This window comes from Dromiciops gliroides, chromosome 4, assembly GCF_019393635.1.
Source record: "Dromiciops gliroides isolate mDroGli1 chromosome 4, mDroGli1.pri, whole genome shotgun sequence".
Lineage (NCBI taxonomy): Eukaryota > Metazoa > Chordata > Mammalia > Microbiotheria > Microbiotheriidae > Dromiciops > Dromiciops gliroides.
Window position 1 is genome coordinate 103,262,436 of NC_057864.1, and position 144,179 is coordinate 103,406,614.

The 144,179-nt window shown below is 43.8% G+C and overlaps 1 protein-coding gene across 1 annotated transcript; it reads right to left on the reverse strand.

The window, feature by feature from the left end:
• Nucleotides 1–1,309: 1,309 nt before the first annotated feature.
• LRRN2 (leucine rich repeat neuronal 2) lies at nucleotides 1,310–102,239 on the reverse strand. Its single transcript, XM_044002146.1, has 2 exons — nucleotides 101,765–102,239; nucleotides 1,310–5,270 (listed from the first exon to the last, which is right to left on the reverse strand). The coding sequence occupies exon 2, from the start codon at nucleotides 4,999–5,001 to the stop codon at nucleotides 2,860–2,862; it is 2,142 nt and encodes a 713-aa protein (XP_043858081.1). The 5' UTR covers nucleotides 5,002–5,270; nucleotides 101,765–102,239; the 3' UTR covers nucleotides 1,310–2,859.
• Between the last annotated feature and the right edge of the window lie 41,940 nt (nucleotides 102,240–144,179).

Here is a 144,179-nt window from a genome sequence, read left to right on the forward strand (position 1 = left end):
GGGAAAAAACAGGATTCTAACAGACTAGATTCCCAGATCCTTTTCTTCAGGTGCTCATTGTTCCATCTTCTTAGATCCTCCTATCTGTAGATAGACTTAAGGCATGGGGGGAGGAGAGAATGGGGAGAAAACAGCAATGGAAGGAGCCAATGCTTATCTTTGAGGAACCCTGCACTTTGTGACCTTGTTCTAATCCTCCATTACCTGGGCAGGCTAGCCTTGTAAACCTTAGGCTCTCCAATTTGTACCTGATTAGCTTCTTCACCAATCTTAGACTGGACAAGAGATCTTAGGACAGTATTAGGACTGGTTGGGGGGTTTTAAGGACTCTACAATTTCTTTCAGGGCAGCTAGGATCCTTTCTTCCAGAGGGATGGCTTATTGATTCTCCATACCATTTAATAATTGTGAAATAACCACTAGGTTGGGAGGGAACGGGGATATTGGAGTCTCTGGTTCTACCTCCCCATGTTGTTCACAAATCTCTGCTTTTTTCCTCCCTCCCTCCCTCCCTCTCCTAGATGGAAATGATTAAGACTGATTCAATCTTCTTCCCAGCCATGTATAGCTTTTGGTCTCAGGATAGATGCCCTTCCTTTCTGCAGAAAGTTCCTATAGAAAAAAAAATTTAAATGAAAGGTTGGTTGCTATCCAAAGGGAGCAGAGCAGTCAGTGGTCTATGGTCCTAGTAGGGACAGCCCCATGAGTTCAGAGGAGGAACCTCAAACCTGCTCCCTCTGTCGGTGTCTATTTGCCTCCCCCCCCCCCATTCTTCTCCTCAGCACTGATGGTCCCTAGTCTGTAATACTGCCAGGAACAGAGAGGATGAGGAGGGAAGTGAGAAGGCTACTCCTCCAGAGGACAATTGAAGGCAGTCTTGAACTCAGTGCATGTGTCTTGGGCTAATATGGGAAGAAAGGAGTAGCAGGGGGCCCAAGGCCCCACACAGTAGCCTTTTTTTTTTTTTTTGCAGGGCAATGAGGGTTAAGTGACTTGCCCAGGGTCACACAGCTAGTAAGTGTCAAGTGTCTGAGGTTGGATTTGAACTCAGGTCTTCCTGAATCCAGGGCTGGTGCTTTATCCACTGCACCACCTAGCTGCCCCCCCCCCCCCACTGTAGCCTTTTTGTCCTCCCTGGGTTGACTGGAAGGCTTGTTTATGAGAAATTTTCCCATGGAATGCTGGAAACCATGGATATCTGAAGAGATTCAATTTCAGTTTTTTTTCCTTTTAGACTCAAGAATACCAGGGCCTCCTTTAGCCCACCTGGGGAGAGAAGCAATATTCACAGCTACCTCCCGCCCCAACATAGTCTTCACTGGGGTCCACAGCAGCCCCCTTCCCCTGCTTTATTGGCACCGCTATTATAACAGTGGGTTATCAACAAATGTTCCTGTTCACATTTGGTCCTAAGAAGTCAATCCGATAAATAAAAATACCAAAAAGCAAGTTGGGCTCATTACAAACAATACAGAGACTGAACGGAAAGATAATTGCAGCAATTTCCTCCTCCCACATCCTTCCCCTCGCCCAACCTCCCATCACACTAGCTACCCCTGCTCCTCCCGGAGTCAAACTGCTGACTTTTTTATGGTTTGCAAGTCCCTTCTAGGCTCTCAGGTTGGTTTAATTAGAAACAGGCTGGGAAGTGCTTCCCATGCAGTGGTATGTTGCATTTGCAATGTTAATTGCTTATCAGAGAAGAAGGGGTGACAATGTTTAATGATGGAAATTTCCTCTGTCTCCCTCTCTATCTCTTGCCCCATCTCTGTCTCTCAGCTTTGTTTTCTCTCCCCCTCTCTTCCTGTGTCATGCTTTTCCCCTCCCTGTATTGTCCCTCGGGAGCTAAAAGCACTTTGTACATTTCCAGGGATCCAGGGGGGTTTATTGGCAGGTGAGCAGAGATGATTAGAGTATCAATTTTTGGAAACTGAAATGAAAAAACAATCCTTCTATCTCCATTCCTTCCTCCCTGTCTCATCTCAGCCTTCTCTGTCCTGGTTTTGAAGAGGTGATTTCTGAACAGGGAATTATCTAGCTATACACTGCAATACAAAGGATTTTCTCTCCTCTCTTTCTCCTATCCTCTCTTCTTCCTTTCTTCCTTCCTCCTCTCTCCCATTCCCTTCTTTTTCTCCTCCTTTCCCCTTCCCCTTCCCCTCCCCTCCTTCCTTCCTTCCTGCCTTCCCCTTTCCAAATTAGAAGAGAGTAAATTGAAGAAATAGGAGAAAGTGTCATGTTTCTCCACAAAGGTACAAAACTGTTTGCAAAGTCAGCTCCAGAGCGACCTAGTCCTGTGGGCATCTGGGTGATAAGGATCCCCCACAGTGCACTGGGTAGCTCCTTCCTCTCCACATCCCCCAGATGCAAGTTATTCCCTTCCCCTTCAGAGAGAGCTCCTTTGGGGTGGAAGGAGAGACTAGCCCTGGCCAGGGCTAGGAGGGGTAAGAGCAGGCAAGTGAAACTGTACAGAGGAGAAAAGAAAGGCTAGGCTCCCTGGGAGGGGGTGTGTGTGTGGGGGGGGGGGTGGCGAGGGGTAGGGCCAGGGCCCAGGATCCAAGCTAAGTCCAAAGGGGCTCCCAGATGAAGGGGTCACAGGCTGGATGGGGGTCTCAGGGGAGCACCTCCTGCTCCTGGGAAGCATCCTCATGAAGGCAGCAGGGAGGTCCCACAGAGGACCGATGGCAGTGTTTTGAGGGGCAGGAGACTGTGGGGGGTCCAGGCCGTCCATGTCCAGCTGCCATGCCTTAAGGGTGTGGGTCCGCATCACTTTTACAGTGGGATGTCTGTTCCAGTCCTCTTCCCTTTTGGTAAAAAATAGTCTTAGTTATTCCCCTACCCCCAAGAATAAGACGAACTTCAGGAATCATGGAGCGTTCCTGGTGCAACCATCTTCCCTTCTGCAAGTAATGTGGGCTTCCTCCCTGGATTCCAGTGCTTGACAAAGGGGGGTGATACCACTCGGAAGGAAGGGGCGCTTCGGCCCCAAGGAGCCCAGGGTGGGAGGAGAGGTTTTTCACCCACCCGCCCGCTTGGTTTAGTAGGGCAAAGGCCGCAGTGAATGGCCAGCCCGGCAGCTAGCAGTAGGGCAGTGAGCGCCAAAGCGGCAAGGACGCCTAGATGGCTCCCCAGGGCCCCAGGGCGGGGGCCAGCCTCCTTAGTCCTCGTCCATATGCAGGCCACCTGGGTGTGGGCATCGGCGAAGGCCAGCTGCAGGCAGGCCCAGTACTCGGTGGCTTGGAGGAGGCGGGTAATGTTGTAGCTGTGGGTGCCCCCAGGAAGGCGGGCAAGGGCGGTGGTTCCCGGCCCTCGGAGGGAAGAGGAGCTGGACCAGGTAAGGTTGGTGGAGATGGTGTTGGGGAGGGGCTCCCAGCGCAGCAGGATATGATACGGGTAGACTTCCTGAACCCTCAGTTCTAGCTCCCGCTCCTGGTCACTGCCTCTAGGGAGGGAGCTGCCAACAGCCAGGCTGACTGATTTGGTGTCGGCCCCCACCAGGTTCTGGGCCACACAGGTATAGAGCCCGGCCTCACCTTCAGTGACCTCTCGGATCTCCAGTGTTCCCTCCGGGTAGACCCGATACCTTCCGCCTGCCCTGGAGGCAGTCAGCCGCACTCCCGCCGGAGTCACCCAGTATATTTCAGGCTCTGGCTCAGCCAGGGCCCGGCAGTGGAGAGCCAGGTTCCTCCCACTGGCCACCTGAAGGCTCGGGGGAAAGCTCCGGGGAGAGATGAGGGGCAGGCAATGGTTGGTCATCTCCCGGAAGGGCACGTCCCGGACGGGGCAGTGCTGGAGATCGGGCGGCTCGGCGCACAGTGTGGACTGCGGCTCGATGAAGCGGACGTGGGTGCCCGTGGTGTTGGCCCAACGGATGACACAGTCACAGCGGATGGGGTTGCCGTGGAGCCCGATCTCCTGCAGGTTGGGCAGGGATTCCACCGTCTGCTGGTGCAAGGCACTAAGGGCATTGTTGTTAAGCATAAGGGTTTCCATTTGGGGCAGGTGGCGGAAGGCGCGGGGGTGGACGAAGGAGAGCCGCGGGTTGTTGGTGATGTCCAGCTTGGTGAGCTCGGGCAGGTTGACCAGGGCAAATTTGTCTATGGAGACCAGCTCCTCCATGTTGTTCAGTCCGAGCTCTTTGAGGTGCAACATGTTGGTGAAGTCACCCGGGCCCACCCTCTGCAGCGGGTTCTTATTCAGGTCCAGGAACTTGAGCCCAGGCACATGCTCCAGTGCCCTCTTGGGTACTCGGGCCAGTTTGTTGTCGTAAAAAGAGAGGCTCTCTAGGCTCCGCAGCCCCTCCAGGGCATAGTCAGAGATCTCCTGCAGGTTCATGCCCGCCAGCACCAGGCTGCGCAGGTTAGCCAGAGGCCGAAAATTCATGTCCAGGATGGCATCCACCTTGTTGCCCCCTATCATGAGGACCTCCAGGTTCGGCAGGACCTGGAACCACCGGCTGTCCACGGCCTGCAGCAGGTTGGAGTTGAGGTGGAGCCGCAGGAGGTTGCTCAGCCCCGTGAAGGCCCCCGGAGAGATTCGCCGAAGCTGGTTGTGGTTGAGATAGAGCTCTTGAAGGTTTGCCAGCCCCACGAAGCTGTCGTCCTCTAGCTGGGTCAGCTGGTTCTCCTCCAGGTGAAGGCTCAGTAGCTGGGGCAGGGCCCGAAGGCCAAAGTCCCGGGCATCGGAGAAGCTGTTCTGGGACAGGTCCAGCTCGGTCAGGTTGGCCAGGTAGTCAAGCTCACTCTGCTCCACCCGAGCGATGTTGTTACTCTGCAGGAGGAGGGTCTGGGTGCCGATGGGCAGCCCTGGGGGCACAGAGGACAGGAACAGGTCATTGCAATCCACTGTGGTGGCCTCCCGGTACACCGAGCGGGGGGTGTACCAGGGCCGGATCTGGCAGGTGCATTGGGGTGGGCATGGTACCCTCCAGGGCACCACAGGCACAGCGGCAGCTGCCCCTGCCACCCAGGCCAATACCAGGTAAACCAGAAGGAGCCACATGTTGGGACTTCAGTGAGGAAGCTTGCTCGCTTCTAAGCTGACTCCCTTCCTCTTCTGCTTTCTGCAGGTCACTAATAGCGTCCTCAGTAACCCATTGGTGGGCCAGGGGACCTTCCTCTAGGGGAGATCATGCTATTCAGGGATGGGCAGTGTGGGTGGGGTAGATGTTGAGTCCTTCACCGGGGGAGGTTATAGTTCCTTGTCTTCCTCTGACCCAGCTCCAGTTCATTCATCACTGCCCCCTGTCAAGGGGCCACCTGTGGCCATCCCTGCAAGAGAAGAACAACATCATTAGCAGTGGGGCATGGGAGCAGGAGTTAATTCTCCAGTCATTATCATTCTTCCCTACTGGCCCAGGGGCCTTGGCAGGGCTTGGAGCTAGGAATTCGAGGTTCCAATGCCTGGCCCACCAGGGTACTGCCTTGGCTTCCCTCTGAGGGTAGTGATTCTAGGGCTGTGGGCAGGATGAAAGCAGGAGGCTGAGCCTGCGAATTCTTTGAACTCCTCTGAGAGAAGTGATGAGGGGGAAGATGATGGGCTGTTGTTACGACTGCCGCTGTCTCATCATTATCTCCATGTTCCTGGAGAGCAGGAAGACAAGACAAGTGGTTTCTCTTACTCTCCTTCCCACTAGACTTCTCTCCTAGCCCTTGTCACATGTGGAATTGTGTGGAGACCCCGAAGTCTCAACCCTCCACCTTGGAGTGAGCCCCTAGGGAGGGGGCTGAACATCAGAACTGGTTTAGAGCTTGAAGAGACCTTGGAGATAATCCAGTTATAGGACCATATATCTAGAGTGAGAGCAGTTCTATCTAGGTTACATAGGCAGAACACCTCCATTTGACTTAATAACAATTATAATTTATATTCTATTTTAAGGTTTGTAAAGTGCTTTACAAATATCTCATTTGATCTTCACAATAACCTGGGAGATAGGTGTTATTATTATCACTCCCATTTTACAGATGAGGAAACTGAGGCAGGAGCTGGTAAAGTGACTTGTCTAGGGTCACAAAGCTATTAAGTGTCTGAGGTCAGATTTGAACTCGAGTCTTCCTAACCCGAGGTCCAGCAATCTATCCAGAATATCAGCTAAGCCTAGAAAGGTATGGCAACTTCCACAATGTGACTCCGGCAGTAGGGAGAGAGAGCTGAAATTTGAACCCCATTCTTCTTCATTCCAAATCCAGAATGATTTCCTGTGGACCATGCTGCTTCTAGTCCAACTCCTTCCTTCCTTTTAACAGATGAAGAAACTGAGGCCCAGGGTGGACAATGACTCAGCTCAAGGTCATACAGGCAACAAGTAGCAGAGCCTGAATTCACTGATCACTCTCACTGTTTTTCATGGATTCTTTAGAAAGGCAGCCTCCTTGACTGATGTCCAAGCCCAGTCCACCTGCAGGTCGATGGGGAAGACCCCTGCCTAGATGAGAGGGGGGATGCCCATTGAGGCACTGTGCTCCTTCTGTCTCTGGTTAACTCATGGAACATAGGTGCTGGAATCTTTCTAAAGCACAAATCTAACCATTCCATTCCCCTCCTTAAGAAATGCCCCCATTTCCCTATTGTCCCTAGGGTAGAATATAAGTTCTTCAGCTGGCCATTTAAAGCTCCTAAGAAATCTGGCTATGGATCATCTTTCTGGACTTATTGCCCATTATTCCCCTACATCATTCTCCACATCGTGGAATTGAACTCTTTTTGCTGACTCCTAATTAGAACCTGGTTGATACCACTGATATGGTAGGATCTTACCATAGGATAAGATCGAGTGAGTCTAGCTTAGAGAAGGTAAGACTTCTAGTTTGAGATCCTGGGATTCATAGCTTTTTTTTTTTAATTAAAAAAAAATTTTGGTGAGGCAATTGGGGTTAAGTGACTTGCCCAGGGTCACACAGCTAGTAAGTGTTAAGTGTCTGAGGTCAGATCTGAACTCAGGTACTCCTGAATCCAGGGATGGTGCTCTATCCACTGCGCCACCTAGCTGCCCCAGATTGATAGCTTTTTATATCATTTTGTATAGGCTAGCAAACTTTTCTCTTCCTTTGTAAATATTATTGCAAACTCACAGTTGCTGCTGTGATCTGAGATGGGAGGAGTGATGGATATGGGGAGACACCAGGTATCCATGATGGTAGTCATGATTTAGAAGATAGTGGTAGAGGGTGGTTATTTATCAAGGCTTTAGGCCTTTCACAGGCAGGATCTATCAAACTGGTAAGATTTGGACAAGTTCCCGAGGTTGGCTCTGAAAATGGATCCAAGTGTCCTTGGAGTAGGGGATTCAGCAGAACCTCATATTCCTTCTCCCAAGGTTCTCAGATTGGAGAAGAAGGCATTCTTGGTGGTGATGGGGGGTGGGGGGGTGGGGCGTCCAATCTCCCTGAAGGAAACCCACTCTGAATCCATCTGTGTGTACTCAGGCTACTAAGGCAGACACCCTCCTGCAGTAGGTTGGACATACTTCCAGGAAGGCAAGTGCCTCAAGGACTTAGGTTAGTGTTATTCTGCTCTGGCTTAGAAAAGTGAAAACAGGAGAGGCTTCCCCATGGTTCCCTAGACCATGCCTTGTCGTCCTCCAGGGGAGTCTGGCTTGGAGCCAAGGAGGGATAACAGGGAAGGCATAGGGTCTGTGCTCCACTTCTTGGTACCTAGTCTGACAGTCTTGTGACATGAGTAAATTGGGGTTGGCCCAGGCAAATAGTCTTTGGGATGCGCTGAGGCTCTGGTTTGCTTTGAAATCCTCCTTTGGGGTCAGTATAATGAGGCTGAAAGACATTGGGTTTTGAGTCAGGAGATAGGAGTTCGAAACCCAACTCTGCTACATAGGACCTGAACGGGTCTCTTAACCACCTTTGGTCCTCACTTCCTAATCTGTAAAATAGAAGTATTTAGAGGCTTACTGTTTAAGTGCTTCCTATGTTCAAGGCATTGTGCTAAATGCTGGGAATGCCAAGAAAAACGAAAAGCAGTGTGGGTCCTCAAAGAGCTTCTATTCTAATACCACGGACATAAAAAGGAATATATGTATTATATATATTATATGTGTATATGATACAAATATAAAGCTGGAAGAGATCTTAGCAATCCTCTAGTTTAATTCATCTTACAGAGGAGGAAACTGAGGCTCAGAGGGAGAAATAACTTGCCCAAGGTCATAAAAGTCACCAAGTAACAGATCCAATTGTCAAACCCAGCACTTTGTAGGACATTTTCTCATGACATCATCTCCTTTCATTTTAGACTTGCTTCTCCCAGGTAGAGGCTGGTGACAGAGCCCCAGGAGGACATAAAGTCCAGGAGCAGGTGACATAGGAGTCAGGGGACCTGGGTTCTAATTCTAGCTCCAGTTACTTACTAGATCTGTGACCTTGGGAAAACCAAAGCACTTCCTCCTGCCTAAGTTTCCTTGCCTTTAAAATGAGTCCCTTTCAGCCCTTTCACATATAGAATCTCATTTGTTGCTCACATAACTCCAAAGTACAAAGGTTAGAAGATTAGATGAGGTTCATTTACTGGCTGTGTGATCCTGGGCAAGTCACCTCATCCTGTTTGCCTCAGTTTCCTCATCTGTAAAATGAGCTGGAAAAGGAAATGGCAAACCACTCCAGTATCTTCACCAAGAAAACTCCAAATGGGGTCATGAAGAGTCGGACACGACTGAAACGACTGAATAACAGCAGATGAAGAAGCTTAGAGATATTAAGTAGTCCATCCAACATCATACAGTGGTGCAGCCATGACCCGAGCTCAGGTTTTCTAAAGGCAAAACCTTTAGAAAGTGCCTTTTTCCAAGTGGCCCCAGGCGATGCCTTCATCAGTGTAGGGAACTCCAGATAAACTACTCCTTGAACCAACGGAGACCCCATAACTCAGAGTCTTTCAGTTACCTGGAATGAGAGGGGAAATGACTCTCCCACAATCATACCATCAATCAATCACTCAATCAATAAGTATTTCCCAAGTGCCTACTGTGCAAGGCACCAGATACAAGTGTCAACAATGATTCCTGTTCAATTCCTACCTGCAAAGAGCTCACATTCTAATAGAGGAGACAAGAGAACATGTAAATGTCAATGGCATAAATATGAAGTGAATAAATACAAATATACACAAAGCAGTGAAATACAGGATCGTTTGGGAGGGAGGACATTGGTCAGTATGTGCTGGAGGCAGAGTTAGTTTCCTATCCACAAATATCACATCCCTTCTTTTCCGAGTCCTTTCCATTTCCACATCATGTCTGCTGTGCTAAGCTCACAGGTCCCCATGCCCAATCCCCTCCTGCTGCCTACTCCCTGGTTCCCAGAGATTTCTACTATGGCCCCTTCCTGTCTTTGTGCTCTCACTGTTTTTTCTAGCCAGTGCCTGGAGCTCTGAATCTGCTCTCCAAAGCTTCGTACAAATCTGAATTCTAAGACTCTACTCAGAGATTACAGCTGCATGCTCCCGTATGAGGTGATCTGGTGCCTACAGAGACCTGTGGGCCACCTATCATTGTCTCCCCATAGGAGGTGGGTGCCCATCTTAGAACTTAGAATCCTCACTGTCACCCCACCAGCCAGGCTGGCCCCAGCAGGGAGGTGACTGCTCATTTTCATCTCTACTATCATACATCAGGGCCATGTTTTCTCAGGGTGACACCTTTCCCCCAGTGCAACCTTCCTCCTCCTTCTACAGCTATTTCTGTAGGTGGGAAAAAAACCAGAACATCCTCAACTTGAAATGAGCAGAGGTTTTATGTGGGCTGGTATATGTACACATTTTGGGGTAAATAAACATGAACCCAGGCGTGTCTATTCAAGTGCATGCGCACGTGCCGGGGACAGTTCAGGGAATAGAGACTCTGGCACCTTCAGTTTCTTCCGGACTTATGAGAAGTCAAGGAAGGTGGGTATCTTTCTATAGTGGCAAGAATGCTGGATTTAGAATCAGAGGTTCCGAGTTCAAATCCTAATTCTGCAACCTCACTGGATCACAGGTGTAGAGCTGAGAAGGGCCCTACTGACATTTAGTCCAACTCCTCCATTTTGCAGATTAAGAAATGGGCTCTAGGAGGTTAAGTGATTGACCCAAGGTCACACAGTCAATGTCAGAGGCAGGATTTAAATCCAGGCCTTATCTTAAGGGTCCCTGAGGGCCACATATCAACTCAGAAACCCCCACAGTGCCAATTACTCTAGGTTTCATTGTATTTTTATTTCTTTTGCTAACTATTTCCCAATTCCATTTTAATCTGCTTTGGCAGCACTCAAAGATACTGTGGATTGCATGTTTGACACTTTGGTTCTAACGCTTCTTCCAGCTCAAAACAGCCTTGATTTTGTCCCAGGTAGGGAGAAGACCAGGGAAATGCCAAAGCTTCCTGATGGGGAAGGTTGTCAAATCCCAGGACAGGGACAGGGAGCTTGTGAAATGCCTTGTTCGTGGTTTGGGTGTGACTTATAGAGGGGTTTAAGGTTTACAACCTGTTTCACAGCAACTATCTCACTGGAAGGGGAGTAATACAGACTAAGGCAGTAAAGGAAGGTGGAAGCCACACTGTGAAGGGCTTCAAATGATAGGTTAAGACATCGGCATTTTATCCTGAGGTAATAGGGAGCCACTAAAGATTACATTCCATGCTCTCCTTAGAGAAGACTTTGAGGAGCATGTAGGACCTGAGCCAGACCTTGAAGGACCAGGAGAGGGAGGAGGGATGAGAGGGGAAAGTGCTCCAGGAAAGAACCATATCTCATGGTGGCCTACAAATATCCTACAGATGGCATTTCAGGTAGGGGGATGCCCATCCTGGAATCCCTCCTCCTCTCTTGTTTGAGCCTGCTGGCCAAGGGAAACACACATGTAAAGTAGAAGGCTTCAGAGGCTGAAGGGGTCCTGGGAGCTGCCCATAGTGTCTGGAGTTGAGAGAGGAATGCTTTAAAGCCAACGCCCCTAAGACTTTGCCGGGAGAAGCTCTTTCTCTGTCCCATTTTGATTGTATCCTCGCTGTAGACTGGCAATTGTCTTGCTTCACCAGGGTGGTCTGGGTGTTGATGGGAAAGGAAATGCAAAGTCTCCTAACAAGGAGTAGGGCAAGAAGGGTAAGAACTAAGAGCTCTTGAGAGGAGAGGTCCAAGGCGGGAACCGGGAACAGGACTGGCCAAACAGAAGGCATCATGATGTGTGTGTGTGTGTGTGTGTGTGTGTGTGTGTGTGTGTGTGTGTGTGTGTGTGTGTATAACAGTCATCGAATTTGTTCTGAGTTCAAATTCTAGTTCTGGTCTGTAAGTAATGAACTAGGGTGGGGCCCACCTACCTCAAGGGGGACAGGAAAAAATTATGTCATTGTTTTTGTTAAACCTCTAATTGAAATTTAAAATCTCCTTCAGTCAGCCAATGATAGGGGGCCAGAGATGTCACCAGACTGCCAAAGAGGAATAGGGCATTAAAAATGTTAAGAAACCCTGATCTAGGGGCAGCTGGGTGGTGCAATCCGTGTCCAGAATGCTGGACTTTGAGTCAGGATGACTTGGGTTCAAATTCTGTCTCAAACATTTACTCAGTAACTCTGGGTAAGTTACTTAGCCGTTCTCAGTCTCAGTTTCTTCTCCAGTAAGATGGAGATGATAATAGCATTCACCTCGAAGGGTTATGAGGATCAAATGAGATACTTGTAAATCTTACTAGCACTTTGTGGTATATGAAGATTAGCTATTGCTATTTTAATTGATGATTTTAGCCTGACTCTTCTGGGTTCTCTGGGAGGTAAGGGAATAGGAATGGAATGCAATTGAGAAATCAGCTCTGGGGGGCAGTGGATAAAGCACCGGACCTGGATTCAGGAGAACCTGAGTTCAAATCCGACCTCAGACACTTAACACTACCTGTGTGACCCTGGGCAAGTCACTTAACCCTCACTGCCCTGCTCCCACCGCCCCCCCCAAAAAAAAGGGGGAAAAAGGAGAAATCAGCTCTTAGCCTGTCCTCCTAGACAGATGAGCATTATCAAGTCATGGCAGTAGTCTGCTCGAAAACCTGGGTAGAGGATCTGTGTGCGGATGTTTGGTTGTAAGTTAAACATTATTGCCTAAACAAGAGATGACTTTCTGACCCTGAACTCAGAATCCTAGAGAATAGTAATATTAACATTAATATTTCATTTTTATGGTTAAAAGCTTTATTTTTAGTATCTCATTGGATCCTCAATCAATTAATTCATCAAAAAGCATTGATTAAGTACTTACTATGTACCAAGCACTGTGCTAGGTCCTGGGGATAAAAAGCCCAAACAGTTCCTGCCCTCAAGGAGTTTACATTCTATTTTGTTGTTGTTCAGCTGTGTCCAACTCTTCATGACCCCATTTGGGGTTTTCTTGGTAAATATACTGAAGTAGTCGGCCATTTTCCTTACAGGGAAACTGAGGCAAACAGGGTTAAATGACTTGCCTAGGGCTACACAGATATAAGTATCTTAGGCCAGATTGAACTCAGGTCTTCCTGACTCCAGACCTGGTGTTCTATCCACTATGCCGCTCAGCTGCCCTTACATTCCATAGATCCTAACAATAAGTTGCTGAGGTAGTAGAATTTTTGCTTCCATTTTCACAGAATTCTGGAGCTGGAAAGGACCTCAAGGGTCATCTAGTCTGACTCCTGCCAGAAACATGAATCCCTCTCCAGCATCCCAGAGAAGTGGTCATCTAGTATTTACCTAAAACCTCAAGTCTTGGGAGCCTCCCAAGTCAGCCCAGTCAGTTTCAAAGTTTAATGAGATGACCTGTGGAATCCCTTCTGATTCCTGAAGACTTCCCTAGTCACCTGGTCCAAGGCCATCCTTTTACAGATGACAGGCTCAGGGATGGGAAGTGAGTCATCCCAGATTACAAAGCTAGTAATTGCCAAGTCAGAGATGTCAAGTCAGCTCTCCTGACGCCTTGTGAGCATCAGAGTGTTGTTTGTGTATCCATAAGAAGGAAGTCTGTACCTTCATCATATCCCAACGCTTCTAATAAATGAGGTTTCCTAGACCCAGAGACATACCTAGGAGGCCTTGGGCTATGTATAATTGCCTTCTATTCCTTTCTACAAGGGTAATAAAGAGAGAGCCAGGTCCTTAGGAAGGATCCAAGAGCCTAGGGTAGTGACTCAGATTCTGGAAAGAATCTATTTAATGCTTGAAATTATAAGGCATTTTCCCATATATCACTGATATGTTATTTGATCCTAACTACCAGCCTGGGAGGTAGATAAGGTAGTAGAGGCATTTTTTATATTTTACACATGAAAACACCAAGAGTTAATTAAAGAGGATTATTCGGATTGTCAAAGATCATGCCTCTAGTCAACTGTGGTGACTGTACTCTGACTCTAAGTCAGAAATGTTCTTTCCTTTGTATTTAATGTTGCCTCTCCTGTTTTGTTAACAAAAATAACTTCCCCTCCATGTGTCTTTGCCTCCTCCTCCTGCTCCTCCTCCTCTCGGGATCATAGATCTAGAGACAAAGGGACCTTAGAGATATCCAGTCCAACTCCGACAGTCAATGGAGCATCAATTAATTAATTAGTTAATTAATCAACAAGTATTTATTGAGTAGCTACTCAGCGCTCAGCTCAGTGGAAACCTTTTGGCTTTTGCACCTTCCACATCCTCCCTCCCTCCTTGGTAGTTTCCTTTGCTTAGCTCTTAAATGGAACTTGGCCTAGCCTGGCAGTAGGAAAAAACCCTGAAACCCGAATAAGGATGCAGACTTCTCAGAGGATGCAGACTTGGAAGAGGCTGGATATGAGGGATGATGGGGGATGGCCAGCAAAGTTCCTTTGTTAATCAATAGGCTCCACTAGCCATTGCCTGAGAACACAAAACAAGCAGAGCATGGGAGCCTTCATCATCAGCCTAACCAAAGAGTCCAGCTCTTTGCTGGTGTGTTCTTGGCCTTTGGAGATTCAAGAAGATGGATAAGGATTGCCTTGTTCACCTAAGGCTAGCCTTGGTGAGGCAGAGGGAACAAGTAAACAGCAATATCCCAAGGGAGCCCAGCCTTTCAACTTTCCCTGCTCTGGCTCCATCTTCCCTGCTCCCCCCTGCACTTAGCACGGTGCCTGGAACATAGTAAGTCCTTTTTTTTTGCAGGGCAATGAGGGTTAAGTGACTTGCCCAGAGTCACACAGCTAGTAAGTGTCAAGTGTCTGAGGCTGGATTTGAATTCAGGTCCTCCTGAATCCAGGGCTGGTGCTTTATCCACTGTGCCACCTAGCTGCCCCATAGCCACTTTCTAGCTGTGTGACCATGTCATGTACCTCTTTGACAAACTCCAGTGGTTCCCTATCACCTCCAGAACTGAAGTCCTTCAGAGCCTGGCCCCTTCCTACCTTTCCACCCAGGGACAATGGCCTCCTGGCTTCAGTTCTTCCTCTGTACTCCATCTACAAGGCTCCATGAATTTTCACTGGCTGTCCCTGGGTGTCTCTCCCTCCTCATCTCCACCCCCTGGCTTCCTTCGGGTCTCGGCTGAAATCCCGCCTTCTTCAAGAAGCCTTTCCCTGTCCTGATTTACGTTAGCGTCCTCTCTCCCACCAATGATCTCCACTTTTTTCTGCATGGATCTTGCTTGTATATAATTTTCTGCATTAGAATGTGTTCCTTATAGGTAGGGATGTCTTTTGCCTGTTTTTGTATCCTCAGCACTTAACACAGTACCTGCTGGCTCATGGTGGGTGCTTAATAAATGCTTGTTGGCAATACAGTGGGTGCTCAATAAATACTTGATGGTGATAAATGAATCGGCTCAAACCCTGTCTTTCGCCACTACTAACCATGATAGCAAGACTTACTTTTGGAGACATAGCAGAGCTCAAAGGGGTCACTGAGTCTAATTAAGAGGTCACTGAGTCCAATCCCCTATTTTATAAAGGAAACTGAAGCCCAGAGAAAGGACTGTGACATGCCTAAGGTCATACAGCAGACAGAGCTAGACTTCTGGTTCAGTGTTCTCTGCACCAAGCACGTGGACCAAGTTATTTACAAGTTGTCCCCCAACTCCCATTATAATGTGAGCTCCTTAAGAACTTTGTTTTCTTTAGCTGTTTCCAACTCTTCTCTTGGCAAAGATGCTGGCCTGGTTTACCATTTCCTTCTCCAGCTCATTTTACAGATGAGGAACTGAGGAAAACAGGGTTAAGGGACTTGCCCAGGGTCACACAGCTAGGAAGTGTCCGAGGCTGGATTTGAACTCAGGTCTTCCCGACTCCAGGCAGGATGCCCTATCCACTACTCTACCTAGCTGCCCCTCCTTAAAAGCAGGGATTGTTTTTACCTTTCTTTGTATTTCTAGCACTTAATAAATGGAACCTAGGAAATGCTAAATAAATGATTTTTGATGACTTCCCTCCCAGCTTGTTTTTGTTTTTGTCTTTTGGCCTTTCTTTGAAGCCCAAGTGCATAGGATAGTGCCTGGCACACAGTAGGTACTTAATGCTTATTGACCGAGCCCCAATACTTTTCTCTGTTCTCGCAACTGGCCACTATAGTGGTTCTATAGCATGTCTCAGAAACTTAGCTACAAAGAAAGGAAGGGGGGAAACCCCTTAATGTATTAAGAGACTAATTAAAAATCTTGTATGGGTTTTAATTTATCCTCCCCCGTTCTGGGCATGACAGCCGTCCCACCATTCGTTGCCTCTGTGCTTTCCCCCCTTGCTCTCGGTGGACTCAGCAGGAGAGATGGCTGTTGCAGGGTGGATTCAGTAACTGGGGAGCTACCTTTGGGGCTTCTGGGATCACGGGCCACATCCATTGGGTGGAAGGATGACTCAGCAATGCTACCACACCTTTGATCTCCAAGTCCAGGGAACGAATGCCCAGACAAACCCTCCCCCTCAATTCCAAGCTGCTGCAGTTCCTTCTGGAGTTGTGCCCAGACCTCCCCACTCATCACAGATGCTTGCTTAGCGTCTGGAAAATAGGCCCACTCACCCGCTGGCCCAGGCTGAGCCACACAAGGATGCTTATGTTGCTTATCTAATCCCCTGGAGGTGGGGAAGGGGTCAGAACTGTAGCGCTGTTTCACTATCTATAAGTCCTGTCTCCCCAGTTAGACTGTAAATTTTTGGAGGCCCCCTGGACCAGGCGTCATGTGACAGAGGAAGTGTAGGAAGGCAGCTGGGAGGCACAGTGAATAGAGAGTTGGACATGGAGTTGGGCAGACCCGAGTTCAAATCCTGCCTCAGACATTTATTAGCTGTATGACTGGGCAAGTCACCCTACCTCTCTCAGCCTCAGTTTCCTTATCTGTAAAATGGGGATAATAATAGCAACTACCTCACAAGGTCATTGCAAGGATAGAGGAGATAACAGACGTAAAATACTTTGTAAACCTTAAAATATTGTAGAAATGCTAGTTATCAATAAAAACAACAAGAAGACAGCTTGAAATCAGGAGACCTGGGTTGTAATCTCCACTCTGACACTTCATTCTCATCAGCTTTGGTTTCCACATCTATAAGATGGGGATACCAAATACCAATACTTTTGTTACTTATTTCCCAGGTCTTTTAATAAAGAAATGATTGTGTAAGACTAAAAGCATTATATAAATGTAAATTATTTTTAAAAATTTTATTTATTTTACTTTTAATTTATGAAATAAGACAAGCATTTCTATAACGTGGTAGAAAAAAAGAGGATTGTACATGAAACTGCAAATCTATAAATGCAAATTATTAAGAGGCAGTGCATTGTACTAGATGGAATGATAGGCTTAGGGTCAGGAAGGCCTGAGTTCAAATCTCTCCTCTCACACTATGGAAAGTGGATGCCTACATACCTCAAAGGGCTCTTGTTAGGATCAAATGAGAAAATATGTGGAAAGTCTTTTGTAAAAAATCAAAGCACTATAGAAATGTAAGTTATTATTATTAATTATAATTAATATGTTGTCACTGTTGTTGTTATTTCCTCCCCCAGATTGAACCAACTCCCTCGGGAAAACCTCACAGAAGCTATTAAGAGCAGCACCTTGTGGTTCCCCCCCCCCCTTTCCTCCCTTCACTGGCAAAGGGCTGCCTATAAATAAGGAGTGAGAACATGGCTCTTGGGGAGCAACTCTTGTGAGCTGCCTAGGGCTTGGTGCCCCTCCCCCTCCCCTGTGGCCTCAGCCTATGCCTGTGGGGTACTGAGGGTCTGGTTTGGACAGGCAGAGCCTCGGGCAGTGATGGATCACTTGGCCCTCGCTCTGTCTGTGCCAGGTCCCTACGAGCTGCAGAGACAGATGGGCAGCATAATTGAGTGCGGCATTGATAAACTCCAGCTACTTTGCCAGAAGATAAGCCTAAGGTAGGGGGGAGGAATCTAGGGGGCAGGGGAAGAGGCCCTGGAGGCAGAAGGGCCAACTCTAGCAGCTACGTTGTTCTTCTTGCTAATTTCATATTATGAAGGAAATCACCACACCCCTCCTTCCCCCTCACCTCTGTGCTAGAGTGGAAAAACACAGGATTGGGTGCCATGAACCCTAAACTCTAGTCCTGGGCTTTGTCAATAACTCTGTGTGACTCTGGGGAAGTCACTTCCTCCTCATCCTCCTTGTCGGTGGATTCACAGGATTTAGTGATGGAAGGGACTGTAAGACAGTGAGTCCAGTGCTTTCTATTTTATAGATGAGGCAAGAAAAGTCTGGAAAGGTTAATTGACTAGCTTGGTTATATGCTTTAAATACATGATCCCATTTGATTCTCACAACAGCCCTGTAAGAAAATGAAGTAGGGTAGGGAGGAAAAGGGAAACTTGGTACTTTCCCAAGGGTTGTGCTCCTTCTGTTGTCTCCTAGGGCTCTTAGCATTTCTTCCCATGTTACTACCATTAAATGCCAGATTGAATTTGGGTGTCCCTGGGACTTGACTCTATGCTCCATAAGAAGAGCTCCCTTAAGCAAGAGACTGAACCCATTGGGATCTTCTCCCTCCCAGGGTACCCCAGGAAGAGGCTTTTCAGTTCACTGACAATTCGGCCAACATTTATCAAGAGCCTACCAGCTATAAGCCATCAGATTTAGGTTCTAGAATGAAAGATGAATATAGAACAATCACTACCCTCAGGGAGCTTAAATTTTACAGATAAAGTAAACAAAGGCTGGGGAGGTTAAATATACTCAGGGTCAAACAGCTTTGTTGTTGTTCAGTCGTGTCCAACTCTTCACGATTCCATTTGGAGTTTTCTTGGCCAAGATACTGAAGTGGTTTGCCATTTCTTTCTCTAGCTCATTTTATAGATGAAGAAACTGAAGCAAACAGGGTTAAGTGACTTATCCAGGGTCACACAGCTAATAAGTGTCTGAAGTCAGATTTGAACTCAGGAAGATGAAACTTCCTGACTCCCTATCCATTGAGCCACCTAGTTAGTAAATATCCAAAGCAGGATTTGAAACCAGGTCTTCTTGACTCCAAGCCTAGCTGTCCACTAGGAGTTGATGTCTGAGCTGGAGAAGAATAAACACCCACCAGTCAAAGTGGGCAGGTGACATGCAAGAGTGGAATGATGCTAAGGGCAAATGCCAAAAAAAGACGAAAAAAGATGAGATACAGGAAGAATGTCAGGGAGGGAGCTGGGGTTCTCAAGTGAAATGTAAAAGCCCATAGAGGTGCGTGAAGTGGATGGGCCTGGATCCAAAGTGGGGCATTTAAAGTACAAAAAGAAAAAGAAAACCATACATTTCCATAACTTTTTTTTAAAGGTTTGCAAAATGCTTTTCCTAATAAGAGCCCTGTGAGCTAGGAGTGTAAGTATTATTATTCCCACTTTACACATAAAATAAAAGGGAGCTGGATTGGACAATCTCTCAGGTCCTTTCCAATTTGGAAATGCTGTGATTTATGAACCCTTAACCTCTCACCCACATTCTTTTTCCTTTTTATCACACCTTATAACAAGGACATCTAGGTGCAGTCTTCTCTTCCTGGACTGGGGGACTCCCAGAATCCCAGGCTAGATTTCAGGACTGGAAAAATCAATGAGTTCTGCAAGTCTCCAAGCAGAATTACACCAACCCTCGGCTACCTTAATGAGGATCTCCAACAACCCATGTTAGCATTCTAGCGCTCAGTTCTAGAGTTCTGTAGGTAAGAAATTCCTCTGTGTGTTTCTACTCAGTCCCTTAGTCCTGACTTAGGCCTAGTTTTCAGGTGAATCGTGAGAGGTCAGCTTGCTATCTGTCTGGGGGTAGATTAGGTGCCCTCCTGCTTACACATACTGGGTGGATAAGTGACCCCTCTGGCAGCCACTCAAACTTTGATGTCTTATGATCTTGAGATTTTCCATCTCACAGAGAAGTCTAGTGGCTATCTTTGACAGGACTCCTTGGGTGAGTTGGGGAGCATTCCGATTTTCTCCCCTTCTTCTCAGCCCCAGATCTTCCTTTTAAAATAGTGGAATCTCCGGAAGGTAGGCTAAATATACTGTATTCTGGATACTGGGAAAGGGGACGGGAGCAAAGTATAGGTGGTGTCTTTATAGGAGTTGGTGTTTGTTGGCATAGGCGTCCCCAAGAAGACTCTTAGGACCTCTTCAGGCTTTGATCTTTGAAAAATGTAAAATACGTCCCTTATTTAACAGAGGACACAAGTCTGAACTGAATACGAAGGGATGTTATGTTTTGTTCTTTGTGGGGTGTCTTATGTCTGGGGCCAGATTTGGGCTTGGGGCCTCTTGGGTCCAGGGCTGGTGCACTGTCCACTGTGCCACCTAACTAACCCATAATGACATCCTTAAAATAGGGTTGAGGTGTAGGAGAAATAGACTGGGGGAGGGGGAAGGGGAGAGATGGTCTGGGGAGAGGTTGTTCACATGAAGGAAACAAGAAAAAAGCTTATGGAAGGAAGGGGAAGAGGGGGAAGGAATTGGGGAGTGAGTGAACCTTAATATCATCAGAATTGACTCAAAGAAAGACTAACATACATACTCAAGTGGGTATAGTAATATATTTTTGCCCTGAGGGAGGGGAGGGAGATAAGTGGGGGAGGGGAGGGGAAGGAGGGAAGGGGCAAATTGGGGAGATAGTAGTAAAAAGCAAAATACTTTCCAGGAAGGTAAAGATGTTCTGCATAACAGCACAAGTATGACATTGAATTGCTTGATTTCATAGGGAGGGTTGAGGAGAGAGGGAGGAAGAAACTTTGGAACATAGAATTAGCTCAAAGACCTTAAACTCATCAGAGTTGGCTCATGGAGGGAATAACATTCACACCCAGTTGGGAGGGGTAATCTATTTAGCCCTACAGGAAAGTATGAGGGGAAGAGGATAAGGAAGGAAGGGTGAAAAAAAAGGGAGTGCAGAGTAGGGGAAGGGACAGTCAGAAGTAAAACACTTTTGAGGAGAAATAGTTTAAAAGAAGATAGAAAATAGAGTAAATATCATGGGAAGGGAATAGGATGGAGAGAAATAGTTATGATGATTGAATATAATGGCAAAACATATGGTACCTACTTTGCTAGGCTAATATGAAGAAAATTCTTTGTCAAGTTTAAGGTACTTTATTTAGGTTATGATGAACAGGATACTATCAGAAAAACCTGGAAAGACCTACATGAACTGAAGCAGAGTGAAATGTACTGTATACAAAATAACAGCAATAGTGTAAGGTGATCTGCTGGGAAGCATGTGGTTATTTTCAGCAAGGCAATGGTCCAATATAACCGTGAAGGACTTATGAAAATGGCAACCCATCTACAGAGAAAGAAGTGATAGTATCTGAAAATAGATGGAAACACATTTTTTTCCTTTTCTTTTTTTCTTTCTTTCTTTTTTCTTTTTCTTTTCTTTTTTTTTTTTTTTGGTGAGGCAATTGGGGTTGGGTGGCTTGCCCGGGGTCGCACGGCTGGTGGGTGTTGGGTGTCTGGGGCCAGATTTGGGCTCGGGTGCTCCTGGTTCCAGAGCCGGTGCTCTGTCCACTGGGCCACCTGGCTGCCCCTGGAAACATTTAAAAAAAATTTTTTTTTTCTCTTTGACAATTCCTCAGTCTGAAGTTTTGGGAGGTTTTTTTTGACTATTTTCTCTCACAACCTAGCTAATGTGGGAATGTTTTCCATGACTTATTTATAACTTATTTTGAAGTGCTTGAGTTCTAGTGGGTGGGGGGTGGGAATGGAGGAGGAAGAGAAGGTGGAACACAATTTAAAAAAAATTTGATGTTAAAATCTGTTTTACATATATTTTGGAAAATAAAATTCTATTCAATAAAAAAAACAAACAACAACAACAACAACAACAAAACCCCAAAAACCCAAAAAACCAAAAAGATGTCCCTTGCCCTCGGCTCACAAAGCCTCTCTCCCAGCGGAATGCCTCATTTACCTCTCCCTGGACTACTGTAGCAATAGCCTTCTAATTGGTCTCCCTGCTTCTAGTCTTCTTCCCGCCTTCAATCCATCCTCCACACAGCTGTCAAATGGATTATCCCAAAGCACACCCCTGGCCATAATCCAGCCCTACTCAAAAATATTAAGTTGCCCCCCATTGTTTCTAGAATGAAATACAAAATCCTCAGCCTGGCAGTTAAAGCCTCTCTTAATATGGCTCTACCTACCTTTCCAATCTTGTTTCCTATTCCTCACCATTCATGCACTCTCAGTTACAGTCAAACATCCTGTCTCCCATCTCTGCTCCTTGGCATATCCCTTGATTTCCTCAGAGTTGTTAGTTGTCCCACCCTCTTGAAATACTTCATATTCCTTTATTTCGGTTTTCTATTTATGCATATGTACACACATTGTATCCTCCCAGGAGAAGGTACTGATTGTTCTGTATTTATCTTTCATTCTAGAACCTAAACCCGATGCCTTATAGCTAGTAGGCTCTTGGTAAATGTTGGCTGAATTGTCAATGAACTGAAAAGCCTCTCCCTGGGGTACCCTGGGAGGGAGCAGATCCCAATGGGTTCAGTCTCTTGCTTAAGGGAGCTCTTCTTATGGAGCATAGAGTCAAGTCCCAGGGATACCCAAAATCAATCTGGCATTTAATGGTAGTAACATGGGAAGCAATGCTGAGAGCCGTAGGAGACAACAGAGGGAGCACAGCCCTTGGGAAAGTACCCTACCCTACTTCATTTAGGCCTCCAGCACAAGAGAGTCCAGTGATTTCTAAGCATTGATCCTTCCCCAAGAGATGCTGAGCCCCGGTAGGGGATGAGAGGGGCTGGTAGGGCCTGTCCTCATGCAGACCCTTGGCCTGCTTGCGTAGCAGGTACATTGCTCTGCTATCTGGCACTGAGCTTGCCTCATTATTTCTTAATTAGGAGCAGAAGATGCCCATAGGTGGCACACAAAGTCATTTTCCGTCTCATTATACTGCACCAATAGTGGGCTGCAGGAGCAGAGGAACTTGCCTGTTTGGTTTAGCCAAGAGAGAAGGGAGAGCTGTCCCAGGGCTTGCTGCCTCCCCCTTTCAGTGGCAGTTGCCGATAATCTTTGAGATTTAGAAAAAAGGACAGAACCATAGGTTGGGGCCAAGATTCCTTATCAGAAAGGGCCAAGGAGTGATATAGGTCTTCCATTGCAGAAGAACTGGCCAGAAAAAGAGGCAGTGTAGTTTAGTGGGAAGCATGCTGGGTTTGGAGTCACAGGACGTTAAACCATGAGTTCCTTAAGGGCAGGGACTGCCCTTTGCTGTTCTTTGCATCTTTAGCAAAGCGCTTGGCACACAGTAGGTGCTTAGCAAATGCCTGCCTGCTGATTCACTGCCTGACATGAACTTTAACCTCAGCTCTTATTACTTGTGTGACCTTGAGTATGACCTCACTGTTATGGGTCTCAGTTTCTTCATCTGTATAATGAGTTGTCTGGGCTAGGTGACCTTTAAGGTATCTGGATTCCCGTTTCTGTCATCAGGGGCTCAGGCCACAGCTGTTCTTTCCATTTGGTAAAGTGGAAGAGGTTTGGGTTCCCACCTACTCACTGACCCTTGAGGGAACTTCACCTTGATGGTAGGGGTTTCTCTAAGCAGGAGTTGCCTGCCCTCTGTACAACTATTCTATGGGGAGATGGACAAATACAGTAAGTCATTATGGAATTAAGAGATGGAACACACCTGAGAGTAGGGGTCCTTAACCATTTTTTGTCACAGAAACCTTTGGCAGTCTGGTGAATCCTAAGGACCCCCTCAGAATAACATGTTTGAATGCACAAAACAAAATGAACAGGTTTGCAAAGAAACCAGTTATATTGAAATACATTTATCAAAACATTTTTAAGCACTTGACACTTAGTAGCTGTGTGACCTTGGGCAAGTTACTTAACCTTCATTGCCCTGCAAGAAAGGAAGGAAGGAAGGAAGGAAGGAAGGAAGGAAGGAAGGAAGAAAAACAGGGCGGCTAGGTGGCACAGTGGATAAAGCATCATCCCTGGATTTAGGAGGACCCAAGTTCAAATCTGGCCTCAGACACTTGACACTTACTAGCTGTGTGACCTTGGGCAAGTCACTTAACCCTCACTGCCCTACAAAAACAAAACAAAAAACAAAAAAAAATCAAACCCAAACATTTTTTAAAACCAAGTTTATGGCTCCCAGATTAAGAACCCTTGCCTTAGCATTTATTGAGTTCAACCCTCTTATTTTGTAGATAGGGAAATTGAGGCAAAAAGAGGTAAAGTGATTTGCTTAGGGCCACACAGGTAAATAATGTAGCTGAGATTTGAACACAGGTCCTAAGTCCAATGTTGGTAAATGGTTAGGTGTAATACTAAAGGACTGACTACAATGCATGCAGGGCTTTGTGCTTAGTTGTGGCTTCTGGGAAAAGAGATGCTGGGATGCTGGAAAAAGAGAAGAAAGAAGCAGGGACACCTGAAGCTTGAGGCACACTATGGCAATGACTCTGAGTGGCCAAGTGGCAATGACACTTTTCTCCTCTTCCCCTCCCCAGTAGCTTCTTCCACCACCACTTCAGCCACTTAGGCACTACTTGTCTAGAAGGCAATATCCAAATTTTCTCTTCCTTTTTCTTTTCTCCTCTTTCTTCCCTCCTCCTCCTCTTCCTTTTTTCTCCTCCTCCTCTTCTCTCTTCCCCCTCTTCCTCCTCCTTTTCTTCTCTTCCTCCTCCTTTTCTTCTCTTCCTCTTCCTTTTCTCCTCTTCCTCCTCTTCTTCTTCCTCCTCCTCTCTTCTCCACTTCCTCCTCCTTTTCTCCTTTTCTTCCTCTTCCTCTTGCTCCTTCTCCCCTCACTCCTCCCTTTCTCCTCTTCTTTCTCCTTTTTTCCTTCTCCTCCAATTTCACCTTTTCTCCATGGACCCAAACGTTTAGAGGTATTAAACCGTGGGCAGCCAGAGGGATTGAAGTTGTTTACCCATTAAACAGAGGCACCAACAAGAATGGGGAGACCAAGGAGAATAAGCCAAGGAGGATAAAGTAAGGAGGGTTGGGTTTCCTGGGGCAATTAAGAAGGTGGACCAGCAACAGGAGAAGAGAAGAGACAGGAGGCAGAGCAGTTAAACAAGGAGAAAGGCAAAACCTCTCTTAACGGAAAGGGAAAATGAAATCAGAATGAAAATTGATGAGGCGGAGAGAAAAGAAGACTCATTTCATCAGCAGGTTTGCCAGATGAAGCCCAGAGATAAATCACGAGGCGGAAGGCGGAAGAAGACTCCGTCTCTATGCCGGGCTCGCTGCCTTCTCCCTCTGTCAGCTGTCTCAAGGGCCGGCCACAAGAGATAAATGGTTGCAGCTGAGGCCTGTGGGTTTTCCCCCCCTTACTGCAGTGAGCACAGTCTGTCAGCCCAGGCCAGGCCAAACCAAGTCAGCTCATCCCAGTGCTGGCCAGTTGGTTCAACCCATCCCTAGTCCCCCCATTCTTGCCAGCCCAGGCCAATCTCCTTCCTCCTAGCCCTTCCCTTGTTCAGTCTTTGCCATCCCCTCCCCCAGCTCCTCCTCTATCTCAGCCCATGTTCCAGTCCTCAGGAATATTCAGGACCTCCAAGACCACCTCCATCACCCCCCAGCCTTTCTTCCCTTAGGGGATGTGCCATTTAAAGGAAACTTTCCAAATAAGTGGAGAGGAAATGGGAATCCAGTTATCCCAAAGAGGAAGAGGGAGGGAGAGATACAGAGGACAGGGGAGAGAGAAGCATCTGTGTTTGAAAGTCTGGCTCTTCTACTTCCTACTGAGGTGAGGTCTCAGAGGCATTGGACTGTGGGCAGCCTACAAGTCAAGTTCTGGGCCTCTTGCCCTTCATATGCAAAATGAGATGGTTGGACCCCATGATGTCTAAGGCCCCTTTCAGTCCTAAATCCATGCTTTTAAAAGACATAGGGGTGAGATGTGGGAGGTGGTGATGATGTGGACAGAGCACTGAGTAGGAGTCCAGAGAACTGACTTGAGCCTCAGCTATGCCACTGACTTTGGGTGATCTCTAACATTTCATTTCCTCCCTCTTGAGCCTCTGTTTCCTCATCTAAAAAACGGGTTAGGGTTAGATGATCTCTAAAGGCCTGTCCAACCTGATTCTAAAGATTTCAGGGTGGAAGAGAGGGCCTACCTCAACCATTTATTATGGTTTAATTTTTTAAAATTATCTCTTGGTTTTAGATCACTTTCATTTCTGAATACACCTCTCTCCTCCACATCCCTATCATTCTATGTACCAAAAAAATCAAGGTGCGGGGGGGAGGACTCTCACATAACTGATCTATCTGCCGTGTCTGACCCTATGGGCAATGTTCCATACCTTTAGTCTCGCCACCTCTGCAAAGGAGGAAGGCTTGGCCCCTTACTGTTAAGTGGAGAGATGGAAGAGTAGCAGTTGGTGTTCCAGGGCCCCATTTAACACCACTTGCATAAAATAAGAGGGTCTGACTAGATGGTCTTGCAAGGTTCCTTCCAGCCCTGTTTAGGATAAACCAATGACACCAGATCCTAGTGAAGTCCATGCTTATCAACCCTTCAGAAAGCCTGGTTAGGGGGAGGTTTTCAGTTGGCCATTACTCATCCAAATTTCAACTTCTGGCTAGGAGTGACCCTTTCTCCCTCCCTCCCTCCCTCCTTCCTTCCTTCCTTCCTTCCTGGGGACCTTTCTCTTCTTCCCACCAGGGTTTGAGTCCAGTGAGTAAACTTCCTTAGTTCTCCCTCTCCCCCCTCTTCAATGCTGCTCTCCCTGTCCCCAGATCAGCAATCTCTTTCCCTATGCAGACGCATCTTTCAAAACTGGAAGGGATTCTGAGCAGGCACGGTCCCTGTATCCTGACTCAACTTGTCTAGATCTTACAGAACCCAAAGAACCGCCCCCCCCCCCCAGCAGAGTGAATGCTCTGGAACTAGCTCTGCTGAGTTCAGTAAGGATAGAAATATTTTAATTTGTGATCAATAAGAGGCAAACAGCATAATTCAGTGGCTACGGTGAGCACAAAGGAGTGTAGGTTAAATCAATATTTAGAAGTCTCAAAATTAAACTAATTAAGAGCCAATTTTAATGATTCTCACTGTCTGGGCATAAGATGACAAAAACTCAACTATCTATCTTGATGCTGGTCTGATAGTTGTAACCAAAAACAACTCCAAATGAATCTTCTATTCAATACTTAGGGACCAAATTAATCAATGTATGTAATGGACTTTGCAAACTTTAAAATCCTATATAGAGGGGCAGCTAGGTGGCGTAGTGGATAAAGCACCGGCCTGGATTCAGGAGTACCTGAGTTCAAATCCGGCCTCAGACACTTAACACTTACTAGCTGTGGGACCCTGGGCAAGTCACTTAACCCCAATTGCCTTACCGGAAAAAAAAAATCCTATATAGGGGGCAGCTAGGTGGCAAAGTGGATAAAGCACTGGCCCTGGATTCAGGAGGACCTGAGTTCAAATCCAGCCTCAGACACTTGACACTAAACTAGCTGTGTGACCCTGGGCAAGTCATTTAACCCTCATTTCTCCACCAAAAAAAAAATCCTATATAAATGCAAGGTACTATCATTATTGTTGCTAATGTTACTAGGTTTACTAGGATTGTTATTATTATACCTGAACTAGGGATGTGGGTATTTCACACCCAGATCAAATCTGGGAGCTGAAGTCAACAAAAGTGAAATTAATTTGCAGGAAATGGGCTAGAGGAACCAGGGGTTGAAGGAGAGCTAAGTGACGTGGGTTATAGTTACAACTCTGACAATTAATTCCTTGTGTCATTTTAGGCAAGTCACTTCACCTTGTAATGCCCTCCTCTAGCAGATGGGGATAATAATGCCTGTCCTGCTTCCCTTGTGATGAAGAACAAATAAGGTATGGTGGGTGTGTCCAATCAAGTATGTCCCAGGAGGAGCTAGGGAGGCCTCTTTCCTTTGTTTGCCCTTGATAAGGTATGCACCCTGGAACAATGTACAAGCTTGCTTTGACCGGCATCCTTGTGGCCCACCTTGATGTGGTCCTTTATTCTGGCATTGACTCAAGTTCCCAGCTTTGGAATTGCAGCAGCAAAGGGGATCGATACATTGATTAGAGATGTCAAAAGGGTTACACACAGACAGTCCTCCTTTCCCTAAAGAGAAGCCTGTGCATTCACCTGCTCCAGGTAATCAAGTATCCTCCAGGGAATCATGAACATTGAGAAGTCAGTGCCAGATGGAAAGAGATAAGGAGAAGAGAGAATAAAGCTCTTCTGGAGGGAGAGCTCACTGGCAACTTTAGGAGAGACAGAGACAGAGACAGAGAGAGACAGAGAGAGAGAGACACACACACACACAGAGACACACACAGACACACACACACAGAGACAGAGACAGAGACACACAGAGAGATACAGAGGCAGAGAGAAGAGAAAGAGAGAAAGAGAGGAGAAAGAGAGAGAGACACACACAGAGACAGAGGGGGAGTGAGAGAGAGAGAGAAAGAGAGAGCGAGCGCAACTGAGCCATCACCAGATGGAGATGCAGAAAAAGAAAGCTGTTGCCAGATGGAGACAGGAAAGGGAAGAAGGCTCAGCATAGCAGGGAGTCATGATGTAAAGGAACAACCTGGCATCATTCCTCTGTAGAGACTGTGCATCACCAGTGCTCTGTAGGTCCCCATGGAAGCAGGCACCTATTAGAGGCTAAGGTTCTTTGACTCTAGTGACCCCAAGTTTTTTTCCTCTTAGTAAAAGTCTGGAAGACAATACAGGTCCCCAGGGAAGGCAAAGACCCATTAGAGAGGCAAAGGACTTGTCTTTAATTCTTTATGGGCTCAAGTGAAGAATAAAGACGACCTATTCTACATTTAATTAGCTTGTATGACTGCACAGGAGCTAAGGGCCTCTGTTGCTGTTCAGTCATGACCCTGTATGGGGTTTTCTTGGCAAAGACATTGGAGTGGTTTGCCATTTCCTTCTCTAGTGGATTAAGACAAACAGTGGCTAAATGACTTGCCCAAGGTCACATAGCTAGTGAATGTCTGAGGCCAAATTTGAATTCAGGTCTTCCTAACTTCAGGACTTCAGGCTCAGGACTGTATCACAACTGAGCCACCTAGCTGCCTCCAAGGCAAACAGAGATTAAGTGACTTACCTAAGGTCATACAGCTAGTGAGGACCTGAGGCTGGATTTGAACTCAGGTCTTCCTGACTCCAAGCCCAGCACTCTATACACTGAGCTAATTATCTGTCTCCGAAAGGGCCTTTAGAAAGACACAATCCATACTCTGACGTTCCTGGGGGGAAACCCACGGGTGGGGGGCATGAGCCAAAGAAATTTGTCAGAGCTCGCTGGGCTATGGATTACAAATCTGACATACATGAAATTCAGGAAAATTCAAACACACACTTTTCAAACCAGATCCCTATCAAAGCAGATAGGTGCCTGTTCTTCAATTTATCATTTTCAAAGCTCCCAAGTGCACTGAGTGTTGTGGTGATTTGTTCAGGGTTGAGAAGTCAGTATGTGTCAGAGATGGGACTTAAACCCAGATGATCCTGACAGAAGCCATTTCTCTACCCACTATGCCAAGCCGTTGGTTGGCCAAACAAATCCTGGACACTGTTATTATCCATAGTTATTTTGTTTGCTGCTCACTTGTCCTATTCCCTTCTCTGTTAAGGGCTCCCGAGGGGAGAGAATAGAGAATAGCTAAGCCTTGTTCCATTTCAGGCTGCGTAATAATAACAACTCACATTTACATCATGTTTGTAGTGACAAAGCATTTTATGTGCCCCGTGTCATTCTTAAACATCAGTCAATACACAGGTATTTATTAAGGACCTACTATGGGCCAGGCGCTATGCTAGACTCCAATAACAAAGAACAAAATAACCCCTACTCTTTAAGAAATTTTCATTTTAGTGGAGGAGACAATAAGGACATGCAGTGTATTATATCTCTTTTGCAAATGAGGAAACTGAGGCACAGGGGCTGCTATGCCTCACAAAACAAATAAGACACAGAGCCAAGACAATCATTCTTCTATACCATGTGAATTTGTTTAAAAAAATATATATGTAATTGCTTCAATATAATTAGTTTCCTTTGTAGTTCTCTGTATTTTATTTTATGTATTTTAAAAACATTATTCTGAGTAGGGGTCCATAGGCTTCATCAGACTGCCAAAGAGGTCCATGACAGAAAACCAGCCAAGAATGCCTGCTTTATATCCTCTTTCTTTCCTAAGTCTTTTGCTTATTGTTCAGTCGTGTCTGACTCTTCCTGACCTCTTGGACCATACTGTCATTGGGGTTTTCTTGGCAAAGATACTGGAGTGGCTTGTCATTTCCTTCTCCAGTTCATTTTACAGATGAGGAAACTGAGGCAAACAAGATTAAGTGACTGACCCACGGTCTCACAGCTAGTAAGTGTCTGAGGTTAGATTTAAACTCAGGTCTTCCTGACTCCAGAATCAGGACTCTATCCACTGAACCACCTAGCTGCCTCCTTAAAAAAAATGGGAACCCCCCCAAACCCCAATCCATCTCCTGTTTTACTTAGGCTCTGGTTAAAACAAGTCCGGGTTTCTTCAAGCTGCCCTTTTCAGCTTTTAAAGCACTTTCACACATTTTAAAGATCACCACACATTTAGTGGCAGAAAGGCCATTCAACCTCTTAGCTGAACTTCAGACTTCCTCTCTAACAGGCACATGCTACAGTACTACAAAGATGGGACCCTTCTGCGAGCCACCGTCATATCTACATGTAAAGAACCAACCCCAGCTGGGAAAGGTGACTGACTGGGTCTCACCTTTGAAGTGGAAAAGAAAAGCAGAAGGGGGCAGCCCAGGAAGAGATGCTTAGATGTTGAGGCCCTGCCTGGGGAAATCATGGCAACTGGCTGCATGTAGAGGTCAGACCTGGACACCAATTGCATTATAGGTCTAAATGTAGAGCTCCCAAATCTAGCTTACATAGAGAGTGTAGTCTACACTTGGTATTTTTTTGGGGGGCGGGGGGGGGGAGAGTATGGCTATATACATATTTTTTCCTTTTAAAGAAAACCATTAGTAGTGTGGCCCATCTAAGGAGGCAGCCTATATTCAGAACTACCAAACTGAAGCATCTTAGTGCAGTGGGGATTACATTGAATTTTGTCTTTGCTACTATCTGTGTGACCTTGGGTAGGTCATTTAACTTCTGTGTGTGTGTGTGTGTGTGTGTGTGTATGTGTTTTAATAAAATAAGGCACCCGGAATAGGGGATTTCTAAGATCTCTTCCAACTCTATAGCTATGATTCTTTGACTCGATGAATCAGGGCTAGAGATTACAGATTAAGCAAGGAATTCAGTTCTGTTCACATCAAACACAAAGTTATGGAACACTTATAATGCACAAAACACTATGCCTGAGGTACAAAGACAAATACAAAACAGTAGCTGTCCTCCTGGGATAGATTCCCTTGTTAGATAGCATCAATTAAGTGTCAGTAGTTTTATTTTTCCTTTTCCCCTTAGTTGCTAGTAAAGTCCTCTGGCATTATGGTAAGGTGGGAAACCACCCCACCCCATTTTAACCTTAATTAGGTGAGAACATCTCTGGAGATTAATCAATCATAGGCTTTAAGCTAAATGCTTAAAGCACTTGTGGGAGAATGTATCATAGACTTGGGGTGGGGGAAGCAGAGTGTTTTGTGCCAATTATTTTTATTCTATTACCTTAGTAAATACTCTTTTCTAAAAGCTACTTTAGGCCATCTGACTAAATCAATTCCCAACTGATAATTCTGGTGGGAAGCACACCAGCGGAGGCCCAAGCCAATGGCACTAAAGATAGGCCTGACTCCTCATGGGAATCCTTGGAAGCTTTAGAGGGAGATGCAGCCTTGCTTTGGGACCAGAGTCTCATCTGTAAGTGTGGGAATTGGCCTATGGATCCTTGGAGTTTACATGGACTACATGGAGAAAAATCTAACCTCTGTCTCTGGGACATTAAGAGGGAGATCCAGGGTATGGGATGTGAGTTCTGGCCACCTTCTTGCAGGTAGATGGTGCAGTGGATAGAATGCTGGTCCTGAAGTCAAGAGGACCTGACTTCAAATCTGACCTCAGACACTTCCTAACTGTGTGACCCTGGGCAAGTCTCTTAACCCTGTTTGCCTCAATTTCCTAATCTGTAAAATGAACTGGAGAAGAAAATAGCAAATTCCTCTGGTATCTTTGCCAAGAAAACCCCAACTGGAGTCATGAAGAGTTGGACATGACTAATAGACTAAACAACAGCAACAACGAAAGAGGCCAAGGGTATGGGATGTGAGGTCTGGACTCCTTGCCTTAGCTGCTTCTTCATTTGAATGCACCCCTCCTGAGTTACGTCTTATAAGTCCTAAACTCCCCTCTCTTTTTCTTCTGAGATCTCAATGGATCTCCAGATCCCCAATAGGAGAGACAAGGGGTCAGCAACAGGCTTCCTTAAGAGGGATGCCAGGGATGTTCCCTCTGTCTTCTTTTTCCTAGCCCTGGATACAAAGGGAACAGAACAGAAAGTAGGCAGCAAATAAAATTGCCATCGATCGTGAGATTGCTAGCATCTCAGGCCCAGACTGTTCCCAGAGCTGTTCATCGTAAATAAATGTTCCTAATGATCCACTTGTACTTAATACACAAGTTCTGTCTTGTGAAATTGAAATGGAGTAGGGCAGTTGAGTGCAGAGCTACTGGGTACCAGCTTGGAGAGGAAGACTTCACACTATCTCCTGGTGGATCAGACTGAGGCACCATGCTAAGTGAGTGGGTGCAGCTGGAGTCCCAGGCAGAGGGTAACCTACTTCTTGCCTCTAGGCACCACAGTTTAGGATTATAATCTCTTCTGACCTTTCTAGAGCCACAGTAATATTGGCCAAATAGTATTCAGTGCCCATCTGCCCCTATTCACTCTTGCCATCACCACCATGACTGTTACTGCCCCTGCTAGGGTCACTGTCACAATTAGCATCATTATCATTACCAATATTGCTATAACTGTTACCATAACTATGGTCATTACTGCCATCACCATTATTGCTTATTATCAACACAATCAATGCCACCACTATGATCCATATTCAATATCATCATTGAAATCATTACTATACTATTATTATTATATTGCTATATGTCAGTACTGTAGTAATATTGTATTACTATATAATTATTACTACATATTACTATATATAGTTACTATTACTACTATTACTATATATAATTCTTAGTACCATTATTACCATCAGTATTACTGTCACTAATACTATTGTCATTTTCACTGTCATCATAATGATCACAGACATAGATTTGGAAGGGACCTAGTCCAAGCACCCATTTTGCAGATGAAGAAACTGAGGCCCTGAAAAAATGAAGAGGTTTGCCCAAAGCCACACAGACACCATGGAGAGGAGAGTTACAGAGCCAGGATTTGAATTTCAGTCTTCTGACTCTAAATCTACTACTATTTATTCCACTGTACCTAACACACTAGGTAGCACGGGTGATAGAGTGCAGGCCCTGGAGTGAGGTGGACTTGAGTTAAAATTCAGCCTCACTATCTGTGTTACTCTGGGTAAGTCACTTCATTCTGTTTGCCTCAGTTTCCTTACCTGTGAAATGAGCTGGAGAAGGAAATGGCAAACCACTCCAATATCTCTGCCAAGAAAACCCCAAATGGGGTCATGCAGACTGGGATACAACTGAACAACCACTACCACACCCATGCTGCCTTAATAGTATGACTATTATCGCTTTCATCACTATCACTAATCTCATAACGACTGTCATCCCTCCACGTCTGCTGATTTCTTCCTGTTGGTATGGTTTTGTGGGAAGGGCAAAATGTGAAACAGGGTTGAGGGTGTCTCCCCCACAAGGAATTTAAAAGAAGAGATGATATTCTCTTTTTTTGTTGTTTTTGTTTTTTGGCAGGGCAATGAGGGTTAAGTGACTTGTCCAGGGTCACACAGCTAGTAAGTATCAAGTGGCTGAGGCTGGATTTGAACTCAGGTCTTCCTGAATCCAAGGCCAATGCTGCCCCCGATATTAATTCTCTCACAAGCCTAAAAAGAGCAAAAAACACTGGACATCTAAACAGAAAAATGCATGATCACACACATAAAGAAGTAATTCCTCTATGCATGGGAGGAGAGGAGAGTCAAAGGCAGTAGCATGGTGGCCCTTCGTAGGGCTTGATGATACCACCTCACTCTTCTCCTCTGGTGAAAGGAGCTAGCAAACGACTTTACTTTACTTTACTTCCTAGATATGAACTACAAGTCCTTAGACAACAGAGATTCATCTCCACCCAATCTGAGACCATCAAAGAGTCCCAGTGTTGGCAGATGCTAAGGCTCAGATATGGTAACAATGAACCAACTCCTATTTGGAGAGGCACATGTGTCATCTCTCTCCCTAAACTGCCTTGCTCTATAGTCAAATACTAAGGTCAGTAACATCCTCCTAGCAAGGGGGCAGGATGCTTGTGGCTTACTCTGTTTCTAACCAAGAGAAATAAAGTCCAGGAGCATTGTCACCAGCGCTCAAGCCAGTATCTCCAGGATCCTGTCCCAAGATTTTGGCCTCATGAAGGGGGTGTTGACGTGGAGAAGAGCTGAGAATGGGAGGACTAGTGGGACAAAACAAAAGACAGGGCCCTAGCCCTCTACTCCCCCAAGCCTCTGTTTCACACCATCACCCTCATCTGTATGCTCTGTCACATCAAAGCTCAACCCGCCCAAGGGGAAGCGCCATGGTAACGATGTGGTCTTTAAACACAGGAGTTTGTGCAGCCATCAAAAAGCAGCATTAGGCAATTTAATTAAGGAGCTGGCAGCAGACAAACTTTGTGAGTTAAAGGCATTTTATTAAATTCCATTGTATTATGCAGCTTGAACCCACCAGGAATTGCTTTGGTGGGGGAGAACACAGAAGATGCTGCTGGGCTTTTGTTTTCCTTCTTTTTGCTTACTTGGTCTCCCTCCCACTCTCAGCTCATATGGAGGAGAATAGGGATGTGGCAGGGGGACAGTGCCCTGCCACAGACCGTGGCCCTTGACTGTCTGCTACACAGGTTATTGGAATGGGATCCCCAAGAAGAATGTGGGTCTCTGGAGGCAGGATAACCTCAGCAGCTCAAGGGAAGAATGATTCTTTTGTAAAGCTAGGGTGGGAATTGTTTTCCCTGGGGCCCTGATCACTCAAGACCCCTGCTTTTAGTTCCCAGTCACGGTATCTTATCTAAGGACCCCAGAAATCAGAAAACTATCCTCCCTGATTGATAAGAAAACCCAACAGAGGATTATGAACACAGAGGGGGCAAACCCTTTTGCCAAATCCCCTGGTAAGTGGAATCAAGTCAATAAACATTTATCAGGCACCTACTATGGGACATGTTATGGGGAGAAAAAGAAAGGCAAAATAATGGTCTTAGCCTTCAAGGTGCTCACATTATATGAGATTTTTTTTTTGGGGTGGCAGGGCAATGAGGGTTAAGTGACTTGCCAAGAGTCACACAGCTAGTAAGTGTCACATGTCTGAGGCCAGATTTGAACTCAGGTACTGCCGAATCCAGGGTCGGTGCTTTATCCACTTTGCCACCTAGCTGCCCCTCATTGACAGCTTGAATTCCTTTTTTCTTTTTTTTTTTGGGAGGGGCCAGGGCAATGAGGGTTAAGTGACTTGCCAAGAGTCACATAGCTAGTAAGTGTCACATGTCTGAGACCGGATTTGAACTCAGGTACTACTGAATCCAGGGCCGGTGCTTTATCCACTGTGCTACCTAGCTGCCCCCCACCCCTTCAAGGTGCTCGTAATCAAATGGGGGAAGGGGAGAGAAGGCAGGAAGGACCTTTACCCATCTTGTCTGCCTTCCCTTTTTTTTCCCTCCCCTCTTCTTTTCCACCTTTGCAGATGAGGAAGTTGAAACCCAGATTAAGTGACATTCCCAAGATCACACAGGTGATGATCTTCAAATCCTGGCTTTGAGTTCCAACCTCTCAAGTGGCCAAGACTCATCAATTCTACCTTTACAACATCTCTCGCATCTTCTCTCTTTCTGCACTCACACAGCAAATACCTAATTCAGACACCACTGATTCTCCCTTGGGTAGGACATCTACTTAGGTAGGACAAGAAGAAAGAAAGGAAACAGGGGGAAAAGAAAGAATGAAGAAAAGAAGCAGGAAAAGGTGAAGTGGATAGGGAAAGGAACCTATCTAAGTTGATCTCCCTTGTTTCCAGGCTTTCCCTTCCCCAATCCGTTTCCCTTCCCCAATCCTAAACAGCTGCCAAAATAATTTTCCTAATGAAGAGGTCTGGATGACCATGCTGTGCTTTCTCTCTGTTGATTATCTCCCATTTATCCTGTCTGTATCTTGTCAGTACATAGTGTGTGTGTTGTCTCCCCCATTAGAGAACGAGCTCCTTGGAGAGCAGGGACCTTTCTTTGTATCTTCTTTGACTTACTTTGTATCCCCTGCCCTAAGCATAGGGCTTGGTAGTCAATGTTGAATCAACGCTTATTGACTGACTGCCTGCTCAAATGTCTTCAGGGGCTCCCTACTGCCGTTAAGAGAAGACTCCTCAGTCTGATATTTAAAGGATCAAGTCGGCCTTTACAGACGTTTCCCGTGACTCCCATCCACATAGTCTATCCAGACAAAGATGCCTATTAGTCTCCTTTAAGGCTCATCTCAGGTGCCACTTTCTACAGAAACTTTTCTTAGTGCTCATCATTGTCTGTATTCTCTCCCCTCAAATGATCTGTATTTACTTGTCTGCCAGTAGACTGTAAGATTCTTGAGAGTAGGCACTACAGTGAGCCCTTCCACATCTGAGGGATTAGGGGGACATCGCCCCCACGATCTGTGTAAAATATTTGTCCCCCTCTTTGTACTAGAGAAGTCTGAATTATTATGGTATTAAAAGATAAAAATTGTTGATATTACATAATGCTATACACATATTTTATGCATTTCTGAGTTTCTAGACTTTTTCTGTGTCTTTTGTAGCTTCCGTAAAGCTCCCCAAAACTTCCCATGTAATTTCTTAAGCCCACCTGTGATATAGCAAAACTGCAATGGGGAAAGTTATGATGTGGAAGGGATAACTGTATTTTTGGTTATTCATACCTCTCTTCTATAACAATAACAACAACAGTACTCTAGGATTTATAGAATGCTTCAAGGTTTGCAAAGTGCTTTATACACATTAACCTATTTGATCCTTACAACCACCCTGGGAGGTAACTGCTATTATTAGTCTCATTTTACAGATGAAGAAACTGAGGAAGCGAGAAGTTAAGTCACTTGTCCAGTGTCACACAGGGAGGCCAACTTGGAACTCATTTCTTCCTGACAATTCTATTGCTTCTATATGTCAGGCACTGTGCTAAGTGCTTGGGATACAAAAAAAGGCAAAAGACAGTCCCTGTCCTCAAGGAGCTTATAATCTAATGGGGGAGACAACATGCAAACAAATATATAATTAACAGAGGGAAAGCACTGGAATTAAGGGGGGGGTGTTGAAATTAAAGCACTGGAATTAAGACGAGTTCTATCCACTATACCACCTCTAAAATGTATATAGCGCTTTAAGATTAGCAAGGTACTTTACATGTGTTTTCTCATTTATTCTATCACAGATATTGGTTTATGTATCTCATCTCCCCCACCAGATAATTCCTTAAAATCAAGGAGTGACTCCTTCATTTTTCTGCACTCCCCCAAAGCAGCTAAGCCCATGATTGATACACAGCAGGTGTGCAATAAATTTGTGGTCTGAAGATCTGAATTTGAGTCTCAACTGTATTATTTGTTAGCTGTATGACCCTGGTCGAGTTGCTTCTCTCCTCTGGGTCTCGATTTCTATCCTGTAGGATGAGGGGACTTGGGAAGATAATGACTAAGTTCCTTTAGAGCTATGAATCTATGATGACCTTTTTCCTCTTCATTTCTTCTCTTCCTGTTTCCTTTCTCCCTTCTTTCCTTATTTCCTTCTTTTTTCCTTCTTCTTGTCCTATCTTCTGTCATGGTATGCTTTCCCTTGTTATTCTCCCCTCCTTTTCTTTTCTCCCAATTTCTTCCTTTCGTTTCTTCATACACCCTCCCTCTACACACCCTGTCACCACCTCCACCACCCCCAGGCCCCCCTATGGTTTCTCCCTTCTTCTGCCACAGACTTCTGGCTCTTGGTCTCCCAATAGACTCTGCCTGAGCTGCTGTAGCCATGGCAACAACCCAGTTTACCTTCATGGGGAAGGGGTTTGACAGGGGCTATTCTGTGAGTCAGGGGCAGAGCTGAGTGCAGGATAAATCAATTAGTGCCAGCTGCTGGGAGGAGGCTGCTGGGGGGGGGGCAAATGAATTAATTCAGGATGTTCCTGGATTCCCTCCCCCAACAAGCCTTTCAGGATTTCCAAAGAAGAGCCAAAGAAAATGAAGATGGGGTGGGTGGGTGGAGATGTTTAACCCCTTTCCCTTCCCACAACTCTCTTGTGTCTTAGTTAGCCCTATTCTCAAAAGATAGGAGCCAACACCCAAAAACGATGCTCAGGGGGCTGGGGAGTTGGGGTTGGACCAACTTCTTCTTTATTAAGAGCAGTACAGTGAAAACAGCCAGGAGGGGAAAGGTGTGTTCATGGGCCTTAGCTACCCAATTGATCATTTAGCCAACCAGTCAGGCAGTAGCAGAGGCCCTGGGGGAGGCTGTATGGAATGGGGAGGGCAGAAAAATCTCTCTGGTCATGCTAAATACCCAGCTGGGTGCACCAGTTTTAAAGAAGAAAGAGCTTGGAGATGGTTTGCCAACAGTTATTCCTCTGGGTGCATGGCCTGGATGATGCCAACTCATTTCCATAGCAGTTTTCCCAAAGAACCAACTTGGGGAACATTCTCCCATCTAATAATGGTAAAAATAATAATAATTAACACTACTATAGCTTACATGCCTCCGGTCCCTTTCTCCCAGGCATTCAAATCCCTGGGGAAGACAACAAGTTCTCTAGCTTCAATCAATCAATGAACAAATAAATGTTAATGGAAGTGCCTACTGTGTTCCAGGAACAGTGCTAAGAGCTAGGGAAACAAAAAGAGGCAAAAGGGGGCAGCTAGGTGGCACAATGGATAAAGCACCAGCCCTGGTGCTCAGGAGGACCTGAGTTCAAATCTGACCCCTATCACTTGACACTTAACAGCTGTGTGACCCTGGGCAAGTCGATTAACCCTTAATGCCCCAAAAAAGAAAAAAAAGGAAAAACAGAGGCAAAAAACAGTCCCTGCCCCCAAGGAGATTATAATCTAATAGAGGAGACAACATGCAAACAAATATATACAAAGCACACTATATACAGGATAGATGGGAGATAATTAATAGAAGGAAGGTGCTGGAATTAAGAGGTGATACGAAAGGCTTCCTGTAGAAGATGGGGTTTTCGTTGAGACATAAAGGAAGCCAGGGAGGTCATTAGTCAGCATGGAGGAGAGAGACCATTCCAGGCATGGGGAATGGGCAGCCTGATGACAGAGATCAGGAGGCACTGGAGATGACAGGATCATAAATTTAGAGCTAGAAGGGACATTTGGAGGTCATCACGTCCAACCCCTTTATTTTACAGATAAGGAAACTGAGGCACAGAGAGGCTAAGCCACTTGCCTAAGGTCACATAGCTGGTGGCATTTGAACCTTCGTCTTCCTATCTCCAAGTCCAAGCTTGCCTTTCAATTGCCTGGACTTTTCAAAGTACAGAATGAAACGTCCATTTTTTGAACACTGTCAATGCTTGATTTTTTTTTTTGCTGGACTATGAATATTTGTTATGAGTCTCCTTTTTCAGTTTTTTTGAGGCAATGGGGAAAAGGGGAACCAGAATAGCATTAAAAAGAAAGAAAGGTGCGTCATTGAAGCTGGGTTTTATGTTGTTTTTGATGCACAGAAGTGAACAAAAGGAATTATAGACAAACGGGGCAATTCTGAAAGTTACATGTTGAATTTCTTCTATACTTAAAAGGGAAAGCAAGCTATATATTAGAAAGATGCATAGCTTCCTGTACAATCTGCTTTTTTCTGTTCTATTTGGTATATGGGAATTGCTCCTTTTATTTGGCATTTAAGTTCAGAATAAAAAAAATTGAAAGTAAAGAGGTTAAAAAAAAATCAATTGTATGGATTTCTCCCAGCTGGGGAGACTGCAGTCCTAGGTCCTCCCTTCCCTTTTTTCACTGAGGTGGGGAACTATGCATGTGGAAAAATGGGATTTCATATCCGACTAGGCTGATGTGCCAGCTAGTTTTGCTGAACTGTTTTTTCCCTTTTCTTTCTTTCTTTTTTTTTATTCTTTGTTCAGAGCTGGCTCTCTGGGAGTGTGATAGGAAAGGGCTATATTGGGAAATGAAAGTAATTTCAAAATGAAAGATACCAATAGAAATTGAAAAGAGAAAAAGAAACACTGGATGCAAGACTGACTGACCGGTCTCAGGTGCCACCGCACCCGCAGCTAGAACCAAAGCTGGGAGGCGAACCCTACCATTCTGGTTCTCTAGCCTTGGGCTTCGGCTCCATCCTTCCCTTTCCTGCTTATCCCTCTACTGTGTGATTTCTACCTGGGAGCGGTCACTGAAGCCGCTCGGGATGGACGTTCCCAACGCATCAGTTCTCTGGGTGTTTGTTTCCCCACACTCAGCTGCCCTCTTGGACACCTCAAGGGATTACCCACCCTCTCCTGCCAAAGCCAGCAGGGACAGGGTCAAGCAGGGCCGGTTCCCCTGCAGTCAGTGGCTGATGGCTTTCTCTGCTCACAGCCAGGAGTCATTACACACCAAATGTCTAGTTTAAACAAGTAATTAGGCAGGTCTATTAGGAAAAGCACGTGCTTCTCACCAAAGAGGAGCCCAGATTTCAGGAGAGGTTGGGGGAAGAAGTGACCCTGAGCACCAGCACTGACTCAGCACAGCAGCTGAACTCCAGAGGACTCCTTCCCCACATACACCTTCCATGTTACTTTTACCCCCAGGAAATTAGAGAAAAAAGTCTGACAGTTTCTGATGCTGCTCCGTGACTAGAAGAATTTTTTGGATCCAACCCAGTCCCAGTTATCCACCATCACTGGGGATAAGGAGGAAACTGGATCACTGAAATCCACATACTATATTAAAAATCTACACACTGAATTTTAGCCTCAGGCCTCAACCTTTTTTTCCAACACAGAAGTGCTTTTAAAAGAACAATGTGGAGGGATGTGAGTTATATTTCCTTTGCTTGATTTCTCCAGGTGCTACAAGCAATCTGATAGAGAAGAGAGGCCATGGACTTTCAACTCATTCTTCTGTCCTTCCCTCAGGTTCTCTGGAGAGGAAATGCAGGAACCCTTACGCTTTATTCTTTCTCCTGTACAAATGACTATAGTTGGAAACTTTCTACGAGGCCAGCTTAATCTTTTTCATTTTATTGATAAATTTTGCTTTTATATCACCCAGATATATTCCCACCCCAGAAAGCCTTTCCTAGTAACAAACAAAAAACAATTGGCTCAGTGACCTGATGGGATGTGGAACATTACATACCCCTATTACATTTCCAATCCTCTTTTCTCTGGGCCAGGATTGGTTATTACCATTACACTGTGCTCAGGCTGACTTACTCTTTCTCTGCTAGGGAAACCTGTGGAACCTGGATGGTGAAGGGAATGGTAGGGGGTATATTTGGGGAGCTCAACAGCAGAGGCGGGAGTCTATAAGAAAGCCCTGTACCAGAAGTATTTTCAACCCAAAGACAATGATGAATCATCAGCCCCGTCCCATTATCACTGCTCCAACAACAGCTCTCTGCCAATCATTCTAGCAAGGTGTGAAGGCTCTACCCCACATAATCTTAGTCGATAAACATTTATTAATTATCTACCATATGCAAGATTGAGCGCTAAACTCTGGGGATTCAGAAAACCAGCAGAAGACAGTCCCTGCCTTCAAGTAGCTCACATTCTAAAGGAGGAGACAAGATGCAAACAATGATGTACAAATAAGCAGTAAACAGAATAAACTGGAAAGAATCAACAGAGAAGGCACTAGCTTAAGGGGGATCAGAAATGGCTTCCTGTAGAAAGAGAGATTTTTAGCTGGACCTTGAAGGAAGCTTAGTCTGGTGTTTAAGAAGCAAGACCTCCTGAAGTCTGTCTCCTTTCTAACCTTACCTGCTATTCCCCTTCATTTATAGTCTAGCCAAAGTGGATCGATCTCTGCTTCCCCCCACCCCCGTTCTCACCCAGCCACTGCCTACACCTTTGCCCTTGCTCTCCTTATCTCACTTGCCTGGAATGGATGCTCAAATCACCTTTCCTCTCCATCTCCATCCATTTGAGGTTCTTTCCTTTAATGTTCAACTCAGATTCTATCTCCTCCATGACACTCCTTTCTTATCCTCCTCCATCTCCTAGTGAAAATTATGTTTCCTGATCACATTTCTCATAGAACTTTGTGTGACCTAGTCCTTTGTACTTATTGAACGTTCCTCGCACCATAGTTACTTTTGATACATACACAAGTATGTATCACCTTCATCCCTACTAGATTGGAAGCCCCTTCAGAGAAGGGACTGTTTTATACATAGAATTAATATATTTATGTACAATTAATAATTATATAGAATATTTATATGTAATGTATGCATGTAGAATATTTATATGTGATATGTGTAATATGTGACATATTACATATATAACATGCCAGTCAGCCTCACAATTATATATTATATATTTATATGTAATTTATATAGGATATTTACATGCAATACATGACACATTATATATTTACATGCAATATATGAGATATTATATTTATATGCAATATTAGATAATTACACATAATATTTATATGCAATATGTGATGCATTATATATTTATATTATATTTATATGTAATATATGACATATTATATATTTATGTGTATTTATATGTGACTTTAGTGTCCAAGGCAGTGCCTTGCACATAGTAGGTGCTTTGCTTTTTTGTTTCATTTTTGCAGGGCAATGAGGGTTAAGTGACTTGCCCAGGGTCACACAGCTAGTAAGTGTCAAGTGTCTGAGGCCGGATTTGAACTTAGGTCCTCTTGAATCTAGGGCTAGTGCTTTATCCACTGTGCCACATAGCTGCCCCCATAGGTGTTAAATGGAACTGTAATTTTTGAATTTAATTATTTCATATTGTTCCTTCACATGAACTTGTCATTCCATCATTTTTCCACGAACACATTCTGTTCTTTAAGGTACCCACACCTTTGCTCCTGTCCCTCTTTCTGGAATGTTCACCCTTCATCTCAGCTTCTCTTTCATTGACTTTTCCTGGATCCACCAGCTGGGATGCTGAAATTGATCTCTTTTGCCTCTGAATTCTCATAGTAGCTGACTGGTGCCTCTCTTAAGGCACATTTTACTGTGTATGATATTTATTGATGCACTTGTCTTATCTCCCCTACTATACTGCAGATTCCTGGATGGTTGGCACTTCGTCTTATTTATTTCTGTACACCTCTCAGGCTGAGCAAGGGCCTTCTGTATAGAAGACCTCAGTGTCTGGTTGAATGAATGAATTCTTCTAAGACCCTGGAGGCTAGAAAGAAATAAAAAAGAAAGAGTTTTTCCTTATGAGATGGAGAACGCAAGAGAGAAGTATGCAGGGAGAATAATGAGGTTGAAAGAAAACTGGATTTGTTGTCAGAGGTCCCTCACTTTGTCTGCACTATATGTTTGATTTTGTGTAAATCATTTAATCTCTCTGGGTCTTAGTCTTCTCATCTCTAAAATGAGGACACTGGACTAATGCCATAGTATGAGTCTCACTCCTCTGCTTCCTCACGGGTCAAGATAGCCCCAAGGAGAAGAGATCCTAAGGGCCTTGAGTGACTTGAGAAATAGCCAGAGTTTGCCCATCTCTATACTATCTTTCCAAATTCTAACCATCTTTCAAACCTATATCTGAAATTCTACCCCCTCCTTGAAGCCAGCCCAGGTGACTTCAACCCACATTGATCTCTGACCCCTTGCTCCTCCCATAATACTTTCTGTCTGGACTATACTGGTATAGCTACTATTTTCAGCAGTCTCTGCTGTTCTTCTTTGGTGAAGAAGATCCCAGTTGATGGTTGCCTTTATAACCTCTGGACATCCTTTCCTCCCTACACCAAATCAATTCACATCAGATGGTTCCCACTAAGGTAGATCTTAACTCAGCTCCTCAAACCAGTGGACCCATAGGGATATACAAGGCACTGGAGACCCAAAGATAAAATGAAAAACAATCCTTGCCTTCTATGAGTCTACATTCTACTTTTAGGTAGTCAGAGTTATAGGGATTAAAACTATGATTTCATTGATTCAGGGCATTCCCAGATAAGGAACACCTTCTAAGGATACAGGTTATCATCCTTTCTTCGATATATAGTCTTTAAGAGTTGCCTAGAACACTGAGAGGTTAATAAACGTTCTCAGGGTCACACATCCAGTGCTGTCAGAGGTGGGATTTGAATCCAGGTATTCCTGACTCTTAGGCCAGTTGACTATCCACTAAGTCAGGCTGCCTCTGATTATTAGCATCATTATATCCCAATTCATAATCACTTTTTTTTTTTTGGCAAAGCAATGAGGGCCAAGTGACTTGCCCAGGGTCACACAGCTAGCAAGTGTCAAGTGTCTGAGGCCGGATCTGAACTCAGGTCCTCCTGAATCCAGGGCTGGTGCCCCATCCACTGCTCTACCCAGCTGCCCCCCATAATCACTTTTAAAAGGCAAATATTTACTGAATACTCAATTAAAATAGATATTTTTTATTCATGCAACTAAAAAGATGAAAACATATATAAATGTAAAGAGAAAATAAAGCTATTCCTTTCCATTGATGGAGTAGTTTACTTAGAAAACCCTAGGGATTCAGAAAAGAGACTAATTGAGACAAAATAACAGTTTCAGCAAAGTTGTAGGCTTCAAAATAAATTTAGAAAAAACAAAGGCATTTCTATATAATAATAACAAAATCCAAGAAGCATTAATAGAAAGGGAAAGCCCATTTAAAATAACTACAAAAAACACAATATATTTTAAGATCAATCACCAAAGCACAGTAAACAGTTGTATAGATTCAATTACAAACTGATATTTAATGGAAAAAAAAGAACAACTTAAATACCTGGATATATATTCAGTGCTTATGATTAGACCATTCTAATAAAGTGAAAATGGAAATGCTACCAAAGATAATTTACAGTTTTAATGCAACATCAATCAAATTTTCAAAGTGATACTTTGCATAACTTGATAAGTTAATTACAAAATTCATTTGAAGGAATAAGAGACTTAGAATATCAAGGGAAATAATGAAAAAAAGTAGGAATGATAGGGAAATAGTGCTTCCAGACCTCAAACTATATTATAAAGCAGTAGTCAACAAAACCATTTGAAATTGGTTTAAAAAAAATAGAGAAACAGTCTAAAGAGATCAGAAATAATGGAACCCAATACCAGTGTTTGATAAACCCTAAAATGTAAATTACTTAGAAAAAACCTCACTCTTTGATAAGAACTGCTGGGGAAAAGGGTAAAGTCATGTGGCAAAAATTAAGCTTAGACCATCTTATATGCTATTCCACAATAAATTAAAAATGTACATATGCTTTGAACATCAAAGATCATACTACAAAACAATTAGAAGAAAGCAGATCACATACATTTCATAGTAATGGGTAGAGATGTATTCTTATTTCTTTTCTTTTTTTTTCTTTTTTTTTGGGCGAGGCAATGGGGTTAAATGACTTGCCCAGGGTCACACAGCTAGTAAGTGTCAAGTGTCTGAGGCCAAATTTGAACTCAGGTCCTCCTAAATCCAGGGCCAGTGCTTTATCCACTGAGCCACCTAGCTGCCCTGAGATGTATTCTTAATCAAAAAAAGGGATAAAGACAATTACAAATGATAAAACAGGTGATTTTGATTACCCCAAACTGAAAAACTACAAACATTATTAATGCATCAAAAATAAAAAAGGAAGTGAGTGATCAAATAGGGGGAAAGTCTTTTAATAAAATTTCTCAGATAAGGGTTTGGTATCCAAAATACAGACAACTAACATGTATGTGTATATATATACATATATATACATATCTCCACAAAATATGTATAAACACATATATTTGCTATATATACATATATCTGTTATATATAAATATATCTATTTTATAGCGGTAAAATATGCTCTATATACATATATATGTTAGCCGTTTGTATGCCTCTCTCCTTCCCTCCCTCCCCTACTAGCTTTCTCTTTCTTTCTTCTCTCTTTCCTTCTGTCCCTCCCTCCCCTGCTCTTTTTCTTATATATGTATATATTATATACATACATATCTGTTAACATATCAATTATGTATGCATACATACATACATGTTTTCTGTATTTCCTTCTTTCTTTTCCTTCCCTCTCTCCCTTCTCTCTGTCTCTGTCATACACTCACACATAGACATAAACACGTATAAGATTAAAAGCAGGGGGCAGCTAGGTGGCACAGTGGATAAAGCACTGGCCCTCGATTCAGGAGGACCTGAGTTCAAATCCAGCCTCAGATACTTGACACTTACTAGCTGTGTGACCCTGGGCAAGTCACTTAACCCTCACTGCCCCCCCCCAAAAGGATTAAAAGCCATTCCCTAATACATAAATGGCCAAAGGATGTCATCAAAATTCTCAAAGGATTATGAACTATCTAAAAGAATGCTCCAGATCACTGATAATAAGAGAACCGTCAATCAAAATAACCCTGAGGTTTTGCCTCACATTCGGTAAATTGGCTGAGATGCGAATTATCAATGTGGGAAAATAATTAACCATATGGAAAGCAATTTGAAATCATGCAAATAAAGTGACTGAAATGTCCATACCCTTTGACCCAGAGATTCAACTATTAGAGATATAGCCCAAAGAGGTGACTAGGGATAAAAAATCCATGTATACCCATTGAAATATTTATAGCAGTACTTTTTGTGGCAGCAAAGACTGCAAACAAGGTGGATACCTAAATGAACAACTAGATTTGAACCCTTCTGTTATTTACTACCTGGGTGACCTTGAGCAGGTCACTTAACTTTTGGGGATACTTTTTCTGACATTCCTTCTAGTTTGAAATCATAGGATCCTAATATTTCTATATCATTCCATAGGGATACTATGATGTCCTCTTAGCTGAAATACACTGAGCGAGGCACCAAGGTCAGGGTGGCAGGGTGGGAGGCAGGTAGAAGGATTATTCTGAAAGTAAAGATAAGAAATCATGGGAGGGAAGAAGGTTATGATGGGAATGCATGCAGGAAAAGGATATCCCACGGGGTGGGTTCAGTTAGGGGCTGGAGCCCTGGACAAGGAGCTAAAGGGATAGCTCAACCCTAAAGCCAGTCTTATCCTAGGAAAACTCATCCCCCCACTCCCCATCTTGAGAGAACATAGTGTGGTCAAGTCACATTGCAAGTCACTACCATGGCCTCTGAGAATTGCCTTGGTCACAGTCGAGATGTCAAGAAGAAAACAATGTGGCAGGAGGGTCAGAAATAACAAATAAAATCATGTGAGGACAAAGCCTAGTGAAGGACTGTGGATACCTCAAGAGATCTGAGTGTCCGGCCCTCTTTCTAGGGGAAAACTATCCCTCATAGCTGTCACATCTTTTCTAAAAAAAAATCTCCAAGAAAGGGGGCTCGAGATTGCTATCTATTTAATGAACACCCACAAACTACCCAAAGTTTCTGGGTCACTAGAAACAATGTTTAAGAATAGAGTTAGGGGAGCTTGGAAAGAAGACTGAAAGGACTAAAGATAGATCCAGAAAAGGGTTTCTCCTTTTAATCTGTTCAGTGTAGCCAAAGCCCTGCTGTCTGAATGCCACCTTGGAAACTGGCTCTGGAACCAAGGAGATGATTAGATACTTTTTTTTTTTTTGTCCTGCGGCAGAGATAGTACAGGCGGCCTCAGCCGCCTGGAAGACTTAGAGGTACAGGCAAATACCACCTACCTGGGAGCAGGAGGAAGGGAGAAAGGAGGTCAGGTGAGAAGAAGACTGTGAAGTACCAGGCTCCTAAGCGTCAGCGGGTCAGAGAGCCAGAGCAAGAAATTGGACTGGTAATTACGGAATGGGTTGGACCTAAAGAAGAATTCAGAAGTAGGGCAGCTAAGAAGGCTAGCCCGGGGATGTGTCCAGATAAATCAGAGCAAGGCAGTGGTTTAGAACCATATGTTGTCAGGCTGAAGTCAGGAGATCAGTACTCAGATTGGCAGGATGAGGGCAAGCACTCGTCCTGGGGCCTGACCGGTAGGTCAGGCTCATGCAGGTATCAAAGATCAGAGCGGAAGACAGCTTCAAAATCCAAATCTAAAGGGACCATCTAGATAGCAGTGATTAAGTATGTGGGGAATGACCCCTAGTCCTTCCCAGGGGCAGCCAGGTAGGTGGCACAATGAATAGAGTGCTGGCCTTGAGTCAGAAAAACCTGAATTCAAATTTTGCATCACGACTTTACTAGCAAATTTACTCGCAATTCACTTAATCTCCTTCAGCCTTAGTTTCCTCATCTGTAAAATGCACACACCTCCTGAGGTTGTGAGGATCAAGTGAGATAACATTTTTTAAAGTGCTTTGCAAACCTTAAAATACCATATAAATATTATCTATTATTATTATCATAACAATGGATAAAAAATTTTGATAAGCCGAATGAAAACTCAGCTCTTCTATTTTTCTATATAGAGATTGAAAAAAGAAAACACTTAGAGAGGCACCATGGTATAGTGGAAAGAGATCAAATCTGGAATGACCCCTGGCTTTGACACTTCCTAGCTGTATGAGTAACCCTGAACCTCAGTCTCCTCGGCTGTAAAATGCGGACATTTCCATTATCTACCTTAGTGGGGCTCTTGGGAGGAAAGTACTTTGTAAACCCTAAAGTCTTATAGGAATGGGAGTTATAACTATTGTTTCTCCAAGGAAGGGCATTAGCTTTTTTTTTTTTTTTTTTTTGCAGGGCAATGAGGGTTAAATGATTTGCCCAGAGTCACATAGCTAGCAAGTGTCAAGTGTCTGAGGCTGGATTTGAACTCAGGCCCTCCTGAATCCAGGGCTGGTGCTTTATCCACTGTGCCACCTAGCTCCCCCACCCACCCCCAACCCCCATTAATCTTTAACATTAGCCTCTACTTCAGGATGGGTCTTTTAAATCTTGAGGATAGAACTACAATTCAAGTGCTCTTATGTAGGCAATAAGATGGTAGTAGTGGTCTGTGGTTTGGGAATGAATGGTCCAGGGCTCAAAAAGGAGCCTGGGGGGTGGTGGTGGAGTGGACTTCAGCAGAGAGGGCAAAGAAGCAGGGACAGGAAGGCCCAGTAAGTGGCACCAGTCAAACCAACCCATGACTAGTTTGTTTGAAGCAGAAGCTGGATGGCTTTCAAACTCATTCCTTTCAGCACTTTTGTGGGGATTATATATTTATTTATTTTCTAGATCATCAGACCTTAAAGGTTAGCATATTCAGAAACCATCTCATTTTCTAGTTGAGGCCCAGGGAGGTTAACTTGCCCAGGGTCACATGGCTAGTTAGTGGCCAAGCAGGCATCAAAGGCAGGTCTAACTCCCAGGTCTCTCCACTAGGTTTTTTGTTTATTTGTTTGTTTGTTTTTAATATAAATTCCTTTTAAAAAACTCCAATTTAGTATTGATCAAAATTTAGACAAAAAGGTTCCCTCTCCCAATAAGATATGGTTGTGACTATAACCTTGTCAGCTCCAAGGCCAGGGGAAAGAAAGGTGAACGTCTGAAGGGATGGGGTCAGAGCCAGCAGTAGGAACTGAAGCCCGTTCCTGGCCTGGATTCATTACAAAAGTCCAGGGAAAGACTCCAGGCATCAGAGAGTCAGGACCCAGGAAAGCAATCTGGACACAGGCATGGGACACTGGCAGGAAGAACTTTCATGCTGAACCAGCCCCAAACCTCAGCTGGGGATCTTTTATAGGCTTCCAGTTAGGGCAACAGCCAATCCATGAGAGTGACTTGCCCGGGGCCTTCTAACACAGGAAATGGCAAAGTGCAGATAAGGCCAATGACCAACCCAGCCAGACTCAGAAGCTAGGGAGGTGAGAAGCAACAATGAGCTAGTCAGAAAAGGCCTTGAAAAGCCTGGCCTAGTGGGACTAACATGCTACTTCCTTCAGGGAAGATTTCATGCCACATTGAATAAATAAAATACTTCGCAATTGCAAAAGACTCACTACAGAGTATATTAGATACCACCGTGTTGTTACGGGCGTCTGTCAGCCAAGATCAGAGTGACGGATGACTTATCAAAAGCCAACCTGACATTTCCAAATGAGATGTTTTGATAGAAATGCCATTCTGTAAGGCCTAAAAAACCCGATAGAACCGGAATGTAAATGAGGAGCATTTGTCACCTTTGTCTCACCTATTTAAAGGGTTCCTGTCTGACAACATGGCCTGTTCTGGGAGAAAGGGAGGGAGAGAAGAAACAAGAGGCAAGTGAAAGGAATGGGGAAGAGGGCTGACCCATTCTGAAATATCTTCAAATATCTTTGAACCCTCAGAGTTTGGAAAGGAAAGGAGAATTTTCTTGGTGTGAGCAGCGCCAGTGAGGGACTCAAGGGGAAGGAGGGGAACATGAATCGCCATTCCTGGGTTTTGGCTTGATTTACCCTGTGGCTCCATTTGCCCCTTTGCCACAATACCCCTCTCTAGGGTGGGTTTTGAGATTGTGTTCTCAATAGGTCTGGGTGGCTCCCATCACTGATTAGCTGCTAGTCTTAGGCAAATTACTTAACTTTCTATGTTATTTGATTTTTCTTTTTTTTCTTTTTGGTGAGGCAATTGGGGTTAAGTGACTTGCCCAGAGTCACACAGCTAGTGTCAAGTGTCTGAGGCCGAATTTGAACTCAGGTCCTCCTGACTCCAGGGCCAGTGCTCTATCCACTGTGCCACCTAGCTGCCCCAAATTACTTAACTTTCTGACAACCTCCAGTTTTGCATTTCCAACTGCCTCCTGGACATTTCAAAGTGGATGTCTTGTAGATGGACGTATTAAACACAACACTGATCTTCCTAGAGAGTCGTTCTACCCATGTCATCCCCCTCCCCCTGCCCATTCAATCAACTCCAGGGGCTCCCTGTGGCCTCTAGGATCAAATATATAGTTCTCTGTTTGGCTTTTAAAGCCTTTCATAACCTGGCCCCTTCGTACATTTCTAGTCTTCTTACATCTTATAACTTCCCCAACCCACAGGTACTCTTTTTTCCCCATAAGGGCAATGAGGGTTAAGTGACTTACCCAGGGTCACACAGCTAGTAAGTGTCAGGTGTCTGAGACCAGATTTGAACTCAGGTCCTCCTGAATCCAGGGCTGGTGCTTTATCTACTGTGCCACCTAGCTTCCCCCCACCCCAGGTACTCTTCGATTCAATGATACTGACTTCCTTGCTGTTCCTCCCTCTATTTCTAGAATGTGAACATTTTCTCAGGCAGTGTGGGATACCTGGATATCCCTCCTCCTCTCTGCCTCCTGCTTTCCCTGGCTTCCTTAGGTCTCAGCTAAAACCCCACCTTCTGCGAGAAACCTTTTTCAATCCTTCTCTCTGTTGATAATCTCTAAAGTATCTTGTATACATCATGTTTGTATATAGTTGTTTGCACACAGGCCTGGGGTTACACAGCTAATACATGCCTGGGGCCAGATTCAAATTTAGGAAGATGAGCATTTATTTATTATTTATTTGTTGGTGAGGCAATTGGGGTTAAGTGACTTGCCCAGGGTCACACAGGTAGTAGGTATCAAGTGTCTGAGGCTAGATTTGAACTCAGGTCCTCCTGAATCCAGAGCCAGTGCTTTATCCACTGCGCCACCTAGCTGCCCCAAGATGAGCATTTATTAAGCATTCTGTGAAATGAATAGAAGAAGTGGGAGCAGAGCTGGGTCACAAAGAGTCTTTCAAGGCAGCTGGTCTAGCTCATGCCCTACTCTGGGTTGGAAGGGGGAAATCAAGCTGCGTTCTTTTCTAACTGGGAAATAACACACAGTTTAAACAGAGGATTGGGTTCATGGTGACACTAAGTGAAAGGAGACGGGGCAGTTTTGTCAGGGAACATCCAGCTGTCTCTCTTCTCACCTGCTGGTCGGTGAAGGGCATAGGCAGGACAAGGATCAGAGATGATCTCACTGAGCTAGGGGAGGAGGACTCAGGGAGCCACCTGGGGTCGCTGGCACATTATCCTCCCTTACTGGGTAAATATCAATTAAAGGTTCCCATTGAATAGAAATATGGCTGGCAAAGAGCCCGGGGCAAACACAGAGAAGGCCTAAATACCAACAACCTCTTCCACTGACGCTGGACTTTGTATTCCTCAGAAATCAACACAGCAGCCAGGCTGGAGATACTGGGGTCAAATGAAAGTGCTTTCTTATCTGATGTGTGTGTGTGTGTGTGTTTATATATGCACACACACAACTAGGGTGACAGCCCAGTGGATCTACAATCAGGAAGATCTGAGTTCAAAACCAGCCTCAGACACTTACTAGCTGTTTGACCCTGAGTAAGTCATTTAACCTGTTTGCCTCAGTTTCCGTAACTGTAAAATGGTGACAATAATAGCACCTACCTCCAAGAATTGTTGTGAGGATCAGATGAGATAATAGTTGTAAAGTGCTCAACACAGTGCCTGGCACATGGTAGGTACCATATAAATGATAGCTATTATTTTTAAGCTATTTTATATACATACCTATATGTATATATATATATATATTTGTATTACATATATACTTAGAAATGATTTCATTTAGTTCTGATGCCAGCCTCTGAGGCATGCAGGGGAGGGAGCTATCTTCATTTTACAGATGAGAAACCTGAGATCCCAGAAAGGTTGGGGTTTTTTGTGTGTTGTTTTTTTGTTTTTGTTTTTTTGTGGGGCAATGAGGATTAAGTGACTTGCCCAGGGTCACACAGCTAGAAAGTGTCAAGTGTCTGAGGCTAGATTTGAATTCAGGTCCTCCCAAATCCAGGGCCAGTGCTTTATCCACTTCACCACCTAGCTGCCCCCGATCCCAAAAAGTTCAAGTGAGGACCTAAGCTCACAAAGCTAATGAACAAGAAATCTGGGTTTGGACCCCAGATCTCCTGGCTTTGAATCGAGCACCACGATGGCTCCCTGGTGCTCTCCGGGATCCTAAATGGAGCAGGCCTAATGCTTCTGTCACTATGCTTGTGTTTCAAGACCACCCTCAGATCTATGTCTCTTGGGGGTAGAGCCTACAGCACCGGCAGGAAGCGGGAGGCCCATCTCCCATGTCTCAGTCTCTGCCTCCTGGTTTGTGGGAGCTAATTCTCATGGAATAAAAACAACTTGCTGAGCAGTGGGAGGGAGCTGGGTTGAAACAAGGTGCCCAAATGGCGTCCAATCCTATACTAAACCCAATTACTTACTGAAAACAAGAATTGGTGTAGAGGGAGATATTTAAATGCATAAGCTCATGACCAGTCTAGAGCTGGGAGAAACCTCAGAGCCATCCATCCTAACCCCCTCCCCAGCCCCCCAATTTTATAGATGAGGAAATTGAGTCCCAGGGAGGTTACTAACTCGTCCAAGGTCACACAGGTAGTGAAGTGTGAGAGGAGGGATTTGAACTTTGGTCCTCTGAACTAATAGTTATTGTTCTTCCCCCAGTACTACATGTTGCCTTCCTTGGGGTTAAATGCCTCAGCACTTTCTAGCCATGTGACGATGGACAGATCACTTAACTGCCCTCAGCCCTCGGTTTCCTTATCTGTGAAATGGGGATAATAATATATGTATTACCACCTTACTGGATAACTGAGAGAAAACAAGTAATGGTGCTGACCTTGGAGCATTTCAGTTCAAATCCTGCCTCAGACACTTAGCTGTGAGAATCTGGGTAAAATCATTTAACCTTGCTCAGCCTCAGTTTAGGGATAATAATAACCCCTAACCCACAAGGTTGCTGTGAGGACCAAATGAGATATTTGTAGAGTGCTTTGAAATCCATAAGTTCTTACCATGGGGAGAAAGGAGGAGCAAATAGTCCCCTTTCGCCTTCCCCCAGCGCCAGGAAGTCCCAGGACCCACCAGGGAAAGCCTAGGTTGGGAAAACTCACCACCACTGGGGAAGTCTCCTTGCTTTGCCCAGGCTGCCGGACTGCTCACACAGCTGGGAAGAGAAGGGAGTCCAGCGCTCCATTCCTTCCGGTGAGATGGAGAACCCCCATCTGCCTTCACCATCTGGCCGTGCCACTATCTTCCAAGGTCCTCCAGGCCTTACCATATGCCGCCCTGCCTCTCTGCCTTGCTGTCCCACAGCACTGTCACCTGACCTACTTATATAACCTAGGGACTCCTGGGTCTTGCCATCTGTCCCACGGCTGAATTTTCTTTTACATGTTATCTCCCCCATTGAGAATGTAAGGTTCTTGAGGGCAGGGCCTGTCTTGCCTTTTTCTATTTGTATCCCCGGTGCTTAGGACAGTGCCCAGCACATTAAGAGTTCAATACATAATTTCAAATTCATTATTATGATGAATAAACTATGAAGTGCCATATACGTGTGAGCTCTTATGATCAAGTTCAGTCAAAAACAAACCAAAAATGATTGGTAAAAATGAGAGAACTGGACTAGATTATCTCGCTCTAAGATTCTATTTTTCCCTTTCCAGAACACAAGAAACAATATCCTTGCCAAGTGACGGGGGAGGGGGAGGGGTTGGGGGGGGGGAGGTTGGAAAGGAGAAGGGGAGAAAGTGGGAAGGAAGAGATGGTGAAGAGTGAAAGGAGGAGGGAGGGAGGAAGCAGGGGTAAAAGCTTCCTGGAATGAAGGAGACAGACTCCAGCCCCTGCCCCCAGAGAGTGAGCAGGCAGAGGTAACCGGCTGTGACAGAGGATAGAGCAGGCAGTCAATTCCATTCAATAAAACTTTGATTGCATATAAGCCTTGCAAATGGGCAGCTCCCCACAGGGACTAGAGCTCTCTGTCTCCCACCTGCCCAGCCTGTAGCCCTTGAGCCAACTCTCCCCCACTCCCCAGGCCCAGGCCAAAGAAGGCCAGGCCCCTGCCAGACCCCAGTCGGCAAAAGGTTAACGCTCCAGGGCAGGTAAGGGCTGAGGGGCAGGTGGGAGGAGGAGAGAGATGGAATCACTTAGCCCTCATTAGTCCAAATTAAAATCAGGAGTGAGATGACAATTACAATTTGCAGTGGGCTAATTGTTTTCCCTCTGAAGCTGATCGCTTCGCAGATTGGGGAAATTAATTGTTGACAGCCCCAGGTGGGTTGGCTTTGAACCTGGCAGAGGAAAGGCAGCTTCTGCCCCACCCCCACCTTCCCTTCCTCTGACTTCCTCATGCCTGGTCTCTTCCTGAACCCCACCTCCTCCCAGGTTGCGTACTACTGAGTGGGAGCTTCAGTGGATAGGCAAGGGCAGGGATGGGAGAACCTGAGCTTGGGTCATGAAATCTGGACTAGGGTTAGCAGTAGGGCAGGTGTGGCTGCTCAGGGACTACTGTCAAAGGGGGTCTCCCTTAGTAACAGCTAGGAGGGGGCCCGCAGACTTATTCTCTGCATAGGGTCTAGTAGGGCCTGAACTCGGATCTGGGTAGGGAAGCCAGCTGGATGACCATCTTTGGGTGACATCAGACTGGCACAGGCTCCTGGGCTTGACATACAGAGCCCCGGTGCCCAGGAACGGAGACCAAGACTGGAGGCAGCATTTGAGGCCTCATCATGCGGTACCTCCCAAGAGATGGCTGAACAAAGCTGGCCAATCACAGATCCCGAGGATGTGATGATGCCTGGGGGGGAGGGGAATCAGCGCTAGATTTTGATACCATGAGTGAATGAGAGAAAGTTAAGCAGACTTCCTCCTTCTGTTCTCTGCTTGATCACCCTGCGTGTCCCCCATCCCACTGAAGACTGGGACAGGAACAAACTATGGTACAACTTGAAGGATTTCCCTGATAGGAGGGGTGACAGACCCTGGGGTGGCTGCTTGTGTCATGTCCTTTTCAAGAGCTCTTCAAAATCACCCGAGGTTTTTATCTGTCTGAGAGGGTACAGTCCTGTCAGGAGGCAGGGGAATGGGTGAAAGGATAATAACCAACATTACTCCTGCATTTTAAGCTTCACTAAGCACTTTCTTCCCAAGGATCCTATGAAACAGGCAGTGTAAGATGTATTATTCCCATTTTACAGATCAGGAAACCAAGGTGCAGAAGAGTTTGAGCGAGCTGTTCAACTAACGGTAATTGTCAGAGCCAGAATTTGAACTCAGGTCTCCCGACCCTAAGTTCAGTCTTTGTATTGCACTTAAAACTATGTTCCTAGGGTTCTTGTTAGCCCTCAAATTTGGATCCTTCCCACTCTGCTCAATGCAAACTCCCCTCCCTCTCCCTCATTGCCTCATCCTGCCTCCTACATCCCTTTTTTTTCGGGGGGGGGGTGAGGCAATTGGGGTTAATTGACTTGCCCAGGGTCACACAGCTAATAAGTGTCAAGTGTCTGAGGTCGGATTTGAACTCAGGTCCTCCTGAATTCAGGGTCAGTGCTCTATCTATTGCACCACCTAGCTGCCCCATCCCTTTCTCCTACATCCTATTCTCCCTCCCCTTCTCAGTCTCACTTGCCCTCTGCCTGAATCCAGGGGTGCTGCAAGTGCCAGGGTGCCGGGTGACACCCCCATCCCTCAGGTGCCTGCTACTGGGGCTGCTTCTCTCCTCTGTGGGATACTGGCATCTCCCCAACCAGCGCACAGCAGGGGATATTTTTCATGACATCTTTAATTAGTGAAACAATTGAGAAAGGGGAGAGGGTAGGATTACAGAAGTAACATTTGCAGGTTTTTTCACAGCTGGTTGAACATAAGGTGCTGAGCCTGGAGAATGACTGAGAGAAAAGGCAGGATCAGGTGTCAGGGCCCTCTCCCTATTTCCCCTTCTGCCACCACTACCCTTTGCCTTTACCCCGACCCCTCACCCGGTCTATCCTGTACCCCACTGTTCAGTCTATTTCCTTCTTCTTCTTCTTCTTCTTTTTTTTTTTTTTTTTGGTGGGGTAATGAGGGTTAAGTGACTTGCCCAGGGTCACACAGCTAGTAAGTGTCAAGTGTCTGAGGCTGGATTTGAACTCAGGTCCTCCTGAATCCAGGGCTGGTGCTTTATCCACTGCACCACCTAGCTGCCTCCCAGTCTATTTCCAAGACAGCACTGGGCTCAGCCCCACCTACAGGTAACACAGAGTTGGGGGCAGGGTAAAGGGGATAAAGGTCACATTTTAACTGTCTGATTATTCAAATGCCTTCCGATCCCTATTATGTAGGAGGTTAAGGAGATGGAAAGGTCCAGTTCCCAGATCAGACAAAAGATGCTCCTGTTTCAGCCTAAATTTAGGTAATAATACTTCTCTACTGGATGAAAAGAACGGGCAGAGGGTGATTTTTGGCATTTAGCAATGGGAACAGTTTGCCATGCTATGCTGGCTTGCAGAACTATGTGACCCCCGGAGACCAGGCTCCTACCCTGGAGGGTCAGGAGGGATGCTCACTCCTGGAACACTGGGTAGTACATCATTCAAAAAGTTACAGAGCTATATGCCATCAAGGGAGTCAAGCGGGAAATTGTGGGAGCCTGGCTTGTAGGGAACCCCTAGGCTGAGCCAGCTGAGTGGGTGCCCAGCTCCTCAGGATGCAGATTTCCCTCTGGTGCCTTTGCTCAATTGTTTCTAACCATCTGCTTTGGCTATGGAGGTAGAACAGGGTAGGCTAAGCACGGAAGGGGTTTGAGTCTCAGGAGGGGCTGATTCCTGAGTCCATCCTTGGGGAGAGGGATCACAAGTAGTTCTGAGAGGCATCAAACCTTCCTCTCTGGTGCCCCAGGCACCTGGAAAAGAGGACGCCCAAAGGAAGCAAGTGGGTACGGTAGGGATAGAGGCCAATGTTGTAGCCAGATGCTGGGAGTGTTTGTCAACTCTTCCTTTCTCAAGTTAGATAGAAGATTGGACGCATTAACAGCCCGACAGGGGTTAAGTATGATAGGAACGGTGGGATAGCTCTGGTGGAACAAAGTAGAGCAAAGGGGATAATGAGAGGCAGAGGTGGTGGCTTTATAGCTGTTGGCTAGCCTGCCTCCAGAGCCAGCCCCGCACTGTGTCAGCAAGGGCGGCAAGAATCCCACACCCCACTCACTCCCAGACCTTCTGACTGAAAGGCAAAACCAACCAACCAACCAACCAACCAACCAAACAAACAAAAAACCCAAAACCCCCCAAAAAGAAAGGCAACCTATGCAGGAAGCTAACACACTTCCTGCAAAATCTAATGAGTCCCCAACAAACCTCTGTCAAAATGTTAATGAACCTCTGGGCAAACCTGGAGGATCCTCCAGCAAAATTGAATAGGCTAATGCAAACAGACCCCCAAAGCAGACACAGGGAAAAGCCAGGGTCCCGGATGTGCCCATGGGTGGCAGGAGGGACTATAGGATGGGACAGAATTTAAACCTCTTAAGCGTTCCTAGCCTTCCATCAAGAGAACAACCTGGCTCTCAGTGACTGGAGGGAAGAGAGAGGAGGATGTCCTTTCACACTGTCCTCTTTAGCTAACTATAAATCTGACCCATTCTTATAGTAATGATAATTAATTGCCATGTATTTTTGCTAGATAAAGGGATTTCCATACTCTTTGTCTTGACCACAACATCATCTGGTTTCCCTGGGTTATAAAGCCACATTTTTGGCACAAAGCCAAATTGCCCCCAGGCATTGAGCATCCCTGAGAGGAAACCCTGCAAAAAGACCGATCCAAAAGCCCTAAGGACCTTGCTTTCTTCCTCGCCTCTCCCAGAGTCCCCTTGGTTCTGTTTTCCTTTAGCTATTCAAAGCAGGAAATGAGGTAGAGGGGGGAATGTTTTCTTCTAACCAAATACAATAGAGAAGGTAGAAATTCAGAATTGTAAGGAATAGTGCAGAGTCCAATGCCAATGCACAAATCCTCTCTGTCCCATTCCTGATTTATGGATGTCCAACATCTCCTTGAATACTTCCAGTCATGGGGTGGGGGGGGGCAGCTAAGTGGCAGTGGATAAAGAACCGGCCCTGGATTCAGGAGGACCTGAGTTCAAATCCATCTCAGACACTTGGCACTTACTAGCTGTGTGCCCCTGGGCTAGTCACTTAACCCTCACTGCCCCACAAAAAAACAAAACCAAACCAAAATACTTCCAGTGATGAGAAGCTCTCTACTTTTTTGTTCCATTGTTGGGCAATCCTAATGAATAGAAACATGCTTCTTTATGTTAAGGCAGCCTAGAACAGTGAATAGAGTGCTGGACCTGGAGTTAGAAAGATCTCTGACCTCTCTGAGTCTCAGGGAAAAATCTCTATGACTAAGTTATAGGAAGGTTGTGATCTTAAAAATCACAGACTTGTGACATACTGAGTCCCATAATTTCCACTCATCTGTCCAGGGAGGAAGGCTACTTTCTCTTTATACATGGCAGTCCTTTATATACTTGAAGAGACCTGTTATTACCATTTCTGATCCTTAATCTTTAAATTCCTTTCCAGCTCTAAATTTTTATGATTCTATCTTTCTCCCTTAGTTGTCGCTTCTCAGGATATGGTAGGTGTTTAATACATGATTGTTAATTGATTTTTAAAAAAAAATCAGTGTTTCTATGCTGTGTTTTTACCTATCTCCATTTATTACCATATTTGCTAGCATACAGTGAGTACTTAATAAATATTTTCTGACCGATGGACTGCCCCATACCATCCTGGTTGCTCTTTTCTGAATGAACCAGAGTTCAAACCAGAGTTTGTCCTCTTAAAAATGAAGCATCCAAAATGTGACTCAATACTACAGCTGACCTCTTTTCTTCTCTGGGTTCTGTCAATAACTGGCTATGTACTCTTGGATAAATCACTTCCTCTTTTTCTGAGTCTCAATTTTCATTTGTTTTTGTTTTTGTTGTGGGGCAATGAGCGTTAAGTGACTTACCCAGGGTCACACAGCTCGTAAGTGTCAAGTGTCTGAGGCCGGATTTGAACTCAGGTCCTCCTGAATCCAGGGCTGGTGCTCTATCCACTGCACTGCCTAGCTGCCCCCCTCAATTTCCTTTTGAACAAGAAGAGGGAAAGTCAGTCTAGACAAGCCCTATGGCCTCTAGAGAAGAGACCCACTATGGTTTCCTTTGACTTTTGGACTGCCTTCTTCTCTTTGGCATCATTCATCCATGTTACAGTTTGACTCAATTGGCACAACTGGTCAGGAATGGTGGTATTTCCTACTGGGTTGGACAGCACCTTTCCCTGACTTTGATCACCATTCTCTCATGACCCTCTTTAAGGGACCAAGCATCTCTCCCATGACTGCAGGAAGAAGCCCAGCACAGCCCATTCTGCTGCTTATGCCAGGGCGTAACAGGCTAGTGGTACACTCTCCACTATGTGACTCTAGACTCACATTCCCCATTACTGTTGACCCATTTGCCATTCACAATAACCATTAACCTATGAGCCCTGGAGAGTACAGGATGATAGAATATTCTCGTACAGACCTTGGGCAGAAACTGCATAGAAAAGAGACACTTCTGTGTTGAGACCCCCAGTCTGGGTATCAGAGCTCTTGGGTGATAGATAATGTAGGTGAAAAGCACTTCCCTGCTTCCCCCTTCAGAAACTCCCAGGGATCATCAGCTATGGCCAGAAGCCGCTGGGCCATGTGCTGGGCGTGATTCAAGTTTTTACGGGTGGAGTTGAGCAGTGCTCACCAGTGACTGGGGAGCCCAAACAAAGGGTTGTAAAATCTTTATCACTTCGGCCCCCGCTCCAGCTCTCATTCACTTTATGGTGCTCATTTGCTGGTGTGGATAGCTTTCCTCCTTTCCATCTCTTGCTCTGTTTCTGGATCTTCCTCAATACTGCTGCCAAACTAATCTTTTGGATGCACAGATCCTGACATGTTGCTCAATCCTCTACTCAGAATCACAAATTGTCTACCAACTAAAGTTCAAACTCCTCAACCTGGCATTCAAGGCCCTCTCAGATCTGACTTTGCCTGGCTTTCTTTTCTCACCCTACTGTCCTTCATGTACATAATGTTCCAGCCCAACTGGGCCACTTCCTATCCCCACTGTTCATGGCACAGGCTTTCTCGCCTCTTTGCTTTTTACTTACATTGCCACATATGCTTCCTCACCTCCTTTCCCCCTGAGTTTCTATTTCCTTCTTTCTTTCTTTCTTTCTTTCTTTCTTTCTTTCTTTCTTTCTTTCTTTCTTTCTTTCTTTCTTTCTTTCTTTCTTTCTTTCTTTCTTTCTTTCTTTCTTTTTTGCTGAGGCAATTGGGGTTAAGTGACTTGCCCAGGGTCACACAGTTATTAAGTGTCAAGTGTCTGAGGCCATATTTGAACTCAGGTCCTTCTGAATCCAGGGCTGGTGCTCTATCCACTGCACCACCTAGCTGCCCCTCTATTCATTTCTTAAAGCCCAACTCAAATGGTACCTCCTTTATGCCTTTCCCCCTCCATTGGTAAGCTCAGTTTGAACTTAAAATAACTCATGTTTGTAGAGCATTTTAAGGTTTTCAAAGTACTTTAGATGCATTATTTTATGCGATAATAACGACAATGACGATGATGATGATAATAGGGGCAGCTAGGTGGCACAGTGGATAAAGCACAGGCCTTGGATTCAGGAGGACCTGAGTTCAAATCTGACCTCAGACACTTGACACACTAGCTGTGTGACCCTGGTCAAGTCACTTAACCTCTGCCTCAGTTACCTCATCTTTAAGTGAGGATAATAATATCACCTACTTCCCAGGATTGTTGTGATGATCAAATGAGGTAACAGTTAGAAAGCCCTTGGCACAATGCCTGGCACACAGTAGGCACTATATAAATGCTAGTTATTATTACTAATATTTATTACCATTATTACCTTATGATCTTAGGTATATCACTTAACCCTTTTCTGCCTCAATTTTCTTAGAAATACTACTAATCCTATGTGACCCTGGGCAAGTCACTTAACCCCCATTGCCCTGCAAAAAAAAAAAAAGAAATACTACTAATCATGTATTATATAAATATATTATTAGAGTACCCACCTCCTGGGATTATTGTGAGGAACAAATGAGGTAACATTTATAAAGTGCTAAGCACAGTGCCTGGTACATAGTAGGCACTACATAAATGCTAGCTGTTATTAATTATTGTTGTTTATACATCACTTAACTGTTTTCTGCCTCAATTTCCTTAGAAATAGTAATAATTGTATAACATATAATTCTATAATAACATAATATATATGTATAATTATAATGTACGATGATAATATAATATAGAATAGATAATATATATAAATACATAAGTAATAATTTTATCATTTATATTATAATAGCACCTATCTTCCGGGTTTATTGTAAGGATCAAATAGATAATATTTGTAGATGGTACTTCCTAAAACTTAAAAGTGCCATATAAATAAATAAATATGGAAAAAGGATTAGGTTTGTTGTTCTTGACTCCAAAGGACAGAGTTAGGAGCAAAGGGCAGAGCTTGCTAAAAACCACATTTAGCTTGATGTCAAGAAAAGCCTCCAAACCATCTGGGCCATCAAACTGTGGTGTGAGTAGTGGGTTCTCTTTCACTGGAAAGTCTTCAAGTACCACCTCTTGCAGATGTTGTAGAGGCCTATTATTGTCTGGACAGGTATGGGTTGGCCTAGATGTTGTCCTTGGAGGTCACTTCCAACTGAGATTCGTTATTTTAGGGTGATAATCTTTCTTGACAACAGGAACTGTTTGCCTTTTTTGTATCCCCAGTACTTAGCACAGGGCCTGACCATCCAATAAATGTTTATTAACTGACTCACTACTTCCTACCACTTTATGGCACTTATTATGTATTCTTTTATAGAATACTTATTTGTAGATTTTATATCCTATTTCTAGACTGTAAGTTTCTCATGGCCCACATCTCACCTCAACTTTGTATCTTCCCCAGAACCCTGGGCAAATCACTTAATCCTGTTTGCCTCAGTTTCCTCATCTATAAAATGAACTGGAGGAGGAAATGGCAAATGACTCCAGCATCTAGCCATAAAAACTCCAAAAGGGTCTTGAAGAGTTGGAAAGGACTGAAAAATTACTCAACAACAACAACAACCATAACAACAACAGGGCCTGGAACAAGGCTATGTACAAAGCATGTGCTAAATAAATATTTGTTTAAATTTTTTTTCTGGGGCAGTGAGGGTTAAGTGACTTGCCTAGGGTCACACAGCTAGTGTCAAGTATCTGAGGCTGGATTTGAACTCAGGTCCTCCTGAATCCAGGGCTTGTGCTTTATCCACTCTGCCACCGAGCTGCCCCTGTTTAATTTCTTTATCTATGCATTCCATCGTCCCTGAATTTCTTCTTTTTGTCTTTGCTTCTCCTGGTTTTCTTTCTCCCTTTGTTCCTTTCTCTGTACTCACTCTTTTCTTTCTTGTTCCCTTTTTCTAATTCCCTTAATTCAGTGAATGTACTTATTAACCGCCTACTATATAGAAAGTACTATAGGTGTGCTTTAAGAGACATAAAGATTAATAAGATACAGTCTTTGACCTCAAATAATTTACAATCTAGTAAGAGGAAAATGTCACATATGCAAATATTTACATATGTTAGGATGTAATAAAGACCGTAAGAGATCCAAATTTAGTACTCAGGAAGAGAAAAGTCCTGTTCTTTCCTTCCCATTTCCCTCCTCTTCCTTTTTAAAATATTTCTCTACCACCTCGCCCTGTCCCTTACTCTCTGTCTGCTCTGTCTCTGTATCTTGTCCCTTCTGGCTTTTTATCTCTTCTCTTTTCTGCCTCTCTCTTTCTGTTCCTTTTCTCTCTCCTTTGTACATTTTTCTTCTTTCTTGAGCTTTCTTTCCCTCTCTGTCTTCTTCTTTCTGTCCCTTTGTTTCTCTCCTTTTCTACATCTCTTTCCCTTCCTGTCCCTTTTAAAAATTTCTCCTCCTTTCTACCTATCCCCTTTTCTATATTTCCCTACTAATCCTCCTTTTCTTTAGATCTCTTTCCCTCTCAGTCTGTTTTTTTCCATTTCTTTCTCTGTATCTCTTTTCCCCTCTGTCCTTTTCTTTCTTGTCTATTTCTGGTCCATTTTGCCCCTCTACATCTCTTTCCTCTTCTACTGCTTTCTCTCTCTCTCTCTCTCTCTCTCTCTTTCTCTTTCTCTCTCTCTCCCTCTCTCTCTCTTCCTTTCTGTTGTTCCACCCTTTCCATCGCTCTCATCATTCAAGTCACTCCTTGCCTTTTGCCCTTTGAAGTATCTCTGTCACTATGGAAACCAGCTCCCTGGTTGAAATCAGGCCCAGCAACATCCACAATTGTTCCATCAAAGTTGATTCTGACTTTGGTAATAGGCAGTGAGAGGTCCCAGAGGAGGGCAACCTTAACCCTATTTGTAGCATAAATACAGTCACTAGCACACCCTACTGTAAACCCTTATGACCTGTATTCATATCCTGCCTTCCTAACTTACTATCTGTGTGACCCTGTGCAAGTCATTTAACTTTTCAGAACCTCAGTTTCCTTATCTAGAAAATGGGGATAACAACACTTGCATTATATTATATATACTATGTGTTATATATACTAATTGCATGCTTTATTGCATATTCTATTTTATATATAACAATACTTGAATATTCTATTCTGTTATATCCTGGAAAGGTTTAATATGAAGAAAGCATGTTGTAAAGTGATATGTATATGTGAATGGCCTAAAAAATACCATCAGGGAGATGAATGAATGGGAAGAAAAAAAAGTTGGCATGGCCATGTAGCTGGAGAGGAAGATGAACTGTGTGTTCCACTGGTATCTACCCCAAAGTCAAGAGATCTAAAGGGGGGGGGGCAGTCCATTGGCTGTCTGCCCTCATTTCCCCTCTTTCTGTGGTCAATTTATAGCAAGATCCAGACAAGAGTAGAACTGTAGGGGCAGGATAGGTCAGCTGTAATCTATACTTTTTAGAAAGGTGTACCCATGTCAATGCCAAAGGGGCAGCTAGGTGGCACAGTGGATAGAACACTGGCCCTGAAGTCAGGAGGACTTGAGTTCAAATGTCACCTCAGACACTTACTAACTGTGTGGCCCTGTACAAGTCACTTAACCCCAATTGCCTTAAACATTCAAGGACATTTCCAATTGTCCTGATGTATATCTTGCCACTGGACCGAGATGTCACTGGAGAACAGAATGAGGTTGGTGCCTTGCACAGGCCTTCCCTCACTTAAATCCAATTCAGTGCAAGTCATGACATCACCCTGATGTCAGGGTCCTCTTCGAGGATGAAGGACAAACAACAACCCATGTTAAAGCTATTACTGTTGTTGTTGTTGTTATGTATCTGCTATTACAGGCACCTTGTAAGGGGAGGGAGAAGGGAAGGAAAGGCATAGGAAGGGTCTGGTGATGTATGCCCGAATCTGTTCCTAAGGTCTCCAAACTCAAACCACATTGATTCACAACTCATGACACCCATAAACATCCCCTGGTATCCCTGGGAAAGGGCAGAAAGAAAAAGAATTCTTGAGCCAATAAAATGTCAGCTCTCATTGGAGCAGATAATCCCAAACAATGGATAATCCAAAAGTCATTTATATTTGGCTTTGGAATACATCATGGGATAATTTTTACAGCATACTTACCTTCCTAATCCTATTTAGTTCAGGTTGACATTAAATCAACTTTGTATTTACTGATTTAAGTATTGCTAAGGCCGTTAGAGAAGTGGTCTGGATCTGCCTGACTCTACTACTTCCAGTTCTAAGGAGACCTTTGGACTTGGAGACCTAGAACTCCTGAGGGGTGTAATAGATAGAGTGCTGGACCTGGAATCAGGAAGACCTGGGTTGGACTCCTGCATCAGACACTGACTAGTTGTATGACCCTAGGCAAGTCACTTAACTTCCCTCAGACTCTATTTCCTCATCTGTGAAATGCACACAATCATGGCACCTACTTCCCAAGGTGGTTGTGAGGATTAGATGAGATAAAATTCATAAAGTGCTTTGCACACCTTAAAGAGTTACATGAATGCTAGTTAATATTCTCTATTAGCCCTAGTCCTGATTGCCCACCCTGAATAAATTAATTGATGTTTGTAAAGTAACTTGAAAACCTTGGCTGCAGATGGCAACCAATGTCTCTTTCCTGCTGGCTCAGCTAGCTGTCTGTTCTCCTGGAGCGCCTGTGGGAAGGATGGAGGGGTTCCAGCTATCTGACTGTGAGCCTCCTCTCTCTCACAGTCTAGTTTTTATTGGAGTTCAGGTTCTAACATAACATTTGTGTTCACTCTCTCTACCTCCCAGCCTCTCCATCGTCCAACCAACTCTTCAGCAATGAACCACCTTTGGCTGTTTCCCCTCTGTCTCTATCTCTGCCCTTCCTACCTCATTCTCTAACGTTGTATCTCTCTAGTTCTCTGTCATTGATCTCTTTCCCCAGTTTGGTCTCTTCCATCTCGTTCCTTTCTTTCAACTTTTAGATCTAATTCTTTTCCATTCTGTTTTCCCTCTCATTACTTATCTGCCTTTTCTCTCTTTTCTTTCATCCTCTTTCACCTCTTTCGTTTCCTCACTTTATGTTCATCTCTCTTTTTGTTATCTTTTTAATTCTTCCTTTTTTGGGGGGGCTCTTTTTGAACTTGAATTCAAATCCAGTCTCGGATCCTTCTTAGCTGTGTGACTGTGGACAAGTCACTTGACCTTTCTCAGCCTCACTTTCTTCATTTGTAAAATGGGTATAATAACACCACCCAAATCCCAGAGTTTCCATAAGGATAAAACAAGATAATATTTGTAAAGTATTTTGCAAAACTTAAAGCACTATATAAATGATTATTTATATAGCTATTTGATACTACTTAATATATAATGTAATGTACAATTATATAATGTTGTTGTTGTTTGGTCATGTCTGACTCTTCATGACCCCATTTGGGGTTTTCTTGGCAGAGATACTGGACTGGTTTTCCATTTCCTTCTCCAGCTCATTTTACAGATGAGGAAAGTGAAGCAAGCAGGGTTAAGGGACTTGTCGAGGGTCTCACAGCTAGCAAGTGTCTGAGGCCAGATTTGAGCTCAGAAGGATGTCTTTCCTGACTCCGATGTCCTGTATGTATGTCTATGTGTGTGCATATATACGTACACACCTATTTGCCCAATATGTATATATGTAATATCTTATTATAGTATAACAATATATTATCTTATTGTAGTATAATAAAATAATATAGTACGTATGTATAATATAAATGTTATATAGTATATAATACAAACCAACATTATATAATATTATATTGTAATGTTATATATATATATATATATATATATATATATATATAATTTTTTTTTGGCGGGGCAATGGGGGTTAAGTGACTTGCCCAGGGTCACACAGCTAGTAAGTGTCAAGTGTCTGAGGCCAGATTTGAACTCAGGAACTCCTGAATCCAGGGCCGGTGCTTTATCCACTGCACCACCTAGCCGCCCCCGTGTAATATTATATATTATATAACAATATACTTTGTACATATAGCTATTTAATACTAGCTGTTATTATTATCACATGCATATACACATATATGAATACAGACTCAGCCCCCTACCCCTCCCAAGTCCCACTGGCCCTGTAGGTCCTTCTACTTTGCCTTGAGGTTGGATTGCAGCAGTATTTGCCTATCAGGATATTATCTTCAACTTTAGGCCAGAGGCAAGAACCAGGCCCAAATGAGCAGACTGGCAGTAGCAAGACTTGGTGCTGGGTTTGACACCTTCCACTGTGGCATAGTATATACAAGCTTGTCAGTAGTGATTTTCTTCTCTTTTGTCTTTCTGTGACTTAAATTGAACTCTTTAGTATGGCCTGAGCTTGAACTCATAAGCAGTCCACAAATAGATCTTGGGATCTATTTGGATTCAGAGCTTGAAGGGGCCTTCGAGCCCACTTAGTTCTATCAACACCTTCCTTTTAAAATCAGGAAACTAAAGGTCAAGGTCATACAGGTAGGAAAATAGCAGAGTGGATTGGACACCAGAGATGATGCTGGATGTTGCCCACAGGAGTAATTCAGAAAGGGATGTCTAAGCACTTTTTGAGAAGTTTGGTTATTGACATAATCCATTTGGGGTACCATGTGTTCCTGACTCTCTGTGTAATAAAGAAGAGGATATACTTAGTGCTTGTCCACATGTGAATTCATGAGCAGCACATCAAAGTGTGCCATATATGAGGGTCTCTTTGATTGGCTGAGGATGGTTTTAAAAATTTATTTATTTTTTGAAGCTGGTTCCTCCCCCCCCCCTTTTTGTTTGTTTTGTTTTGTGATGCAATTGGGGTTAAGTGACTTGCCCTGGGTCACATAACTAGTAAATGTCAAGTGTCTGAGGCCACATTTGAATTCAGGTCCTCCTGACTCCAGGGCCACCTAGCTGCCTCGAGGCTGGTTTTTAATGGACAAATGAACCACAAGTAGGTTATTGCCCAAGGGGCCAGAAGGGTAGAGCCAACCTAATCCAGAGCATCCTTGGGTAAAGAAATAAGTAGCCTTCCCAACCAGGAGGATTGCTCTCATCCATACCTCTTCTAGTTAAAGGAGGCAAATAGATTATGTCAGCAAGTTCAAGGGTGGCCAGCTCTGCCTGAGTAGGAGGGTTTTTCACAGTAAAATCCTTTGCACCCCTTTTCCTTATTTTAAAATGTTCCCTATAAATAAATCCTGGGGGGGGGGAAAGCACCCTTGAACTTGAGATCATGTGGAATCAAAAGACAGAGAAGAAAAGGGTGGTGGCAAAAGTCTGGGAAGAGCAGGGTAAGTCCCAGAGAGGTGCAGAATATTTGGCTCAGGGCTCTGAGCCAAAAACAGTTGGGAAGAAGGAGCTCTGGGGTAGGTCTATACTCTTTTAGGACAGATCTGGTCTATCAGTGCCTAGAAAAAGTCTGGTAGAGTCCAGAGAAGTGAGCAAATACCATCCATTTATGACATTATTTTATATTAGAAGCAGCTAGATGATGCAGTGGATAGAGTACTAAAAAGTCAGTGAGATCTGACTTCCAATGCAGTTTCAGATACTTACTAGCTGTGTGACCCTGGGCAAGTCACTTAACCTCTGTTTGTAAAATGGAAATGATAACATCAGCTACATCCCAGGGGAGGATTAAATGCCATGAGGATTAAATGAGATATTTGTAAAGGGCGTTTGGCACATAGTAGGTACCTAATAAATGTTTATTCTCTTCCCTCTTATACATAATATTTTTGGATGGGACTTGTGATTTCATCAGTGGAGGGAGCTTCTTCTACAATACAGGGTAGGGCTTTCTTGGGCAATTAATTGTCCTAGAGAGTTTCCATGGGCATCTGGAGATTGCTCATAGTCCTAGTTATGTCAGAGGCAGTACCTGACTATCCAGGAATGGGGAGAGTGTACAACAGCAGGGGTGGGGAGGAGTTTCTGAAGCCTTAAGGAGTAGCTATACAGACACGGTGCACAGCGCCATCCTCCCTGGGCACAGGAGAGGAATGAGAAGGCAGAAGACGCCAGCAATGTCAGAAGCGAGAGAGCACCAGTCCAGGGCCAGACCACTGGGGTCATCAATAAGTGGGAATGGAGACTTGGGTAAAACCGAGGAGCTTAGTGAGCCAGTGGTGTTAAAGGGGTTAAACATCAGCAGGAGGGTGAGCATCAGAGCTTATCATCAGCCGAGAGGAATCCGGCATCTCTCTAATTAAGGATCACTCACTCTCCCTGATTCTCACCTCCAGTCCTTGCCTCCTAGCCTGGGCTTCCTCTCAGGGCTGTGGGAAGCTCCTGGGACTCCCGCAGAGGCAGAATTATAGATGAGAGGCTAATGACTCCACTGGGAGCAGGAGGCTGGGTCGACCCGCACCACTCATTGGGCACCTGCTGCTTTAAAGAGGGAGCCAGAGGAAGCAGGCCCAGGCTGAGGGTGTGGCTGGTCGGCCTGTGGTCCTCCACTAAATGCTGGAGGGAGGCAGGATGCTTTTGAAAACACAAACAAATCCCCCCACCCCCACCCCTTTTTGGATGCAGGCTTCCATGACTCCAGTGAAATCTGATTCAAAGCCCTGTCACCCTCTCCCGGGTGTCTCCTCCCGAGGTGGGAAATGGATCTAGTGTCCTACTAAATCAGAGATCCCACCCACCATTTTATAGGAGGAGGGAACAGGCCTGGAGAATTGTCCAAGGTCACAAGGAAGGAATCAATCAACCAAAGGACAAGCATTTAGTAAATGCCTACTGTGTCCTAGACGTTAGGGATGAATCAAAGACAAAGAATGAAACAACTGGGATAAGAGAGATGGTTTGGGGATGCAACTGTAAAAATCTGCCCAGGGGCTGAGCTGGATAAATGGGCCTCAGATGAGGGAAAAACAGAAGCCCAGAGAGGGTGAATGATTCGACAGAGATAATAAATAACTCTTATTTATACAAAGCTTTGAAGTATCCTGGGTTCTTTATATACATGATCTCATATGACCTTCAAAACAGCTCTGGGAGCCCAGGGATGTTAGTTATTCCCATTTCAGAGGAGGGAGGGGAAACTGAGGTTGTAAAGGGTTAAGTGATTTACCCACTGTCTCACAGTAAGTATCTAAGACAGGACGTGAACCCAGGTCTTTTTGACTGCAAGTCCCACATAATCAAGTCAACAAGCATTTGTTAAAGCTAACAAAAGGACAGTCCCTGTTCTCTAAAACTTATATTCTTTTTTTCTCATTTTTAAACTTAAAAAATGTCAATTATCAAGCACATATTTTTCTTCCTCCCACTCCCCCCCACCCTACAGGAAAAAAGAAGAAAAACAAAATCCTTGTAACAAATTCCCATATTGGCAATGTCCAAAAATGTGTCTAGGAGTTTATATTCAAATGGGGCAGAAAACATGTAAACAATTTGTTAATTATAAGAAATAAGACATATATATTTATATATGCATGCATATATATTCAGTTGTTTCAGTCATGTCCAACTCTTCATGACCTCATTTGGTGTTTTCTTGGCAAAGATATTGGAGTGATTTGCCATTTCCTTCTCCAGCTCATTTTACAGATGAGGAACTGAGGTCAACAGGATTAAGTGACTTGCCCAGGGTCACACAGCTAGTAAGTGTCTGGGGTTGGATCTGAAATCAGTTCTTCTTGACTTCAGGCCAGACACTCTTTCCACTGAGTCATCTAGCTGCCCTATGTGTACATACACATATACAACATATATAGCCTATTACATTGTATGTAAATATGTACAGGGTATAAGTAAATCTGAAAGGGAAAGAAGGTAATAGCAGCTGGGTTTTGGGGGACACAGTTAGAAACCCTGAAAAGGCCTCCCTCTGAAGGTAGACTTTGATGTGAACCTTGGAGCAAGCTAGGAAAACCAAGGTGATGAAGAAGAATATTTCCACATTAGGGGAAAGACCACCAGTGCAAAGGCCAGGTGGTGGGAGATGGAATATGGTGTTGGAGATATTACAAATAGGCCAATGCCCATGAATCTTTTTTTTGGTGAGGCAATGAGGGTTAAGTGACTTGCCCAGGGTCACACAGCTAGTAAGTGTCAAGTGTCTGAGGCTGGATTTGAACTCAGGTCCTCCTGAATCCAGGGCTGATGCTTTATCCACTGTGCCACCGAGCTGCCCCGATGCCCATGAATCTTAGTGTGTAGAGGGAAGTGACTGAATAGCTAGGAAGGAGCCACGTTATAGAGAGCTCTGAATGCCCTTAAAGAGGGCTTTATATTTGATCTGGAGGTGATAGGAAGCCACTGGAGGCTGCTGATCAGGGGAGTGATAAGGCAAGACCTACACTTTAAGAAAAATAACCCTGTAAGTTGTGAAGATACTGATCAACATTCGAAGAGAGATTTCCCTAACTTAAGAGAGTTCTAGTGCCTATTCCAAGTCCTCTTCTTCCCTTTTTCCTCCCCAGAGCTCCTGGCTTCCTTTCCCAGATGGGAAGCAGACCCATTCATTTCAATCAGCCCTTGTTGCAAGTCATGCCCTATTAGACTTTCTCTAGGATAACCACTGGGCTCAACAGAGGCTTTGGGAAAGAGCTCTGACTCAAGTCATGAAGGAGATCTCTGACTGGTCCCTTGGGGCCTCTGCCAAAGGGCTCCATGGTACACCTCCCTGCTGCAGGGTTCTTGTCAGCAAGGTGGGTCATGAGAATCCCAAGGTGGGTGGGTGGTCTGCCTTGAGGTTCATCTTTCCACATATTGTTGGTTAAGTACAGACATTTCCAACTTGTTTTGGTGCCCCTATCAACTTGGCTTCATTATTTTCCCTCTTCAATAGGAAAGAAATAAATTCTAGAATTTTCCATGCATATGCACAAAATAAATAAAATAAAAGATTAACTGGATATCTTTTTAAGGACTCATGGAAGCACTAGGCTATATAAATCAATTTAGGCCAAGTTTTATAACTTCGTTGACTGCAAATCAATTTTTTTTTTTTTTTTTTTTTTTTGGTGAGGCAATTGGGGTTAAGTGACTTGCCTAGGGTCACACAGCTAGTAAGTGTTAAGTGTCTGAGGCCGGATTTGAACTCAGGTCCTCCTGACTCCAGGGCCTGTTCTCTATCCACTGCACCATCTAGCTGCCCCGCAAATCAATTTTTAAAAACTAAATCAAAATAATTCTCATACTCTGTTGATAAGCTTCTCTTTGGGGAGGGGATGTAATGCACACTCCAGTCTGGGAACTGCTAGTCTAGTGAGGTTGGTGACCTTGCACTGCCCTCCCTCACTTAAATTGAATTCAGTGCAAGTCATGACATCACCCCAATGTTGTGGTCCTCTTTGAAAATGAAAGACAAATAACAACAACTAGGCCTCAGTCTCTTCACCTGTAAAATGAGGGGACTGGACTAGATGACTTCTGAATCTCTGATCCTGTGAAATCTTGACTTCCTTCAAGGCTCCGCTCAGGTTCTATGACCTTTCCTGATTTTCCCAACTGAGTCGACTCTTTTGAGTGACTACACTCTAGCCTGTTTTTCAGATATTTACATACAATGACTTATTCCCCTCTCAGCTAGACTGTAAGCAATGGGAGTATATTGATTCATTGACTTAAAGCTGCCCAGGTTTCCCCAGGCTGGGAGGTATGTGAACAAGTGCCTGCTAGGAGACCCACCAAGAGCCAAGGCCCTGTCCCCACTGCTGCTGTCACTGGCAGCCTCGCTGGTCATTCTGGACTGTTTTTTCTCCCTTTATCAATGAAATCACAGGTCCAGTGCCTATGCCAGTCCTGTCTCTAACATACCCCTCTTCCACTGTCCAATCAGCTGGATGTCATGGTGGACAGATTAGTGTAGTTAAAGTTAGGAAGATACGAGTCTGAATCTCGCTTTGGACATCTGAGAGCTAAGTGTGCTTTTGGGCAAGTCGACTAGCCTTTATTGGCCTCAATAGTCTTAATATGTAAAATGGGGGGTAATAATAGCCCTTATAGGTTGTTCTGAGGATCAAATGAGGTAATACACAGAAACACAACTCACACACACACACACACACACAAGCACATACACATAGAACATTTTGTAAACCTTGAGGCACTATAGATATATTAGCTATTGTTATTAACTTTACTAATATCCATATTATTCTACCTCCGAAGTTTTCCCACATCCATCCTCTCTTCTCTCCTCCCCTCCCACTAGCCCAATTTCAGCCTTTATCATTTCTCATCTGGACTCCCCAGTGGTTTGACTAGCTTCTCTCTTTTCTGAGTCTTCCTTCACACAAATATGAAAATAATCTTTCTAGGTCTAATGCTTCCCAGGTCTGATCAGGCCACTCCCCTGCTTAAAACCCTTCAGTAGCTCCCTATTGCCTACAGGATAAATTATGAGCTCCTGATATGGGCATGCTAGTGCCTCCAAGCCACCTTTCTAGCCTTATTTCCCATAATGCCTCTGCATGGACTCCAGTCAAACTGGGATACTTGTTATTCCTGCTTTCTGCCTATGCATTATATACCCTGACTGTCTCCCTCCTCATTGCTGTCTACTGGAATTCTTCTCTTCATGTGTCACCTCCCTCTGGGAATTCTTCCCCCATCCTCTCCATTAGACTAAGCTCTCCCTTTTCAAATCTTTATGGTACCTTCTGTCTAAATGTCTCCATTGTCCTTATCACATTTTACCTTGTATCAGTTATTTGTGCACACCTTACACCCTCCTGATGATACTGTAAGCACCTGGTGGACACAGACTATATTATCATGGGATCAGGAAACTTAGGGGCTATCACACCCAGCATATTCATTTTACAAATGAAGAAACTGAGGCATACAGAGGTTAACTGATTTGCCCAGGGTCACACACTAATAAGCGTCTGAGATAGTATTTGAACCCATATCTTCCTAACTCTGAGTCCCAGCACGATACCATATTGCTTCTACATTGTTTTTGGTCTTTGAATTCCTAGTACCTAGCATGACCAACATAGTGGGTGCCTCATGATTGCTTGCTAAATCTAGCTGGCCATCTGGAGGTTCAAGGCTGGGACGCTGATTAACCTTCTCTGCAGGTATCTGTATCTGCCCATACTTTGGATACTGCCAGGAGAGAGTCCAAAGAATGGTTCCCTTCCAATCACTTAATCTCACTTGGCTCTCAACACCTTTAGTGGGAGAACTTCCAATAGCTCTACCAATCCCCCTTAATGAAGCCTCCTGAGACTCCCCCTCCCTCCCTTCCTCTGCCCAGAGGTAATAGATCCCCCCCTCCTTGTCTCTTGTGGTTGGACCAACACAGTCTGGGATGGGATTTGGAAAGAAACGAAGGAGGTCTGGAAAGACTTCTGTTGTATATTTTGACAAAATAAGCCATGCAAATTAAATGTAAATGATATTCAAATAAGCATATATCAATTTGGAATCAATTGCTTTGGGCATTTTGGATAATAAGACTGCAGTCCTGACATGTTATCATGATGAATTCAGTACAAAGATTTATTAAATTCTTTCTACATGCAGATGTTAGGGATACAAAGATGAAACAAGACCTAGTGCCTGCCCTTGAGGGGCTTACAATCTAGTAGGCAGCATGGTGAAGTATATAGACAGTGAGCTTGGAATCAGGAGGAACTGGGTTCAATTCCTGCCTCAGATACTTGCTAGTCATGCAACCCTAGGCAAATCAATTAACTTCTCTGAGCCTCAGCTTCTTCATTTGAAATTGAGGGGTAGTACTGTGATGCCTTCTAAAGTTTTTTCCAGTTCTAAATATAACAATAACTACAGCACATGTTTTCATCTAACTATAGAAGAGGTATGGAGGGGTGGGTACACATGATTGACCTGAGAAGGCAAAAGAGGCTTCATGCAGGACACAACACTCAGCTGGGCTTTGAAGGAAATATTTACTTTGACTGCACTTCTAACTTTTGTTGGAGGCAGAAGGGTTGAATGACTGGCCCAGGGTCACACAACCAGGAAGTGTATGAAGCAAGATTTAAACCCCGATCTTTCTAACTCCAAGTACCAGCATGATACCCTTTTGCTTCTTTATTGTTTTTGGTCTTTGCATTCCCAGTACCTCCCAGTCTCAGGAGGCTTTATTAAGGAGGATTGGTAGAGCTGCTGGAGAGTCAAGTGAGATTCCATGATTGGGAGGAAGCTATTATTTGGACTCTCTCCTAGGCTCTTCCCAATTCTCCACACAAAGTTGGGGGCACAGACAATAGGATAGAAACTTTGGATGTGGAATATTCCTGTTTCCCAATAGGATGTAGGATTACAAGCCAATACTGACATAAGGGTAACTGTTATGTTGGTAAACATGATAACTAAAAAAAGTTAATGAATAACAAAGTGCTGTGTAAAACTTAAAATGAGATGTGAATTATCATTACTAATAACAGCATTATTAGTATTAAAGGATAAAGCCTAGACTTATGATTTTATTGGTATAGAGGACTCCCAGATGAGGAAACTCTCTTCATCAGTGTGTCAGCAGTTTCTTTGCAACTTATAATCTTAGAGAGCTGCCTATACTTACACTGAGACAATAAGTGACCTGCCCAGGGTCGAATGGTTAGTATATATCAGAGATGGGACTTGAACTCAGATCTTCCTGGCTCTGAGGCTAATTATAGACACCAATAATAAATAAATATTTAGTTTAGTTGTCTCCCTGAGGCTCCATCACTAGATATTTACTAACTCAGATACCCAAAATTATGTCTCCTCCTCCCTCAATGAGTGAGAGAAAACTCACTGAAACTTCCACTTCTATCATCATAGGAATCTTAAGGGTCAAACTGTATTCTTCTTCTTCTTTTGGTGAGGCAATTGGGGTTAAGTGACTTGCCTAGAGTCACACAGCTAGTGTCAAGTGTCTGAGGCCAAATTTGAACTCAGGTCCTCCTGAATCCAGGGCTGATGCTTTATCCACTGCACCACCTAGCTGCCCCAGGTATTCTCCTTCTAATGCTAAGCAAATCTCTGCCTCCTCCTCTCAATCCCTATGATTCTGCACTGCCCTATGCCTAGGAGAAAACCCCCTCCCTCTGCTGCCACTCTGCCCTCATATACCCATCCATTTCAGTCTTACTCATCCCTTATTAAAGTCCCCATTCTATTTTTCCTTTGCTCACTGTGCCAACTGATAATCTCACTTGTCTCATTATTGTCCTCCCCTTCATCCTAAACCTCTTATCACATTCTTTCCAACTCCTTGCACTTTGGCAAACCTGGCTTTCCCCAGAAGACCCTGAATTCCAAGCCACCTTTTCCAATACTAAGTGTAGCTTTTCTCATTCTCTTCAGGACCTCTACTCCCCACTCCCAACCCCCAACAACATTAGACTAGGAAGAGATGTAAACATACTCTTTATTCCTCATTGCTCCTTCTAGACCCGCCATTTATCTATCTTACCCTATCCCGATTATAGATATTTACAATCCCTCACCTTCCCCTCAAGGTAAATTGCTCCCTTTTCTCAATGAGTTTGGTGACTAAGCGGCTCACAGTCTTCATCAGTAGTCCAGCTCTGTCCTCATACTTGGGGTCTTCAATAAAATGTTGGTCTGTCAAAACCCCAGCTTCCTAATTCATTCATCTCTTCAACTCCCATTCCCTGCATTTCCATCTATGTTAGTCACCCACAGTGACAGTCATATCCATGCTTTCACCATCATTCCTAAGTAGTCTACCTTTATGATCAAGAACCCCGAAATTCCTCTGATTACAAATTCCTATACTACTCCTCTACCCTAGTTCTTCAGTTCTATCTCCCAGTGCTTCAGTGTACTCAGTTCCTATGTCAGAATCTTCAACTTCAACTCAGCTACACACAAGGATGGTCACAATCTTGGCCACCCCAAATAAATTCACTTTCATAATTAAGAACTCTGAAAATCCCTTATTTGATCACAACTTATTGTTCCATCCTTGTCTTATTCTTCCCACTGTACATCACCTATCCAATCTCTCTGGCCACCTTAAATCTATTCTTTGTCCTTTACAGACCCCAGTTTTTCTACTCATTGCTTTCTCAGTCTTCCCCCATCCTGTTCTTCCTCATCTTTCTCCCTTCACAGTCTTGACCCTGAGGTCTCATTCAATCATACACTGTCTCTTGCTCTTCAAGGCTTCCCATGCCTTGTCAAACCCCAACCAGGGGCTACCTTTCCCATTTGCCTTGCCTGCCTGATCCTGAACATTTGTGGAAGAAGTCATGCCATGACAACTGGGTCTACTACAAATGTTATATGATCTCAACTGGACCCTCACTATTGCAGGGCAACCCTTTTATTATTCCTTGATTGCCTTCCTGTCACATTCCTCACAGATGTTCCAAAACTTGTCTCTCCCTAAGCTTCCTACACCAGCCTCCCCTTACCCCTCTCTCTCCTTAGCAGAAGGTTCCACCTATACTTTACTGAGAAAAAGGTTATCCATTGGAATCTTCCCTGCCTCCCGCAGTCTATACCTCAAAATCATTCAACACATCCTCTGTTCTCTTCTTTCTTTCAGGAAAGGATTGGTTTGACCTTGACAAGGTCAACCCAACTACCTGTGCTCTTGTTTCCATCTTTTCCCATCTCCTCCAAGAGTTTGCTTTTTTGGTCATTTTTATTTCTTATCTTAATTCTCTTTTTATCTACTGATACACTCCCTGCTTTCTATAAACATATCCAGGTTCTCTCTTATCCTTAAAGAACCTCTACTTGACCCTGCCATTCCCTTGATCTATTGGCCCATTTCTTCTCTTTCATAGGCAAACTCATTCTCCATGTTCTACCCTTAACCCACAGGTAGCATACAAGGCTCTTCTCTCTATGTATTCTCATCTACATGATATCTTCAGATCCCATCAGTTCTATTATCTCTATGCAGATAACTCTTAAGCTACAAATCTAGTCCTCACTTTTTCCCTGAACTCCACTTTTTCATCCTCACCTGACTACTAAACATCTTCATCTAGATGTCCCATAGTTATCTCAAACTGAAATTAGCCAACACGGAACTCATTATATTTCCCCCTAAAGTTGCTACTCCTACAAACTGAGGACAGGGTCTATTTCATTTTTGTCTTTATATCTAGAGTCCCTAGAAGAGTTTCTGGAATACAGTAGGTGCTTAATAAATGCTTGTTGAAGTCAATTTGAAAGCTCAGGACAGGTGATCTTCCCATAGGAAGTCCTTCATCTCCCAAGTTGTTAGTGCTCTATAACTCCTCACATTATCTTCTTTTTACTTCATGTAGTTTCCTTAGTAGAGTGTAAACTCCTTGAGGGCAAGGCCTATTTTTCATTTTTGTCTTTGAATCCCCAGAACTTAGCACAGTGATTTTGTACATAGGAAATGCATAATAGATTCTCACTGAATTTAATTTAATTATAAGCCCCAGAGCTGGGTACTGGGGAGATAGGGAAGTACAAGACACACTCAAAAAGTTTAGTTTTTAGTTTGGTTTAGTTTTAGTTTTGGGGAAGCAGAACATATGCATAGTGTGGAAATTTATTTTGATTTGGGGACCCTACCTTTAGGCTGTGTGGGCCCCTCCCACACAGAAGAGACCCTGAGGGCCTAAGGCTTTCTGATCTCAGCCAAAAGGTAGGGTCCCCAAATCAAAATAAATTTCCACAATAGAAAGAGAAGAAAGCATGGAAGGCAGTACATGTTGATTCCATAGTGGTTGAATTCCATAGTAATTTAATAAGGGCTACAGGAATTCAGAAGTAATAGTGATCACCGAACTGGGCATTCTCAGAATACCTCTTAGAAGAGGCAGGATCAGATCAGGGCATTGTTGTTGTTGTTGTTGTTTGTCCTTCATTTTCTTTCTTTCTTTCTTTCTTTCTTTCTTTCTTTCTTTCTTTCTTTCTTTCTTTCTTTCTTTCTTTCTTTCTTTCTTTCTTTCTTTCTTTCTTTTTCTTTCTTTCTTTTTTTAGTTAAGTGACTTGTCCAGGGTCATACAGCTAGTAAGTGTCACGTGTCTGAGGCCAGATTTGAACTCAGGTACTCCTGAATACAGAGCTGGTGCTTTATCCACTGCACAACCTAGCTGCCCCTTGTCCTTCATTTTCTTTTTTTGTTGTTTTTTGTTTTGCTTTGTTTTCACGAGGCAATGAGGGTTAAGTGACTTGCCTGGGGTCACACAGCTAGTAAGTGTCAAGTGTCTGAGGTCGGATTTGAACTCAGGTCCTCCTGAATCCAGGGCCGGTGCTCTATCCACTGCGCCACCTAGTTGCCCCCTTGTCCTTCATTTTCAAAGAGGACCGTTAGGGTCTTAAAGAAAAGGAAGGACTTGGGGGCAGCTAGGTGGCGTAGTAGATAAAGCATTAGCCCTGGATTCAGAAGGACCTGAGTTCAAATCCGGCCTCAGACACTTGACACTTACTAGCTGTGTGACCCCGGGCAAGTCACTTGACCCCCACTGCCCCACAACCCCCCCCAAAAAAAACCCCCAAAACCCAAAAAAACCAATCCGACCTCAGACACTTGACACTTACTAGCTGTGTGACCCTGGGCAAGTCACTTAACCCTCATTGCCCTAAAAAAAAAGAAAGAAAGAAAAGGAAGGACTTAAGAGAAGTGAAGATAAAGGAGGGCCTGACATCCCAGGCGAGGAATGAACAAAAGTATGTGATAGGGAACATACCAGCCTAGCAGCAACAAAGGGTCTTTACAGGAGAACAGAAGGAGGGAAGTAAGGATGGAAGATCATGTTGGCCACGTTGGCCCTCAAAGACTGACTAGGCTCTAGACCCACGTGTCTATCAAGTGTTCCCTTGGGCACCTCAAACTCAGCATGTCCAAAACCAAGCTTGCTATTTCTCCCTCTATACCTGCTCCTCCCTCTTGAATTCACTAGGTGGTGTGCCAAGTAGAATGTTGGATCTGGAGTCAGGAAGAACTGAGATCAAATCCAGCCTCAGTCACTTACTAGCTGTGTGACCTTGGAAGTCATTTAACCTCTGTCTGTCTCAGTTTCCTCATCTGTAAAAATCAGGATAATAATAGCACCCTTCCTTACACACAGTTCTGGTCATGCCTTTGCTCAAAAATCTTCAGTGGCTCACTATTGTTTGCTAAATGAAGTTCAAGCTCCATTGCCTGGCATTCAAGGCTCCATCCAACCTGGCACTACCTTGCCTGCCTTTCCAGGCTTCTCTCCTCTCACTTCCTTCCACACACTTTTTTTTGGCTGGGCAATGAGGGTTAAGTGACCTGCTGAGGGTCACACAGCTATTAAGTGTCCAGTGTCTGAGGCTGGATTTGAACTCAGGTCCTCCTGAATACAGGGCCAGTGCTTTATCCACTGAACTACCTAGCAGCCCCCTCCACGCACTTTTTGGTTCTGCCAAAATGGGTAACTGTCTACCCCTGAAATCACACTGTGGTGTATGATTATACTTCATGTCTTTCTCCTGCCTTGATTATAATGCCTGGGATCAATCAACAATTAATTAACAAAAATTTATTAAGTGCTCGCTATGTATCAGGCACTATGGAAGGTGCAGGAGATACAAAGAAGGAAGCAGTTCTTGCCCTCAGCAACTTACAATCTGTTCTGAGTAGATGTACATATATAGGTATACAGAAAATAAATGAGGGAAGGGCAAGTCACTTCACCCTGTTTGCCTCAGTTTCCTCATCTGTAAAATGAGCCAGAGAAGGAAATGGCAAACCCCAAATGGGATCACAGAGAGTCTGAGATGACTGAAACAACTGAACAAAAAGTTTTCAGAGAAGGCACCAGCAGCTGGGGAAAAATCAGGAAAGAGTTCATAGGGAAAATGGCATTTGAGTTGAATTTGGAAAAGACTGGGATTCAAAGAGGTGATAATGAGGAGGGAGTCGTGGGGGACAACTAATGCAAAAGGAAGGAGGCTGGAGGTGGAGCGGTAGGTATGAAGAACAGGAAGAAAACCAGTTTGGCTGGACTATGGTTTATGTGAAGGAGAGCAGGGTATAAAAAGGCTGGAAAAATAGGATGAGGCTAGATTGTGAAGGGTTTTCAGTATCAAATGGGGAAATTTATATTTGATCCCAAGGTAATTGGGAGCCACTGAAGTTTATTGAGTGGCATGGAGAAACATGATCTGATCTGAGCTTTAGGAATATCACTTTGGCAGCTATATGAAGAATGGATGAGGTTGGAAGACCGATTAAGAAGTGGTCATAACAGTACAGGAAAGATTAATGAGCATCCATGGTGGCCCTGTGAGTGAGGGAAGAGGATATATGTGAGAGGATTTGGGCAAGTCGAAATGGTAAGAGCTGGCAGCTGATTAGATAAATAGGTGAGGGAGCATGAGGATTACACTCAAACCATTAACTTTGGCTACTGGAAGAATAGTGGTGTCCTTAAAAGAAATGGGGGAATCTGGAAGAGGGCTAAGGTTTTAGGTCTGCTTTGAGCATCTTAAGTTTGAGAGGCATATAAGACATCCAGTTTGAAATGTGTGACGCTCGCAGATGCAGTCCTGAAGCTCAGGAGAAAGACAAGAACTGGATTTGTTTTTAGCATCAAGAGCACTCTGGGCTGGTGAAGTCAAGAAGGAAAATGGAGAGATAGAGAAGAGGGAACAGGATAGAAATTTGGGGTATTATATTCACGGTAAATAAGAGGCAGGGTCCTGAGGATAAGGATGAGGCAAAGGGGTCGCATAGGACGCTTGAGGAGAGAAGAGAAGGTTAATTTAAGGATCAAGATCGGAAAGGAAAAAAAGCAAAAATAGGAGCCAGGTTATGACTTGGGTGAATATAGAGGAAAGAGGGATTGGATAGATGATGGACAGTGGGAAGAGAAAGACAAGGATGGAACAATAAGTTGTGACCACATAAAGGATTTTCAGAGTTCTTAATTAGGAAAGTGGACCAATTTGGGGGGCCGAGATTGTGACCATCTTTGTGTGTAGCTGAATTGGAGTTGAAGATTATGACATAGGAACTGAGTACACTGGAGAAGTGAAGATTATAGTATTTGAGGGAACATCAAGATGTATGCTGAAGGCATTGTCTAAGGGTAGGAGTTGGGGTAGAGAAGAAGAATGTGAGCCAAGTACTGAATTCTTTGAGGAAAGAAGGAAAATTATAAGGAGGCCAATAGATAACAGCCATGAAGATCTGGATCGGGTGACAAAAGTTCATACAGTGTGAACCCTAAAGGAGGAGACGTTGTTGAGTGATGAAGGAGAGAAATAATCTGGAAATGGTAGTGGTGAGCAAGGAGTATCTGAAATCCTCCTTCAAGATCAATGTGTCGGGGAGTGTGAGAGAAGGCATGACCAGTAGTGGAAAGGGTGGCCAGGGATGCAATTTCATCCAGCCAGAGACATGTTTCTTTATGAGACAGAGGATAGAAGGGGGTACAAGAGGAAGAGTCAAAAATGAAGGGAAACTTGTTAAATATGAAATGGGAATTCCAGAGGGAACAGTGGACAGGGGTGTTTTACTTTTTTGACAGTTGAGGATTCAGTTTCACTGGGATTAAGAGATTCAAATAGGATGGATGTTTGATAACCACATGGGAGGAGTTCTGGCAGAGTAGAAGCAGCAGCATCCCCACGAGGTCAGTTAAGTAGCCCATATTTTTCCTCAGCTGCATCTTGGTGCCTAGATTGCACCTCTGTGGAAGGACCCTCCCTCTCCATCTTCACCTGCTTAACTCTGACCCAGTTTTTAAAGTCCCACTCAAATACCAACTCCTTGAATCTTCCCTGGATTCCTCCACTTGGTAACACTCTTCCTTTTGGATATCACATTGCATTTTTTGGGGGGGTAATTCTGCACTGCATTGCACTCTCAATATTGTGTATTATAGTTATTTCTATATGTCTCATCATCTACAAGACTCTCTCTCTCATATTCATATATATATATATATGTAGTAAGAGCCACAGGCTCTTAAATATAAACTCCTTGAGGAAAGTATCTAGGTGTTACTTAAAGCTTTCATCTCATCTAACACAAAGCACCATATTCAATGCACAGGAAGGACTTAATAAATGTGTGTTGATTGACATAATAATAATAATAAGCATTATACATAGTGCTTTAAGGTTTGCAAGGCATTTTACATGTGTTATCTCACTTGATCCTCACAACAACCCTGGAAGGTAGGTGCTATTATTCTCACCATTTTACAGATAAGGAAACTGAAGCACAGAAAGGTTAAGTAACTTGTCCAGGGTCATACAGCCAGTCAGTGTCTGTGGCAGGATTCCAACTCAGGCATGCCTAGCTCTACTGTGCCACCCAGCTGTCTGGTGATCCAGAGAGTTCTTCCAGATTCATAAGGGTCTCACTTAGGTTTGGCAATAAATAAGACCTGGAGAGAATCTGACTCTGTGTATGTCAACTTTGATGGTCCTTATTCTCTACCTCAGATGCTCTGCAGCAGTTTCCATATTGGAAGGCACTTGCCCTGTCACCTGGCATTACCTGGGTTTCCAGAGAAGCCCAATGTATCCATCAAAAAGAATCACTGGACACTTACTCTGTGCATAGCCCTGAGGAGGATACAGAAGGAGCAGCATCCCAGCCCCAGGAAATGCTGACTCAACCAAACCAACTGAGGCAGGCAAACCTGCCATACACCAAACCCCACACCCGTAGGGCTTTCAGTGCCAAAATAAAAATGATGTTTTAAATAACCCACTCTTTTGAATTTTCCATTCCATACTCTGCCCCCCATTACTGTGTGCATTCATCAACCCTGATATCTCTTCTTCATAAACATGGGTCAATATTCTTGAGTGATATCTAGCTTGAGCAGCAGAGCCTTAATTAGTGATTTTCTATATGTGGGCAAAGGGGAGAGGGGATAACTTACCTGGGCTATGGGGGGGCAGGGTGAAAAGCACAAACTAAGACACCCCAAGGTTACTAAGTGGCCGATAGAGGAGGAAACACCCTCACAAAGAAGAGAATAATGCCACAAAAGGGTAGGGACAGGGCAAGGAAAGAACTGCCCCGTGCTCTTGGAACATCTCTACCCTTATTCTGGGACAAATGCCTGCTTGACCCACCCTAGTTACAGTTCTGTTCAGGAGTCACCATGCCTTTTATCTTCCTGACCATATTTCTAGAGGATCAGGAGGAGAGATAAGAAGGGGACAGGAGAACAGAAGAAAGAGAAACATCAAAGGTAGCAAGAAGGGGAAACCAAATGATCAACAAAGATTTATTAAATGCCTGCTGTGTGCCAGGCACTGTGTTACAAAGACAAAATGGAACAATTCCTGCTCTCAGGGAACTTATATTCTATTGGGAAGATCACATATATACAAATATGCATAATTAAAATGAATCCAAGGTCATTTTGGGGGAGGAGGGGACAGAAAAGGCTTCTGTGGAAAGTTCCCACCATTGGTTTCCCTTTCTAGAGATAATAGTGTGTTAAGATTTGCAAAACACTTTTTATTCATTATCTTACTTGATGCTCACAACAACCCTGGTGGGGCAGAGTACTAGAGGCACTGTCACCCCTATTCTTTGCAAATACACAGAGGGGTCTGTGATTTTGGTACAGTGTGAGAAAACTCTTCACCAACACAGATCACAACCTGGCCCACTTGCCAATGAAGATCACAATCATTTGCTCTATGATTTAGCAGGTAAGTCCCAGAGAACTGACTAAGGCCCATGGAGTTCACATAGAGAGAAAGTCGGACCTGAACCCAGAGTCTCCCAAATCCAAGCTTGGCTACACCACACCGTGAGGAGCATTTATAAGGGATTATAAGAAGGAGATGTGAAATGGGATTGCATTCCAAGGACTGAGGACAGCCAGTGTTGAGGCTGGGAGATGGGATTTCATATGTGAGGTCTAGCAGAAAGCTAGTTTAGATGGATTATAGATCTTAGGAAGTGGAGGAAAGTAGAATAAAGCTGGAAACATAGATTGGGGCCAGACTGTGAAGGGCTTTAAAAACTAATATAAAGTGATTAATTTTTTTTTTTTTGGTATAGCAATTGGGGTTAAGTGACTTGCCCAGGGTCACACAGCTAGTAAGTGTCAAGAGTCTGAGGCTGGATTTGAACTCAAGTCCTCCTGAATCCAAGGCCGGTGCTTTATCCACTGTGCCACCTAGTTGCCCCTAAGGTTTTAAAAACTAAACAGAAGAGCTTCTAGTTGCTACTAGAGGCAATAGGGCGCCACCGAAGTTCATAGAGGGGTTACCAGGTCAGATCTGCACTTTAGGGAAGAGGAGTTCTTATTATCTTTACATATTCCTTTTCCTCTAAAAGCAAGGCAACTAAGTACTATGCCAAATCATTATCACAACGAAGTGGACTATCTAGTTCTTCATTCTTTCATTCATATATATATATATATATATATATATATATATATATATATATATATATATATATATATATATATATATATATATATATATGCATATAGTTTGCAGGGCAATGAAGGTTAAGTGACCTGTCCAGGGTCACACAGTTAGTAAGTGTCAAGTGTCTGAGGCTGGATTTGAACTCAGTTCCTCCTGAATCCAAGGCCAGTGCTTTATCCGCTGCACCACCTAGCTACCCCATAGAGATATATTTTTTGACCTAAGCACCTTACAACTTAAATCATCTTATCCACCTCCATCTCCCTCTCCACCCCCCAAACACACAACCACCTCTGCCTTCTCCAGGACAGTTTGGTCTCCTAGGTGACAGAGGGTATTAGAGAAAGAAGGCAAAAGGAGTTAGAATCTTTGTGATGCTGTCTTGGGATGGAGCAGAGGGAGGGGGTCCCTCAAGATGATGCCAGAATAAACAGTTGAGGCTGGCAGCCTGGTGGTCTCCCCTTATCTCTCCTATGCAAGGCAATATAGCTACCTTTTGCTCCAGGGCAGACGTGGGTCTGCTAGCAGGAAGGAATAGGCAGATCTGTCCCTGCTCCCTCCTTCCTTCCCTCCTCTCACGCTGCAGCTGTCCTCAGAGGTCCAGGTGTGTGCTCCAGGAAGGCCTTCCTTGTCTTATTCCTCTCCTAAGCATCAGGTGGCAGCCAGGTCCAAAGGGTGCAGCACTCTGATGGAGGATGGCATTGGCCACACACCTTAGCAAACTCCCTTATTACACCCTCCCCTGGCCCCTGTTGCCTTTCCTAGGACACTGCCGGCTCTGCTTTCCCAGACAGGATGTATTTTAATCTGTCCTCTGGCCTGCTGGCAAAGGGAGTGGGGTTCAGAGTACCCGCAGCGATGTTCTCAGCCAGGTTGGGAAGGCTAGCTACCTGTTCCCTCCACACTGGCTACAGAGCCCCCAACTCTCTACCTCACTCCCAGCCCGAGGGAGACGAAGAGACAATTTATGGAGGGAATAGAGGGGATGGAAAAGAATACCTGCTGAATTCTTGGTCTACCCACTCTTCTATGCCCCCAAATCGGCAAAGATAAGAACCCCCGCCCCCAGCAGTCTAGTCTTGTTTCTCAAAATTTTCCCCAGGAAGATTTTCTGACCCTTTGGGAGTGGAGATAAAGTACAGCAAACAATTAATCTGGTGCCATCTCTACCCCGATCCCCACCCCATTCCCATCATCTAGCCTCTTTCTGGGGCACTTCCTCCTGACATCAGCTGCTGCATGTTCAAGAATGCACCACCATTTTAATTCCAGCCAATTCTGACATTCTGATGAAGGCTAAGGCACCCAGGGCAGTGTCTTGTCCATGGATGATAATCAATAAATCTTTGTGGAATAAATGAATGAATGAATGAAGGCCAATTCCAGGCCTATGAATAAGAAAATCCCTCAATTGCTATTGTTTTGTTTTTGTATTATCTACTATTTGGTGATGACCCTTGCCAGTGATCTCTTGATAGAGCCCCCATATGAGTTCAAATCCTGATTCTGACGCTTACTAGCTGTGTAACCCTGGGTGAATCACTTAATGTTGCTCAGCCTTGCCTGTTTCCTTAACTGTAAAATAACAACAATAGTAGTCCCAACCACGCAGAGTGATTGTGAGAATTGAATGAGGTGATACATGTAAAACACTTTGCAAACCTATTCTGGTTATCCATTTGAACAACTATATCTGGAGGGGGAATAGAGACAGAGGCAGGCAGAGAGGACAATGAAGGGATGTCCTGTCCAAAACCAGCACAACACTGACTGCTGCCATTTTCTCTGCTGTCCTAGGAGAAAAGAGTTCCTGGCATGCCTGCTGTCCTCTCCTTCCTTGACTTTCTCTAAGACTCTCCTACGACTGCTTTACAGCCCAGATAATTTGCAGGGCTTATCCACTTCTCCAATTTCACTGCACCCTACTGTGCCCAGTTCCTGGAGCCTGGTGGAGGCTGGTGAGTGTGTGGCTATTTGAGTGAGATGAATGCCCTCTGGGTACCTCAGAAAGCAGACTGAGTTAGACCTGGGACATCCCCTCCTCTGAGGACTCAGGGAGAGTCCATAAATTGTCTCTTTGTCTCCCTTGGGGCTTCAGGTGGCTAGAGGTCAAGAATAAGTCTAGCTAAAAGTACTTTTACGATTCTGCTTTCCAGTCTTTATCTTAATCCCCAGAATGGAGCATAGTACTTGGCATGTTAAAAAGCACTTGATAAATATCCTGCCAAAGTCAGTCAGTCTGTCTGTCTGTCCATCCATCCATCCACCCACCCAACCACCTACCCACACATCCATCCATCCATTCCCCATCCATCCATCCATCCATCCATCCATCCATCCATCCATCCATCCATCCATCCATCCATCCATCCATCCATCCACCCACTCAACCATCCATCCCTGATTCTACTTCAAAGAAAGGCATGACTGAGGTGGAGAAGAGTAGCTTTACTTCAGGAGTTAATAAGGAGGTAATGGGAGGATGGATGAGGGGGTGGAAAGGAACTAGCAAGCTCCCGCTACCCTTGCCCCTCTCCTAAACCTCAATACTATTCCCACCCCCTGCCATCCGCCCTGATTCCCCAGCTCTGCCTGCCAAGCTCTGCAAATCACCACACATGCCAATAAGTCATTAGAAACTGGAGCTGCAAATGTGGGGTTGCCATGGAGACCGACACTGGGAACTGGCAAGCCCCAGCAGGCTGGGCCGGCGGGCTCAGGTGTGCAGTACCTAGAGCTGAGGAGGGCTATGGTGCCTTGCAAGGGAGAGATAAAGTAGAGCCCACCAGACCGCCAGCCTTATCTTCGGGCTGGCGCCAGGCAGAGTGGGCAAGGGAGACTCTGCCACCCCCTCCTCTTCCCCGCCTCTGCCCATCATCGGCTTGTTAGACTTGATAAATGTCAGCTCAGGCTCTGGGAGCCAGTGGGGGATGGGAAGGTGGCACACAGCCTGAAGCCACCGTGCCAGCTTCTCTCCTGTCGCAGGGGCCTCTGAGGAGGCTGTTTCCATAATGTCAGTCTCTGCAACCCGTTCTGTACCTGTAATGCAGAAGGAGCCCTGAGGATTGGTCCGGCTGCCCACATCGGGGGTGGGGGAGAGAATGGGACAAGACTGAGAAATAGTGGGTTTGAGAAGCAGAACTGGACTCTAGGAGCATCTCGGGTGACTGTACCCCTTGGACCCAGGGTGATGGGCCTTGGAGAGATGAGCTTAGAAAGAGCACTGAACCACAGGTTCTGCTCCCACCTCTGATACTAACTAGCCATGTAACCTTAGGCAAGTCACTTCACCTCCTCCAGCCTCAGTTTACTTATATATAAAATAAAGAGATGATTTTTAAGGTTCCTCCAGGTGCTATCACTTGACTTCCTTCTCTTTTTCTTCCTGAAGCTGACCCAGAAGTCCAGGATCTCTGGGCGTTGATAAAAAGGTGAGAATGCAGGTTTTGGTTGTTCTGGTTGGGGTGGAGAGATGAGATAGGGACCTTATCTGATCTAGAAAAGGACAGTATAGGGAGCAGTGCTGGACTTGGAATCAGGAAGACCTGGGTTTGAATCCTGCCTTGGCCACTTTCTAGCTAGGTGACTCTGGGCAAGTCACTTAACATCTCTGGGCCCCTAAGGAAGACCCAGAAGGTGCCTGCCAGCTCTCAGTCCATGCATGATCTCATGACCTTGTTTTTTCTGACTGAGCTTCATCTCTTGTGTGTGTGTGTGTGTGTGTGTGTGTGTGTGGGCCAGTATGTTAGTGTGCGTGAGTGTGTATGTGAGTATGAGCGAGTGAATGTATGTTTGAATATGAGTGTGTTTGTGAGTGACAGTATATGTGAGTTGTGTGTGAGTGTATGTGTATATGAGTGTGTTAGTGTGTGTGTGTGTGTGTGTGTGTGTGTGTGTGTGTGAGTGTCCAGTCTCCTTGTCAGACCTAGAATGCCCTCAGTGTAAGGACCACGTCTCTTTCCTCTGAATCCTATATTCCTTGGAGCAAAGTCTAAAAATGATTGACAGACTGATACAACTGACAGACTGATAAATGCAACAGAGATTCTGCCTTTCCTCCCCATGCCTTGGCCTCCTTTTCTGTACTCTCTGTAGAACCATCTGAAGGAGACCCCAGATCGTTTAAAACATATCCTGAAATGCAGATTGTCAGAAATAATAATAATAATAATAATAACAACTGACATTTTCATAGCTTCTTAAAATGTTTTCAAGCATTTTATATTAATTCTCATTTCTATGTGTATGCTAATATATGTACACTTACACACACACACATATATGTATACACACAGAGCACAGAAGAGGAGTGGCAGAGTCCCCCTCCAAAAGGTTGGAGTTCTATATATATACACATACATACATATACATATATATATTTTTTCATTTTATTTTCACAATCTTGAGGAGTAGGGGCTACTATGATCCCCATTTTTATAGATGAGGAAACAGAAGTTAAATGATTTTCCCAGGGTCAAACAGCTAGTAAGGTAGGAGGCAGGATTTGAAATCTCAACTTCCTGGCTCCAAGTCCATCGCTCTACCCACTGTGGCACATCCCAAATTCACAGAGATTTTACCCAATTCCAGTTTTGGGGTTGGGGAAAGACACCTCTAAGTTTGAAAAACAAAAGATAATATTTGGCTGGGTTTTCGGGTAGTAGCTTTACAAAGTCTTTCCCCATGCACCATGACCACCCCCTGCAATAATGTTGCTTCTCTACCCTCCTTGTCCTTCATATGGGAACACTTTAGCTCCTCCTCCCGCCATGGGGTCCTGTGCTTCTGACTGGTGAGCCTTAATTCTAAACACTCCAAGACTCAATAAAAAGCACTCCAGCCATCTCCTTAATACCCCCTGGCTCTCAATTTCTCTCTCTTATTCTGGGAACAATAATCAAATTAATGCTACTATTCCTGGAAAGGACATACGGTCTTGTTTATATATATTTGTTTACTGTCTCCCCCATTAGATTGTGAGCTCACTGAGGGCAGGGACTTTTTGTCTCTTTTTATAGCCCTAGCACTTAGCATGGGTGCCTGGCACACTGTAGGCCTTAATAAAGTTTACTGATTGATTAACATGTGACTCAATCATCTTATGACTTTAAGTCACCATCCCTGTGACTTCCCTGCCCAAAGTTCCTCTCTCTGGCCTCCACTCTTCAAAACATGTTGTCCTGGGGGCAGCTAGGTGGCACAATAGATAAAGCACTGGCCCTAGATTCAGGAGGACCTGAGTTCAAATCTGACCTCAGACACTTGACACTTACTAGCTGTGTGACCCTAGGCAAGTCACTTAATCTTCATTGCCCTGCCACCCCCCCAAAAAATACAAAACATGTCCTTCCCAAATTCTAATATGAACACAAGCTCCTTGAGGGCAGGGATTGTCTCAATTTTATATTTGCATTTCCAGAGCTTGGCATGGGGCCTGGTACATAGAAAGTGCTTAGTAGATGTTTATTTCATTGATTCATTGATTCGTTGATTCATTCATTCGTTCATTCATTGATTCATTCACTCATTCGTTCATTCATTGATTTATTCACTCATTCATTGATTCATTCATTCATTCATTCATTCAACATACTTCTGGTCTTGAATATAGAAGATACTCTTAGCACCATTTTCCTGGAAAACAGTAGGACTGAGTGAGAAAAGACGGGAGATTTAAGTTCTATCCCCAGCTCCAGTTATATGAACTGAGGCAAAGTAACTTCCTTTCTATGGACTTTCTCTGATCCAGACATGGATCAGCTGAAATATATGGGGATATTCAGCCTGGCGAACGGAAGACTTATGTGAGGCACAATCATTCTGTTCAAATACATGAAGGACGGTCGTACAGAAGAGAAATTAGTCTTCTCCTACTTGGCCCCAGACGGCAGAATGAAAAGCAGAATGATAACTATTTATTGATTGATTGCTATAAGGAAGCACATTTTCAGCTCCATACAAGAAAAGCTTCCTAAGGACAGAATCAATAAATCAATAAATATCTATCAAGTACCTACTATGTGCTAAGTGCTGGGTTCACAAAAAGAAGCAAAAGACAGCCCCTGCCCTCAAGGAGCTCACAATCGAATGGAATTGACAAAAAGTGGAAATGGCCACTTCATGGGGTCACAGGATTATAGATATGGAGTTGGAAGGGACCTTAGAGATCATCCGGTCTTCTCATTTTACAGTCTAGGAAACAGATCCAGAGATGTGAACTCACTTGCCCAAAGTCACACAGATATGAAGCAGCAGATCTAGAATATAAACCTAGGTGATTTGTTAACAAACCTAGCATATTTCTGTACTATACCACGCAACTGAGTTCTCCATCAAGAGGATTAAATGAGATCTCTGCTCAGGTATGTCTCTGTGGACTTTTCCAACTCTGCCTTCTCTATATAAAGCAAAATGACTGAGGGGGAAAGAGACGAGTTTTTTTTTTTTTCTGTGCGCCAGGAAAAGCCATGGAGACAATAAACCCCCTTGCTTCCTGTCTGCTATGACCTCTGCTTGATGTCTATGCCATTCTCCAGATGTCCCAAGAGACTTATGCTATGACGTACCCTCAGCTCAGCCAACTCTTATGCACCTGTTTGGGCCCAGAGGAAATAAAGTGAGTGCCCTTGTGAGTTGGGAGGCTCTGACCCAGAGATGAAGGTGGCAAAGTCAGCCTTGTCTCTGAATGAGCCATCAACCCACCCCAGCCCATCCCCAGGGACAGCCCAAGTCCATGAGCTGGAGTGGTTAGCACTGATTCCCTAAGCCCTTGCCCTATGGGAAGGGAGGGGCTTGCCCTTCATGGGTGAAGGGGTCTATTCATTCTCGATGAATTCATTTCTGGTTCATTTTAAATTGAACTGTCTGACCGGCCCTGGGACTTAATGGCCAAGGAGGAACCCTGGGGAAGTGACAGCAAAGGAGAGAGGGTGAGAGAGAAGCAGTCTGGGTATCTGGCAGCAGAATGTTTCCCAGGGGAATTCTGGAGGTCTGGAGCCCGAAGAGGTGAGCTTTGGCTCAAGGGGAGAGGGGGAGGTTAGCAGACAGCAACCCATTAAGCCCGCAATAGAGATGGTCCTAAAGGAGAATTATGGAAATGATTAGAGCGCCGGAAAATAGGACTGAAGGAAGAAAGGTTAAAAGAACAGGAATCATTTGGTCTGGCAAAGAGAAATAAGCAGGGGGGCTTAACAAGCTCTTCAGGCCTCTGAAGGGTTATTCTACAAAGGGTGATGGCTGGTTCTCCGACTCCACGTACACAGGGCAGAACAAGACCTCACTAGCTTCCCTGATGCAGTCCCACCCTGTCTATGCAGCCTTCATCATTGGAAATAATGAAACCAGCAGGTGCCATTCACTAGCATGCGGCTTTAAGACTGACAAAGCACTTTACATGCATTATCTCACTTGATGCTTAAGTCCCTGGGCTCCCCAACACGGACCCTTTACTCTACTGAACTAGTGTCCTCACCGTTCCCCACTCAGCCAACTTTCCTCCCAGCCTTTGTTCTGCTCTTTCCTCACCTAGAATACCCTCCTGGCTCTTCTTTGACTATCCAAGTCTCCCTTCAAGGTCGATCTCCTGCAACAGGCTTCCTGTGATACTCTAACCCACACTGATCTCTTCCTTCTTTGAGCTCTGGTAAGGTGTATGCTCTAAACCACACAGTGAAGTTCAGCATGTGCTCACATACATTGTCGGGCAGCAGCCTCTCGTCATTTCTGGTGCTTGTTTTCTATTTCCCACCACTTCATAACCCCCTTGAGAACCGGACTTATGACTTAGACATCTCTGCATGCCCCTGATGCACAGGGTGTTAAGATAAAGGAAGTCAAGACTTTATCTGTTTGAGGAACGTAGGGAATCTCCAGCTTGCACTCTTCCTTATCGGGCAGATTGTGGATTTCAGATGTATGTGAGCTCTTTGAGGGCAGGACAACTCTGCCTTTTTGTCTTTGTATCTTCAGTCCCTAACATAGGGGCTGGCGCGTAGTAAGTGCTTAAACATGCTGAAATGAATTGAGGAAACAGCCTCAGTTCAAAGAAAATTTCAAGGTCAGAGCACAGATTAAGATTTTTTTTTAATGTGGCCAATAGGGGGCAGCTAGGTGGCTTAGTGGATAAAGCACGGGCCCTGGATTCAGGAGTACCTGAGTTCAAATCCGGCCTCAGACACTGAACACTTACTAGCTGTGTGACCCTGGGCAAGTCACTTAACCCCAATTGCCTTACCAAAAAAAAAAAATGTGGCCAACGTGGGAATTTGTTTTGTTTGGCTATACGTGTTCATGACAGGGGTTTTTGTTTTTCTTTCTTATGTGGAAGGGAGGGAAGGGAGGGCAGGTGGGAGAGAGAGAGAGAGAGAGAGAGAGAGAGAGAGAGAGAGAGAGAGAGAGATGACAGATATTAGTTGATTTTAAAAATCTAATGAAAAATTTAAATAAAAATTTAAAAGAGGGTTTCAGAGCTCTTAGGTGACAAAAGAATCCTGAGTCTCCATACTACATCTGAGATGAATGAGGGCATAATCCTATTTAGAGGCAAGAGAATAAGCATTCATTAAGCACTTACTACAGTATGGGCCAAAAGTCATGAAGGGATTTCAATATTTAATAACTCCTTTATTTTTTGTTTTATTTTACAATAACATAGCATTATATACAGTGTAGATACAGGAAATGAATTTACATTACACGTGAAAAAATCACATCTCATAAATGGCAAAAAATAAAGAAAAATAATTTTCAAACAGTTATTAAAACATCGTGAATTTTGGCCCACCGTGTATGTGCTAATCACAATGCTAAATGCTTTACAAATATCTCATTTGATCTTCAGAACAACTCTGGGAGGTTAAGTTCTATTATAATCCCAATTTTACAACTGAGGAAACTGAGGCAGAGAGGTTAAGTGGCTAAGCCCAGGGCCACTGAGCTTCTAAGCATCTGAGGCTGGATTTGAACTCAGTTGTGGGTCCTGAGTTCAGGCCCAGTCCTCTATACACTGCACCACCTGCACCACCTAGCTGCCTCAGGTCACATGTAGTTCTAGCTCTCTAGACTTTCATCCTAGGTGGCACTGGGCAAGATTCCACAGGCACTGGTGTAGACCCAAACCCAGAGGTGCTTTCTGATGATCATATTCTGTGTACAGAAGCCAGAAGGGCCAAGGAACCCTTGATGGCAAGGTGAAGAGCCCATACCCTGGCCCACCTCCAACACCCCCTGGCATCCCTTCTGTGAGCTCTGCCACCTCCTGGGCCTCACATCCTCTGTTCTTTTAGACCAAAGTTTCCTGCTTTTATCACTCCCCTCTGAAGGCTCATTTTGAGAGCTGCTTTAAAGAAACATAACCTTTCCTGTTGGCTGCTTTTCTTCCCTCTTCCTCCCTTCTCCCCTCCCTCCCTCTCTCTTTTTTTTTTGTCTTGAAAGCATCAGATGAGACAGACCTACTGTTCCTGTGGGACCTAAGGAAAAGCGAGATGCCTAACAATTTCTGCCCTTTCCTCTCCATAATATTCCTTCTGAAGGATCTGACTTCTGAGACATGTGTAAAAATGAAAAATTCCACTTTTTTGCCCCAAGACAAGTGAGCCTGGTATTCTGTCAGTCCTAGAACCCAAAATGAGCCCCCAACTCTTACAAAATATCCCCAGGTCACTTGGATTCTTCCTGTATTTGGTCTTATGCTCTAAGAATGTGGTGACAGAAGCCTTTGGGTTGTATGACCAAGTAACTTTCCCTCTTGGCCTCAGTTTCCTTAGCTGTAAAAGGAAGGGGTTGGGTGAGACGGTCTCTAGCATTCTGTGACTCAGCGGTCTCTCAGAGGCACCCAAAGGGCCTTGGGTAAGTCATGTGGAAAACTTCTCTCCACTAAGCTTGTTGTAAACTTGTGGAGTAGGCGACAGAGGGAAATGACATCATCTTCTACTCCAAAGGCCTCAAAGGAGAAAGACAGTCATCTGCCTTTTGGGCTAAGCTTCCTCCTGGAGGAAGGGAAGATAGAGGAGATGACCTTCAGATGGCCTCATTGTCTCAAGGACTGTTAGGATCTGGGATATAGTGAGCAGAATTGGGAAATTCTTTCCCAGACTCAGAGATTGAGAAATATTTGTTTGCTGTTGTTGTTCAGTTGTTTCAGTCGTGTCTGACTCTTCGTGACCCCATCTGGGGTTTTCTTGGTAAAGATACTGGAGTGTTTTGCCATTTCCTTTTCCAACTCATTTCACAGATGAGGAAACTGAGGCAAACTGAGGTGAAGTGACTTGCCCAGGGTCACACATACCAGTAAGTATCTGAGGCTGGATTTGAATTCAGATCTTCCTGATTCCAGGCCCAGTGCTCTATCCACTCTGCCACCTAACTCCCCACTAACCTAAACTCATTCTTCCTCTAGGAATTTGCTTCAAGTCCATCAAACTGGGGAGGTTGAGGAAAACCTTCGAGTCCAAATTCAACCCCATCAAAGAGTAACTTTCTAGGGGGCAGCTAGGTGGAACAGTGGATAAAGCACGGGCCCTAGATTCAGGAGGACCTGAGTTCAAATCCAGTCTCAGACACTTGACACTTACTAGCTGTGTGACCTTGGGCAAGTCACTTAACTCTCACTGCCCTGCCGAAAGAAAGAAAGAAAGGAAGAAAGGAAGGAAGGAAGGAAGGAAGGAAGAAAGAAAGAAAGAAAGAAAGAAAGAAAGAAAGAAAGAAAGAAAGAAAGAAAGAAAGAAAGAGTAACCTTCCAAACGGCTGCTTCTATGCTGGGTCCTCTTGGACCGTCAGCAGCTGGTAGACAGGGGTGTGTTTGGGCATGTCTGTGTTTGGTACAGTGCCCAGTTGTTTTTTAAGCTGGTTAGAATTAGATGCTAATGAAGCCAAGGTCACAAGTTCCACTCCTATAGGGACCATTTTTTTTGCACAGAGGAAAAATTGTTTTAAGACCAAAGATCATGTCCCCAACCAGCCCATTAGTGTATGGATGGCTTAGGCCAACCCATCACTGCCATGGGAGAAACAGCTCAAAGCTCACATTTTACTGATGGGGAATGAGAGGAGGGAAAGATGTGTTAATAACACCATCAACTGTATACAGAAGACAATAGCTACACCATACACATCAGGCATGATGTGGGCACCAAATATTCCATTATTAAGTTGTAAGGGAGAAGAATTTGTTGGGCAGCAAATCAGAATCAGGAAAGGAACCAACAAGCATTTATTAAGCACTTGCTGTGTACTGGGCATTGTGTTTGGTGCTAGGGAGATAAGGCCCCAAATGGAAGCATCTCTGCTCTTAGAAGGCCCAAGTACCTATTTTATTTGTTGTCTGTCATATTCTACTTCAAATGTAGGCTCTCTGTATTTCACCCTCTCTCTATTCCCTCCCTTTTAAAAAAACTTGTTTGACTTTTTGCTAAATCTTATTTTCTTATTTGCATTATTTGTCCCCTTACTCCTCCCCTCAGTTTTGGTTTTTCTATCTCTTCTTCAGAAGCAGGTGAAGTGGAAATACAGTGGAGAGAGAACTGGACTTGCAGTCTGGAAGACCTGAGTTCAAACTCAGCCTCAGATGCTTAGTAGTTGTGTGACCCTGGGCCAGTCACTTAACCTTGTTTGCCTCAGTTTCTTCATCTATAAAATGAGCTGGAGAAGGAAACAGCAAACCACTACAGTATCTTTGCCAGAAAAACCCCAAATGGGATCATGAAGAGTTGGACACAACTGAACAACAAAAATGATTAGCCATTATGGTATCCCTGACAGATGGATATCCAGCCTCCAATTTAAGGCTTCTACAATGGGGAAGCATTCTATTCTTACACAATTCTACCCACTAGGGAGTGTTTTCTTTCATTGAAATCTGCCTCTCTGTACCATCTGAGACCAAACAAGATAAAATCCAGTCCCTTTTCCACAATGACTGAGATGATGAAGGCTCTTTGACTCTATGCTATGTCAGGACAGGTTGAAGGGAGGGATGGTTAACGAGGAGAAGATGCAGAGGAGGACATGATGTAGCTGTCTTTAGGTAAGGGCCATTACAAGGAAGGAGGGATTAGAATCACTCTGTTTGGCCCCAGAGGGCCAAGCTAGGAGCAATGAAGCATATTTAGACTCGATGTCAAGAAAAACAATTAGCGCTGTCCAAAAATGGCATGGGCTGCTGCCTCTGGAGATTAGCTTTCTCATCCTTGAAAGTCTTCAAGCAAAAGCCAATGACCACTTGTTAGGTATGATACAGCTGAGATTGCTTTCAGATCTGGGCCTGACTAGGTGGTCTCCCAATGTAGAGACGGCCGATAACTCTTACCATCACCATTCACACTAATCTGGTTCCTAGGGTCCTGTGTCAGTCCCAGTCTCTTCTTTAACCTTCTTGCCAGAGAAGGTTTAGGGCATAGTACCCTTACTTTTTCCTGTGCAGAGGCACAGGTCCCTCTGGAAGTTCATGCCAGCACTGAGGAGAAGGGTTGTATGCAGAGCACTGGGGTTCCCTTTGCCTATGGGCAGCATATACCAGGAAAAGTCACAGATGAGTAAACTGACCTGCTTTCATGCCCAGGAGCCTTGGTTAGTGAAAAGATGGAGGGAGAGACACAGAACTGGGTATGCAAGGCTTAATCCATACCCACTGGTAGTGGCCTTTTCAAGTGATCTCTACTTCTAGAATGTCTCACAACTGTTCTTAAATTCTCTGATTCTGTTTGTACCCCTTCTATCCCATTTATCCCATTTTAAATTGTATTTAGTCACCCTGTCTTCCTTAGTAGACCACAAACTCCAGGAGGGCAAAGGCTATGCCTTGTCTTTGCATCCACAGGGACCATTCTGCATGAAGTAGGCACTTGTAGTGTTTTGCTAACTGAATGAACGGTGCATGTTGACTACAAATCGGCACTGGGATAGGCAAACACTGGTTTCTCTCCTCTGCTCTCTTCCCTCCCTCGCCTCCCCCACAAGGACTCAGGTGTTGGCCCCTCTAGGAACCTTCTCTGATTTCTAGGCAGCTGAGGGAACTGAGTCAAATAAATATTTATTGAGCTCTTACAGTGTGGCAGCTCTATCTTGGGTCCTCTGGAAGACACAGAATGGAAGAGTACACAGTCTTTGACCTTGAAGAACTAAGTCTGGGTGGCAAGGCACACACACAAAGAGGTAAATAATAAAACAAGTTAACTAATGATGGGAAACAGCAGTGATCACAAGGCAGCATGTTCCTTAAGGGCCAAAGGACAGCAGATGCTCAGAGTTCAAAGGAGAAAGCACTAGCTAAGGGCTGGAGGGATCAGGGGTAGTTTCTGATAGAAGGTGTGTCGAGATGGCCTCTAGGTCTGGTTCCTGTTATACCCAGGCTCCATCCACATCCAGGCAAGCCACCCTCCTGGACCAAGCTTCCTGAAATGCCCCCCTCTTCCACCTCACCCCGTCTCCTCAGTTCAGTGTCAGAAAGCACTGAGTGGGTCCTAAATTTTAAGGAGTTTTAGAGTGAAAGGGCTGTCTAGTCCTCCCCCCCCCAATTTTATGGATGAAGAAACTGAGGGAAAGAAAGGTAAAAAGATCAGCCCATGGGCACGCGGTAGCAAAGCTTCTAGAAGGCACAGTTTTTCTAGGGTCTCTTAGGTTGAGCACTGACTAGATTCTACTCAGAAAACAACCCAGATGCTGTAATGAGGACCATTCTCCATCTTTTTCCAACTCTCTCTCCCTCTGCTGGGAGTCTTAAGAGCTTTATGGGCACGACTGGAGTTGTCCAGAAGCCCAGATACTGGCATGGAACTGCCTGGGAGATGGAAGCAGATGAAAACAGGGGCAAAAATGAATGTTAAAAAAATCGATGAATTGTTTTTGTCATTTCCCCTCCAAATGAGCAAGTTGCAGAGGCTGGGGATAAGCAACAGAGAGGGGTAGGAAGAATCCAGGGGAATGCAGCTCTCAGGTGGGTCTTCCTAACAAAGGGGAGGTGGCAAAGCCTACAGTCAGGCTGTTTGGGGAAGCATCATTTCCATGACTGGCATTTGGTTCAAACTGCAGTTTGCAGAAGAGGGAGGAAGAAGGAGAACTCTGGAACAGAGATGGAGATAGAGATAAAGGTGGTAAAGCTTCAGGGAGAGGGAAAGAAAGAGATACGAAACAGTAAGGTGGCAGGGAGTAGGGGAGAGAGAGAGAGAGAGAGAGAGAGAGAGAGAGAGAGAGAGAGAGAGAGAGAGAGGGGCAGAGGGACAGAGAAACACAAAGGGATAGAATGGAGATGGGAGAAAGACAAGAGATTAGGAGATTGAGAAATGGAATATACTGTTTCCAACCTGAATGAACTTTACTTAAGCTTCGGAATTACTTTCCTTAACCATTTAGACTCCTCTTCAGTCCATGGGGGTAGAGATGGTGCTCAGAGGGAGGTTTTCAGAGGCCCAATGGACAGCAGTTCTCAATGCTTAAGGTGCAGAGATCCAAAGTCCCATTTCTGTCCCCAGAAGTATTATAGCTTTAAAGCTACTAGATGCCCACCTCACTTGGCACCCTAACCTAGGCTAAAGTCTCCTCCTCCAAACCAGGACACAGAGAAGTCCTCTCTGCTTCAGCAGTTAGCAGTTTTCTTTCAGGGCCTAACAAGCCCAGGGCATGCAAATATCCGGAACCTGATGGTAGATGGTCTGATGCCACCATCTCCCTCCTGGATTCTGCCAATTAAGGCTCGCATACCAGTTCTGTGCCTCTCCCTCCATCTTTTCACTAACCAAGGCTCCTGGGCATGAAAGCAGGTCAGATTACTCATCTGTGACTTTTCTTGGTACAGGCACAGTGCTGCCCTTAGGCAAAGGGAACCCCAATGCCCCATGTACAACCCCCCCCCCTTGATGGGGGCATTAACTTCCAGAGGGACCTGTGGGAGGAGATCTTTATCCACTTGTCCAGGAAAAGGGGAGGCAAGAGGATGGCAAGAAGGTTAAAAGGGGAGACTGAGCCTAGCACGGGACTTCAGGAACCCAGGGAGGCCTTAGTGTTTGCAGATTAGTGAGAACGATGGTGAGAGACGCTGCCCATCTCTACATTGGGAAAAGGTGGTTGCTCCCTGCCTCACTTCTTGGGGTTCTCAGGTGGGGAGGTGTGCCCCGCCATGTAAGGGATACATTCATCTCAGGAAAATGAGAGCTGTGCTCAGGTCCCCTTCCCCCTCCTCCTCACTCCTTCCCGACCCTGCCAGCCACCCAATTAGAAGCTGCGTTGGCTCCAACAGATGGGAGCTGCTGCGGCAGGCAGCCTGAGGATCAGAGCATAAAGCCCAGCTGACAGTCTCCTTGCTTATTTTGGTCCAGGGAAGATGGGTAGGAGCAAAGGCAGAAGGAAGAATCGGGGTCACAATATACTCAGGCCCTGTCCCTTGGACTTTCTAACCCCCCCGTTCCCGCCCCGTACTCGGCTCCCTCAGTCCAGTGCAAACCAGGACTCTGGCTCCTCCCAACAGAGCCAGTTCCTTTTCCTCCAAGTGAGGAAGTCAGAAGACGCCCTCTCTCATAGGGCAGATGGACCACCTGTAGCTGGCCTGCTTCCCATCTCCCTAGCGTCTAGGTGCAAGAATACCCAGCTTGCAGAGTGATGCTTTGCTGTTTGCCATCTGGCCTCTCTGCCCTCTTCCAAAGGAAGGGCCCCTCGGCTGAGAAGAAGGGCCTCTCCCGGCCCATACACCTCCTTCTCCCCTGTCCCATCTCCCACCTCTGGCTGCCCCCCGTGCCTGAAGAAGGAGCCTCCCTCCAGGCGGTGCAGCGCAGGGCAGCCAGGCAGACACCAATACAGGCCTTTTTGCTCCTTTCCCCGGGCACTTGAGAACAGCAGAGTTCAAAGACCAAAAGACGCCTCCCAGCGTAGTGCATGTCTGTGTTGTTCCAAGCCCCCTCCGTATCCCCCTAGGTTCCCCTCAATGCCTTCAAATGTCCAGATGCTCCTTTCCAACCAAGCAACAGTTTGTGCAGGTTCCAGACTCCAGAGGGTTAATTAATCCAAGAGAATAAGAGATCTGCCCCCACACAGGAGCAACCTCCTCGCTGAGCTCGTAGTCAATGTCTGTGCAGCTAGGAGCCTGCTTTTTATTCCTCTCCTGCCACCAGCCTCTCTTTTCCCTCTCCCCCTCCCCCTCTTCCCGAGGCATCCTTCCTTCCTCCAAGCAGCATCCCCAGCTGCCCATCACCAGCCCAGTCCGCAGGGGCCCAGATCCTAGGGGGTGAGGGGCATGGGCACTCCCGGCTCCCCTTCCCCCAGAGGTCTCGGCCATCTCTCAGCCCCCGAAGCCAAGTCCTAGCGAGCCCGCCCTAAAGCTCCCCGGCTGCGCTTCCCCGCAGCCGGCCCCAGCTGGAGCTGCAAGATGCCAAGCTCCCGGCCGCCCCCAGCCCTCGCCCTCGCCCTCCGCCAGCGGCGGCAGCGCAGCGCCCCAGCCCGGGCGGACTCACCCTGGGAACGCCGCCGCGCTGGCTCGGGGCAGTGCCGTCATCCGCCCGTCTGCCGCCCGCCACCTGCACGCACGCACATCGGCTGCAGCCCGCAGCCCCTGGCTGGGATCGGGCTCCGCTCGGCGCCCCTGCCCCCACCCGCTTTGCATCCAGCCACGAGGACGCGGGCTTGTGGCCCCGGCCCCGGCTCCGGCTCGGGGACGGAGTTGGCTGACGAGCGGGGTCCGGGGTGGGCTGGGCGGAGGTGAGAGCAATGGCAGAATAGCAGCCCCAGCCCGTCCGGGCCGCCCGCTCCCCTTGCCCTCCTCGGGGCTTCCCGCTCCTCCCGGCTCCCTCCAACCCGAGGGCGAGGGCTCCGCTCTTCCTTCGAACTCCTCGTCGGGAGGCGGGCGGGACAGCGACTGTGGCTCGCTCGCTCTGCTCGCGGCTCATTTGTAATTGCACGCAGCAGGCCCTCTGCGCTCCCCGCGCGCCCCCCGCCCCCCACTTCCCCACCTCGTTCTCAACCTCCCCAGCCCCGTTGTCTCCCCTCCTCCCAGCCTGCGTGTTTCACCACCCACCGCCCGCACCGCCTCTGTCATTTTAACTCCTCAGGTGCCGGAGGCCCCCCCCCCTCCCCGACACACACATACACACAGACACACACACACACACACACACACACACACACACACACACACACACACACACACACACACAAGACCGATGGAGATGGGCCTCGGAGCTGCCAGTCAATATCTCAACAAGCATTTATTAGGTCTCTACCCTACTCTTGGAGCAGGAGATGCAAAGACAAAAGGAAGATGAGTTATCCTGCCCTCAAGGAACTTGCGTCCCGCGAAAATAAATGGGGTTGCTTACTGCTGTTCTGATGCTTTGGGGGAGAGGGCAGTCCTACAGATCCCTGGTGTGTGTGGTCATTAAACCTTATTTAGAAGACTCTTGGAAATCCTCAAAGCACTTTTCACCAAAATAGTCCTCTTAGGTAGGCAGCCACAAGTAAAATTATCCCCTTTTGATAGACTAGGAAACTGGGGGGGGGGGGGGAGAGCCAGAGAAGAAAGCCAGAGAGAAGAGAATTTCCCCAAAGACACATAATACTGAAGGCAGGATCTGAACTCAGATTTCCAGACTCCAACTTCAGTGTCCTTTTAGCTACCTTTGATATTGATGGTGAGTGAAGGAGCTTGTCTGAGTGATGGGCCTAGAATCCTAAATGGAATGGATCTTGAAAGTCATCTAGTTCAACCTCAACATTTCACAAACGAGGACACTGAGGCCAATAGAAGTTAAGTGACTTGTCCAAGGTCACAAGGTAATCAGTAGGCAGAATCCAAATCCTGTTGCTTACTAAACTTAAGGCACATTCCCTAGGCAAATCACTTATTGTTCAGTCATTTCAGTCTTGTCCAACTCTTTGTGATCTCATTTGGGGTTTTCTTGGCAGAGACACTAGAGTGGTTTGCCATTTCCTTCTCCAGCTCATTTGACAGATGAGGAAACTGAGGCCAACAGGGTTAAGGGACTTGCCCAAGGTCACACAGCTGTCTGAGGTCAGATTTGAACTCAGAAAAAGAAATCTTCCTGATTCCAGGCCTGGCATTCTGTCAAATTCACTACCTAGCTGCCCCAATCCCTTTCCATGATTTGCCACACAGGACAGACAGACCCTTCTGCTCTAGCACCACTAAAGATGGGAAAGGGCCAGGCTGATCAACTGGAAGTGTTGGGACCCAAGGGAGGAAGCTCAGGACTTTGTGTTATCATTGTTATTTACACTCATGTATCATCCTGCCTCCACTCTCCCTCCTGCCTTGGTCCTTCATGACCCTGACAGAATAATCTTCCAAATGTATAGATCTACCCATCCCACTCCTCTGTTAAAATTATCAGTGCTCCCTTCTCTATTGCCTACCTAGTAGGCATTCCCACTCCCTGGCATTCTGAAGCCTCCTTGGGCTGGCAACATACCACCTTTCTACCCTTATTTCATAGGATTCTCCTATGCACACCCTGAGCTCCCACCAAGCTAAACTTTGCTCTGTTCTCTTGTAACAGGCCTTGCTCTTTCTCCTTGCCTTTGTTCGGAGTGTTCTTAGCAAAGGGATGGAGGTACCTCCCCTATTCTTCTTCAACTGCTAAATCTCTTTCAGTCCTTTAAAATACAACTCAAATGCCTTTTCCTTCATGAAGCTCCTCCTTGTGTTTCTAGCTGATAACTTCTCATAGTACTGTGCTTAATGCCTCTGGTACATATATGGACTGTTTCTTGTTACAATAAACTGCTGTACATGGGTCATTAGGGCAGCTAGGTGGCACAGTAGATATAGTGCTGGGCCTGGAGTCAGGAAGACCTGAGTTCAAATCCTGCTTCTGACACTTCCTAGCTATGTGGCCCTGGGCAAGTGACTTTAGCCTGTCTGCCTCAGTTTCCTCATCAGTCAAATGAGCTTAAGAAGGAAATGGTAAACCCCTCCAGTATCTTTGCAAAGGAAACCCCAAATGGAATGGGTCATTTTCCTTCTTTACTAGGTTGTAATCTCCATAGAGTCAGGGGTCATGTTTTATCTAACCTTTGTCTCTCCCCCCAACCATCCCTCCTCACTTGCCCAACATTTTAATAAATGATCATCAAGTTTGTTGATTTTATAGTAATCCAGATGGGCAGATGGGAAGTGACAAAGATGGCAGTCATAGAAATGGGAAGGGTATTGCAGTTGTTTAGGTATATGTTATCTCTTCAATTAGCTTATAAACCCCTGTAGGGTGAAATAGATTTTTTCTGTATCACCTATAACACCAGACATAGTGCTAGGCATGTGGTGGGCCTGAGTAAATGATTGATGAGTGATTGAATAAATAAATAAATAGATAGATAGATGAATAGATAAATAGATAAATAAATAAATGAAATAAGAGCGTGAAACATTTCTCAAGTCCCTTCCTCATCCATCACATCCCATAGGAAGACATTGGACAATGGAAAAGAACAGTAGAAAAAGAGGAATATTCTAAAGGCATATTCTCAAATAGCCTGAAATTCTGGAAAGTCATCCCTGTCCTAAGGGACAATAAAGTAGACTCTATTGACCATGCTCTTCTAAGCTCTTAGGTAATTAAGTCTAGAATTTGATGACCTTGCTATTGACTCGTCTGCCCCAAAGTTCAACCTCCAGGCTCAGCAATGCAGAACTGAAACTTTCTCTATGAACCAACTCTTCCACTTAGACAATAAGGATGCTCTGGTCTCTGTGCCCTTCACTTGATCCTCAGGAGAGAGATACTGAGGTTATACCAACCATGGAAATGATCTTTGGGTCAATCCTCAGATTAGCCCTGGATTTCTGGATCAGGACACTAGATTTAGAGCTCAGTGACCCAAGACAAGATTGGAACCCAAGTCCTCCTCCCTCCAGGGACATCAAAGTATGTAATCTCTTGGCAAGTCACATCAACATCTCTGATCTTCAGCTTCCTCTTCTGTAAAATGTGACTAATGATACTTGCACTACCTAACTCAAGGGCTGGAGACAGGGAGGTCTTTTCTAATTCTTAAGTTGCTATATAGGTGTGAGTTATTATTATTGTGCACTGAAGCAAGTCAGGAAATAAGATGAACTAATTGGCCCAGTTTGTGCCTTGCCTGCTATTAGTTCCATAGGTAGTAATATGGCTGCGAAACTGAAGAATATAATGGAGTCGGGAAGACCTGACTTCAATGCTGGCCTCAGACACTAGCTTCGTAACTCTTGGCAAGTCAATTCATCTCCATCTGCCTCAGTTTCCTCATCTGTAAAATGAGGATAATAATAATTGTGGCACTTCACAGGGTTTTTAGGAAGATAAAAATGAAATAATATTTATAAAGCACTTTGCAAACCTTAAAACACTATGTTGTTGCTGTTATTATTATTATAATAAATATCTCACTATCAATATAATTTGCTTGCATAATATATATCACCTTAGTTACTTAGGTGATACGTAAGTTCTGAGGGAAATGTTAGAGTGAAAGGAATAAAACAAGCAACAAGAATTAATTAAGGCTTACAATGTACCTGGCATTGTGCTAAGCATTGGAGATACAAAGAAAGACAAAAACAATTACTGCCCCCAGAAAGCTTATATTATTTTTTTTTCAGAGCAATGAGGGTTACGTGACTTGCCCAGAGTCACACAGTTAGTAAGTGTCAAGTGTCTGAGGTCGGATTTGAACTCAGTTCCTCCTGAATCCAGGACTGGTGCTTTATTGGCTGTGTCACCTAGCTGCCCCCAGAAAGCTTACATTCTGATGAGGGAGAGACACCATGCATATGAATAGGTACATAAACTACATACAGAGCAAATGGAAAGATGGGAGTCAGGGGCTAATCAGGGAAGGCTTTCTACAATGACAGCAAATGGCTCTTTTTCTTACTAGGCTATAAGTTCCATAAAGTCAGTGGCACTGTCTTATCTAACCTTTGTCTCACTCCCTGCACCTGTCTAGCACTTAATAAATGGTTGTCAAGTTTTCTGATTTTATAGTAATCCAGATGGGAGGTAATAAGGATGGTCATCCTCATTATAATTATTAGTGTTATATAGAAATGGGAAGGAAGGGGTTTAAAATAAACTTTGAAAGAGGGTAGAGGAAGAGTGTGGGCTTATGCCCCCTGCCCTCAACAAGTCAGTCTCCTGGAGGGATCCACACCTGACCGTCTCACCCTGATCAGTGTAATGCTTAAGGTTGCTATGAAGGCTTTTTTCATGAAAGCTCAAAGGACTTTTCTCCCTCCCTAACCTCATTAATCCTCACAAATTGTCTCCTGAAGTGATATATGTCCCTGGGATCTCTCTCTCTCTCTCTCTCTCTCTCTCATCTATACACACAAGGGTCTCTCACACCTTCAGAATGACAAATCCATTTTTTCCCACTCCACATTACCACTCTATTGACCATCTTCTCCTCCAATCAGATTCTATTCATTTCTACATATCCCATTTAAGAAACGGTTCACATGACAAAGAATCTGGGAATGCAAGCATCCTAATATTGTCACATCTTATTCTGCATTGTCCCGGTTCCCCACTTCTCCCCTCCCCATTAGCGATCCTCACCAGCATCACCACCATTATCACAGCTCATATTTATACAGTCCTTCATAGCTTCGCTTTCATCCTTTGGATTTACAGAAATAGATTTTTAGCTGGAAGGGACCTCAGGAGACCCTGCGATTCATCCCTTTTTAGGCAGTGAAAGTATTAACAATAATAATAATTGCTGATATTTATTTAACTTTCAGGTTTACAAGACACTTTACATATTTTATTTCCTATGACCTTCATGAGAGCCTTATGAGGTCAGTACTATCAGCACTGGCAGAACTATTCATTATCATTATTTTTAAAATCCAGCCCAGAATCCATCTGACCCACTTAGAATATAATCTTTGCTACGGTTCCAGATTTGCTTTCTGGTGTTTTTGTTTTGTAAATATTGTTACCAAGTACAGAGCACCAGTAATTTATTATACCCCATCTACAGATGGAGAAACTGGAGCCAAGTGCCGTTAAGTAACTTGGCTAAGGTAAGAAGTCAGCAAATACTTGGTAATAACAATAGCTAGCATTTATACAGGGCTTTAAGATTTGCAAAGCGCTTTACAAATATTATCTCATTTGATCCTCACAACTATGGGAGAGGTAATATGATTATCCCCCATATTACAGGTGAGGAAACTGAGGCAGGTGGAGAAGTGACTTGCTCAGGGTCACAGAGCTGGTAAATGTCTAAGGTTCCAGGTTCAGTGCTCTATCCACTACATTAAACTGTAGTCTTCTAACTCCTGTTGCAATTCTCTTCTGATGCTACATCATCACTAGGGAGCAGGAGGGGACATCAGTATGGCTTTATATCAACTGAAGGAGCACTGAACTTAAAATCCAAAGACCTGGGTTCAAGTACTGACACTTCCCTGCTACAAGACCCTGGGCAGGTCATTTAGCTGCTCTGAGCATGTACATAAAAAAAAATACAGGGTTATTGTGAGGAAAGCACTTGGTAAAGTGCCATGTGAAAGTGAGTTACTTTAATGATTCTCCCCATTTTTCAGATTGAGGAAAATGAGACCCAAAGAAGTTCAATGACTTCTTTTAGGCGGTGTGGTATTAAAGCCAGAATGAGGAACAAGGTTTTCTGTCTCTTAGACTTGGACTTTCTCCACCAGATGCCAAAGACTTTCTAACAAGATTATAACAATAACAATAACAATGACAACTCTAGGCAATGGAAAGCCACCAGGGGTTTAGATAAATTAATGCAGACTTCTTGAATTTATCTAAACCTTTCTACTTTTATTTTCAGCCCGTACCACCCCTTGGGTCATCGATTTTTGTAAACTCACCATGTGCTGTGTGAAGTAGGGCTGCATTCCTTTTCATTTGTGCTAAATTTGCCTCTCTTAAGATATCTCAAGATATTTTTTCCATTGAAATCCTACCCAGTCTTCAAACCAAAGCTCGGTTCTGCTTCCCCCAAGAAGGCTCCCCCAGATTCCCTGAATGTGCCTAGATGGGGTCTCCTCCTCCCCTCCACCCTGGCGATGCTTTGTTTGTACCTTTCTCGTTTAGTTTCATTTAGCAAACATTTGCTGAGCACTGACACTGAAAAGGCACTATGGCTAATGTTTCTGTAGCATTAAGGCTTGAAAAGTGTTCTACAAATAGTATCTTGTGACAATTCAAAGAGGAAGGTTCTATTCTTATTCCCATTTTATAAATAAGGAAACTGAGGCTGGCAGAGTTTAACTCACTTGCCCAAGGCCAACCATCTAGTAAGTGTCTGAGGACAGATTCAAACTCAGCTCATTCAACTAACTAGTCTATAGCCAACCTCAGCTTTTTTTTTTTTTTAATTTTTAGGGAGGTAATTGGGGTTAAGTGACTTGCCCAGGGTCACACAGCTAGTAAGTGTTAAGTGTCTGAGGCCAGATTTGAACTCAGGTACTCCTGACTCCAGGGCCGGTGCTCTATCCACTGTGACACCTAGCTGCCCCTAATCTCAGTTTTTAAATCTCACTTACAAATTGCCTCCTTTGGGAAACTGTCTCTCACTGACTCCTCCCAATTCTAATTTCTCTTCTTTGCTTACTCTGTACAAATGGCAAATCTCATTTACATATCATACTAAACATCTTTCTCACCACTTTGTTAGGCACATGGTACAAGATTATTATTTTCATTTTACAGATGAGAAAAATGAGGTAGTCTGGAAAGAACATTGACTCTGGTATTGCAGGACCTGGATTCAAACCTACCACTGACACTTACTACTGTAACTAGTCTTAGACACATTCCTCAAGTTTCCTGGACCTCAGTTTGCTCAGCTGTGAAAATAGATGGTTAGATCAGATGGCTTCTGAGGTCCCTTCCCGTTCTAGAGTTCTGAACTATGAAACGACCCGAGGTGTTACAGGGAGAAAATGTCAGGCTTGGTGTTTGAGCTTGGCTCTCCTCATTCCAAGTCTAGCCTTCTTTCCACCAAACCAGGCTCCCTCTCTAATGCTATGAATTCTGTGCCATTCTGTATTAATTTCCAATAACTATTCTCCTCACTTTACAGGTGAGGTTGCATGAGGATCACTCTAAATTGATTTCATATGTAGGTGCTTAGACCAGAGGCTCCCCAGGGGTAATGACCTTGTCTCAAACATCTGAATCCCCCACCAGCCTAGCAGAGTGCCTATATATAGGTACTAAATAAATCTGATTTCTTTTATTTTTATTTTTTAAATTGTATTTTTATTTGTGATATAATTATATTTTATACACATATGAAACAGATATAATATACACACATATGACATATATAAAGTAAATTTTCTACATTATTACATTTAGATATAACTGGATATATTCTAATACATACAACTTGAGATTTTAAATCTTTAAATAACTGTTTTATAAATAATGTATACATATCAATTTGTAGAAATAATATATATGACAAATTCGTTTAAATGTAATTATTATATAAATAAGACCTCAATGACTCATATATGCACAACATATATATTTATGTGTATGTATATAAATACTTATATACCTCCTGAACTCTTCCCAGCACACTCCCCACCTTGTTTTTTTAAAATTTTTTCCAGATTAAACATTTTTATTTAGATTTTTCTGTTCCAATCTCCATCCCTCCTTTCCTTCCTCCTTCCTCAAGGTGGCAAACAATCCGATATGGGTTATACATGTATGATCATGAAAAACATCATCATATTTGTCATTTGTCACCTAATGAAAGAAAGTGAAAAATAGCCTGTTTCAGTCTATTCCATCCATATCAGTTCTTTCTTTGGAGGTGGATAGTATGTTTCATCAATATTCTTTTAGGATTGTCTTGGATTAATGTATTGTTGAGAACAGTCAAGTCACTCACAGTTCCTCACCGGAAAATATTGTTGTCTCCGTGTCCAGTGTTCTCTTGGTTCTGCTCATTTCCCAATACAGAAATCTTATTGGGATAAAATCCAATCTTTCTTCTTCAGCATGCCGCCTTCTTCCCTCCCTCTCTCCACAGCATCCAGGATTCTAGATTTCACAAGGGGTAGTGAATGACAGACCAGAGACCTGCCTGGTTCAAATAGACGTATTGATTGGGGCCTTCTGGCTCTGTCTGACCTTACTCTAATTCTGTAGTTTGGGGACGATTCAGTGGAAAAAACTGAACCCAGGTGACCTCCCCAGGGCTCCAACTTTGTCAATATTCATCACACTCTGCCTTTCTAGGGACAGAGCAAATGGGAAACCCAGGCAAGGTGAAGAACCCCTTTAGAAGGAATCTGAAATAGGTACCATACTGAGAGAGTTTGAGGGAGAATGGTGGTGAAGTGGAGCCCCATTCCCTTTTTGGAATCACCTATTCCTGAGGCAGCTAGGTGGTACAGTGGATAGATGACTAGGCAGGGAATCAGGCTTCTCTGGGTTCAAATCTGACCTCAGACACTTCCTAGCTGTGTGACCTTGGCCAAGTCTCTTAACCCTGTTTACCTCGGTTTCCTCATCTGTAAAATGAGCTAGAGAAGAAAATGGCAAACCACTCCAGCGTCTTTGCCAAGAAAACCCCAAATGGGGTCACGGAGAGTTAGAAACATCTAAACAACAACAAAACTCCTTCAGTAGAGGTTCTCTTTCTTGGAGTGAGGGATGGGAGGGAAACAGGTTTGGGAATAAAATAGCTTCGATAGAAATCACCCCACTGAGCCAGGTATGATAGTGGATGCCTATAATTCCTGCTAACAAGAGGGCTGAGGTATGAAAATTCTGAGCTGCAGGAGGGCCCACACTGATCCATGCCTGTACTAATATGGTGAGCCCCAGGCTGCCTAAAGAAGAGGAAAATAGTTCAGGTCAGAAAGTTGGCAGGTCAAAGCTGTCAGTATAGGGCTCAGCCCGTGAATGAAGAGCCAACCTTAGTGTGCTATCTGAATGTTAGTCATTATTGTTGTTATTGTTATCATCACCACTGTTTATTTACTAGCTTCTTCACCTTAACCTTTGGGCTCCAGTTTCCTTATCAGTTGATGAGGTATAGAATAAATGCCCAGTGTTTGGGAAAAGATAACAAAATAAAACTACCAAGAAGCATCAGGTCACCTGGTTGATGCTACACCTCCAGCCTGGGTGACATTGGGAGACACAGGTCCAAAAACAAAAACAAATAAACAAACAATAGGAAACCATCCGCCAGATAGAATGAACCTCTAAGAGTGAAAAGGGCAGAGATCTGGGTTGGAGTGTGAGTTCAGTCACTATACTAGGTGAACTTCTGGACAAATTATTTGACCTCTCTGGGCCTTGCTTTTCTCATTTGTAAAATGAAGGGTTTAGATTAGATGGCCCTACAGGGAAAGAGATTCCATCACCATCCTTAGACACTCATTCAAGGAATGAAAAACTCCACAAGTGGGTCCTCCTATGGTGTCCATATTGCTCCTCTTATCATCGAAACTGATTTCTTCATGTTTCAGTCTCGGGGGAAATGGAGATGCTGGTCACTGTGCTCTGTAGGTTGTTGGTGAGTCGTTTCAGTCATGCCCAACCCTTCTTGACCCCATTTGGGGTTTTCTTGGCAAAGATACTGGAGTGAGTGATTTGCTAATTCTTCCTCCAGTTCATTTTACAGATGAAGAACCTGAGGTAAAAAGGGTTAAGTGACTTGCCCAGGGTCATACAGCTAGTGTCTGAGGGCAGATTTGAACTAAGAAAGATGAGTCTTCCTTGTTCCTAGCCCTGTGCTCTATCCATTGTATCACCTAGCTGCCCTTATGCTCTGTATAAGTATCTTAATTATTAAATACCCTTTTAGGAGATAGCTAGGATAAAGCTCTGAGCCTTGAGTCAGGAGTTCAAATCTAGTCTCAGACATCTCTCTCTGGCTATGTGACCCTAGGCAGGTCATTTAACTTCTTTTTGCCTCGGTTTCCTCACCTGTAAAATGAGGATCAAATGAGATAATATTTGTAAAAAGTGCTTGGCACAGTTCCTAGCACATACTAAGTATCATATTACTTACATTATTCCCTTCATTTCCCTTTTAATCTCCTTTTCTCTCAGTCCAATAAATATTCAGTTCAATACAACTCAACTAGCATTTATTAAGCACCTGCTATTATAAGTTACTATTGTAAACTCCATGGGCTGCCTAGAGGGCGAAGTGGATAGACTGCGGGAGTCAGGAAGACTCATCTTCCAAAGTTCAAATCTGACCTCAGACACTTAATAGCAGTGTGTCCTTGAGGAAGTCACTTCACCCTGTTTGCCTCAGTTTCATTATCTGTAAAATGAGCTGGAAAGGAAATGGCAAAGCACTTCAGTATCTCTGCCAAGAAAACCCCAGATGGGATCAGTAAGTCTGACAAGACTGAAATGACCAAACAATAACAACGATAGCAACAACAAATTGTTAGCTTCTCAAGGGCAGGGACTCTATTGCCTTTTTTAGTACCCACAGAGCTTAGTACCGTGCCCGACACACAGTGTTTCTTTTTTTTTTTTTTTGTGGGGCAATGAGGGTTAAGTGACTTGCCCAGGGTCACACAGCTAGTTAAGTGTCAAGTGTCTGAGGCTGGATTTGAACTCAGGTCCTCCTGAATCCAGGGCTGGTGTTTTATTCACTGTGCCATCTAATTTACATTCTAATGGGGAAGACAACACCTAAGATGAAGGTAAGGGAGTAGTGGAGTGGGGGGAAAGAGAAGGAGTTAGGGACAGAGCTGAGAGAAGTGTGACAGAAGCCTGGCTTGGGCACTTCCTGGAAATGGAGGCTCTGGGAAGAACCCACCAGAGGGAGAAGGTGGTCCTAGGGGAGTGAGATGACTTTCAGAGAGCTTTTACAAGCAGGTTACCCCAGGATTGAATAATTGAACTGGGTGAAATTCATGCACACAAAACAAAACAAAACAAAACAAAAACAAAAACAAAAACAAAAAAACCCAACCCTAGGAGTTGTGCCTTGAGTAATGTGGTGTAGAAGAAAGACCACTGGGAGATAGGACTCCTGGGTTCTAGTTCTAACTCTGCTGTGTGAGATAGAGAAAGCTCCTTGACCTCTCTGGGCCTTGGACTAGGAGATTGCTAAGGTTCATTTCAGCCCTGTGAGACTATGATCCTTTGATTCAATGGCCTGACTTGGCAGGAAGATGGAATCCAACCTGGGTTCCCTGGGTCAGGAGCTGAGCTTCCCCCACCTCGCCCCCGCCCTCCTGCCTCCCATTTCAGAGATGATCTCTCTGCACATTAAGCAGGGTGGCTGAAGCGGATGACTAATGTATGTCATTTTCAAGATGCTATCACTGCACAGGAAAGTACATTCAGATCCAGGTTTTAATTGTATGTGATTTTAGCTGAGATGGCGTTAATTTATTTCCTCTGCTATTTCAGCGGTTCTTCCTCTTTCATCATGGTGAAATTATCTGGAATGTATCTTTTTTCCCCCTTAAGGACAAAGCTGATGTTGCTCCTTTCCTTCTGCTTGGGCTTTTAACATTTGGGGCGCTGGCAGATGCCCTTACAGTGGAGGTGCCTGGAACCTTCCCATCATTGACCTACCCCCTCCCATTCCCTTTCCTTCCATTCCCACAACCAGATTCAACAACGGTATCTCCATCCTTCCCCCTTCCTTCTACTCCCAGACTTAAAAAAGGTTGCGGGGAGAGAGAATGTATTTTTGCCCCCTCATGCTTTTGGTTTTCTTTTTGCCTACTATTCCTGCCTCTTCCCTTTGATTCCATGGTTCTCCACCTTGCAGATAGCAGCACCTTAAGCCAAGGGACAGTGAGCCTTTGTTCCATCGAGGATTCATACAGACCAAGCCTAGGGAGAGAGAGGCTGCTTCTTCCCATCTCTCCCAAGAGGTCAAGGTGAAATAATGATAATAGCTAGTATTTATGTAGCTTTTTAAGGTTTGCAAAGCACTTTTTGTATATTATCTCATTTGATCCTCAGAATAACCCTACAAGGTAGGTGCCCTTTTTTTTTGCAAGGCAATGAAGGTTAAGTGACTTGCCCATGGGGGTGTCTGAGGCTGGATTTGGACTCAGGTCCTCCACTGTGCCACCTAGCTGCCCCAAGGTAGGTGCTTTTATTATGCCTTTTTTTTTTTTTTTTTTTTTTTTTTTTTTTTTTTAGTGAGGCAATTGGGGTTAAGTGACTTGCCCAGGGTCACACAGCTAGTAAGTGTTAAGTGTCTGAGGCCGGATTTGAACTCAGGTACTCCTGACTCCAGGGCCAGTGCTCTATCCACTGCGCCACCTAGCTGCCCCTATTATGCCTATTTTAAAAATGAAGAAACTAGCCGGAGAGAACTAAATGACATGTTCAGCTCACAGAGCTAGTAAGTGCCTAAGATAAGATTTTAACTCAGGTCTTCCTGACTCTTAAGTCTAACATTTTATTTACTGACCTGCCCTAAATAATTTGTTATCCAAAAAAAAGGCTTCCTAGGGGTAGTAGGACAAATTGTTAAATAAGGAAAAACATTCTTAAAATTAGGAGTGATCCTTAAGGGTCAGTGGCTAAGCAGATGCTGATACCTCTTCTTTAAAATGTCATTTCTGCTGATAAAACCATATCTGTTTCTGATGATGAACCATTTGACAGGGCCAAGAACTTTGATGGGAAGAACTTTCTTTTCTGGATCTTCAGTTCTTGTCACCAAAGTCCTAGCCCTGTCAAATGGTTCACCATGAGAAACAGATATGGTTTTATCAGCAGAAATGACATTTTAAAGAAGTATTGTGTTGCTTTGCCACTGAATCCTAAGGACTTGTGGGACTTTTCCATCTGACTTGCAGCTGAAGCCTTCTCTCTGTCTTGACTCCCCTATTAGAATGCAAGCTCCTCGAAGGCAGGGACTGTCTTACTTTTTTTTTCTGTATCCACAGGATTTAGCACAGTGCTTTGCACACAGTAAGTGCTTAATAAATGCCATTTTATTCAATCATTCATTTAGTCATTTGATGATTCATAGGCTCCTTAAATGTCTAGGGGTTTTTTGTTGTTGTTTTTTTGTTTTTGGCGGGGCAATGAGGGTTAAGTGACTTGCCCAGGGTCACACAGCTAGTAAGTGTCAAGTGTCTGAGGTCATATTTGAACTCAGGTCCTCCTGAATCCAGGGCCAGTGCTTTATCCACTGCACCACCTAGCTTCCCTGTAAATGTCTAGTCTTAACCCTTCATTGAATAGAAGTAACTGAGGCTTGTTCAATGTCATATAGCTAGTTATTGCTTCTGCAAAGAAAATCTTCCTCCCCAACTAACCCCAAAGCATCCCTGATGTTCAGTCTCCAAACTGTGACTTAGGATAAGAATTGAGTTCTATAAGGTCCCTTGGAGGTCATTTAGGGAAAAACCCTCATTTGACAGATGAAGAAACTGACGCCAGAAATGATTTAACCAGATTCTCTGATTTCAAATCTACTGCCTTTAAAAAAAAAAAACAAAAAACTATTTCTCATCTTGGCTCCTTTGAGCTCCTACCTGGTTAGAAAACTTAGTCCTGATGCAGTGTTCAGCACATAGTAGGTCTGAATAAATATTTGTAGAATGAATAAAAGCCTGGAAGTCAGCTAGAACGTCCCCTAGCCAGGTGAGGTCAAAGCTGTATAAGCAGGGACTGATGGCTGAAACTCCTTGGTGGACAATTTTGTATATTTGATTGTGTTCTTCATACACAGGGCTTTGATTTACCAGTGGGTTATTACAGTTTGGAAATCATTCTCGGCAGCCCATTTTTTCCAGCAATGGTTAGTAGTTTATTGGAAGCCGGCATCACTCTGCTGATTAAAATTTGCTTCCAAGCTCTCCTCGGATTGCTTTGACCGGCTTTGGGGTGTTAGTTGCTTTTTCTTCCAACTGACATGGGCCAATTCCCAGCTGTACCAGCTGCAGGATTTGTTTCTGAGACAGCCACAAGTTTCCTTTAAATCAATGACTTCCTCCCTGTATCACGACCCAGCTTGCTCTGACCTGACTTCAGCCAAGGTCAGGGATGGGGGCTCTTTATCTAGGGGCCTGCAAGCTAACCCTCCAGTCAGGTGACAGAGCCAAGAAGGACCCACCCATAGCTATATGTCCATGGGCTTTTACCTGCTTTGGAGATTGGAGAATAGGAGACTGTGGGTGGTAAGAGAAGAGGTGGGGAGGAACAATAGCTGCCTTCAAGTCCTTGAAGAGCTGTCAGGTAAAACAGCGGATAGATTTAATCTGCTTGGCCCCAAAGGGAAGAACTAGGAGCAGTGGGTGGATGTTGCAACAAGACAATTTGGGGCTTGAGGTAAGGAAAGACTTTAATGTAACTATTCAAACAATTGTTGTTCAGTCCAGGCAGACTCTTCCTGACTCCATGTGGGATTTTCTTGGCAAAGATACTGGAGTGGGTTGCCATTTCCTTTTCCAGCTCATTTTCCAGGTGAGGAAACTGAGGCAAAAGGGGCAAGTGACTTGCTTAGGGTCACACAACTTGTAAGTATCTGAGGCTGGATTTGAACTCAGTTCTTAGGGCATCTGGGTGGTACAGTGGTTAGAGTGCCGGGCTTGGAGTCAGGAAGACTCATCTGGACAAATCACTTTACCCTGTTAGCCTCAATTTCCTCATCTATAAAGTGAGCTGGAGAAGGAAATGGCAAACCATTCTAGTATCTTTGCCAAGAAAACTCCAAATGGGGTCACAAAGAGTTGGACATGACTGAAATAACTGAAAAACAACAACTTTCTGAGTCTAGGCCCAGTGCTGTAATGATTGAGTCACTTAACTGGCTCCATCAAAATAATTAGAGCTGTCTAAAAATGGAATGGCTGCCTAATGAAGTGGAAGACCCCTCCTCAGAGGTAGCTAGATCGATCATATAATGGATAGAGAGCTGGAGCTGGATTCAGAAGATCCCGAGTTCAAATTTGGCTTCAAACACTAACTAGCTGGGTGACCTTGGGTAAATAACTGTTATCTGCCTTAGTTTCTTCATCTGTAAACTGGGGATAATAAGAACAGCTACTTCCTTAGGGTTATTGTGAAGATAAAATTAAATAATATTTGTTTCTTTTTTTGGTAGGGCAGTGAGGGTTAAGTGATTTGCCCAGGGTCACACAGCTAGTAAGTGTCAAGTGTCTGAGGCTGAATTTGAACTCAGGTCCTCCTGAATCCAGGGCCAGTGCTTTATCCACTGCACCACCTAGCTGCCCCCTAATATTTGTAAAGAACTATGTAAATCTATTTTCTTTCTCCTCCTTTTCTTCCTCTTGTTTCTCCTCCTTGTTTCTTCTTTTTATTCTTCTCCCTCCTCCTCCTCCCTCCTCCTCCTCCTCTTCCTCACTGGAGGAAACTAGGCAAAAGCTGGATAGCCACTTGTCAAGGAATGTTGTAAAAGAAATTGTGGGGGGAAAAGGTTGTTGTTCTACTTAACATTTAACCATAAAAGTTAAAAAGTCCCCCAGGCATTCTAGGTTCCTTCACTAACCCATTGTAGATCTGTTGTCCAATCAACCCAATCCCATCCAGTTCAGTTCAGTTAACATATATTCTGTGCTCTCCATGAGCAAAGTGAGAAGCGTTATGGCTCCGAGCATAGAGTGCTAGATTTGAGTCAACCTCTCACACATGCTAGTTGGGTGACCCTGGCCAAGTTACTTCTCCTCTCGGAGTCCCATCAAATCTCCAAGAATTTAAATTATAAGCAAGGGACCAAACATCTGAGGGGCATCAGTTGAGGGAGTTACCATTCAGGAGCTTCTCTTAGAGGAAATCATAGGACTGGACCTTCTCCCTCCACCCAAAAAATAATACTATCCCTTTAAGACCTGGTGATTTATTGTTATTCAGTCGTGTCTAATTCTTCGTCGCCAGTTTGGGGTTTTCTTGACAAAGATCCTGGAGAGGTTTGCTATTTCCTTCTCCAGCTCATTTTACAGATGAGGAAACTGACTTAGGGTTAAGTGACTTGCCCAGGGTCACACAGCTAGATAGAAGAAAAAGAAAGGTACAAAGTATTATAAGAACATTTGAGGAAACAGAGAAAAGATGAAGATAGGCTTCTTTAAGGAGCCTCGGTTGGACCTTTGTGGAAAAGAGGATTTCCAGGCTGAGAAGAGGAAAAAGTGAATTCTAGACATGTGATGGCCCGTGTGAATGCAAATAAGCAGAAGAGAGAAGGGTGAGAAGAGGGAATAATTATTAGTCCAGTTCATCTGAAACAGAGTGTGTGAAGAGGAGGATAAATTTGGATAAGGCTGGAAAAGTAGGTTGGAGGCATATTGTGCAGGGCCTTAAATGCCAGGAGAAGGAAGTTATATTTTATCCCATAGGCAATGGAAAGCCACCAGGGGTTTAGATAAATTAATGCAGGCCTCATGAATTTATCTGAACCTTTCTACTTATATTTTCAGCCTGTACCACCCCTTGGTCATTGATTTTTGTAAACTCACCATGTGCTGTGTGAAGTAGGGCTGCATTCCTTTTCATTTGTGCTAAATTTGCCTCTCTTAAGATATCTCAAGATATTTTTCCCATTGAAATCCTACCTAGCCTTCAAACCAAAGCTCGGTTCTGCTTCTCCCAAGAAGGCTCCCCCAGATTTCCTGAATGTGCCTGGATGGGGTCTTCTCTTCCCCTCCACTCTGGCGATGTTTTGTTTGTACCTTTCTTGTTTAATTTCATTTAGCAAACATTTGCTGAGCACCTACGCTGAAAAGGCACTACACAGGAAGCCAGGGTTCCAAAGAGGTGTAAGATGTGTTCCGTCCCTTGTCATCTTGGGGATATTATCACACAGTAACAAGTATCACTACAGTATAAAGTAAGATGTGGTATGTGGTATAAAATCAATCTACCAACCAGCATTTATCAAGCACTGCCAAGCACTCTGATTATCAAGACAAAAATGAAATTGTTCCTGACTTCAGGGAGCTTACATTCCATAGTGAGAGTCAACACATACACATATACATCAATACAAGGAAATTTCCTGGGAGGAGGATAGAGATACCAGGACTGGGGAGTCAGGAAAAGTCTTATGTAGGGAGTGGTGTTTAAATTTAATTTGGAAGGAAATTGTGGGGTTCTAGTAATAATAACATTGTTGTTAATAAAAATATTATAATAATAATAACGATAACAGCTAACATTTATATTGGGGCAGTTAGGTGGCACAATGGATAGAGTGTTGGGCCTGGAGTTCAAATCTGACTTCAGACACTTCCTAGCTGTGTGACCCTGTGCAAGTCATTTGACCCTGTTTTCTTCAGTTTCCTCATCTGTAAAATAAGCTAAAGAAGGAAATGGCAAATCCCTCCAGGATCTTTGTCAAGAAAACTCCAAAATGGGATCATGAAGAGTAGGACGTGACTGAAAACATCTGAACAACAAAAACATTTCTATAGTACTTACTATGTGCCAGGTACCATGCTAAGTACTTTACCAATATTATATCATTTGATCCTCACAACAGCCCCTGGGAGGTAGGTGCAAACTAAGGTGCCCAGAAGTTAAGGGACTAGCAATAAAGACAGCTAGTAATTGTCTGATTAGATTTAAATTCAGGTCTTCCTGACTCTAGGCTCAGTGCTATGTCACCTAACTGCATTTTCAGAGGTGAAGGTGAGGAGGGAGTGCATTCTTGGCATGGGGAACAGATCCTGCAAAGGCATAGAGATTAGAGATGGAATGTTTTGTGTCCCCTAGGTACCTCAAACTCAGTATGTCCAAAACGCAAAATTCATTATTTTCCCCTCTTCTCTTCAAGGGCACTATCATGCTCCAAATCACGCAGGCTCAAAACCTTGGTGTCATCCTCAGCTCCTCTCTGTTACCCCACATAGCCAATCAGTTGCCAAATTTTATCATTTCTACTACACAACATCTGTCACATATGCCTCATCTCCACTCACCCAGCCATCACCCTCGTTACCTGGAATATCGCAATAGCCCCTAATTGGTCTCACTGCTTTATGTCTCTCCCTCCTCTAATCCAAAATCATTTTCCTAAATGAGAGGTTTGACCCCATCCCCTCCCTTCCATATTCAGTAAACTACCAGACTCCCTAGAACTCTAAGGATGAAACATTGAGTCCTTTGTTGGGCATTTAAAGTTTTTACATGTTTCTATTCACTTATTCCTTTTTATATGCTCCTTTTCAGTCCTCATACTTTAATTCCCTCGCCATATCCATATTGTAGAAATGATAAAGGCAGCAAGCAAGGTGGCCCAGTGGATAGAGGTCTGGGTCTGGAATCAGGAAGACCTGAGTTCGCTTACTAGCTGTGTGAAATCACTTCAATTCTGTTTCCTCAGTTTCCTCAACTGAAAAATGGTGATAATAATAACACCTACCTCGCAGAGATCAAATGAGATGATATTCGTAAAGTTTTTAGCCCAATGCTCAGTGCATAGTAGGTGCTATATAAATTCTTGTTTCCTTCCTTAAAAGAAAACCACCAAGTTTGATGAGCAGAAGATTGACCTGTCCTTCAGAATAATACCTTGGCAGGTCTGTAGAAGATGAATTGGAGAGAGGGAGAAATTTCAAATAGGGAAAACAACTTGGAAGCTTTTGCAGTAATCTGATTAAGAGGCAACAAGGGCCTGAAAAAGGGTGATCACCGTTTGAGTGGAGAGAAGGGGATGCAATAGAGCGATATTGGGGAGGTGGAATCCACAAGACTTCTCAACTGACTGCATGTGAGGGAGCTAAGTTGGACATGTGTTGTAGTGTGTGTTGTAGACACAGATCTAAAGCCAGTCCTCTGAGTTCAGGTTCAGTTTGTTTTTTTGCGAGGGGCAATGGGGGTTAAGTGACTTGCCCAGGGTCACACAGCTAATAAGTGTCAAGTGTCTGAGGCCGGATTTGAACTCAGGTCCTCCTGAATCCAGGGCTGGTGCTTTTATCCACTGCACCACCTAGCTGCCCCTCAGGTTCAGTTTGGGGAGGAAATGAGACATTGGTGAGTCAGGGAACATTTAACAAAGGAGAATTACTGTGCCCAAACACAGCAATGATATAGAGTGAGGATACACTGGTACTTTATCTTCAGCTTTGATATAAGCAGCCACCCTGCCTCCTCAAGGAAACTTGTTTGACAAACTCGGGGACCTCCCTCCTCCAAACCATCCCTTAACCCCTACTCTAGCCCAGCCCCCAGCTGGCAGTAAAACTGCATAATGGAACCCAGACCAGACTGAAATGTAATTGGGAAACACTGAACAAAATAAATAAAAATACAACATGATATAAATAATATTAATTTGTGGTTTTTTATGTCAATATACATCCCCCACGTTTCTATGTCTATTTAAGTTGGGCTGAGACTTTTAAGATTCTGGACCAGGAAGGGACCTCAAGGAAGATGAGAATTAAGGTAGACAGGTCAAGAAAATGCTGGTCCTATCACAGAGTGCTGGGTTTAAAGTCATGAAGACCTATCGATCCTGCCTCAGATACTAGCTATGTGACCTTGGGAAAATCATTTCAGACTTAGTTTTCTCTTCTGAAAAATGGGGATAATAAGGGCATCTATCTCCCAGGGTTATTGTAAGGATTGAATGAGATTGTACATGTAAAGCACTTTATAGACCTTAAAGGCTACCAGGATGACTAGAAGTTTGGTAGCAATAAAGACATTAGGAAAAGGGGGAAGGATTAGAGGGGTAAGAATGAATACTATTTTAGGTAACTAAGTGGCCATAGTGGATAGAGCACTGGGCTTGGAATCAGGAAGACTTATCTTCATGAGTTCAAATCTGGCCTCAGACTCTTTATTAGCTGTGTGACCCTGGGCAAGTCACTTGACCCTGTTTGCTTCAGTTACCTCATCTGGAAAATGAGCTGGAGAAAGAAGTGGCAAATCACTCCAATGTCTTCGCCAAGAAAACCTCAAATGGGGCCATGAAGAGTCGGAGGCAACTGGAACGATACAACAACTATTTTGGACAGGTTCTAGGCATGTTGAGTTTGAGATATCTCCAGTTCGGGAATGTCTAATACCCAATTGGAGGTGGAATACGGGACAGACTAGGGCTGGCTCTAATAGATCTAGGAGTCCGCTCTGTAGAGATGGTAATTAAACCCCTGGAAGCTGATAAGCTCTCTGAGAGAGAGGGTGTATAGACAAAAAAAAGAAGAGGGCCCGGGGATGGAGAAAAGGCCATCAGATTTGGCAATTAAGAGATCACTGGTAACTTGGGAGGCAGCAGTTTCATTTGAATAATGATGTGGGAAGCTAGATATAAGAGGTATGAAGGATTACACAGTTTAGAGGAGGAAGATAGGACCTAAGATATAACCTACCTCAAGTCAACAACAAGTTGCTAAGCACCTATTGTATGCTAAACATAGTATAAGACGCTGGGATATAAAGCCCAAACCAAAACAATGCCTACCTTCAAGAAGCTTGTGTTCTAACTTAGGGAGAAAGAGTTGCATAGAAAAGTGAATGCAAGATAATTTTTGGAAAGCATTAACAACTGGGGGAATCAGGAAATTATAATATAATTATAAATTATAAATTATAATCTCTTATCTCTTCTACTAAGGATGTGTGTTATCCTCTCTCTTCCAGTCCTCTACACATAGCAGGTGTTTAATAAGTATTTATTGAATAGACTTCAATCCTCAATGATAAGCTCCTTGAGAGCAGAGATCATGTTCTTATTCATCTTCATACCTCTATAATATTTCACACAATGTTTTGTATACAGTAGGTGCTTAATAAATATTTCTTGAATGAACAAATGAAGAACAGTACTAATTCTAGTGTTCCAAGATATAGTAGATAAGTCTGTGTTTACCCTGCCCACATTGCTCATCAAAGTTTGGGATGGTGGGGCTTTTATTTGGGGTTAACATTGGTGGCACCATGGAGAAAGTGCCAGTCCTAGAGTCAGGAAGACTCTTCTTTCTGAGTTCAAATCTGGCTTCAGACACATACTAGCTATGTGACTCTGGGCAAGTCACTTAAGTCTGTTTGCCTCAGTTTCTTCCTCTGTAAAGTAAGCCGGAGAAGGAAATGGTAAGCCATTCCAGTACCTTTGTCGGGATAACACCAAATAAGGTCATGAAGAGCTGGACACAACTGAAAAGTAACTCAACAACAATTGGTCGGGTACTGCTTGCCCTAGATTCAAGATTGGACAAAGGTAGGGAGGAAAGGAGGTTTTACCACAGTTGTCTTGCTTAGTATCTCTTTGCCCCTCCCCTTATGGGAGGAACTAATTGGGATTTGGGGATGGGGTCAGACATTGACCCATCATGAATAAAAATATGGCAACTTATAGGATCATACATTTAGAACTGAAAGGTTCCTGAGAGGTCATCTAATCTAACCTTATTTTACACATAAGAATGGCGGCTCAGATAGGCATTCAGTGACTTGCCCAATGTCACACAGTGTAAGATTAATAAACAACAGAATTTGGTCAGGTCTAGAGTTAGACGTATATATCCATATGCTACTTTCTGTCCAGCATCAGCATGTACCTATCAGATGTTTCCAAATTGGTTGTCCCAGAGATAATCTCAAACTCAACATGACCAAAATAGAATACATTGTTTTTCCTCCAGAACCACATATTTCTGTTAAAGGTATTCTTTCAGTCACCCAGGTTCATAAACTAGTCATTATCCTCTTATTCTCACTCTCCTTCACACAATTCTAAACTCCTTGAGTGAAGAGATCATGTTCTCATTAATCTTCATAGTCCCCCAATACTTCAACCAATGTCTCGTATACAGTAGGTGCTTAATAAATATTTATTGAATGAATGAACACATGGATGTACTGCACTAATTCTAGTGTTCCAGGATATAGTAAAGTCTACTTCCAGAGAGAGTGAGGGTGACAACTTTGTGCAACTCTGCCTCACTTAAATCCAATTCATGCTCTAGTTAAGGCATCACCTGAGATGTCATTGGTTTTCTTTGAAAACGAAGGACAAATAACAATCATACATGGATAACAAAGATACACATACCCATTCTTTAAAATCCAGCTCCAGGTATACGTCTTTCTTGAGGTCCCTCCTGCCTCTGAATTTCTCTGGTAGTTATTGTCTACTACATTTACAAAGTACTTAAAGAATATTATGCTCCCTCATCAATTCCCCTTTTACAAGTGATGGGGGTGCAGAGGAGTTGCTCAAGATACCCCACATTAATTGATTCTGCTTTGCCCCTGCCCAAAGTTCAGTTGATCCAAACATAGAAGGCAGCAGGTAACAGAAGCAACAAGGTGTTAATGTGTTAAAGAAGGGCAAAGATGTGTTTGTACTCTGCTACCCCTTTATGAAGTGTGAAGAAGTTCTCCTTGATGAAATAAAGAAACAGCTAGCTCTTAGTTGGCTGAGGATAAGCCACTCCCCTCACCTTAAAAAGTAGAACACACTCTCTAGGGAGACACAGAGAATTGAGGCAGAAGACTTTTGGTTAGTGGGATCTCTGGTAGCAAAAAAGAGAGCCAGTAATGGAGAAAGCACCCGAGTCCTGCAGGGCATAGTTCTTTGCATTTCTCCTTGTTCTTCTACTAGGGAATAATGTGGGGTGGGAGATTTCTTTATTCTCCCTCATCCCAGTGGCTTTGGAACTGCTTGACCAGTAGGAGACGCTGCACCCATCAAGAAAAAGATAGTCAAGGCATGTGAGCTGTGACAACGGAGAAGAGAGTCTGTTATGGATTAAAGAGAATTATCCTTTGAATTTAGAAATTGGACTAAGGTGAGGTTTAGACCCAGAGGGTCTACTTGAGTAATCTGCCCAGTAAAAATCCTGCAACTAGGGGGGAAACAGCAGGAGAAGACTATAAGAAGAGAAGGGACATCAGGGGCCATTGGTGTTTGAAGTGCCTTTGGCACTTGTGTTCCCTAAGTGTATTCTTCACCACCTATGTAGTCTACATATGGGGCCACTCTTCCCACTGATGCTATGTGTATTTGTAGGAGAATGTACTTCAAGTTCATGGGGGAAATGTTTTGTAGCTATTGCCATCTCAGTAAATGCCTTTGCTTTGAGCTAGTAGAGGCTAATGGCTGGTTATTAATGATAAACATGTGGTAGGGGTCATACAGGGAAAGTGAACCCACAGAGTACCCAAAAAGTCCTGGATGGCAACAAGTGGCCTTTCCTTTTTTTTTTTTTTTTTTTGGCAAGGCAATGAGGGTTAAGTGATTTGCCCAGGGTCACACAGCTAGTAAGTGTCAAATGTTTGAGGCCAGATTTGAACTCAGGTTCTCCTGAATCCAGGGCCGGTGCTTTATCCACTGTGTCACCTAGTTCCCCCAACAAGTGGCCTTTTCTTATGAGTCCACAAGCTGTAGACACACATGATATAGGAGGAAAAAGAAGGAGCTTCTTTTTGTGCAGCCATGAGGAATGTCAGTGGGTAGCAGAGGTGGCAGGACCAGTGGATATGGCTTGCAGGGAAGCCCAGATAAATTCCTGGGATAAGCTTGATTGCTACAGGAGCCAGGGCAATTATTGTAAGATCATGCTGAGATGGCAGCAGCAATGGCTAGAAGCCAGGATAAAGAAAGGGAAAACTGGAGCAAGAAAACATCCCAAGAGAAAAGCTGGTGATTGGTGAGAGTACAGACCACAGAGAGAAGGGTAGATAGCACTGTGCTTGTCTCAAGGCCTATGAGGCAGACGCTGGTACCATGAGTCTTGGGGGAATTGGATTTCTGAACCTCTAGGCAGAGGAGGAAGGAAAAGGCATTCAGCAGCAGGTACACTGTATCTGTTTCCTTGCTAACCAGGCTTGTATGTGAATCCTTTGTTTTCTACCAGCTTTTCAAAAAACTGATCTAATGCTTAAATGCTTTTGTTAGTCTAGAGTACCTGGAGGGTGGAGGTGGCAGTGGTGGGATGACTAAATAGAAAGACACAAGGCAACTCAGATGTTCCCATGGCTAAGTCTCTGTTTGCTTATTACTGAGAAATCTTCAAGATTGAATCTGGTACTCTGAGCAGTGAGGGTTGTAGTTCTAAGCCATGGGCCACCATTTTGAGGGTCATAAGTACATAAGTTAGGAAAGCACCAAGGCTGGGTATGAGCCAGAAAGCACTGTACAGTTAGTTAGTTGTTAGGGATGAATAGACAACACGGCTGGTTCACAGTGACAGAAATGGACTCTTAGCAAATTATGCTTCTCATACTATCTAACTGTCTATCCTGACCATATTCTTGTCCTCCACCCTGTCACCATATATATGATCCCCACCCTCTAATTTTCCTAAGAGCACATTTTACTCTAGCAACCATAATCAAATCAGTGCCATCCTTGTTTCTGAGACAATGATGCCCATCAACCACCCCTGCCACCATTCTTGTGACTGACCAGAACAAAACACCCTCCTCTGGCTTCCACTCCCTTATATGTGTTGCCTGCTCTTATTATAATGGGACCCTGTGAGTTTGTGTTAGTTCAAAGATAAGAATATCAGTTGCATTATCCTCCTTCCTAAATATCTTCCCCAGTACTTTGCATCCCACTTCCCAAAGAGTTGATAGTAGTGGGTAAAATATTTTCAGGCTCATCCCAGTCGATAATCACTTCCAAAATCAATGACACCTGGTGAGAGTCCACTATGCTAAGTAATGGGAATATAAATGCAAAATCGAGACAATCCCTGCCTTTGTAGGACTGATATTCCAAGAACAGACAACACATATAGGGGAGTGGTAGCCAGGGAAGGGTGTTTTGGTCTGGGAAGTCATAGGGATAGATGTTGAATGGGACTGCAGGGGAATTGATAGACATTCCCTTTCCAGAAGCAATGGTAGCACTGATTTGATTATGCTTGAAGGGATTCTCTCGATTTTGTATTTATATTCCCAGTACTTAATACAGTGACTGGTGTACAGTAAATGCTTATTAAATGCTTTTCATTCATTCATAGATAACCTAAGAAACCACCTAAAGAAACTCTTGGTCAATAGTGTTGTCTCAAAGTCTGTATGATGTAGTGCCATTACAGAAGAATGTTGGGAAGATGAACAATAGAGCCTTGAGTAAGAGCACTAAGGTAGACGAATCAACCACACAACAAATTCAAAATGCCCTGAATGGCTTTTGGACGGTCAATGGTTCTTGATGGTGTATGTGAAAAGCATGTACTACCTGATTCTATGACAGTGAAGGATAAGGAAAATACAGCCTTCATCTGTCCAGTAGTTTTACCAATTTAATTTCTAGGACCCCTTGCCATTTATAAATAGTTCATGTTTTATTAATCTGGATGATCTCATAGTGTCTGAAAAGACTTTGGCAATACTTGTAATATAAGAATACATATAACACGAGAACTCAGGCTGTTTTCCCATAGATAAGCTGTCAAAGGATTTAACCAGGAAGTAGTAAGAAGAATTACAAGCCATCAAGAATCCTATGAAAAAACGTTCCAAATCACTAATAATAAAAGAAATGAACATTAGAAGAGTTCTGAATTTAACTTAGCCTTTAGATTGTCAAAAATGACCAAAGATAAAAATGTTAAATCTATGTGGGGCTAGGGAGAGACAAGCACACAAATATGGATCTGTGAATTGGTCCAACTACTCTGGAAAATAATTGAAAACTATACTAGAAAAATAACCATGGGGCAGCTAGGTGGCGCAGTGGATAGAGCATCGGCCCTGAAGTCAGGAGGACCTGAGTTCAAGTCCGGCCTCAGACACTTGACACTTACTAGCTGTGTGACCCTGGGCAAGTCACTTAACCCCAATTGCCTCACCAAAAAAAAAAAAAAAAGAAAGAAAAGAAAAGAAAAGTAACGAAACCATATATCTGCAGTGATACAACTGTAGGTCATATGCCCTACAGAGATCAAAGGGAAAGGGAAAAGTCCCGTTTTTACAAAAATATTTGCATGGCACTTTTTGAAGGAGCCAGAAATGGAAACCTAGTAGGTGCCTATCTATTTGAGAATGGCTGGACAAACTGTACATGAATTAGCAGAACATTATTACACAATGAGAAATGACAATTACGAAGAGAAACTTGGGGAGAAAACCAGAATCAAGAGAGCAAAGTACCCGATGACAATAACACAAAGACAAATTACATAAAAAGACCTTGGAACTCTGATCAATGCAGTGACCAATTGTAACTTCAGAGGCTTGACGGTGAAATATATCTCCCTCCTCCTGGACTGTAGATGCAGAATGAAGTATACACTGTCAAACACGGTCAATGAATTGGAACTTTCTCCTTTCATCTCCACCTCCTGGCTGCTGTGGCTTTCTTGAAGTCTTCGCTAAAGGCCCACCTTCTACCAGACATCTTTCCCAGACCCCCTTAATCTTAGTGCCTTCTCTCTGAGAGGATTTCTAATATACCCTGTACATATTTTGTTTATACAAAACTACCTACATATTATCTCTTCCATTTGATTTTTATCAGGCACTGTACTCTGCCTTTCTTCCCACATCCATCACTTAGTATAGTACCTGGAACATAGTAGGTGCTTAATAAAGTCTTATTATTGTTAACTCCTCACCAAGGAGGGTTTTCTTCTAGATGGGAAGAGTCCCTAGGACGTGATAACAATATATTTTAAAAGCATTACTAAACTATTGTTTTAAAAGGAGACATTGAAAAGACATCTACTAATCAATCCAAAAACATTTATTAAAGCACCTACTATGTTCTGGGCACCGCGCTAAGCACTGAGGATACAAAAAGAGACATAAGATTAGCTAGAAGCTGCTGGCCTCAAGCTGTCAACTGACAAGTACCAGCACTGCAGAGCCTCCGTCAAGAATGTAGATCACATAGTATCTCAGCAGGGAATGAGTAATGAGAAGATAGGAGCGCTCATCCCCTAGCTGTGTTATCAGAATCACAAGACGTTTCTCTGGTTTGTTGGCTATTATCTATCAGAGATTTGGGAAGGACTAGGCCTTAATCGCAAAGACTTCTCACCATCTTATCCATTGCATATGATTGAGAAAAACCATATGCAGGACAGAAAAGGCCAAGTTGGAAACCTGGCCCTCTGGGCATTTATAGAGATGATCTTGCAAGTAGGAACATTCAAGGACTTGGCAAACTGCCCCACAAACTGCACAAATGTTGCCTTTTGCCCATCCAAGAGAGCTTTTTCTGTTACACTCATTTCTCATTAGGCTACCCTGCTCTAGACTTTTGCACCATGCCCTAGACAGCTCCTCCATCTTGGATGATCACTCCATCCCTGGAATTCACATGTTGGAAGTACCTTTGCCCCTGGAACCCCCCCACCTCCTCAAATTGAATGGTTCCTTCTAGAACCTCTATTTAGGAGGATACCTAGGCCCATCCTCTCTTTATTTCTTTTTAGGTAGCACTCCTCTGGACTTCTCCAGCCCCCAAACCCATTTCAGCTTCCTTTTATGAGTCATGTTCCTTTTTAGAATGTAAGCCCCTTGCTGGTCAGGAGCTGTCTTTCTTTTCTCATATATTTGTATTTCCAGAGCTTAGCACACAGCAAGCATTTAATAAGTACTTGTTGACTGACTGGCCAACTCTTGGAGGCCAGCCTAAATCATTTATGAACAGTTTTGTACCTGTTAAAGGCTAAAATTCTATCTAGTCTGTCTAAAATCTCTAATGAGTGGTCACCAATAAATTATAAGCTTTAGCAAGAATTAGACTTTTAAGCATTTATTAAGGAGAATAAAAATTTGGTAAAGAGAGAGAGAAAGGCTTACATTCATCTATCTATTAAAGGGAGAGCACATTTCTAGCTCCGCTCTCTGCCAGAGTCCACAAGAAAGAGAGGGAGTCAGAACGCCAGGCTCCCACTTCTTCCTCCCACAAGCAAACGTCACTTCCTGACACCAAAGAAAAGACGCATGGTCTTGCCCTCAAAGACCTTCACCTCATGGTCGCAGCTCTTCTACAGTAAGTCTCCAGCAGGTGGTGTCATCCCAATCATTACGTACCAAAGGTGCAAAGGTCATTCGAGATGTACATAGTATTTGCTAATAAAAGGCTTACTCTTCATTCCATCCATAAACTGGATGGAATGTGTATATAGAGTTTCATTTCAAGCATGAATGAACAACAATCCACTCACTATGTCCTGAGAGGGGTTTTTGATGCTGTACCTGAAAGTATGTACTTCCAGATCCTATTACAGAAGAAGATAAGGAAAAGACAACTTTCATCTGTCCAGTGTTTTGTTTTGTTTTTTTAATTAAAAATTTTTTTTTTCTTTTTCTTTTTTTCTTCTTCTTTTTTTGTCCAGTGGGGTTTTACCAACTTGTGCACATGCCTCTAGGAGATTTCTGGGACCCTTGCCATTTTTAAACAGCTTGTGGAAAAGGCAAGCGGGAACACGAACTATTTGGAGATGTTGTTCCTAAGTTGTTCACCATTCGTTAGTACAGTCAACTATGAGTTTGACGTGTTACTTGCCAAAGAGAACCAAAGTGGGCACCCATAATCAAATGCAAGCATCCTGTTTCTTAAAGATCCCATGATCCCCATGGAGGTTTCAATGGACTGCAAACTTGAGTCAGCAATGAGATGTGTCAGCCAAGAAAGCCAATGCCATCTTGGTCTGCACTAAGAAAATCATGGCTTCCAGAAATAAGGAGGTGATAAGCCATCTGTACTCTGCCTTAGTCAGACGGTATTTGCAATATTGTGTTCGAAAGGGCCTTGAGTCCATGTTATATGATGATGAGTTGGAAGAGCTGGGGAAACTCAGCCTGGAGGAGAGAAGGCTCAGGGGGCACATAGAAAAGGGAATGGATTTGTTTTGTTTGGCTCCGGAGAACAGAACTAGGAACATTGAGTGAAAATTGCAAAGTAGCGAATTTAGGCTAGAAGTCAGAAAAGACTTCCTAACAATTAGAGCTGTCCCCAAGTGAAATGAGCTACCTTGGGAAATGTTGGTCTGCCCCTCACTGTAGGGGAGGGCATCCACAGGCCGGATGACCTCACTCCAAGGTCATCCTCCCAACAGCCTGTCAAATAGCCTCTCCCATGTCATGGAGGTTTGAATCTCTTCACTGGTGGCCTTATTGAGAACTGCCTCATCTGGCCCACTCTTTCAGGCAGGTCTCAGCCTTTTCTCATTTTACTTTCTAACCTCCAGCCATCTTCTTGGTAGCTTCAACAGCAACCTTGCTGCCACAAGCATGCTATTCCATACCCCACCCTCTACCGGATCCTATTCACACATTCCCTATCTAGTTCTGGAACCATAATCAAGGGTAGCCTGGCTACTCTTGTTCCTTTTTTATGAATTTTTTTTTTTTTGTGAGGCAATTGGGGTTAAGTGACTTGCCCAGGGTCACATAGCTAGTAAGTGTCAAGTGTCTGAGGCTGGATTTAAACTCAGGTACTCCTGAATCCAAGGCCAGTGCTTTATCCACCATGCCACTTAGCTGCCCCTTACCCTTGTTCCTTAAAGGGGTTCATCCAGCGAAACAATTTTGAATGAATCCAGGCAATTGAGAGACCTAGAGAAGAACTCAACTCCCAATGAGACAGGTGGAAGACAAATGGAGTTGTCCAAGAGGGAACCCCATGGTAGAGACAGCTGCCACATGGAGTAGGGACCAGAGCTCCAAAGAGCAGAGGAGTAAACTGGGTGGGCTTTCTGGTGGATGCTGTCACTGGAATTCTTCTAGACTACAGACTCCAGGGAAGTAATTCTATATATTCTCCCCTTAGACTCCTTTATGGGAGCCTGAAGGCCCCCCCACCCCCGGCCATTCCCCCTCTGAACAGGGAAAAGTCTGTTTATCTTTCCTTGTTTTAAGTGTTTACTTTGCCTTAATAAATAGTCTTATCCGCAGATATTTGCTAGTCTAGGTGAACTTATGGGAATGCAGCTAGGAGGAGGTAATTGAAGGGGAAAATACCCCTAGAGGAAAGAGAAAGAAATTTAATTCTGAGGTGTTTTGCCAGAGTGTTGTCTCTGGCTGGGGACTTGGAGCTAATAAAAAATAGAATTATAGATCCTTTTGTTAATAGATTCCTAGAAAAGAGTGTACACAGTGAGTCAATAACAGGGGGCAAGTAAGAGTGACTAAACAATTCTTCTCACTGAACCAATCCATCACTACTAAACTCATGATATCCTTGTGAGGTGGGTAGTACAAATATTATTATCCCCATTTCACAGATGAGGACTCTGAGGTTCATAGAATTTAGATTGCTTTCCTAAGGTCACACATAGTGGTGGATCTGAATAGAAATCATCTGATTACAAATCTGTTTTCATCCCGATAGTTTATATTAGGTGTGGCAGATAACAAAAATGTTTTTCTCTGCTCTCAAGGAGTTTACAACCTTAGTTATGATATGGTTTACACAAAGGAAACAATTCTATTCCCTACTTTCCCACCCCCTCCACCTTGAACTTGAATCTGGCATCCCATTCCTACATATGCCTTTGCACTGGTTGTCCCTTATGTTTGAAATTACTCCTCCCTCTGTCTCTTAGACTTAAAAAAAAAAACTTCCTTTTTTAAAGTTAAATTTCGTCTTGTTTTTGAGCAAAGATGCACCTTCTGTACCTCCTACCTCCTCTCTCATCCCCTTGACAAAGCAAGAAAAACAAAACCTCTGTTCCAAACATGTATAGTCAAGCAAAACAAATTCTCCATATTGTCCATGTTAAATATATATACACTCATATATGTGTATGTGCATGTATACACATATACATATACACATACATATATGTGTGTATATCTTTCTCTCTCTCTCTCTCTATCTATATCAATCTTCACTCAATCCATCACCTCTCTATCAGGAGGTGGGTAGCATGTTTCATCTTTATTCCGATGGAATTGTAGTTGGCCATTGTGTTGATCCCAAGTTTTCCCAAAAACATTTAAAAATGATATTGTTGTTATTGAATTAATTGTTCTCTCTGGTTCTCTCACTCTGTATTAATTTTTTTTGTGAGGCAATTGGGGTTAAGTGACTTGCTCAGGGTCACACAGCTAGTAAGTGTTAAGTGTCTGAGGTCAGATTTGAACTCAGGTACTCCTGACTCCAGGGCCAGTGCTCTATCCACTGTGCCACCTAGCTGTCCCCCCCCCTTTAAAAGTTTTTATTTATTTATTTATTTATTTATTTATTTATTCATTCATTCATTCATTCATTCATTCATTCATTCATTCATTCATTTATTTATTTATTTATTTATTTATTTATTTATTTATTTATTTATTTATTTATTTTGCAGGGCAATGAAGGCTAAGTGACTTGCCCAGGGTCACACAGCTATTAAATGTAAAGTGTCTGAGGTTAGATTCAAACTCAGGTCCTCCTGAATCCAAGGCTGGTACTTTATCCACTACGCCAGCTAGCTGCCCCCTCTCTCACTCTGTATTAATTGATAGAAGTCTTCTCAGGTTTCTTTGAAATTGTCCCATTCATCATTTCTCAAGGCAGAATAGTATTCTATCACATATATTAAACCATAACTTGTTCAATCATTCCCCAGTTGATGGGCACCTCCTTGGTTTCCAATTCTCTGCCACCACAAAAAGAGCTGCTATAAATATTTTTGCACATATGGATCATTTTCCTCTTTCTTTGATCTCTTTGGAGAATAGACCTAGAAGTGGAATCCTTGGGTCAAAGAATGTGTATAGGTTAATAGCTTTGGGAGGGCATAGGCATAGATCCAGATTGCTTCCCAGATCATCTGGACTAGCTCATAGCTGTTTTTTCATATTCCCTACAGCATTTGCCATTTTCCTCTTTTGTAAACTTTGCCAATCTGATAGGTGGAACCCCAGAGTTATTTTAATCTGCATTTTTTAAATTATGAGTGACTTGGAGCATTTTTTTCTCATGTCTGTTGTGAGCTTGGAATTCCCAGCTTCCTTCAAGGTTCAGTGCAGGTGCTACCTTCTATGAGAAGATCCCCCTTGTTGTTAATACTCCCACCTTCTCAAGTACCATGCTTATTCATCTGGATAAATGGGAGGCAGTGTGATTCTGTGGAAAGAGACTATGTTGGATTTGACTTCAGAGGGCTTGGATTTGAACCTCGGCTCTACCAAATTACCTGTGTGACCCCAAGCAAGTCATTTAATCTTGCTGGGTTTCAGTTTCTTTGTCTATAAAGTGAGGGGTAGGACTAGATGAATTCTTAGGTCTGTTCTAGCTCTTATCTATCAAATCTATCTATCATCTCTCTATATCTCTATCATCTATCATCCATTTTTCCATCTTTCTATCAACTCTCTCTCTCTCTCTCTCTCTCTCTCTCTCTCTCTCTCTCTCTCTCTCTCTCTCGCTCGCTCTCTTTACACTCCATACCCAGTAGAATATAAACTTCTTGAGGGAAGGGATTCTGGGATCAAATACAAAACCTCTGTTTGGCATTTAAAGCCCTTCATAACCTAGTCCCCTACTACCTTTCCTGTCTTCTTACACCTTACTCTCTGACAAGTACTCTTTGATCCAGTGACAATGGATTCCTTGCTATTGCAGAAACAAGGCACTCCAACACTAGGCTCTGGACTTTTTTCTCTGACTGTCCCCCTTTCCTGGAATGTTCTTGCTCCTCTTCTCTGCTCATTGTTTTCCATGGGTTCCTTCTAAACTAAAACCCTGTCTCCCACAGGAAGCCTTTCCCAACCCCTCTTAACCCTAGCGCCTTCCTTCTTTTAATTATTTCCTATATAACCTGACCTTGCACAGCCCTCCCTCACTTAAAATCCAATTCAGTGCAAGTCACGACATCACCCCAATATCATGATTCTCTTAGAGAACGAAGGACAAACAACAATCTATACTGTATATAGCTTGTTTGTAAATATGTTTGCATGTTGTCTCCTCCATTAAATTGTTAGTTCCTCGAGGGCAGGGACTGTCTTTTGCCCTTTTTTCTACCTCCACAGCTTGGCAGAGGGTACCTGGCGCATAGTAGGCATTTAATAAATGTTTCTTGACTGACTTATGTTCTCACCTTTGCCTCCCCATCATCTAACTCACATCTTGGTACCTTGGTTTTTAATAAATGCTCATTGAATTCAATTTAATGGAGTTGAATCAGAGAACAATAGAAGGCAGTTCCAGTGATAGATATCATATGGTCAAATGCCAAAGCTAAGGTACAGACACTAAGTGAGATGGACTAGGTTGAGTGATGGTGAGGCTGTCACCTATGAGATGGAACCCTAACACCCTAGAAGCCCCAACCCCAATGAGTTATCACTTTCTTTCCTCTACCCATACATCACCATTGCCCTCTTTCTCCCTTTTGCCAACTGGGAAAAGCGGCTCAGGCAGCAGCAGTACAAATTTGCTCCAATAAACTCATGGCTAGGGAACTGTGTCAGGTAAACTTAATTCAATCTGATTCAACAAATATGTATTAAGTGCTTGTTATGTACAAAGCTTTGTGATGAGCACCAAGGGCCCAAAGATGAAATATAACAGCATCCCTACCCTCAAGAAGCTCAAATTCTTTTTTAATTTAATTTATTTTATTCTGAACTTAAGAAATAAAACAATCATTTCCATAACATAGTATAATAGAAAAAATTATTGTACATGAAACTGCAAATCTATTATGTCTAACTTGCTGTTCCTTTTAGGAGCTCAAATTCTAATAGGGAAGTTGAGACATTCACAGAGTAGCTACAATATGTTAGGATGGAATGAGTGCATAGGAAATATTCAGCAGAGAAGATGAGAGACTGGGGAAGAAGGAATCACTTTGAGCAGAGGGCATCTGGGGAGGCTTCATGGAGGAGGGATTGCCTGAGCTAGACCTTGAAAGGAGAGAGGGAATCCCACTAATGGAGAGGAGGTACAAGTCCATTTGATATATGAGGGATAATTTATAATCATAATAATAGCTAGCATGTTTATAAAGCCTTAAGATTTGCCATGTCTTATTTCAGTTGATCCTCACAATAAACCCTGTGATGTAGGTGCTATTATTATGAGACAGTTAGATGGAGCAGTGGATAGAATGTACGACTTGGAATCAGGGAAACCTGGGTTCAAATCCTGCCTAAGATATTAACTAGCTGTGTGACCCTGGGTACTCCCTTAATGTCTCTCAGCCTCAGTTCCTTCCAACCATAAAATGAGGGTAATAATCGCATCTACTTCAGAGGGTTGCTGTAAGAATTAAATGAGTAAATGCATATAATGCATTTTAAAGACCATAAATCACTATATAAATGCCAGCTATATTTTACCATTGAGGAAACTGAGGCTGAGAGAGGTTAAGTGATTTACCTGCAGTCACTCTGCTAATAAGTATTTGAGGCAGGATTTGAACCCAGGTTTTCTAGCTCCTGCTGTCTAACCATTGTTCCATCTAGCTGACTACAAGGACATATAGAAGGAAAGATGACATAGGGGAATAGTGAATGGTCCAGTTTGACTGAACTTGGAGCATGGAGGTGGGGGGTGGAGTGGAGTAAAGTGAAATAAGACTGGAAAGAGACAGAGAGCTTAAAGTCTTGTTTGACTTGTTGGACTGCAGGGACCTGGGGAGACATTAGCTGTGGCTTTCAGAGACAGACAGCCTTCTATTCTGTGGTGTTAGCTGCCATCAGTCTCTCCCCAATGTTGTTGTGGAGTCATTTTAGTCGTGTCCGACTCTTCATAGCCCCATCTGGAGTTTTCTTGGCAGAGACACTGGAGTGGTTTGCCATTTCCTTCTCCATCTGATTTTACAGATGAGGAAACTGAGGCAAACAGGATGAAGTGACTTGCCCAGATTCACACAGTTAATAAGTGTCTGAGGCTGGATTTGAACTCCAGTCTGCCCGACTCTAAGCCTGGCTTCCTATCCACTGCACCACCTAGCAAAATGGGGTCTCTCATAGAAGATTGTGATCCTTAAGGTCCCCTAGGATGAAGTCCAGGCTCTCAGGAGGCCTAGGCATACATGGTGGGAGGGCTGGGGGCTGGAGGGAGTCATTGTTCCTCTGGCTACTTTATTTCCTTGGTTTGTGGCTGTTTGACAACAGCTGTAAAAATGGCTTATAAATTAGGTGCAGGATTGTAAAATGCAGAAATGGCCTCAGTGGGGAAGAAGCAGAGAGAACAGTTTTCCCCAGCCTTCTCAGACAGAAGGTCAAAGCCTGTTGCCCTACTGGAGGGAACAGCACTAAGACAAGATTATGTCTTTGTGTGTGCTGAGGAGGGGGTGGGTGACTGGAATCCTTGAGTTTTGACTGCTGTCCCTGGCTGCATCCAAGCAGGAGAACTCACCCTGCTCCTCCTTGGAGGCTCTTTAATCGGGGAGATGTTTATATCCTTTCAGTGAAGTCCAAATTACAAGCAGGCAACTGGAGCCTGGGGAAAATAAACTCAGGGATACAAGGTAGGGAACTTTTTTTCTTCTTCTTTTAAAGGTTGATTTATATTAGCCTTATGATGCGAGAAGAAGACTTCCAATGGAGCCAGGGAGGTCGAGAGGAGTTTGAGTGGGGTGGGAAAGAAAGACGGGGACTAGGTCGGGGAAAGCTGGGACATACCAATTTTTACCCCTCCTCTAGAAGGCAATGTTTTCTAGCAGAAAAAGGATTGAAGTCAGAAGACCTGAAAGTTGAATCCCAGCCCTGTTATTTGCTACTTGTGTGACCACAGGCAAATCAACTGACCTCTCTGGACCTCAGTTTCCTCATCTGGAAAAATGAGGGTTTGGATAGATGATATTTAAGGTCTCTCCCAATTCTCAATTCTATGATCTTATGATTCCTGGACAAATCTTATTCTTTCCCTGGGTCTTTTTTCCTTCTCTGTATAATGGGCAGAATTGAGCAATGTTGGGCAGTGCTGGGCAGTGTTGAGTTCCAAATTCTATCTCTCTTCCTCCTCCCTAAGGCAGTAAGCAATTAGATATGGGTTATATATGTACAATTATGTAAAACATTACCATATTAGTTGTTTTGTATAAGAAAACTCAAAAAAAAAAGAAAATGAAAAATAGCATGCTTCAGTCTGTGTTTAATGAATATCAGTTCTTTCTTTGGAGGCGGATAGTATACTTCATATTAGTACTTTGGGATTGTTTTTGATCACTGTATTGCTGAGAATAGCTAAGTCATTCACAGTTCCTCATCAAACAATATTGCTGTAATTGTGCACAACGTTCTCCTGGATCTGCTCACTTCATTACACATTAGTTCATATAAGTCTTTCCAGGTTTTTCTGAAATCATCCCACTTGTAATTTCTTATAGCACAATAATATTCCATTACAATCATATACCACAACAGGAGCAGCTAAGTGGCACAGTGGATAAAGCACTGGCCCTGGATTCAGGAGGACCTGAGTTCAAATCCGGGACTCAGACACTTGACACTTACTAGCTGTGTGACCCTGGGCAAGTCACTTAACCCTCATTGCCCTGCAAAACAAAACAAAACAAACTCCCCCAAACCCTCCAAACAATCATATACCACAGCTTGTTTAACCATTCCCCAACTGATGGGTATCCCTTTGCTTTGCAATTCTTAACCACCACAAAACGAACTGCTATAAATATTTTTGTATAACAATTTTTTTCTCTTTTTGGGGATGTCTTTGGGATATAAACCTAGCAGTGGTATTGCTAGATCAAGAGTTATACACAATTTTATAGCCTTAGTTCTAAATTGCTCTCCAGAATGGTTGGATCTTTTCACAACTCCACCAACAGTGGATTAGTGTCCACATTTCCCCACATCCCCTCCAATATCCAATATTTTCCTTTTTTTGGTTATATTAGGCACTCTGATAGGTGTGACATGATATGTCAGAGTTGTTTTAATTTGCATTTCTCTGATCAATAGTGATTTAGAGCATTTTTCATATGATTATAGATGGCCTTAATTTCTTTATCTGAAACCTACCTGTTCATATTATTTGACCATTTATCAATTGGGGAATGACTTGCATTTTTATAAATTTGACTCAGTTCTCTATTTACTTGAGAAATGAGGCCTTTATCAGAGAACCTGTTGCAAAAATTCTTTCCCATTTTTCTGCTTTCCTTATAATTTTGATTGCATTGGTTTTGTTTGTGCAAAAGCTTTAAAATTTTATATAATCAAAATTATCTTTTTTACATTTTGTAATGTTCTCTATATCTTCTTTGGTCCTAAATTCCTCCCCTGTCCATAAATCTGAATGATAAATTATTCCACAGTCTCTTAATTTGTTTATGGTATCACCCTTTATGTGTAAATCATGTGCCCATTTTTACCTTATTTTAGTATATGATATGAGACGTTAGTCTATACCTAGTTTCTGCCATACATACTGTTTTCCAGTTTTCCCAGCAGTTTTTATCAAATAATGAGTTTTTGTTCTAAAAGCTTGGATCTTTAGTTTTATCATATATTAGATTACTATAGTCATTTACTATAGTGTAATTCATATCTATTCTATTCCACTGATACACCACTCTATTTATTAGCCAGTACCAGATTGTTCTGATAATTACTACTTTATAATATAGTTTGAGATCTGGTACTTCTAGATTTGAGATCTGGCTCTTCATTCACATTTTTTTTTCATTGATTCCCTTGATATCCTTGAGCTTTTGCTCTTCTTGATGAATTTTTTAAAAAAAATTTGTTTTGTTTTGGTTTGTTTTTTGCAGGGCAATGAAGGTTAAATGACTTGCCCAGGGTTACATAGCTAGTGAGTATCAAGTGTCTGAGGCTGGATTTGAACTCAGCTCCTCCTGAATCTAGAGCTGGTGCTTTATCCACTGCGCCACCTAGCTGCCCTTTCTTCCTGATGAATTTTACTATTTTTTCTAGATCTATAAAATTTTTTGATAGTTTGATTGGTATGCCAAGCCCCATCTTTTTTATTAATAGGCACCTAGGGGGCAGCTAGGTGGCGCAGTGGATAAAGCACCAGCCCTGGAGTCAGGAGTACCTGAGTTCAAATCCGGTCTCAGACACTTAACACTTACTAGCTGTGTGACCCTGGGCAAGTCACTTAACCCCAATTGCCTCACTAAAAAAAAAATAGGCACCTAGGATAGAACACTGGACCTGGAGTCAAGAAGATTCCTTTCTGAGTTCAAATCTGGCCTCTGACACTTCCTAGCTGTGTGACCCTTGGTAAGTTACTTCACCCTGTTTGCCTCAGTTTCCTATAAAATCTAGATAATCTATAAAATGAACTAGAGAAGGAAATGGCAAACCATTCCAGCATCTTTGCCAAGAAAAGCAGGGTCACAAAGAGTCATACATGACTTAAATGACTCAACAACAATAAGAAGGCTCTTCCACTAATTAGCTGGGTGACTTCTTTGTACCTCAGTTTCTTCACCTATAAAATGAGGAACTTGATTTAAGTGATCTCCAAGTTTCCTTCTATCTCTGATTCTAAGTCTAGGATTTGCTTAATCATAAGGATGAACTAATAAGGAGAGCAGTGCTACGAGAACTGAATACTCCCTTATCAAACATCTCCTCCCACTCCCACAAAGATGTGGGTTTGTGAATCAAGTAGAATGTTAGATTTTACCATCATGAAGATTCTTCAAGCTCTAGATTGTTGTCTTCCTTCTCAAGGACTGACTCCACAGAAGGAAGCCTCCAGGTAGATGGTCTATTAAGTATATATAGGGAGATCATTGAGATTTTTTGTTCTATCTATCTCTATCTCTATTTATAGATATATCTATAGCTATAGCTATAGCCATAGTCATAGCCATATCTCTATCAAGCTTAGGTAAGAATGTGGACCCTGTTTAACCTATATTCATTTTCGTGACAATCAAAGAGGATTTTGAGAACAAGGCTCACCTCTATATCACAGCCTTGATAGAGTTGCTATGGGCGTTTGGGGTGCAGAATACCCTGAATGGCTTGGAGGGAACAGAAGTATAACTAATAATAGAACAAAAATATGAAATATATTCTAACCTCCAGTGGGAAAGTAGTATGGCACGATGAACCTTGAATTCACATCAAATTCACATCAAAAGGCAGTAAAGGAAGATATAAATAGCTTAGAACATTTGATTGTTGGTTTCCTGTGTAGAGTGACTGATAGCTTTGTCTATTTGCTAATAGCCAGCCATCTGCCTACACTTGTCAGGGAGAGGCTTTCTAACCATTGTATCTCAGTAGGTGGTAACAGAGAACAACCCATGACTCTGAAGAACTGCAGCCCAGAAAAGGGTAGCAGAGAACAGCTTAGCAGATATGACATCCAGGGGCAATACACACAACACAAAGGGTGTTTTGTCACTTTTTCTCTGCTATTTCATTAAATATCTTTTGTTTTGAATCAATGTATCCTCTGGCTGACTAGTAAAAGTAAAAGACTGTGGTGAAAGCTCATGAATTTTGAGTTGATGCTGACCCCTCAGAGTATCAGTCTTGAAGCAGCTTTTCTTAGGTCCCATGTGTGAAGGGATACACCAGAGGCCACAGATACAAGTTTTCATCATCTACAGCCTTAGCAGATGTATTCTATATGGTCTCTATGTAGGTTCATATACTTTTTTTTTTTTTTAGTGAGGCAATTGGGGTTAAGTGACTTGCCCAGGGTCACACAGCTAGTAAGTGTTAAGTGTCAGAGGCCGGTTTTGAACTCAGGTACTCCTGACTCCAGGGTCTGTGCTTTATCCACTGTGCCACCTAGCCACCCCCATATACTTTCTTACAATTATATTTCTCAGTACTCTTTTGATTTGGGTCTTCCTTCCTATAGAGCCTGGTGCCATTTGAGAGTGCTTGGGGTATGTTTACTGACGAGCTAGCTGACTTGTTAGGTTTTTGAGCACTTAGAAGAGTTATTTGGATTCATCCTCCCCAGCTTTCTTTACTCCATTCTTCCACCCTCCACCTAGACCTTGAGAACATTCCTCAGTGCAGTTGGGTTTGTTTGTACTTCTCTGTATGTTTTCTTTGCCAGTGTCTTAAGATATTTTTATATGTGTATGCATCCTGCCTCACACAAACAGTTCTTGCAAGGTAGAGACTAGGTATCCCCACTCCTCTCTCTGTCTCTGTTTCTCTCTCTGTCTCTCTCTATCTCTCTCTGTCTCTGTCTCTGTCTGTCTGTCTCTGTTTCTCTGTGTCTCTCTCTTGCTTCTTCTGTTTGTCTCTGTCTGTTTCTGTTTCTCTCTTTGTTTTTATCTCTTTCTCTATTTCTCTGTCTCTTCAGAGAGTGTCTCTGTGTCTTGCTTTCTCTGTTTCTGTCTCTGTCTGTCTATCTCTCTCTCCCTCTATTTCATGGCTCTTGAGGTCCATAGAGACAGGAATGGGAGTAGGGGGGAGCAATCCTGGAAAGAGTGGTTGTGGTAAAGACTCAAAGACCAGATTGAAATTCATATAAAAGGGAAAGTATAGTTTGGGTTGGCTAGGCATCCTGTTTTCCTAGTTTCATCTTCTGCAGTGTTCTCCAAGCTACTTACCCTGGCCCAAGCCTGGGAGGTGGCATTTTTTTTTTTCTGGGATGCCCTTCAACATTAAGACCATGCAGTGTCTTACTTTTAGTGAGCCCTTAATAAAAAAAAATTCTTTGAGTCGAACTGAATGAGCTTCACAAAGTTACTTTAAAGCACTATCTTAATTTGAGTCAATATTATAATAAGTAACACTGCCAAAGATGATGCTAACCAACCACAGTTTTGTAAGAGTGGCAATGGGCGGGGCAGCTAGGTGGCGCAGTGGATAGAGCAACGGCCCTGGATTCAGGACTACCTGAGTTCAAATCTGGCCTCAGACACTTAACACTTACTAGCTGTGTGACCCTGGGCAAGTCACTTAACCCCAATTGCCTCACTAAAAAAAAGAAGAAGAAGAAAAGAAGAAGAAGAAGAAGAAGAAGAAGAAGAAGAAGAAGAAGAAGAAGAAGAAGAAGAGTGGCAATGGGTTTCACCCTTGTGACCAGTGACACACATCTGTGGGACAGCACATCTGGTATTAACTAGCTATGCTATCCTGGTGATGATGATGATAGCATTTATATATCTCTAACCTTTACAAAGTACTTTACAAATATTAAATCATTTTATCTCCACAACAACCCTGAGAGACGGGGGATATTATCATCCCCATTTCATAGATCAAGAAGCTGAAGCCCCAAAAGGTTAAGTGACTTTCTCAGAATCACACAGCTAATAAGTGCTCAGGTCAGCTTTGAACTCAGGTCTACCACCTAGATGTTTTGAGATCACATTAGACTTGTTACAACCTCTTTAAGCCTTATTTTTCTCATTTGTCAAATGGGTATGATAAGGTACCCTGAGCTTCCTATCTTACAGGGGAATAAATGAAGTAATGAGATATGAGAACACTATGCAATGTGACATATTATTAGTATTAAAGAGACAGGTTAGCATAGAGAATTAGGGAAGCTCTATTCAGGGTAGAGCTCCTGGCTTTGGCCCTACCGGCATTGTAGATTCTAACCAGGCACAGCTCATAGACGTTCTCACGTACTTACTCAAAAGGGTAAAAAACTCCACTGAACTACATGTTCAAAAACATTTGCATCCATATGGATATATAAATACACAGCTACAGAAATATTATACATAGCAATATAGATAGATTCTACTTCCACATTCCATGCTCTGTATATAGGCAGAGAAGCGGGACTGTGGAGTCAGGAAGAACTGAGTAGTTACATTGTCCCTCAGATGTTTACTAGCTGTGTGACCCTGATCAAGTTATTTAACCTCTGTATATCTCAGTTTCCTCATCTATAAATGGGGATAATAATAGCAGTTACCTTCCAGGGTGGTTGTGAAGATCAAATGAAACAATTTATGCAAAGTTCTTGGTAACCTTCAAAGTGCTATCTGAATTCTAGCTATTATTATTGTCAGTGGAGAGGGTGCTAGACTTTAATCCAGGAAGACCTGAGTTCAAATCTTGCCTTTAAAACATATAAACTGGGGGTGACTAGGTGGCGCAGTGGATAAAGCACTGGCCCTGGATTCAGGAG

Excerpts from the sequence above, each read along its gene's own strand:
- LRRN2 (XM_044002146.1), bottom strand. The coding sequence starts at position 5,001 with ATGTGGCTCCTTCTGGTTTACCTGGTATTGGCCTGGGTGGCAGGGGCA.